Here is a 137627-nt window from a genome sequence, read left to right on the forward strand (position 1 = left end):
TTTATAAGGATGGTTAAGAAGATGGGTTAACAGCATTAAAATTGAAGAGAGAGAGAGAGAGAGAGGGAGGGATGGGTCAAGTCAAGCCGTCTCTCTGGGTCCTCTTCGTCACAACCCCTCTCTTACTCCACACGTGTCCAAGTCAATTTATTATAACCAATAATTACCATAGTTTACAACACAATTAGTTTTGAAATTATAACTTTTTCATAAAACAAATGCAAATACATCAATACTTCTACTGTCACTTTTCTTTCTTTTTTCTCTTTCATTCTCTAATTTGGTTTCTCATTTTTACCAAAAATTATCGAAAATAAAAAAAAATAGTTTCTTCTATTTCCATTTATCAATTATTTTTATTCGTTTTTTGTTTCTTTTTTTTAATTGTTTTTGCTCGTTTCCTTTTTCTCATTTTCAATTGGTTCAATTGGTTTCTTTTTTCTTTTTCTCAAACATTTCTATTGGTTTCCTTTTCTTTTTTCTCACGATTCTTTTTTATTGATTTCCTTTTTTTTTTTTATTGGTTTCTTTTTCCTTCTTTTCAATTCTGTTTCTATTTCATTTTCCTTTTTCTTTCTTTTATTTCCATCTTCTTCCCCAAATAACCCATCTCCACCTAGTTTCCTTTCTTAAATAATCATCACTTTCCTCTTTCTCTCCTCATCTTTGTTGTCTTTCTTTTTGCCTCTCATCAGTCTTCCTCTACATGATGTCTTCCTCTTCGTTAGATTTAGGTTTTCTTCTTCCTCTTTGCATGAATTGTTTTTTCATTTTGGGTTTTCGTCAAATTTATGAGTTTTTTGTTAGATCTGTGTTTTAGCCGTGAGTTTTTGTCTTCCTCTTTGTCGTAGGTTTCGATCATCCTCTTTGTCGTGGGTTTTCGTCTTCCTATCATCGACTATGTTCTTCAGATCTCAATTTTCATCTCATTCTCCATAAGATTACAAGAAAATCTTCTTACGTAGGTTTGATCATTTCTTTTAATGTTTTAATGGAGGAAATATATTTTTGTTTGATGTTTAATTGAATTAAATGTGAATAAAATAAAAATAAATAAATTTCAAAGAAAATCAGGAAACAATAAACAATTATCAAACACATTTTCTATTTCGATTTCTTTTTTTTCATGAAACAAGAAATAGAAACATTTATCAAACACATTCATGTTTCTTGTTCACGAAGGAACAAGAAATTGATAACATAGAACGTTACCAAATAGGTCTTATTACCAAATAGGTCCTAACGTGTCATGTTTTCTCACACATATGTTTATATACGTGTATATATTATATACTATCACTTAACATTTTTCTCAAAAAGTTAAATTCTTTTTTTAAAAAGTATAACAAACAAGAAAATATTAGATTTATTTCGAAAACAGAAAAAAATGCACATGCCACATAAAAAATACCAAAAATACTTCCGTGAACATGCCACTCATATCTAATATATTTATATGCTATTAATTGATAACCAAATTACTATTTTTTTAAAAATCTTTTATATTTTACATTTTTTAAAATATTTAGAACAATTTTAAAAAGAGCAATGTCCACAAAGAAAAGTATAAACACTCCAAGCCATTTGGCTATTATTTGTTACCTGGTTTAGATTTGACTATTCTTTTATACATTAGTTTACCTTGATTTAACAAAATCTAAACAACAATTTAACTATATTCTTTTACTAATATCAAATAATTCTTTTTGTTGAAAGAAAAATATATGTAGAAACAAAATAATGGTTTGAAAAAAAAAATAAAAGAAAAATATATATTTTATATTTGGTACGTATCTTTAATATCTTTTAAAAAAATAGTAACTTTTTGATTTTGACATTTACTTATATAAATTTTGAACCATATAATTAAATTTTCATGGCATGTCCCTATTTCTATCCAATATTATCAAATTTTGATAGGTTTGATATGGAGAGGAGAGGAGAGGAGAGGAGTGAATCTATTTTTCATTATATCGTAAAAAAATTGATGAAACACACAAAATAAACATAAAAATACTACTAATATAAATATATATATAAAAAAAAGACTTAATTTGAAATGTAGGTTTTGTGAAAAGAAAATTAGAAATTTAAAAAACCATAGGTGAAAATGATTGGCATAATAGGAAATTAGGGAAAAAAAAGAGAAGAAAGAAGAAGAGGTTTGAAAAGCATACAAAATTGATGAGAAAAGAAAATTGGGGTAAAACGTCGCGAAGAGTTGAAAAAGGAGAGAGGGATTGGATGGGGATTTTTAATTTAACCTTCTAAGTTATGAATAATTGATATTTTAATTAAATTGAAAAAGGAAAAAAATAAAAGAAGTTTGAAGTAGTGTTGTGTTGTGTTGTTCGTCAAGTCTTCCCTTCCAAATTTATAGCCGAGTCCATTGAAACGGTTTGAAAGAAAAAGTGTGTCTTTCTCTTTAAGATCTATGGCCATACCAAGTGGACTCTCCATTGATTCAGATCCGTTCTTCCTCTTCCTTCTATTTTCTCTTTATCCCACTCAACCACCACCACCCCCCCTTCATGGATTCCCCTTCTCCTCCTCCCCTCCAGTTTCCGGTTAACCTCAATTCCACCCTCCCCCATCCCCGCAATTCTCCTCCTCCCCCTCCTCCTCCTCCTCCTCCCCCTCCTCCCCCTCCTCCTCCTCCGCCTGCTGCCCACCGCCCCTTCTTCGACGAAATGAACTTCTTCCCCTCCGATGATAAATCCCGAGTCCTCTCTGCTTCTCACTCCAATCTTACTCCCACCAAACTCCCCTTCAATGTTAATGTTCGTCTTCTTCATCATCATCATTCCCTTTCTTTTTTTTTTTCCTTTAATATTTTTAAATGGCATTTTTAACAATTGAATTTTGCAGACCGGGTTGAATCTCTTGACGACCAACTCCTGTAGCGATCAATCCATGGTGGATGATGGGGTTTCACCAAACCCAGAAGAAAAAAGAGTAAAAAACGAGGTGAGTTTGTTAATTCAATTCAACATTTTTCCTTTTTTTTTTTCTTCTTTTTTTTAATAAGAAAAATTGATTGATTGATTGATTGATTGAATTTATTACGATGAATCAGAGAGCAGTCCTTCAAGCTGAATTGGAGAGGATTAATTCAGAGAATCTAAGATTAAAAGACATGTTAAATCAAGTGACGAGCAATTACCAAACTCTACAGATGCAATTCAATACACTAATACAAACCCAGAAAACAGAAGACGTCGGTGACCCGATTGAGGAAAACCCCGACGGCAGTGGTGGCGGAGGGAATAACAATAACAACAACAACACAAATATTAGCAATAAACTGGTGCCGAGACAATTTATGGATCTTGGATTAGCTACCAATACGGAGAATGATGAGGCATCGATGTCATCGTCAGAAGGAAGAAGTGGGGAGCGCTCCCGGTCGCCGGGAAACACGGGAGAAGTAGCATCGTCGAAACGGCAAAGCCCAGATCAATCTTCCAATTGGGGTTCCAATAATAACAATAATAATAATAAAGTTCCAAAATTCAGTTCTTCTTCGGGTAAAGAAGTGGATCAAACTGAAGCTACTATGAGAAAGGCTAGAGTCTCTGTTCGAGCCAGATCAGAAGCACCCATGGTAATTATTTCCTTCATTTTCTATCTCTTCTTTTTTTAAAAAAAAACTAATTTCATACTAAGAGTAATACTTTGTGTATTCCAACTAAACTTATTTATTAAGTTTAAGCTAGTCATTTAACTAGTGGGGATGAAGTAGTTTTAAAAATGATATAATTGATTGGAATATAGAGAGTAAGTATGAAATGATGAGAAATTAGATATATAATTACTGAGTAAGTGAATTAGTTAATTGGGAAAATTGAGAGATTTTTTTGTTGGATTTGAAATGTGTAGATAACAGATGGATGCCAATGGAGAAAATATGGACAAAAAATGGCAAAGGGAAACCCTTGTCCACGAGCTTACTATCGTTGCACGATGGCTCTCGGCTGCCCCGTTAGAAAACAAGTAAGTCATAATCAGCAAAAACAAACAGTATCCTTTCTCTTTAATATATGTATATATATAATAGTCAGTATATCACATCATTCATTTAATTTTGCTAACCAATATGGAAGTGATTTCTTTAGAATTTATTTAATTAACGTATGCTATGTTATGTACCCTCTCATCAATGATAAAATTGATAATATCTATGTAGGAAGGAGAGCAGAATTAGTCTCTCCCATAAATTTGTGGGATTAGATTCTTTACTTAGTTTTCTTTTTTTAATAACTAAATTTGATATATTATTGGCCCATTACAAAAATCAATTCTTAAAAGCATATTCGATTGTAACCTTCTAAGTTTAGAAAGATGCACTTCATATCCAAAATATGAAAGTATGATTAAATGAAAGTAACTATCTATACCAACAAAGACTCTTTCCGTTTTTGGTGGTTCAATTATAAGAATTTCAAAATTAAGTGTACTTAGCTTAAAATAATTTTATGTTAAGTGATACATTTTGAAATCTTTTCAAAAGTTTGCGAATGAGAACAAATGATGAAATAATCCACGTTTACTTGTGGGAACAACTTTCACTCTTAAAAGTTTTCAAAACAAACACGGATGACATAATATACAAGAGAATAATGTTGAGATCATTAGCTGTTGAATTCCAATTTTGAGCATTAAAGTGATAGTTTTAGTTATACATGCATAATTAGTTTGATAGTCGTTCAAATTTAATATGTATAAAATTGAGATCTCAATTACCACAATTGAAAGCTTGAGAGTGTAGTAAGTTCTTTTTGCAATTTGCTCTATGATATTTGTTTGTACGAAATGAACTTATAGAAAATCTATAATGATAGACCATATGACTAGTCATGATAATGCAAAATATTAAAAAGAAGTCTACCATGAATAGAATCGATAAATTTACAATGGGTTTATACAATTCTTCAAAAATATATAATAAAAAGCAGTACCCACTTGGAAATCATTATAATTTCCTTAATTTTTGTTTAATTGAGAGTGCATATGAAATTGACAACCTTTGTTGTGTGTATATATATAAAATAGGTACAAAGATGTGCAGAAGACAAAACAATATTGATAACAACCTACGAAGGAAACCACAACCACCCATTGCCGCCGGCTGCCATGGCCATGGCTTCCACCACATCATCGGCGGCAAGAATGCTTCTATCAGGATCCATGTCAAGTGCTGATGGTTTAATGAACTCCAATTTTTTAGCAAGAACCTTATTACCATGTTCTTCAAGCATGGCTACAATCTCAGCCTCAGCTCCATTTCCCACCGTCACATTAGACCTAACTCAAACTCCTAATCCCTTATTCCAACGCCCCGCTACAGGTCACTTCCCCATCCCGTTCGCAGCCGCCGCTCCCCCTCAAACCTTCCCACAGATCTTTGGACATGCATTATACAATCAATCAAAATTCTCGGGCCTCCAAATGTCCAAGGATATGGAAGCACCACAGCCTCCTCCACCTCCGCAAAATCCATTCACCGACACGTTGAGTGCGGCGGGTGCAGCCATCGCGTCTGACCCCAACTTCATTGCGGCGTTGGCAACAGCAATGACGTCGCTGATCGGGGGATCGCATCATCAGAAGGAGAATGGTAATGGCAATAGTAATGTTGATAATAAAACAAGTAGCAACTCTCAACAGTAACACCAAGAACAACAACAACGTTATCATTGCCATTTTAAGAACCAAGAAAATAACTTTTTTTTTTCTTTTTCTTTTTTTTAAATACATTTATATATTTATAGATATATACACACGAAAATAGAAAGAAAAAAAGAAAAGAAAACAAGACTCCTATTTGGAGTAGTACTTAGAAATTTAAACTATAATTAAATTTGTTATTTTCTCTTCTTTTCTTTTATTTCCTTTATATTTGGTTTAGAGGACTTATTGGTTTTTTTCACATATACATAACTTTTTTAAAAAAATTGAATAAGATCAAATATTCCATTCTTTCATGTTCATACAAAGAGGGCAATTTACATTTTTTTTCTTCCGATTTTTTGATATTTTTTATTATTATAATAATTTAGTTTGTTTTGAAGAGGTGGAAAGAGGAAGGAAAAAAAGAATATAAATCCAAAGCGTGTGGAAAAAGATGGTTTATTATATTTGTGGATATTGAGATAATTTTGGAATGTTGACCTTAGGATAATAAAATATCTATTTAGAAAATTTAAAAGAAAACAAAAACAGAAAATTACCTATGAATTGTGGGCTATTATATAAAAAAAAGGCTTAATTTAGGAGTGAGAAAGAGAAAAGGGGGTTTGGGGATTATTAAATAAAGTTACGTGGAGAAAAAGGGCGTCAACAAAATCGTCTCATAATAAAAGTTGTTATTAATAAAGAATAAGCTAAACACGATGCAACCCTCTGCTTCTCAACTTGAAAAATACTCTTTGTTTCTTCTAGGGAGCCCTGTGGAATAGACTTACATTGTTTCACATTATTATTACTTCTTAGGCATCAGATTTTCATTTTATATTTTAAAATTCAATTAATCAACTTCAATTTCTATTCATTCATATACTTATTGTAACCTATGATATCATCTTGAATATATTGTATATGAGTTTATCTCAGCAACCTTTTTTTTAATAATCTTTAGATTTCTCTTCATTTGCTTGGTTGAATCTTTCATTGATCTTGGATTTACCCTCAACTCAATATTGATATTTTTTTTCTTTTTTCTTTTTGTAATTGTTCATTGCCTTGTTGATCTTGGACTCGTCGTTATCTATATTTTCGAATTGTTGAACTTTCTTGAATGATTGACCAAACACTTGATCTTGTTTTTTTAGTTTTGTTGATCTTTTCCAACTTTGGTTGTTGCCAACACTTGCTGATTGATTGTGGATTAGCATTGGTTTTTATCGTTCACCTTATTGAATTTTATGTTTAACTTATTAAGTCCATGCTTGCAAGAATTTTTTCATAGGAGTAAAACAACTTTTATCATATTCTAAATCACTCAAAACATATATTTGACAATTATGCAATGTTTAATTTTACCCTTCTAACCATATTTATATTATGAAGATTAAATTTTCTTGTATTTGTAGTCGTTGTAGTTGGTTATTTTTAAAATGTGATAGTCAAGACGTTGATATTACACATTTGAAATTTTCTTCAAATTAGACTTTTCTTATGCTATTATAATCTCTATTAAATTTTATATGGCGAAAAAAAATTATTTAATTAATTGAGTTCAACCACGTTAAACAATTCAAGGATTGACAAGTGATTTAGTTCTTAATCGACCTAAACTAAACTTTAAAGTCAAAACTTTGATGGATCAATCAACTTCTGGAAGTATTGAATATGAATTATTCATTTGTAAGGATCGGCTTTACTTTGATTTTGACTATGTCATATGAAATAGGTTTTAAAGAAAGTTATCTATTAACCTTTTCAAGCTTAGTTTCTAAACCCTATTATATGTAGATAATTTTATTTGAAATTTTCAAAAACATGAATTAAAATGATTGCCTTAAAAATAATTAAAATTTATTTTAAATTTCATAGTTATTATTGATGAATTAAAAACAATTATAAAGTTGTATACATTATTCATTTGATCAAAAACTTAAAAAAAAAGTGTAGACATAACAAATACATTATTTATTGAACCAGCTACGTGGTTCGTACAATTTTGTATAATATAATAAAAATATCAATTCGCTTCTTATCCCGTTCAAGTTTCAATCAAACTTTAATAATATGATTCTATTGTTGAATATGTTATTGAAAAATGGAAGAAACGTCATTAAATCAACTTGGTTTGGTTCGGGTCTTCGGCATTTCAATTTGGGTTTTCTGTTGAACCACTGCTCAGTGGTGCTCCTCGGCTCGGTTTTTCTGGGTTTGGTGAGCCTGTTGGGCTTGGTGGGCCTTAGCCCAAAAATTGAAATCAAAACTTGCAAAAACAGTTACTTCACTGGCCTTTGATGACAAACTCTTACGGTGGTTTGTAGGGTAAAGAGAAAAAAGTAACGAAGATGAAAACTAGCTCCTACGCTCTCTTATGCACAAGAAGGTTGGCCAGAAAATTGTAACACCATCTCATGAAAGAAGTGAACACCAAAACCCCTAGCAAAAGACTTTGCTTCATCAAGGATAACCTTTACTTCAACAATAATCTTTAACTTCACTACATCAAGAATAATTTCGAGTTGCATGGGTGTTAAGCTTCGACTGATGGTTTGTGGTTGAAACCCAAGCTGACAACCGTAGACATTTGATTAGGAGTAGTATTTATGTTGTGCCATTCATCATATTAATTTAATAGCTTCACCTAATGATAATATTTGCATTTTTATACTTTCGTTACTCCAATCATCTTATGATTTGAAAATTTAAAATAAAATAATGTTATTATATATGCACCCGTTTTTATGTATAGGTTTATGTCTTAAATCAAGTTTGAAAATAAAAGTAGTCAATTTAAAATTTGTTCTAAAACTAAATAGAGATCTAACTCTAAGTTGAATAAAAATATAACCTTACAAAAAGAAGAAAAAAAAAACTATTGTAAACATTCAATACTTCCTTGAATAATCCTATTTAATGAAGCCAATGAATTATATCATAAATAAACAATAAACTTGCTAAAAACATATAATTTGTCGTTTTGTTGGGATCAAGTAATTATCACATTATATTTGACCGTTGATCACTCGAGAGATTACTTAATAAATTATGTAATTTGCATGCTACTTTGGTAATATGTGTGTATACATAATCAAATTTCATAATTACTGTTTAATGAATTAATTTCTATTTCTAATTTCATACATATAAAAAATCAATTGCAATAAATTGACCCAATTATGTATGTATATAGAACTACTTTCTAATATTCTTAATTTGAAAACTACAGAATAATGGGAATATATTGACTGAAATTTGTAAGTACATTAATTGGACTTGAAAATTAAGAAAAGGAAGTATATGTGAAAAAATTGGTAGATAGAATAATGCGTTCACAAGTTATTGTTTACTGATTTAATATTTGGGGCTATTTTTGTATGCCCAAAATAGACAACAATGATGATATTCATTCTGAAAAGAAAAATTCTATATTCAATTTTCAAACATATATAAGAGTGATCATAAATGATTGTTTTCTAATACAATTGAATCCTGAATGAAGACATTTGAATGCATGCATTTATTTCAATATTCCTTTTATAAATCAAAGGGTCCTTTTTTCTTTCTTCATACTTAATGAAACACAAAGTGGCTGTCAGCACATTAAATACTTCATCGATTTTAATTTCGTTGCCTAAACTTAACCCTTATTAATTATTCATTTACTGTTTTTATTTTTTAAAATGAATAAATCTATGAATAAAGATTTTTCCATGCCTCTCGAGATGCACCTAACGTAACAAAAAAGATACTTGGACGATTTTGAGATATAATCGAAGGTATAATAGCACATGTTTTGGATTCAAAATTTGGCAATTGGTTTTGTTTTTGTAATGGAATTATAAGGGCATTAAGTGAGGAGAGATTGCTTGGAACTCAAAATGATGAAAAGGTTTGTGTTGCTTGTTCAAAACAAAAGTGATGAGATTGGAGGCATCACTTTTTCTCCCTTTTTTCTCTAAGTTGTTGCCAACATATTTGATTGGTAAGGATCTTTTTGTTTAAGTGCCCTTTTTTTCCTTCTTCAAATTATTATCACCAAACATTCACCATATTTATGTATTTAATTAGGGCTTTAATTAATTAATTAATTAATTTGTCATGCTTACCTCAACCTTTTTTTCATTTGAAAATTCTTCTCCACAAAAGTCTTTCTATTCATTCTTGTAATTATTATTTCTCAACTATAATTAAGTAATAATTTTCCCTCTATGTCAAGGAATTTAGGGTTAGATTTGTAACATTCAATATCAATCCATATTGAATGTCTATTGGTGATAGAATATAATATTTTGCTATATTTTTTTTGTAATTATTTTAAATAGTTTTACCATTTTCAATCATTTTCCTTTTGGTTATGCATTTTGCACTTATGAAATTTTAAATAATAATAATAAATAAAAACAAAAAATTAACACCACCTTAAACTAAATATTTATTTGTACAAATCTTATTTTAGGAAAAAAAAATCAAATGGTTTTTGATATCTAAATTAAATAGAATTCAAATTATATGAAATATAGATATACATATAAATGGTAATTTGAAATTCTCATTGAATAAGATTTAGCAAAATAGTGTGTTAAGTGAAATACAAAAAATCAATGAACATCTAGTAGACGTAACCAATCAATATTAAACTATCAAATTTATCTTTTTGTTTGATTATTATTTTTTTTAAAATTTGGATCCAATTGTTTTACTCTAAAAACAATTCATTTCTCACTCATTTTCAAAGGATAATAAAGACAAAAGAAGACTACTATATAAAAATGAAAACACTTGAAAAATAACATAAACATGATATATCCTCATATATATATATAATAATTATATATTATTTTGAAAAAGAAAAGAAAAAGTAAGGTGTGAAAATTAAAATGAGAGAAAAAAACATTGATAAATATTTAACACGTGACGTATGCAAATCACTTTCCTTTTCATTTCATTTTTCATTCCTTTGCTCTCTTGAATTCCTAATTTATTATATTACATTCATTCAATGTCGTTTGTTGTTTTTAATATTATTTCTTAATTTGGAGCTATATAATAATGCATTCATTTCCTCTCCTTCGCCTTTATTTGCTAATTTACATTCATTCAATGTTTCTTAATTTTTCAATATCAACTCTACGTTTTCCTCTCCAACCTCTCTCAATACTATTTTCATTATTTCTTTCCTCAATCTCTCTATTTATTACTTTTCACAACACACTAATTATTATATCTCTTCTTCAAACAATATCTTCTTTTCTATTAATTAACTTTGTATTTTAATTCATTGTTAAAATGAATATAGTTCAGTATATATATTAATATGTCCATCTTTCGATCCTACTATTTAATTATACTTATTCATGCACCACACACAATATATATACATGCATGATAACTATTTCTTTAAATTTTGGATCGGGTGACACATGATCTTAATTGTTGATTAAGACAAATTCCAAAAAAATTAATTGAATGTGGAGTTAAAATACCAAAAAATGTAATTTCCTATTTAAAAAGGTTATCAGAATTAATTAATACCTACGTCATTGAAATTTAATCCAATATTTATTAGACCATATCACTACACATCCAGAATGCCACTTCTATTTTCCATCCACACCTGTTTTATTAACCTAAAAGTTTTAAGATAAACCTAATTCTAATGATACGAATACAATCACACACTTTCAAATATAGTAAAATGCATCCTACACTTACGTATTTACAAAAAAAAAAAAATAGTAAAAATTTATATTCTATCTATGATAGATTAGGTAATAGTTGATAACTAAATTTTTATGGATGTTTATCAATACACTAATGGATACTAATAAGAGTTTATTAGTGACTATTTCTACCACTAATAGAATTTAAAATATTATTATATTGTATAAAAAAAAAGTCAAAGGAAATAGTATTATTAGGAGGAACACAATTTTCCAATCGAACCAAAAAGTCAAGAAAAAGAAAAAGAAAAAGAAAAAGAGTTAGGCAAATGCATGGGAAAATAAAATAAGAATCCTTAAAAAAGAAGCATTAATTAAGATCAATTTGGAAGCATTTTATTGCTTAGGTCCAACTAACATAACTAAATTGAGAAACCATCAAAACACAAATCCTAATTAAGGTTGATTGTTAAATTCTTCTAACTCTCAAATTCAGGGTTTGTTAGCTTTTGAAATTACTCAAAAGTTTTGGTTGCAGCAGCTAACCACCACCACCACCAACACCAACCTCCGCCATTGCCACCATGGCCGCCGCCACTAAGAATTTTGTATTTTTCTCAAATTAATCTATTTGTCCATATATTTTTCCTTCATTAAAATTAGTTAGATCAACCTCTGATCTTACTTCCAAAGAAAAGGGTTTGGTTTGTCAAAGTTGTTATCATGATTATGTACTAAATTGTGTGTATTATTGCTCTTAATTGAATGCCCACCTTTAATTTTTATATTTTTTCATGGGTTGGTTGCTTTGCTTTACTTAGGGTTTACCAATCCTATAATTAAGTTTGGTCAATTCATTACATGACAAAAAGTAATAAAATAAATAACCTATTATTTTACCTCATCATTCTAGTCAAATTTTATTTACAGTAATTTTATTATTGGTTGAATTATAAATAGCAATTAGTTTTATAACCTTCTTTAAGTTTTGTTTTCTATTAAGTTTAGAGAAATTATATGACGTGGGAGTCATAAAATAGTGATACATATTGTTGAAGTGACATATTTCAATAATTTGTAACCCTAAATTTCAAAATATGTTTCAATTACTACCCATATGGATTTCTTTTATTTTTCTACACATAGAATCTTTTAATGGAGCTAGAAGAGTAACGAGTAAAAGATGGTTTGAAACAAGTTTAAAGATTGATGGTCAAGATGATAAGTGATTAATTCTAATTAATTCTAAGTTCAAAAAAATGTTTTGTATAATTAATCATTATTGTTTAGGGGTAAAAAATACCTCACAAGTTAATTAAGGAGCTAAAGTGTTTTTTCTTTAATTTCAATTAGGTTAAAAAATAACTTCATATTTTACAATTTCTATGGATTCAACATTCAAACTTTCTTGATCAATATCCTATGATTTAACAACTATGATTGAGCTTGCCTCTTTTAATTAATTTCATTATTTGTACAAACAATTGTTTTAAGACCAATAAAAAATAACAATAATCAACTTTAAAAAATTATTACAACTCTTGAAAGAGATTAACTATAGCTATAACTTCTTGTTCAATGTGTTCTAACTTGATTTGAAATGTAATTAATTTATTAATTGTCTGAATCAATGAATAGTGGGTGGACTAGTAGTAGAAATAACTTTCCAAAATGGTTGCCCAAAAATCCAAAAAGAAAAAAAAAAAGATGCCAAACATATCCAAATTGGTTGTTGACCTTAGTATATTACTTAGGATTCCCACTTGACAAACATACAATGTCAAAGTCTCTCTATTTTAGGGAACAACACATTTTTTTAAACATATTGACACCTTCCCTACCTAAATTCAACTCTTTCACCTTAATAATATTCTTTTAAGTATCAATGTTTCAACCCCATTTGGTGGTTCAACCCACTCCATGCATTCCCATACTATTCCTACCTTCTCTCTTTAAAATTTTCTCCATTTTTACTTTTTGGAAACCAATCCCATTTCTTAAAATAAAGAATTTAACTTCTAATAATTTAAAACTTCCACCAATCAAAATATTAAAAGTTGATAATACAATTTTATAATCATAATATAATTAGAATAATGTTATTGACATATTAATGTTTGTTTAAAAAATCAAAATAAAACAATAAAACACTTAGCGGTAGAAAAGATTAAAAAAGTAAAGTACGTATTGTAAAATCAAATATAACAAATATCAAGATACGACTCGCAAAATTATTAAAGTTTATCTTTTAGAACGTGGGAATTTGTAATTTTGATATAATATACAAAGAGTTATATACTTTATTAGCACTAGTCTTTACTCATTTAATTTGATGTAGTTTGATTTAGTCTACTGCAAACCGACCCCAACTTAATTTAAACCTATGTCAAACTAAAAACACTCCTTCTCCTCATTTAATTTATATATAGTCTATATGTTAATTTAATTATTTATATGGTTTTGCTCGTTTTAGTGTATGTGCTTTTACATGGGTCTATTAATTCATTTTTTTGTACGACTGGTGTGCACTCAATATTTACTTGTTATACCCTAAAAATATGAGAAGAAACTTTATATTTAAAAAATATAAAGATGAAAGTGAAAGAAATAAAAGTATAAGGAAAAGTAATGAAGTAGAATTTAAAGTTGAGTGGAAACCCTAAAAAAAGAATTTAGTGTTTAGACCCCAAATCACATCCTTTCCCATCTCGGATATCTCTTCATTCTTTTTTCATACAACATTCCCAACACACGTACGAAGTAAAACAGTTTAAGCAACCAATAAGAACTCAAGTTCACACGTGCCAACCCTTCACCCGTTCTAGAAATTAGACACGTATCTTTTTCAAACCAAATTGTCAACTCTCAATAGATTCATAGACTCAACTGTCCACTACCAACTCCCCTCCTCAATTCCCACTATTTATACTCTTTCCCCCATTTTCCCCTTTCACCAAAACAACAAAACCTCCTCCATGGCCTGGACCCGACGATCCCCCGTCGGCAACGGCTCCTCCGCCACCGTCTACCTCGCCTCCACTGCCTCCTCCGGCCAACTATTTGCTGTCAAGTCCGCTGAGCTTCTCAAATCAGACTTCTTGAAAATAGAGCGAAGGGTTCTTTCTTCCCTATCCAACCCTTCAATTGTGGGCTACAAGGGATTCGATGTAACTAGAGAAAATGGGAAGCTAATGTACAATCTCTTCATGGAGTACGCTGCCGGTGGTACTCTCGCTGATGAGATATTCCGGCGTGGTGGCCGGATTAAGGAGGCAACGGCGGCGTTTTACACTCGTGAAATTGTTAGAGGATTGGAGTACTTGCACAAACAGGGGTTGGTGCATTGTGATATCAAAGCTAAGAACATTTTAATCGCTGGAGATGGTTTGAAGATTGCTGATTTCGGATGCTCCAGATGGGTTTGTGAGTCCGAGGCAGTAATAGGCGGAACGCCGATGTTCATGGCACCGGAGGTGGCGCGTGGGGAAAAACAGGGGATTTCCTCTGACATATGGGCACTTGGGTGTACATTAATCGAAATGGTCACCGGCGCTCCACCATGGAAAATTACCGACGACCCAGTTTCGGTGTTGTACCGGATCGGATATTCTGGCGAGTCTCCGGAGATTCCGAGCTTTCTGTCGGAGAAAGGAAAGGATTTTTTAAGGAAATGCTTGAGAAGGGAAGCAACAGAAAGATGGAGTGCGAGTCAACTTCTTGAGCATCCATTTTTGGGGGAATTGAGTTCTGGGTTGGAGGAAATCAAGGAATTACATTTATATTCTGAATCTCCGACGAGTATTTTAGATCAAAGCCTCTGGAATTCCTTAGAAGAAGAATCAGAAACTTTGTTGAGAACAGAGCAATGGGACGATGACAGAATCGAACGGCTGGCTACGTTTTCAGGAGAAATTAAGTGGGAATTGGGAGACGAGAATTGGATCACAATCAGAAGCTATGTAGATGGTGAAGACGAAGACGAATTAAATTTTAGTAGAAATGATTTAGACTTAGTGGAAGAGGGAAGAATAGTTAGTGAGGAAATCCAGTATTTGGAATTGTTAGATAAAACAGTTAGCTTTAGAGTAAGGTAGTGAAATTAGTACCAACAATATACATATCTAACTTGTTAGTTCATCTAATCTTAAAAGTTTTGATATTTTTCAACTAAATCTCAATGTTTCATTAGTTAAGTTTGGTATAATTAAAGCCCTACCCAAATGAAGATATGACATAATAATTGAAGCTAAATATTAAATAACATAAAAAGAAAGGAACTTGGGTGTTAGGGGCTTCTCATAACTCGTAATAAAGGGAAATCAATTTGGTTTGGGTTGGTATTTATTAGAAGGTGGAGTGATGGGAAAGCAACCAAGGTTGAAATTAGAGAAAGAAAAGAAAAGAAACACCAATAGGGAAATCTTGGTGTGGTGATTTGCAAAGAAGAAGAAGAAGAAGTGGGGTTGAAGTTTTTGGTTGAGAGGGTGATAAAAGAGGATGAAAGATGGAGAAGATGAGGGAGTTGAAGAAGACGAAGGCAAAAGACAGAAAGAAAGAGAAATCTGATTGAAAAAAGAGATACCCCAGTTTGTGTTTGTGTAATATTGGGAAGGCTTTGTCAGTGCTTTTCAACAAAAAAAGAAAGAAGATGAAGATGGTGTGTAGGTCTTTAAGGGTTCTCTATGATTGGGCCTATCAACTTGTTGTGGGCTTTTACAATGTAGTTTTTTTTAGGGGTGGTGATCTGACCTAAATAAGGATTCAAATATTGATGTGTCCTATTTCAATTTTAGATATATCAATCAAATATGGATTTTGATGGTTATTTTTAGGCCAAAGATGAATAGGTTTAATGTCAAAACAATTACAAGAGAATGTCATTACAAATAAGCAGAGTAAACAATATACAATTAGGAACCTAGAGGATTGAAATTCCTCGACATTCTCAAGTTTTTACATGCAATGCAATGCAACACAATGTGTATGAATATTTTAGATTAGGATGAACTTGATAGAAAGTAACAACTTCCAACTCATTCCCTGGCCTAAAGAGACCTCAAAGAATACCCACAATTAACAAATTTATTACTTCCAAGCTATCAAATTGATATAAAATATTCAAAATTTAGAGTGAAGAAATACTCTCAAGACTAAAGTATATTGTGATTGATTCAAGAATCTTCACCTCATTCCAATGAAAGACAAACTTAAAAACTAGGTAGATAGACACACGACCTAATAGTTTTGAAGCACACAACCCCAAACCCCAAGAATTAAAAATCAAACTTAAGCATCACCTATGTGCACAATTTTCAAAAAGAAGTTGTAGAAGGATGTGGTTCGATCATCCTGATAATGACAAGAAGGGTCACCCGCTTGCCTTTACTAGGCAACCCCACACCAACACGATGAAACTAAGAATATCATTGACAATTGAATTATTATGAATTCAAACATTAGCTTGCTACCTCTAAAAGACTAGTTTATTTCTAGCTTCTCAAATGCAACAAGTTGATCATAACTTTATTCAAATTCATTGAGTTACACGATAAAAAAATCAATGTCAACAATCTTGGTTACTCCATATTGAGAACTATCATTTCAAAGTATATCAACTTTAGTTGAATTTAATCGTAGGTTAGATTAGATTAGAATGGACTATTTTTTTCTTTTTTTTGCAAGTTTAGATTTGTTAGAAAAATGCCATAAATAGCTATTCAACAACAAATCCTAGCCCTAAGGAAATTTAGTCTTCCACATATATTGATGGACATTTCTATTAATAAAAAGCAAAAATATATAGATATATATATTTCAATTAGTAATTAAGTTGTTTTTAATTCCATTAATGATTTATGAGTATTCATAAAACGGTTTGGAAAATATTAATTAATTTTTAATATCAATGCCAAATCATCTCACTTATGGATATTATTGACTTATATTTTAATTATGGAGTCCAACTCAAGTGATTCTAGACAATTCAAACCAAAATCTACAATGGAATAATCAAATATGCATTCTTTTTTTTTTAAAAAAAAAATTCATTACATTTTTTCTATACAACAAATATAAGCATGATGATTTAAACTTTCGACTTTTATAAACTCATGTCAACATAAATTTCATTAATTTCACACCTTCGACTGAAATTTAAAAAGTTATAACAAATTAAGAATGCTTGTAACATACTATTTGGGTTCATTGCCTCTCCACTTAAATATATTTTCATAATTTAAAGTACAAACACACATGCATATTTAGACACAACATATTAATAGCAAATAAACAATAGTAACAAATTTGGCTAAAAAAGTGGCATATGAAACAAAATACTTCAAACCCACAATTTAAACATCGTCCCAACTATTGCACTACCTCTCTACCAAACAAAAAATTTATCAAGCTATTTAAACTAAACTTCTAACTAATCTAATTTGAGATTATTCTAAATAAATAATATGACAAATTAAAAGTTACTCATAAAGAAAAAACACCCAATAACAATTTGAATGAAAAGTGAGATAAGGGAAAAAGAAGATGACAATTGAAGAAAACCTAATTGTGGTTGATCTTAGATTTGTATAACCTAATTTAGTGTCCTAATGGAGTGGAATTGACATCATCCATGTAGCAAGAAAAGAGAATAAATAAAATGAGTGAAATAGATTGAAAGCATTCATTGTATATATAAAAAAAAATTATCCTTTTAAAAAGGTGTCTGGTTATTAAAGAATCTAAAATGAAAAGTTGATTATTAAAGAATCTAAAATGAAAAGCTATTCTTTACACGTTTTTTAAAAACTAAAAGAATTTAAAAGGTGAACTTATCTAGATCATAAAAAATCTAAAATACCAAATACATAAAAGTTTCTTTAAATGATTTTTTAAATTACACTAGTATAACTTAATCTAACTATTGGTTATCCCATTGTATGACAACGTGCACTTTTATTTACATTAACAATGATGTTATGAAGTTTTGCAAAGAATACTTACAAATGTATCAATTATTTCATCACGTCCAAATTCATTCCAAAGTTTAAATTATAAAACTTAGTTCATAAATCTTGAAATTTAGAATTTTATTGGACATAAAATTCAACTTTTATATTTAACAAATTAATGAATATTTAAAAAATTTAAATTATTTGTAAACGTGTTAAACACAAACTTACACTAATTTCAAAGTTTAGACTAGAATCTCATAGTTTAGAGTTTAAACTTATCGTTTTATTAAAAGTAAAATTATAAGATAATAATATCAATTATCATCGATTAAAGCATGTCTTGAAAATTTATTATATATAGTAAAGAAATAAAACTATTTGCAAAATATAGTTGTGATAAATGTTTAGTATATTTTGTGCTATTTTTTAAAATTACTCAATTTTTTTCATTTGAGTAGCAAGTAAAAAGAAAAGAAAAACATGGTCGACCAATTAAAGTTAAGTATTACTTTGTATTTTATCAATATACACTAAATGAAGTGATTATACAACATCAATTGTATGATACATTTATTTTCGATCAAGAGATTAGAAGTTTGAATTCTTCATGGCTCGGTACTACTACTGTCGGAAGTGATCTCGGTGGGTATCTCGGGAATGAACAAATGGCTCCTCAAAACCGTAACAATCATCAAAAACAGAGAGACCAAGACAGAGAGAAGAGCCAAAAGCAGAGCAAAAACATGAGCAGCTTCAGCTCCAACTTCTTTAGCATATTCATTACAAGCCAAAGCAAGAACCGATAGAGGAAAAGAATAAGCCCACCATGCGACACTGAACTTCCTCATAGATTTTCTAAAAAGCCCTGGCCTTGAAACAAGTGACACAAATAGAAAAATGGAGAGAAAAAACAACATTTTTGAAAATGTATCAAATCCTCCATTAATGGAGCTCCAAGCTAAGCTTGCCATACTTGGAGCTGCAAAGAACAAGAAGAACACTGGCCTCAAAATGGCTGGAAGAGTATTACTTCCTGATAATCTTTGATAAAGTGTCACAAAAAGCACCAAATAATGCGCCATCCCAAGAGAAAATAAACAGAGTGCACTTTCTCTCCACCCGATCACCGCCGCCGCTCGAGCTCCAGCCAAGTTTCCGATCACAGAAAGTTGGCTACTGGGATTAGCTACAGTTGATAAAAATCTCTTCCCTTTTGTGAACCATTGGCCATAGATTTTGACATCCAATACAACAATTGGAATGATGAATACCCACATGAGAATTTGATTGGGAAGTAGAGATTTAAATGGTGAAGATTGAAGTAAAAGAAGCCAAGAAAGCCATGGTGCAAACAGATAATTTACACCCACTCTATGTAAAAACTCTGATTTAACCAATTTGAAATGGAAGAAACATCTTAAAATGTATATCAAAGAAAGGGAAGCTAAAATGAAGAGAGTTAATGACCATAACAACAAGAAAGCTGTATTGGGTAACAAACGAAGGATTCTCCTTAAAGAATTTTCATTTTGAATTGGTTGTTTGAGGATTTTCCATAACAAAGCTTGCCCACAAAGGGACATGCTGATTCTGAAATAACCAGCATGAACTTTGGCTAAGAGTTGAAGGAAAAAGGATGGTTTCTTAACTTCATCTTGATGATCCATTTTCATAGATCATCAAATATTTTGATGAATATTTGAAGGCTTGTGAAATGGGGTTTTATAGAAATTTGAGGGAAAAAGTAGGAATGTTGGGGAGTGACATAAAAGGTGTTGCATGCGGTGTACTTTTAGTTCAAGGAGTAGCCATTTTGGACTTTTTGAGCAAAACTTGACTCGTTTTGAATCCTTTACAGCTAGACTCAACAACCAATATAATGAAGGATGGTTCATAGCTTACGGGAAGCTTTGTTTTTTTTTTGTTTTTTTTGTTTTTTTTTTTGCCTTTTCTTTTTTGAGTGTTGAGATATATTGAGATTCATTCTCTCCAACATTGTGCAATTTAAAAATGTTGCGTTAGCTTAAGTGTTAGTGGCTAAATTAGTTCATATGATCACAATGGTTCTTTGTGTTTAAATAATGGTATGACGCTCTCACTTTTAATTTTGCTTTTACTACAAGATTGGGTATCATATGTAATTATTCACCATTTCCTTATTCAATTGGTTGCCTTACAATTATAATATGTTAGTTGATTCTTCTTGATATCATAAACGCATGGAGTTGTGATTTTGGTAGTATACATTTTGACATATCATTTACGTTAAGTCATTTATTTGAGATTTCTTACAAGTTGTTCAAACGTAAGAGTACTCCGTCAAATGAGCTACTCAAATATTGGCAAAAGAATGTTAGTTTACAACGTATTAAAACTTATTAGGGTATTTATAAATACTTATAATTTATAGAATCTAAAATTTTGTTATATTTTCTTTTTACATATTTCCAATAATTTTTATTTACAATAATTTTCTTTTATCTTTATTCTATAGATATTTATAAAAGATATTAAAATATCAATTAATTCCTAACGTCAATATGGAATCTTAACATTGGTATGTATAGAAAATTGTTAATGATATATGCATCTTTTTACCATTCTTTTCTTTCACAGTTATTTCTAGCTAGATTCACTTTTTTTCACATCTCGAATAAAAAACAAAGAAGACATTCACATATAAGGGTTTATAAAATTCTTTTGCAATTATAAATACTTATTTAAACATGATCTAGAAAGTTAAAACATTTCTCCTCTTCCAAAGCAAAACAATAAAGTTAGTACATAACAAAAAGAGTGGAAAAAGGAGAAATCTCTGGGAATAAATTGCCAAAATATTTACCTTTTGCTTTTCTCCCATATTAAAAGTTGAACAAGTGGTTGTTCTAACCAGAAAAAAAAAAAGTCTTACACAAGCTAAGTGGTTGACGTATATATATAAATATTTTTGTGGGATTATAACAAGTGTTTAGAGTAGTCTAACTCTTTTTCTACCATGAGTGCCCAACCACCGTTAGCAGGACGTGTTAAAAAAATTCGATGATTCGAACAAAATCCAAACTCTTATGGATTGGATTAGTTTATGGGTTCATTAAAATAGCTCAAATACCCTAATCTTATTATTAACTCAATTATACCTATAATATTTATTTTAGTTTTATAATTTCATTAATGTTTTTTAAAAATTTATTCTCAAATAAAATTTCCATTATATAAATTGAAATTGAGTTGTCAACCTTCATCCTAATCCTTCCATGTATAAAAAGTTTTTAAAACCAAGTTTTTATGCCTTATCTTTTTTCTTTTCTCAAACTAAAATTTAAATAAATGACTCGAATAACAAAGATCAACTCAATCCAAAATTGATAAAATTTACAGTTGGAACAATGGGTTTGAGTCTCATAAGTAGTAATAATTAGTGGTTGAACCCAAGCCACAAACACACCACTAATGGTAAGATTGGGAAGATTTGGGTAATTTCCATGCTAATTGTGAAAAGAGGTAATTTTTTAATTAATTATATAGAATCTAAAATTTGCATTTACAATTATCTCTCATTCAAATTAATATGATTTTACAAAGGTTATTCAAACTTAAGGCCTCTCGCTCTAAATACTATATTAAAACAGGAATTGATCTAAACATTTAAATGAATGGATTTATAACAAACTAAACATTATATCAACAAGTTAAGTCTAACACAGCTACATTATCTTTTGGTGTTACATGTGAAGCATAACTTCTCCACCCCACAAGTTCTATAGTAATTCTCTTTTTAGATAATCTTGTATTAAATTCATTTTTTGCTTGATCCACTTGACAATTTTACACTCTCTTTTTCAACAAAATAGAAAGAACAAGAAAAATGTAATACACACATTGTCTGAATATCATAGTGAAATTCCTACGCACTATTCCATTTCCATAGCACACAACACACATATACCTTTTGACTTTTTGCGAAATATTGGTTCTAGTCAATTTTTGGTTTCATTAAATTGGAAATTTTGTTCGTTTCATTCTTCCTCGTGCTGTTTGAATGGAAATAAAAGAAACTTAGATCTTGGTTGACAACGAAGTTTAAAAAGAAGAGAGAGAGAGAGAGAGAGAGAGAGAAGAAAAGAAAAGAAAAGAAAAGAAAAGAAAAGTGGCCGCGGCCGCCATAGCCAAAAAAGAAAAAAGGGTTTAGAAAATTTGAAAAGGAAATGTCTGTTTTCATTTCGGTAGAAGATGATCCATTTGGCTCCCTTTATACAACTGGCCTGGCCGTACTCCCCCTTCTTTTTGTGTATATTATTATTCCATAGCAGAATAATTGGGTTATTGCTGTATCAAACAAAACACATGCAAAGAAGTTGGGAGAAAGAATGATAATAAAAAAAGACAAAGAAGCAAGGTTCCTCGAACCCTCCTTTTTGAAAACAAATTGCTTGGAACTTCCATTGTACTACAAAACTAGATATCAATTGTCAAAATTTGAATAGGAAAAGCATTTGATCCAACTATATTTGTTTATTCTAGGGTTAATTCAGCCATATATTTCTTTTATTATATATTCTATATATATATATATTTATGTGCATTTAACTTATTAATTAACATGCATTATTTAAGTGGGCGTGTTTATTTTTTATTTATTTTTTTGTTAGTATTGTATCTTAGAAAAATATTTATAAAAATATATAAACTATCTTTTGTAAACCAAAATATAACTTTTTTTTTTTTTTTCGTTTTTTGAAATTGACTTAACATATGTTTGCAAAAATTGTGAAAAAATAATACCAAAATTTGGGGGAGTAAATATAGGACAACTTGCATCAATCACATTTAAGCACAAAATAATTGCATATATAAATATAAATATATATATGGCATAAAAATTGGGAAAAGACTAAAAACACTTACGCTCAACTACCATTTCAAAAGTTTGGTTTTGGTTTCTAAAAATTAAATGCTAAATAATTGTTGTCATCATTTATAGTTCGTTCATGGATAGCTTTCCATTTGAGAATTATGCTATTGATTGCTATTATTAGTAAGAGTTTGATGGACAATTTCTGACTTTTAAAAAAAAAATCTAATTGTCTAGTCAATATATATTACTTTTGCATATATAAAAAAAAAAACATAAAATCAAACAAAAACTATTATGAAATAGTCCTATACAATATTTATAAACATAAATGAAAAAAATCCAATAACATCAAAAAATAAAAGGTTATCTAGGGAAGTAACTTCCTAATGTGAAAGGATGACGAAATAAATAGGATTAAATTATTATTATCTAGAAAGAAAATGTTCCCATCATGTATAGCATTTACTTCTGAATGTCCATATTTTTGTCTTCTTAAAATATTTACTCAAAAGCTCTCTCTAATCTCCATAAATGGAATGATGTTTAATTCAACATATACAAGTTGGAAAGCCATATAGCAACTTAACCATGGAGGATTTGTAGAGTATATCCTACTCTCATGGACCAGATAGAGATAGATTATTTACAAGTTAATTACTTGTATACGACTCTTCAAGAACTATATATATATATATAATGCCCACTTTGACATTAGAATTAAAAGAGATAAATGTAGTCAATTGATGTGTATGTGTGTGTGGGTGCAGTGATAAATTTATAGGAGAGGAGAATTAATTGACAATCCAAATTGAAGAAAGTTCATGAAATAAGCAGCTGATTTTGTTGAAAATTGAGATTTAATTGAATCCTCCTCTTAGACGTCTCTTTGTTAGCTTTTAGGGAATGTAATTGAGAGAAATTCATGACAGCATATATCCACACAAAAGAGTTCTTTTTGAGACACAATAGAATCCCCAAAAAGCGAACATTGTATGCTTTTGGTTTTGAGAGGGTTATGGTGTAAATTATAAAGCTTTGTCTTTAGGGTTTGTGATGCTGATAGTTTATGCCTCTTACTTGTGTCCCATCAATGGGGAAATGTACACTTTTTTTGTCTCGCGGAAATTCATTTATACACCATATATTTCTTAATGTAAAGCAAGCAGTTTAGGAGCTATGAGCAACATGACAACAAAAAGGCTAGCTAGTATCGATTCCGAAAATTATATTGGGTGGTAAACTAATTTAGATATTTGGTAAAGATATTTTTAAGGTTTGTGATTTTGCAAATATAGTAAAAAATAATAAAATCCAAGATTTTATAGGTATAGGTTGGCTTTGTTTTTGTCATTTTTGTAACTAATATTTATGTGTGTTATAGACTTAATTATTATAACTTGTTTTGTCATTTTTTTGTAAGTGTCTCTATCGATTTCATTCATACAAAAAAAAGAAAAATAGAGTGAGCAAATAGTTGAAATAGAAAAAAGAATTAAAAGAGCAACTTGACGAACGAAAGGTGCAAAAATTCAACAAAAGAGAGAAGGCAAACTAAGAAATGCAACGACCTGGGTGGAACTTATGAAAACGAAGGTAAAGGTAGACGATTTTAAAGATTTAATCATACAATTTAAGGCATCACAACCAGAATTTCAAAATTGGTATAACTAATCCTTTTTTCTCTTTATATTTTCTAATATATTAGGAGGTGTGCATATAGTACAACATTGTTTAAGATTAGATGTTGTTCTTTTGTTGTGAGGGTACGAAAAGAAAAATTTATATCAATGAACCATCTAATGATATTGATACAAATTAAAATCGATTTATATATATATCACAAAGTTAAAGGTGGAGGGGGTTTGAGCTTGGGCTTACACTAAATCCACTAGTGTCTATGACGTCGTTGTATATATTTGTCTTTAAATGGGGCAAAATAATGTCAATTGAGATGTTATTTGTGTTAAGGATGAGGTGATCTTGTTTGGTAGTTTTCTTTTTTATAAATTTACACTAAGAAAAGAAACTATTTGCCCACGCATGAAAAGAAGGACTCGAAAAAAAGTTGTTAGGAGATAACAACTTGGGACAATAGAATCAATCTCCCAACAGTGTATGAAGCATGTTGGGAGATTAGTCCATCGACCTACATTGTATGCTTAGCCATCGGCATAGACATCAAAATAATTTCAATTTTTTAAGCATGGTTGATGAGTTCGAATGACTCATTAGGGGATATATACCACAGCAGCCGACGCCCCCACTTTAATGGATCCACAGTTCTCCTGTAAAAAAAGAATAAACTCTCGTCCTCTTCTTTATAGTTCCATCGCATCCCCCTTTCATTTTCGCTTCACAAACTTTTTCCACACCCTGAGTTCATCTCTCCTATTTCAGTCGTCCATTTCTTCTCCTCTCTATTATTTTCCCTGATTGATTTTCTCCCTCTCCATTTGTCTATCACCTTCTTCCCCTCTTCTTCTGTTTATTCCGCATCTTGACTCCATTCCATCTATTTCCCCTCTCCATATGTTGGACCTTCTTCCCCCTCTCCTTTCGCTGCCTCCCTTCTCCCCTATTTCCATAGCTCGAAATTAAAGCAGCCCCCCTCTCCTTCGACAAAGGTTGTAAGTTATGTTTGTTTTTTAATCTCTAATCGATTCATGTATTGTTCTTTTTAGTAGTTTTGTAGATGTATTTGTACGTGCTTTTGTTTTGTTTTTATTTTCAATTTCTTTGTAATTTTATGTTTGAGTTCTGAAATATTGTTATCTTTCAATTATGTTAGGGTAACCTTTGGATGTGTTGAATGAGGTTAAGAATGGTTGATTTAGGTTATATTTTGGTTGGGTGGAGGGTTGCTTTTTTTATAAAGTATACGATATGATACGTCGGTAGGTGCACCCGGACATCTACACTAGATAGACACCCCTTAGCACGCTCATCATCCCCAAACATGTTAGCTAAGTTTCTAACATTAAGCCACTTAAGAATTTAAGTATTATGATAAGTTTATACATTAATTAACACTTGTGTAGAATAATTTATCTAATATTTAAAACATTTTTCTTTTGCAAGGGTTATATAACCAACTTGTTCTGGATTTCAGGTGAAAACTTGTGCCTAAACCTTTCTTCTCTTGAATTTCGAAAACATTCCAATATAAAGTTAGTCCAATAATTTAAAAGAGATTAATAAGAGGGTAGGTTCATTCATTTAGATTAAAAGGATTTGAGTCATATTTGTAATTACTATGAGTTCGACCAGAATATTCTCTATAATTATGTCGTATTTTTTTTATATATTTCTATTTTAAATATCTCCTACCATTAATATAGAATTTTATATATAGTAATTACTACTTTTTATTTGGACCCAGCCCAAATATGGTTAACTTGATCAAAATCAAGTTTATATTTCAACAGACTTAAATAAACCAAAAACAATAAATAATGGGAACCAATGGAAACTGAATAAGACATACTAAATGGAAAATGATTCCACGATGGATCTTACTCCTTTTTTACCAATGCACTCGGCTATCTGACCATTGAAAATATCCCGAACCATAGCACCCACATTGGATAAAGGTCCGATTACAGAGCACCAACCAAAAACCAGATATAAAAAATCCAATGTGATCATAATATGTTCAATTGGGCTGGGGAAAGAACCAAAGGTGTTGGACTGCGAGTCGTAGCTAGATCCTTCATTATCGATGATTGAGTGGAACAGCGAAGACTCAATTAACTTGGTGCCTTGAGATAAGGATAATGAAATGAACAACTAAAGTAACAAATAACAAAAGTAACAATTAAAACACCATTGGCAGCCCATTTCGATACACATCATCCTACATCGAATGTCGGACCATGATAGTTAGAGATCATATATTACCTTGAGAAATAATTCATGATTACATAGTTATGAATTAAAGTACAAACATCATAATAAATATTCAACATGCGGTACATAGCTATACTGATATATTGATACACGAATCAGAAGAACAATCACTTACAATCGCCACAAGAATAATAAGAGAAACACTCCCCTTAATCCGAAGTCCCCATGCAGTAATTCTGTCAGGCTCCCATTTGATCATATATGATCTATTGACTAAAAAACTCTTAAAACATAGTCGTAGAAATTTTTTGTCTTCGGAGATAAACTCACAGCAATCTCTTGTTCACCAACGTCAAAACCACGCTTTTTGTTTCTTCAAATTACACTCTCAATATTCTGCACACCACCAAAACCCAACTTGCCCAAGCGTAGCAGCCCATCAACAACCCGAAAAATAGGACCAAATCCAAACAACCAGCCGAAAATAATAGAGAACCGAAACAGCCCACCTCAACAAAAAAGAATAAAGAAAGGAAATGGACCAACATTCTTAACAGTCACACTGCATCAACTGATGCGAAATTACATTAACATTCAAGTGGGAAACAACGACTATGAGATCAAAAACGCAAAATTGACAATAGATTAAATTAAACACCAGCATAATCTCAGATGAACTCAATCGTCACAACTTCCTCTCCTCAATTTGGAAGGCAAGCAGTCGTATTTGCTCAGAAGACTTGGAGATATAGGAAATGCTAATGAGAATTTGCTTACGCATATTGCAGTCGTTTCCCTGTTAGTTATATAAAGTATGTTAATTTAATTCCATTACTCTTTCATAAAAAATATATATGTATGGGCTATAAGAATGTAAACTAGTGTATTTTGTTTGCCACTTTTGCAAGTGCCACAATATAATAGTTATGTAATTATTGATTATCAACAATATTTCCCTATCCCTATTTAATCAACTATGTAGAATATGACTTGTAATTCAGGATAATGTTATTATATGTTTCGATAGTTCAGAGTTGAAATTAGTAAACTGTTCAAATAGAGAATTTGTCCAAGTCTCCTTATAGAACGGTGATTTGCAAAGGAAATAGAATCATGTGGTGATGGTTTACTTGTTACTTCATCTTATTTTTCAATAATATACTTTTCAATTATACCTAAAGCCGTAAGTAAACAATTAATAAAATTAGTAAGTATATAAAACACCTCAATTTTATGGACCTACTAAACTAGAAATTAGAAACTTACCATCATCTTAAAAAAAACATAAAAATTCAATTTTATATCTATTAGATGGAGATAGGTCATGACTCATGACCTAACATATGTATCTAATTAAATTTTGCCAAAACAAACTTGTGAAAATAGCATTTAAGAAGTAGTTCGAATATTGTCACTAGTCAAAACATACAGTAATTATGTCAACCTAACGACACTTAAACAACTTGATTTATGTTGTTACTATATAGATTGGAGCATTGTATATATTTGTCATTTTTCTAATTATTCTCAACCATTTTATTATTGCTCAGTTATATGTTATTTTGGTGAGAATTGTTTTCCTCACGTGTGACATAATTACTTTTATGCAAAATTTATGTATCTTTTGTTTTTTTTGAATTGTCTAAAATTCTAAAAAAACATATATAAACAGAAAAAAAAAATCAATTAATAGATATATATTATATGTTTTTCAAGTATACTTTTAATAGTTTAAATTACGATAATGTAACTTAGTACTGCCATTCGTTTAAATACGTCCAATTGTGACGTTTAGGTGAAATTTAGGGACATTACTTTTTTTTTAGATTTAGTAAAAATATTAATTAACTTTTTTCACCCTTGGAACCTAATATCATCCAGCTGTTTACTAATCACTACAATATATCTTAGGCATGTAAAAAACACATAATAGTATTATTTGAAGTAACAAATGGATAAGAGCAAAGTTGGAAAAGAAAAAAGGAGAGAGATTAAGAAGAAGAAAATATAAAAGGAATTTTTGAAATAACTTTTAAGAAATTGATTAGTCATAATACATGAATATCAAACTATAAAACATTACAATAAATGACTATCGTCACATAACAAATACATGTTAAACATTAATTAACGTGGAGATCCTTCATATTAACTCCTTGATTATTCAAAAAAAAAAAAATACGAGCAAAAGGAAAAAACAATGATTCATAAAACCCAAACACACAAACATTGAACCCCAAGGAAGTTTAATTTATTGGGTAGAATTATCAAACCAAGGTGACATTTACTTGGATAACGGAATATCCTCTTTCTGGATCGAAGAAAAAGTTGTCAGTCCTAATATATCCTCTTGCCAAACGGAATTTACCTGTCCCTGCAATAACTGGAAGTTCTCTAATTAGTTCAAATTGTCTACTTGTCCCTTGGATCTCTATGCTGCTCCCGTTGAAGGCTCCACCGGTAAACACAAAGGATAAGAGGACGAGGAGGTTTTTCCCGCCCTTATCTGTAACAACGTAGATCCCCTGAGCTCGACCAATTTCTGGGGCACCCTCATTTGAGATTGTGGTTATCGAATCGTCGGTGACGAAGAGCGTTCCGAAGTCGGTGAAGTTGAGTGTTGAGCCAGGGAGGCCGGCGATGGGGAAGAAGGTGGTGTTAGGACCAAAAGCATAGTCTTGGAGGTAAATGGTGAACCTGGTTCTTTTAGCTTCAGCTGAAAGAAGCAAGGTCATGGAAATGGAGGCTGCAAGGCAAAAAATTAAAATGGATGGAATGTTGTTTTGAGCCATCGATACTGCAAAGAAAGGAAAAGAATGTTGATCAAAGTATTTTGTGGTTTTCTGTTAGGTGTTTTTTGGTTCCTATTTATATATTATTGAGGGTGACTTTTGAATATAAACTTAATCCCCACTTGACTTTTGCATACTTTTTTAAATGGTTTTTGTTGCTTAAGGATTTGAGAGAAAGTACATCAATTATATCCCTAGATAAATAAATAAATAAAGTGATCACTTTTTTTATTTTATTTCAAGACTAATTGTGATGGTTTGAACAATGATGATAATAAATGTCCTATTTCCTAATTTACATTTAATTAAATAAAATGTTATAACAACTAATAAGATATATACTAAGATGATAATTTGAACCTGCAATTTTATATGTCACCCATATTTGATATTTTGTAAATATTGCAAATATTTTAAATCTGTATTTCTAATTATCTTTTGTTTCATATTCGTCTTGAAGAATGAAGCGAGAGATAGGGAAAAAGAAAAAACAAATTGAGGTAGAGAAAAGTAACAAGACTGCAGCAGTTGACAAAGATAGCCGATGGAAGAAAGGCATAGCTGTGGCCAACAACAGATGGTGTAGAGCGCAGAGCCAAATTCTTCAACATCTAATCTTATTCAATGGTTTTTTTACAATTGAGTTATGCCTGTTTAAAAAGGTAGCAGAATGAATTTAAATGAAAAGATGTTGAAGAATTTTGGCAGATGGTAAAGAGTGTGGAAGTAGCACTAAGTAATGAAGAAGTGATGCCCATATATGTGATTACCATAAAATCAGAACTAAAGTTCATTGATACAGAAAGTTATTGCGGAATCACTACCCTCAACAAACTTGTTTTGTAATGGCATGACGTGATACTGTTTTAGTGATTAGAGCATTGGTATATATATTTGTCATTTTTGTTATTCAAATGACAAATATATGCTCAATTTGGTGAATTGTTTTTCTCACATGTGTCACAACTATGAAATATTGATATGTTTAAAAGTATTCATACTCATGTGTACATCTCTTCCAACTTTGTTTTTATGTATTAGTCAAAATCATCATTTATGCATTACTGATTTCTCTTCCATAATGTAAATTGATTGAACTTCTCATAAAGTATTTTTACATAGGTAGTTATATAAGATAGCAATTCTTTTAAATAATTATAATTAAATATATAGTAACATTTTTCTAAATATTGTAAATATAGAAAAATTTATCTTTAATAAATCAATATCTGCTACATCAAATTTACTATATTTATAAATTTTTTTAAAAATACTATTATAAATATTAATATTTTGAATGTTTTAAGTCTCACATACTATCATCTCAAATAGATATGTATGATTGGGTCAAAAAAGAGAAATGTGGTAGAGAAATAGAACACATGATAGAGAAAATATAAATAATATTAGTTTGTGGTATTGATTGATAGGCTACAAATATAAATGGATGTTTTTCCAATAATTTAAGAACGATATGAAAGGAAATTTAATCATTATATATGTTTATTAATTAAGAAAAAAAAAAGGGGCTTCATTCGTGATAAGAACTATTTGTTTTAAAAAAGGAGGCAATTACAACAAGCTTGTTATAAAAAAAAATTTATTTTTATTTTGGTCCATTCTATTTGGATTTTGAAACTCCAAAAAAATCTGTTTAGTTCTTGGATTTTGAAAAATATCATAATTTAATTCTTCATATCAAACTTTAATATATATAGATGAGATTAGGTTGTCAAATAGGATGACCACCTTTCAAAATCTAAGATTTTAATTTAGATACCAAATGATAAATTGATTTTTAATAAGAGAATTCATAAAGTCACTTAGCTTTCAAACTTCTGATTGTCACCATTTGGAAGCATTGAGTTGTACTTATTTTTCCTATTGTCATTATTTTACCTTGTCATGAATATTAATATTAATATGTATGTTCTATTTGTTTTAGTCTACGAACAACGTTCTCTTCTAGATTTCAATTTGAAAAAAAAAAAAAAGAAGAAAGTAGTAAACAATGGGAGAGTCGGATAGGAGATGTGAAAGACTTGAGTTTTAGAGGGAAGAAAAAGAACAAAATTTAGGTTTTAGGTTTATTCGATAAATGTATTGATTATATTTGTAAGTTGACATAAAAAATTATTTACAAAACAATTTAACAATATATGTTGATTATTAATTAATTTAAGTAATATGATTGAGTCTAGACTACACATAATTATTTATTTTGTTAAAAAATTAATTATTAATTCTAATGGCAGGATAAGCTTTTCTAAAAGTTTAAGAACTAAAACCTACGTTTTCCAAAAGTTTAAAAACTAAATTAGGATACAAAATTTAAAATCCAAAATGAAATTTTAATCTAAAAAAATAATATGTGGATAACTATAGTTATTTTCTAACCTTGTATATATAATACATATACATATATATATATATATCTGTCTTATTCATAAGTCTTTTTTGTTATTAATATTATTATTAGATATAATCATTTAAAACAAGAAAATTGTCTCTACAAAAGTCGTAAAACTAAACTAAATCAATTCTTTTGAATTATTAATTGTTTGATGGGAACAGTGAAATTAAAACATAATCTTAACTTTCAACCTTCAAATCAAAACCCTTTTATCAATTATTTATTGGTATTTCATAGGATTAATTCACTATTTTTTTAGTGGTATTTTTTTTCAATATCTCAACTCTCTTTTCTTTCTTTCTATATATAAAAGTACCCTAATCAACATTTGAATAATTTTTTTCTTCAAACGTGGAGGTAGATTTAATAATTGTTTTAATTTTTTTCTGCTGCTTGTTTTGTCACAATTTGATTGTCATAATTTTATAATAATCATATATGGAGAAGAATGATTCACGTATGCATCCACATATCTCAACTTTACATATATGGTTTATGTTCTTAATAACAATTTTTTAAAAACAGAATTAAAAACAAAAAGACAGAATAAACAAACAAAACAATAATTCAACACCTTAAAAATGATTTTTCATTTCTTTTGAATCTAACCAAATCACTTAATTTTTTTTTATGTATGAAGATCATAACTTAAATATTTTATTATATAAAAAATTTCAAACAAAAAATCATTCTTGCTGTCTCTAAACAATGTTTACTGAGAACGATGGAAAGATTAAGAATATATAGAAGAATTCCTTTCACTTCACGTTTTCACACGTTGTTAGAATAGAGTTATTTCTAAAAATAGAAAATAATTATTTTCTTTCATTGTAATCTAATTGAAAAGTCAAGAGTACGGAGTAGTTTCAAAAGCTAGTCGATTTTCTCACGAAACCATCGTTGAACTAATTACAACCCATATAGTAAATGTCAAAATCAACCTCGACTGTCAACAAATACTAGTCGGTCATGATAAGTTCTTTTCATCATCGGCATAAAAGAAGAAAGCAAAAAAGAAGTGTTTCTCTTCTATTGGTTTTATAATTTTTAGTACAACAATTATATGATAAGAGATTTAAACGTAAACAGTTAAACTAATTAACTTAGTTTAGAAAAAATATTTATTATCAACATAGTATTTTATTATGCTTACAAGTGCTATGTTTGGTCTACAAAATAAACGAAAGCTGAATAATAATACATGTTTGGCTTTTGCTTCTTCTCAAGGTGTGAAAGGAAATACAACTTCTTATATTCACTAAAGCATACTTAAATCTAACGTTGTGGTAAGACATATAGTTTAATGATTTTATAGACTTTGAATTAATAATTTTGAATACTTGCATAATATTTTAATATGGACAATACAAATAATAGTTATGAAATTATTAAAAATATCGACATTTTCATATCCTAATTAATTATCAACATTCACTTGATCATACAATTCAGAATAATGTTATTATATATTTAAATGGTATAGAGTTGAAACTAAAACAAAGAATTGTTCTTAGTCTCCTTTGAAGAAAGCTTAACAAAAAAGGAAAAAACAACTATTAAAAGTATAAAATGGATATAATCATGTGGAGATGGGTTATCTTTTTCTTTTTAACTCTTTTCAATTATACGTAAAGTGGTTTATTATAATATGTTAGTAAAACATTTCATAGATAATATAAGTACTTTAAAAATGGCAAATTGTAAATTGATGAATGAATGAAAATGTAAATCATTATGCAGTATTCACAGAAAAAAAAAAAGGTCTTATTTTCCAAATTTAAAAATATATATATAGTTATGAAAGGCAGCTTTGGGTTTTTTGTTTTAGAAAATTTAACTTATTGGAATCTCTATTTTCTCTCTATTTATTTGGGTGATTTTCAACTTTTTAGACGGAAGAGTTGAATATTTAGTCAAATTCCAAAAAAAAATTATAAAAAAAATCTCTATGAAACTCTTTATAACATATTTAAGTTTTTTTTGTTATATCTCCTAAATAATTTCTAGATTTTATATCCATACCAATTTTTCCTCTTTCTAAAACTAAGTTAGAAAAATTAAATAACAAATATTACGTATTTATTTAGTAATTCATTTCGTTTATCTTTTTTTATATAGTTTTTAAAAACTAAGTGCGTTTTTTAAAACCAAATACTTGTTTTTAAAATTATAAATGAAAACTGAAAATGAGAAAAAGTTTAAAAAATACTTTTTATTTTTTTAAAAAGAACAAAGAAAATAAAATCAACTAATATAGTTTTTGTTTTTAATAAAAAAGTTCAAAAACATTTTTTAGAAAGAAACGAAAAACAAAAAATTGAAATGAATAAGTTTAATTTTAAAAAATAAAAGAACTAAATTGTTTCAAAGAAAAACATTGCAAATAATAAATAAATAATGGAGGAGCGTTGGCGTTGAATAAGAGGTTGCTCCTACGTTACTAAATAAAATGTTGAAAGTTTAGATTTTATATATATAGTATGCTAAAAAATAAAATGTTTAAATATCATGTCAAATAGATTTATGAATTATGGATATAGTAGGCTAAAAAATAAATTTAAAGTCCTATAATTTTATATCTATTAGATAAGTTATTTTTCTAAAATTGATACTTGAGACGGTACGTCAAGACAAAATTGATATTTTATAGCAAGATCAAGCTTAATAACTTTCTTTTTTGCCCTTTTTTTTTTTTTTTGTAGTTTTTTTTATCATAAATATAAATAGTTGGTATGTTTTATTAATCTTGAAATGAGTTTGAGCAAAAATTTGAATAAATTTATTTGAAAGAATGAAAACGGGTTAAAAATATTTATAAATATAATAAAAATTTTAATATATATTCATGCACATTATTAAATCGAATCTAAATTTTGTTATATTTTATAAATATTTTTCTAATTTATTTTGTTATATTTAAAAATTTTAAAAATATAATGACCATTTTTAAAAAAGTTTTATGATTTATTAATTAACACAAAATTTGTTTAGGGTTGAAATAGCTGTTAGAAACAATTTTTCAATTAAGTTGATGAAAGTCCCAAAATCGAAAATTTGTGATTGAATCTAAAAAGTATTAAACTATTCTCTCACGTTTTGGAATGGGAAAAGTATAATTCTAAATTATTATTTTTTTATAATGAAGGATTTTGAAGTGACTTAATGAAGTTAAAACTTTATGTGGAAATAATTAATTTGAAGAGTTGACAACGGGAGCTTAGAAGTGGAAAGGATGACCTCCATGTGTACTTGATATGTAAGGTATATTACAATTAATCAATCAATATTTTAATCCTCTCACTCTTAATGTATATATCTTAATATTGATATTTAGATGATCATATTTGTTGCGTAATTTTGTACGTCGTTGGGATAGAAAACTTAATCGCATGTCTTTAAACACTCGTATTTGATTTGGTACTACATTGATGTGAGTATTCCATCTCATGTGCAAGAATACTTACATCAACGTGGTACTAAGTCAAATATACTCTAATGTCTAAATTATTAGATTGAAAGACTTATCCCTTGAGGGTAATTATGTTGTGAATATGTGATTGTATTTTTTTTAAGTTCGTTCTTCTAATATATATACTCAAGAATGTGTGTAGTATTCTTAGTGTTTGAATGAGTGTGGCTCTAAAGGTTGCAAAAGATGATAGTGACGAGCTCGGTCCGATGATCGTTTCTTCTTTGGTGAAACTCCAGGAGCTTGGTTGGTTGACTTCGTAAGTTAATAGTTTGACATTTTGTTTAGGAAAGTGCATATACTTATGTAGACCTTTTTGTTCCTCTTTTGGCTTGAGCTTCCCTTGGGTTTCGAATGGAAATTGTTTAACGTTTTGTTTAAAGATTATCTGAAACTATTGAAAAATTTCATAAATACTCTTGAATTTTAAAAACAAAAGTTAAAGAATACTTTCATTGTTCCAATTTTTACACTAAATTTTTCAGAATCCAAAATATAACTTAAATCTTAAATTAAACCATAAAATTTCACAAAATCTTATCAAATTCCAAAAATAAAAATTTATCATTAAAATATGTTCAAACAATTATTAGTCAAATGAAAAAATGTATTTGGCTATTGATATAGACTAAACTAAACATACAACTAGTCCTAATATCTCGGGATGTTTTTCATTGGTTTTTTTTTTCTTACTAGATTCAATATACCTTACTAAAACGTGCAATATGTATTTATTTATTTATATTGAAGAAGAGGTTAGAAAAAAAATAGAGAAGTAAAAAATATTAATGACTTGTGCTATATAACAACTAGAATATCTTTCTTGTTTAAGCTTTTAAACGTAATTTTAAAATTTTGAAAATTTTGAAGATATTTTAAAATGTTTAATATATGTTAATTGACAACTGCACTTTATTATTTGATTGGTTATTGTTTTATTATATTTCAAGCACAATTTTTTATTTTAGAATTTAGTAAAATTTGGTGTAATTTTATGTTTTAACTTAATTCTGATTTAATGATAGATTTTTTAAAATTATATAATAACTCATAGTATTTTTGAAATAAAACTTTAATTGTTTTCATTAAAAGCTATTTTTTTTTGTTCGCACAATAATCGTGGCAAATTGTGGCAATGGACATTCAAACCACCTATTATAGAGTGAGGAAGGCCATGTAAACTATCATACAACTAGATTCATTTTCGTTCAAATTTTAGATTCAATATTAATTTTAAATTACTGTTTTATTTCTTTTCAATCATGTAATTGTTTTAATTCGATTTCTTAGGTATTTTAGTCCATTCTATTATATATAGTTATGTGTGACTAAAATTAGTTTGATTTAGTGGCATGATTCCTAATCTTTAAGGACGTAAGCTCAATCATGTATGTAAAATTATTGTACTAAAATATATACCACATGGTTTCATGACTATGTCCTCATCCCAAAGTAATGGTTGATGGTAATCTCTGTTATATCCAATGGCCCATGTTCACGTAGCCCAAATATTATAGACGATTGGGCCACATATTGACAATCGACAGGCCCATACTTGCAATGTACGCCGCATCACCAGGCCTTCTCTTCTAAGCCTTAATTCATCTAACCTAATTTTCATTTTCATGTTGAGACGATAATTGCTAGATGATCATTGGAACAATAATAATCAATTATATAATAATATTTTAAAAAAATTACAAATATAGCAAAACTATCACTGATAGACTTGTATCATTGATAGATTTGTATGATCTATTGGTGATAGACTAATTTTTACAACATGATCTATTAGTGATAGACTTTATTATTGATAGAATTTGACAAAATTTACGATACTTGCAATTTTTTTAAAATGTTGCTATATACTTAATTATTTTGAATTTAATTGCTAAATTTGCAACTATTCCAATTTTCAAATTTAGTTATGAAATGTACTATTCATATCTAAATGGGAAATGACATCAACTCATTTATGATTTGAAAAAAAATAGCTCTATCTCACTTTTGAAAATTTAGAAAATATTGTCACATGAGTTATACTATCATTTGTTTTTTATTTGTTGCTATTTTTGCAAAAGCCCCTACCTAAATCTATAATTAAAAAAATACAGCTTATTATAGAGTTAAGGTTGATGAATTTGATTACGTTTGAAAATCACGTGAGATCTACCAAGTTTCTTTAGACTCTTATGAACTATTTTCCTTTTCTCCGACACATACTCTTGTTGTTCCTATTATATATTATTGCAATACGAGAATTACTAGTTGTCATAGTTATTAATGGTAATGTTATTGATTCATTCTAAACAATAATGATAGACAATGATACTAGACAATTTTATGTTTGACAAAGTCAAAAAAGTTCCATCCTTGTTGGGCATAAAGTTGTTTAAACAACCGTGAGATAGTTTAGTAACCATATATTGGAATTTTCATAATTAATGGATTTTAATATTGCATTTTTTATAATTAAATGTTATTAATACAAAAAAAAGAATTAGGTTTCGAATTTAGGCTTATAGTAATTATATTGATACGTCCATAAAAACTCATTACAATCACATCAGTTTTGAATAATGTGTGATGATATGTCATTAAAGCCAAAAGTGTCTATCTAACTTAAAAGTATACATCGAGAGAGGTTAGCTAATTAAAATACACTTATAGAGAGAGATTAACTAGTAATCTCGTTACAATATTAAAGGTTCATTTTTTGTTCTTTTCAAGGAGTTGAGAATGATCACCTTTTCACTTATTTGCATCAAAGAAAACTAAAGAATATTGAAACATTGTTAATTCCAATCGACATAATGTGAAATATCAATGACATCGATAACGACTTTTTGGAAGGAGTCCCCTAAAATTTATATTTGTGGGATCATGTTTTAAATTTTTTTGTTATTCTAGGTATATAAATTTAGTTTGCATGTTTAAATTTACTTTTAGAATCTTATTAAAATTATATTTTTAGTTTTAGTTAGCCATTTTATTTTTCTCTTTTTCAATACATGGTGTGTATCACTTAAGATTGAGTTACATTATTAGTCATATTTCAAAAACAAAATAAGATTTTTTTCAAAAAATTAAATTTTTACTTGGTTTTTCAAATAGTCCTTTTTTAAATTGAAAATTAAAACTTTCCAATAGCACACAAATGAAAATAGGAAGATATGAACATAATTAGAATCAATTACAAATAATTGATTGAGTAAGTGAGATATTGATTATGATGAAAGAAAGGAACTATATGCACACATTCATATTATTTAATTTTGTTACTTTTAGTAAAAAAAAAAAAAACTTGCGACACATGAAATAAATAATTGGAAAGAAACTAGTTAAGGCATAGTATACATCATCGATATCAATAGAGTTATATGATCATTTTGATCTATGTAAGACATTAAGATCACTGCTCTTATTTAACTCCAAATTTTAGAAAAAATCTAATTTTATCATGTACAACATTTCATATAACTTTTAGCTTATTTGGTACCAATTTTATTCAGAAACTTGTTTGTTTTCTTTCATTAATTCTATATCATTATTACTTTTCTTACAGAATAATGAAATGAATTTCTTAGTCTAATTTTAAAAGCTTTATATACTTTTTTTTTTTTTTTGAAACATCGATGGAAAATGAATAACAAAACATATAAATTTAATTTTTAAAAACTAAAACCATAAATAAATGGTAAACAATACTCTCTTTTATTTTTACTTCAACAATGATAAAATAGAGATTAATCCATCCACTTTTAAAATGTTACTTGATGCATTATGTATTAGATCATGTTTGAATTTTGATAGGGAAACCTTTTCTTTATTTACCTTTTTTAAAAAAAAAAGAAAAAAAGAAAAAACTGATCAATATGATATCATACACACATTACAAGCTTTACATTGCTTGATTTTATACCTCTACTTTTTGTTTTGCTTGTAATTAAGTTTTAGGATTATAAATTTGAATGGGAGAGAAGTTAGAGGATGAAGTTTGATAAGAGAAAGTGGTAATTAGAAACATTATAACAAAATCTATTTGCATATAGCCTTTTTTTAAAAAAGTTGTAAACATTGGAAAATAGAGAAGAGAGTAGTACAATAATAGTTGAACTTTGTTCCACGTACAATAAAAACTTAGAAATTATGTGTAAAATGAGATAGGGTTTTAATGACCACCACCTCCTCCACCGGATCCAGAACCAACACCAACGCCATGTCCAGATCCACCACCTATTCCCACTCCAATCCCTATTCCTATTCCAATTCCTCCACCGTGACCACCACCGGCACCCCCTCCTATGCCACCACCACCTCCAGCGCCTCCTCCAAGTCCTCCACCACCTCCAAATCCACCTCCATGACCTGAACCTCCTCCCAAACCACCACCTCCACCTCCTCCACCTCCACCTCCACCTCCACCTCCGGCACCTCCTCCGATACCACCACCTACACCTCCACCAGCTCCAAAGCCTCCACCATGGCCTGACCCACCACCAATGCCGCCGCCTCCTCCACCGCCTCCACCACCTCCTCCTCCTCCTCCTGCACCACCACCAACTCCTCCACCAACACCTCCTCCAGCTCCAAATCCTCCGCCATGTCCACCACCAATGCCACCACCACCCCCTCCGCCGCCTCCACCTCCACCTCCACCTCCAGCGCCTCCACCAACACCACCACCAACACCTCCTCCAGCTCCAATACCTCCACCATGACCTGATCCACCACCAACACCACCACCGCCGCCTCCACCAAATCCACCTCCACCCCCAACTCCTCCTCCCGCACCACCTCCAACGCCACCTCCAAATCCTCCACCATGTCCCGAACCACCTCCCAATCCTCCTCCTCCACCACCTCCAAATCCGCCACCACCACCAACACCACCTCCAGCACCACCACCTACTCCACCACCACCTCCAAACCCTCCACCCGATCCACCACCAAGTCCTCCACCTCTACCACCACCAAGTCCTCCACCCCTACCACCACCAAATCCACCACCTCTACCGCCACCAAAGCCACCTCGTCCACGTCCTCCGAATCTGCCACCGCAACGCCTGCCCCAACGACAGTCGTCGTCATCCCTAAACCCATTTTTATTAAGCTTGTCATCTCCCAAAACAATAGCGCTCAAATGGAGCACAATGCAGAGGGTAAGAAGACCCAGAGAAAACCATTTTTGAGAGCCACCCATATATGTCCACCAAAAATATCTTTTGGGTTTGTGTTTCGCTACTCACAAGTCTAAAATCAACATATATATATAGGCTTCACCTTCCCCTCCATTACATAATTACGTGTTCCTCTATATTCAAGTTGCTATTGGTTATGAGGGCGCGTTGAACCGTTGGGGAGTTGGCCAATATCATTTAATGACATATATATACATACGCATATAAGTCAAAAGCATACTAACATGGGTCACAACTTATCTCCATCCCTTTGACTCTAATTATGTACACACCTTTTATCCCTTTCAAACAAATTAAACTCACACAACTCACAAAAGCAATATCTATTCAAGACTCTCTTTCTTTTTATTTCCATTAAAGTAGTTCTTGAACATTCAAGTCTCTAATGGCTTTTCAGTTTTGTAACGTAACCCTTACTTTTTTTAAAATATATGAATTAGGACAAATTATTCATTAGCTAGGAACTAATTAATATTCGCAGTGAAAGAACCACACCAAATAGTTGGGTAGGTGTTAATTTAGTTTAGATATTTCGTTGCTTCTGCTGCTACCGATTCCACAAAGTTTTAGTATTTTTCCAAAAAAGAAAAAAAATCCCATCAGCTAGAACTAAATATTAACAATGAAAGTGGACAATATTGAAGAAGATGGGAATGGCCTTTCGATCAGCACCAGCGACGGCGTCAACTACTCGCCGACAGTGTGGCTGGGTCAAAACAGTAGGATTTGGATATGGATATAGCATGTGAAATTTAAGCTTGGGTTCAGTTGGGGCGATCGTCGGTGTCTATGCAACAATAAATGAAGAAAAACTGTAAGCGATTCTAACTATTATTATTATTCATAACTGCAACTTGCATGGACCAATTGACCTAATCTTTATTTATTTATGAAAAATATTTTAGTGTACTGTAATAGGAACCAATCCCTTCGACCATCTTCTTTGATATCTCATGTGTGAAATTAGTGATTGAACCAAAAGCTGTGGATGAATAAAGTAAATTTAGTATTATATTTTCTAAACAATAACATCTCTTTGCAATTATAGTTTGTATATGGGATAAACAATAAAAAAAAAAAAAAAAAAAAAAAAAAAACTGTAATCCAATATAATCCAAATATTAGAACTTATTTATTTATATGTCACTATCCATTAATCACTTTAATGTGTGCTATGGCAATCAATTGGTTGGAGAGAGTATAGGGACGAGAGCACCGTGTGAGAACACATAATCGCCACAATTATATATTTTTCAGATAAGACGTTTTCGTGGAGTTGAAGTCTTATTACGAAGATTGCAATAATAGCATTTGACTTCAATATCCATTTAATACACAACCTAATCAAGTTTCATTTTACTTTTAAATTTAAAAATGGGCTGACTAGATTTATGGCAAATTTCAAAGTTTATACTTTATACAAAATAACACAAATTAAAATTAATTATAAAAAGAAGACAAAATCGTAAAATTATTTAAGAAAGAAAAGGCAAAATTGGCAAAACAAACCATCACTTTTGTACTTACAGCCCCAACTTCAAATATAGAATCTGAAAAGTCTCCAGCTCTTTGTAAAACAACCATATACATTATTATAACTTAAATATTTATCAAAGAAATTCATTGGTCTGTCAAATCTAAAATAATGTCTAATTGTCAGATTGAAAAGGTTAAAAAACAAGCCAGGAAAATATTAGCCTACACACATGAACCAATTAAGAAGTTCAATTTCCTGGGGATTCCATTTTCAAAATTAGGGATTCCCATCCTTCTTCTTCTTTATTCACAGAGGTGTGAACTAAAGCTCCATCCACCTTTGCCTTCGTTTGGCCATGGGTAATGGTTGTTGAGAACGTCAAAACCTTCCCAGCCTTTTGCTTTCAGTCTCGAAAACAACAACTTGGGTAAACGAGAGGACTCCAAACGCTCCATCGAAGGTAGGGTTGTAACTGGTGGTTAGGTCATGGGTTAAGTGGCCTCCTTCTCAATCTCCCAATCACTTTAAGTGCACATTCTTCACCCGGTCTTAAAAGGAAACGAAATCACAAACACCCAACATTTTTCTTCTCGAAGATGCACTAAACGACACTATTTCAACCCTTGAAAAATACCAAATAGTTTTGAAAATTCAATATGTTATATAGAGAGAAATGTTTATATTTAAAAAAATGATCAAAGATTTTGGAAAAAGTTTTAATTCAGTAATAATAATATGTATATTAAAAACAATTGAAAAAGGAAAAGAATCTTAGATACTATACTAAAATATTTTCTTATTTTTTAGGATTCACAACGGAACAAAGTAAAATCTAATTGATATTTAATTAATAAATCTAAAAAATAGATGAACAAACACTCTACTACAAAAACAAATACATGATGTTTTTAATAAAAATCGTCAAGTAAAATGAAAAAAAGAAAGAAGATGATATTATGTGATATTGATTACATTACAAATACATCCTATTTAATTGTCACTAACAAGGAAGATGCCGATGAGGAAAATTAATAAACTTATCATATCAATAAATGAAACCGAAATCTATGAGAAATTGGAAAGGTAAACAAAAAGTGAAACATTGATGTTGTATTTCAAGTGTTCATATATTTTATTTCCATCATTATACGACACAAATTGATGGGCAAACATTAACTTTTTCACCTAATGATGCTCCCTTAAATTCAAAAGTCGAGATTATGGGAGAGAGTACATCCATCATGGTAGCACATGTACAAAGTACATACCAAAGACCTAGGTGATAGACTTATATTGGAAACTAATATAATTGTAACCATTGTGTGACTAATTAAGAATAGTTTTTTTTAACGATAACTTATAGGTAAAAAGAAAGTTGAAAATTAACAAATAAGTTTAGGATGCAAACGGGTGAAGTCAGATTAACTTTTCGTTTAAAACAACTTGACCCGATAAGTTCAGATCTAGTATGAAACGGGTTGGAAAAGAAATATTTCAATTACGAGCTTGAACAAAATAAAGATACCCTTTTGAAGTTGAAAAAGAAAACAAAACTTGAAATCTATTGAGGAAGTGCAAAAAATTAAAAAAAAAAATTGTTTGATACCACTAATCATGAACAAAAGATGAATTAGTGAAAGAATATTTAAAACGCAAATTGCATTAATGGCAAAAACATTTAGAAAAAAATAGTTTAAGACATTTCTTCTTTTTGCAATATGACAAATATAGCCATAATTAGTGATATCAAAGGACTATCATAAGGTTATCAAAAAGGCTTTCAGAGAATTATCGACTTTTAAATTTGCTACTTTTGCAATTTAGAAAATATAATGACATTTACTCTATTACCATAATTTTTTTTGTTATTTTTGCAAGCGTCCCTATTTAAAATTGAAGAGACGGGGAGAGGTTGAAGAGAGAGAAAGGTTTGGAGAGAAAGAATTTGGAGTGACCAAACATCCAATATTAATTAGATTTTATTCAATAATTTTGATGTAATTTTAGTATTTTTAAATTTTATCTTTAGTCTTTTTTTTCATGCATTATAGTTTTAATTTTGAGGCTATTTAACCTTTGCTATTAAGTTGTTATAAGAGTTTCTTACAACTAATTTAGCCTTTGTGCTTGTTTTCAAAATTAGCAATAAAGTTTTTTAAATTTTGCAAAAACATTAAGGTGGAATTCTCATACTATTTATTTATGAAGTGTTCGAATCTTGCGACAAGGAACCTCTTCTTGTTTCAAGATATTGATGTTAAGGCAATCACTGTCAAACCTAATCTCCCTAAGGTTGAAATCGTATTACTTCGAGTTTTAATGATTGAGAATTAGGAGTTCATATATTGAAAGGGTTCTCCATTCCAATTGCTAGGAATTTCATATCAACTAGGGTGAGAGGTTGCAACTTATGGCAAAAAAAAATGTTATAAAATATAAAAGTAAGCCCTAAACATATTCTAAGATTCATTTCAAACAAATAGTGAACTAAACCAAATCGGTTCACACAAGAATATAATTAAACTCAATAAAAATAGATGATTTATCAAGAACTATGTTAGAGGTAAAAATAAACTGAACCATAGTTCTATCACTTTGTATGTAAGTTGATTGTATTTATTTCGACAATATTATCTTTTATATAATATATGAAATTTGAGAAAAACTATTACTTCTAATATATAATTTTTTGTCATATTCATTTGTGTGTGTAGTAAATAAGGTTTGGTGTTCTATCTTTAACCGGTGGAAACTTCCCATCTTTCTCTGGAGTTGGTATCGCATTTATTTGCCTCTCAATAATACATCTATAAGACTAATTTCATATCCTTAGATATTTAATATTTCTAACCCCACTTGTAGGAGCAAGAATTTAGAGGCATTCACTGTTTTGAAATATCAGTATTCATATTCACATTGATTCTTTAATCCTTGGACGGATAGAAATTATGGAAGAAAGACACATCCTTTTGCATTCATTCACAATATTGCATGTCTCATTCCTTTGAATTTTCCAAAACGTTTTTGGTATACAACATTGTATAATGTCTCCAAAAGATTGATAACTAAAACTAACAAGAATTCAAGCAAGACAATGGTGAACCAACAAAAACAAATGTTGAAACAGAGACTCAGACAGAACAAATCAAGCTAGAAATAGACCGAGGGCTCGAGTTGAACCAAAACACTACAGGTTTTACATAAAACCTTTGATGAAATTGATTTCTGATCTGAACTGTTCTTGCTTTATAGAGGTGGAGTGTTGAGACCGATTGCTCGACCACATTTAAGAGCATTGCTCGGGATTGGATATTCATCTCGCCATGAATTCACGGGTGAATACACACGAAGATATAGTTGTTGACCCAAGTACTGGCGAGCCCAATTCTCAGACCTTATGTTCCACATCCCCACATTGTCTAAAGGCATGTAAACTGCAGTCCATGACTTTGGATACACCTAAGTAGTTCACGAAAATTTTGTGTTAAAGAATCAAACATAACCTGGATTCTTGAATGAAGCTAAAACAAGATGTTCAATTTTCTTATCATCAAAACCGAATCAGATAAGCTGATGAATGAGACAGCTACCTGAACAGTACATCGAGAGATAGTGTCTCTTAAATTGTAAGTTAATCTGCTCGCAGGTATCCATTGTCCTCCATCCATCCTATCGCATAACAAATGATTAAGTTGATCTAGTGGCAATCGGAAATGGTTGAATTTTGAACCATGAGAAATAAAAGGCTTACAATACCGGGTTCTTATAAGAAACTTACCCCACGACGAAGAAATTGTGTCCATCAACGTGCCATGACTGCACAACATCTTCAGGATTCTCAAATACAACTTCGGCATAGCCTCTAAAGTCAGCATTCATGACAGAAGTTTGAAGGTAAGCATCACCACCGGTGGGGTAATCAGGGATACTTCCAAGAGAGAAAACACCAGAGATCTTGAAATAGTCAGCAAGTTTGAGAGGAGTATCAGCTGGAATGAAAGACACACTATTGACAGCATATCGCTGCTTGCCATTAATGATTGGAGCAGTGCTATGAAGCCTTATTGTACGGGTAACATTGATTAATCTGTAATGGTAAGAACCTTGAGGATTTGGTCTTGGGCCGTTTGCAGTCAGATTACGCCTGGTTCAATAAAGGATGGATCAGAGCAAGTATGGCACAACATAGTAGAAGGGGTTCGTGTAGCATGAAATTTTCCTATCCCAAATATGTACATAGAATAGGTCTCAAAACCAATGCCAAGTTCTAAATTGAAAACTAAAGAGCCAAATCTTGGATTACTTATCGGTCATAAAAGCCGATTACATAAAACCAAAACCAAACATGTAGTTTGAGAGAACTAATGAAGCAACATACGTCAGGACTTACAATCTCCTAATGAAGAAAATATTAGCAAATAAACAGAGAAACCAAAGCCAGAGGCAGATACCTAAGAGATCGAGCTTGTTCAAGTGACCAATCAATTTGAAATGTCGGTCCACCGGGAGGAGGACCAGAGACACTTGCTGCTGAGTTACTGTAGTGAAGAAGGGAGGTGGTTGTGAGAATTTGGGAGGTAAAACGCGTAGAGACAACAATGTAGTAATCTTGTGGCGGCTGATCAGCAGTGACCAAGACAGAGTAGGATTGCCCCAGATGAATATCAATGGATTCATAAGTATTCTGAAGGGTATGAGTTCCTTCAACCTCAACCAGAAGCATTTTGTGACCTTGTATTCTGAAATTAATAGCAGTTGTAAGCCCCACATTTGATATCCGAAACCTGTAAGTTTTGCCTGCAAGACAATGCAACATTAGGTTATTTGTATCATTCCAAGTTCCCTACATTAAAACCAAGACAGTAGTTAACCACCCCAGAACTCAAAAGCGTAAGACAATGAGTAACGGTATTTACATTCTTAACAACAATGTACCTTGTTCGACAGTGAATGTGTTCCCATTTAAACCACGACCATTGATGAGAAGCCCATCAGGGGAAGGAAGATCACTACCACCATCTAAAATGGCTCTCAAATCCTACAATGATTCAATAGAACATCCCTTCATTATGACATTCCGTTCCACTGTTCCAGCATAACTTTCAAAATGTTCAGGAGGAAACAAAAACTTACAGTGTGGTTTTTAGAGTACCAATCACCAGCAAGAACAGTAAATTCTCCAGCAGGAGTAGGAAAGGGTATAGGAATTATAGAGCGGCTTTGAATTTTGAAGCCACCGAAGCCACCAGCGGCCTTGTGCAAGGCCAAAGAGGGGAAGTAAAAGTAGCTACCGATCTGATCTTTAACTTGCAAGACATAAGTGAAATTCTGTCCTGGTGGGATGGGGCAGTTTGTGCCATAAACTCCATCCTGCCAAGAATTCCTTCTTTGTTGAATCCCATTCCTACATAACAAAATCAAGGTGGAAAATAGTTCATACTCATCAGCTATCACTGAATTCACCCCATTTACTGGAAAAGGACACTGCTTTCAATTAGTCAGTCAGTTGCTGATTCAAGATGACAAGAAAAGAGCCATATTTTACCTCCTTCTACCATCAGAAATTTATCCACTATAATTTGGTGGGATAAAAAAATCTTCTACACATGTTAGAATATCGTGAAAACCCAACTAATAAAATCACCCAAATCTAAGTACAATTAATAATGATAAAATAAAATAATCCAACCCAACCCAAAATCTAGGAAAGGAAAATTCTCGAGGGTGTTCAGGATATGAACCACGTGATTCGAAATGGAGAAGATCTAGGCCTAAAGTACAAAAATAAACCCAATTAAATTTAAGTTCAAATAGATAATAATATACTAAAACAACAATAGTAATATTCAAACCCCAAGTCACAAATGTCTAAAGTTAACAACTTTCAGACTTCTTAATTTTCAAGGACTTTCATTTCTTCAATAAAATCGAGGGAAAAAAGAAAGGAAAAGAAAAGGTTCCCAACATTGAGGTCCCACTCCATAACTATTTCGTTTTTTTAATCTCTCTTGTTTCCTTTCAATTCCCATTTCTTTACTGTAGTTTTCACCCTTCTTTAAATTCTTAGTCCAATTTCAAAAACAAACAAGAAACAAGAAGAAGAAAAAACGGGCCTTGGTAATAACCAGGAAGAAAATAGATACTATAGAGTAAACGACACCGTTTTATCAGCCCTTTATTGTCCTCACTTGGAACAATGAAATTTTGCCTTCCCAACTACCAGCATTGCATTTCCTATTGTAATAATTTGACTGCACGAATAAGTCTTTATAATAATTAATGATCAATTCAATTCTAAGCATCTCTTTTCAAAACATGTCAGTACAACCCCTCTTCCAAGTTTCCAACGTGGAAAATAGTCCATAATAAAAACTCAATAGTCCAACATTATAACACCATATACAGAAATCAAGAAATGGATTGATAATTAACACCAAAACAAGCATCATGAATCCAACCAAATGAGACAGAGGAGGCATTTCTTCATACAAGTTGTGAACAAAAACGGAAAGAAAAGTTAAAAATGAAAAAGAAAAACCAACCAGGAGATCAGGAAAGGCTCGTCCAAACTATTGAATACATTGATAATCAAATTCTCATTAGTAACTGCCTCAATTTGTGGCCCTGGAAACTGCCCATTAATCAAAATACCCTGAAAAGGAAATAAAAAAGAAAAAACACAATGGGGAATACATCTTTAAGCTAAACAAGAGAATGGGTGTTACATTGATACAGAACTAATACCTGTTGCTTTACTCCAAGAGGCCAAATGTCTCCATATGTGATATTCCAATTTAAAAACCTATATGGGTCTTCACCATTGATGCAGCTGAAGCTCAAAACCAAGAACAAGAAAGTGAGTGAACATAAGAAACTATTTTTTCTCATTTTAGAGAAAAGGGGTCAATGGGAAATGAGGAAATGGAAGAAGAAATCAAAGAGATGGGGATTAAGAAAAGTTGTGGGGGTTGTCCTTAGTCGCTAAGTTTGCTTTTAAGCCTTTGAATCTTTGGCTTTGAGCTTTTCTTGACTAGCTTTGGATCTGGCTCTGTGTTTGGATGAAATAGTAGGCAATGTCGGTGAGAAGAAGAGGAAAGGAATTGGTAATTCAAATCTAGTTGTTTGTTTTATTGTAAAATTTAGGTTCCCAACGTCTGAGAAAACCCAGTTGTCAAGAGTCAATAATTTTTCTGAGGGGACAGTAATTTGCAAATTGAGCCGTACTGATTCAACAGAGGAGGAAAGAAAGAAGCTTCCCAATTCCTCCTCATTCTCATAAAATTAGTAGCAAAAGCTTCAAGGCATCATTACTCTCAACTCTACTAATCACCAATTGTTATCATGGATACAATGCAAATGCATTCAATTTGTCATCTTTAATTTTTACGATTCTTTTCTACATCTACGTATAAATTTTATAGACCCTTTCTCTTATTTTATCTATTCACTTGAGTGTATGTTATTGACCTATCACTTTTATATCGAAACGATTCCAAATATAACAACTCTATTCAAAGTATTAGTATATATAGCAATATTTAAAAAAATTACAAATATAACTAAATTTATCAAAATCTATCATTTAATATCGATTTAATCACCAATTAACTATAAAATATGTAGGGCAAATATTAGTTTGAGTTTTTTTTTTAAATATTACTATATGGTGTGTTATTATTGCTAAAATTGATATTCTAGTTTTTGTTTCCTTCTCCTTTTAGAAATATATTATATGACATATTTTTCTATATATTAAATCTGACATGTTTGATTTGGACATTGTAAAAAGAATTCGCAAGCCAACATATAATAATTTAAACTTAAACTATCAATTTTAGGAGATTATGATTGATAAATTTAATTTGTTATTACTATAACTCTTTTTACAAATTATTGTTATGTATGTATATTGAAATTTAAAGTTCAAATTTTAAATGTCCTAAGAAAACTAAAATTAAATTAATATATGAATTCATACATTACAAATTAAGAAATAAAATAACAGACTTAAGAACATAATGAAAGGCAGCAACAAATATCAAGAATGATAATCCCTAATTACTACTTATCCAACTCAAGGGAACATAGATATATAAAATTAGAATAATTCAAACTTCTTTAAAATATATATGTAATAAAACTAAAGAAACAAAAAAAATCTTATCAAACTTTGTTCAATGCAATAAAAGAAAATTTGAAAAAACAAATTTTATGGATATCAACACATTCCTTACCTTAATTGATAATTTGTTGTACAAGATATTTAGAGATAGGATTTTATGAAGTTATATTTGTATTTACGTTAATTTGGTGTGATATAGTTCGATCTCTAATATTAGAATATCTCCAAAAAAAATTTAATTAAATGTAGATGTTTGATTCAGAAAAGCTGAGTGTGTGATGTTTTTTAAATTGAAATATTGGAAAGATGTTTGTATATTTTTAGAACTTGAGCTTATCGAACTTGTCAACTTTTAGAAGTTAACAATCTTCTAATAAGGAGATTTCTCTTTTAGGTTTCTAGAGTACGAAATTTGTAATTTTATTGTTAATTTAAGAAATCGTGTTGCATTTTTGTGGTTGACTTAAAATTTTTCATTCAACCATTACGTGGTAAACACAAATTACATAGTAAAATAAGGTCGATATTTAGATGAGATCCATTCAATTTTGTACATAGATCTCTTCGTCACTCAATTCAGAAAAAAGAAATATTTGGGCCCATTGGGATTGAATAATTAAAAGTGAAAGATTAGGGTTTCTTTCATCTTTTCTTCCCTTTTACAACTGTATCTGACCACACCTCAAATCAATTCTAACCTTACCAGAAATAAATATTTTGAAAATTATATAGAAAAAATATTGTAATTTTTTTTATTATAACTACTGTTTTCTTAGAGAATAATAAGAAAATTGTTTAATAGTTGCATATATAATCATTTTGTTTAAAATATTAGCATTTATAATAATATTTTTTAAAAATTATAAATATAACATATTATAAGTTTATTAATAATTGTAATTTTTTAAAATATTTTTATACACTTAATTATTATTTATAAAACTATGAGGTGTCTATTTTTTATTGATTCATTGATGTTACTTTTCTTTAGAAAAACTGCTATATTCTTTGAAATATTAAATGAGATTCATGAAGATAAGATAGAGAGTAGCTTTATAGATGGGTCTCTTTCCTTTGGCCTTTGTTTTTCTTTGGTTTTATTTTTGTTGATTCTTTTTCATTTTTTGCCCTTTCCTTAATTGTATGGTGAACCTTTCTTTTTTCTTTTTGAAGGTATGGTGAACTCATTCTTTAGTTTTTCTATATTTTATTGCCAACTTTTTTGCTTTTGTTTCTATTGAAGTTTACAACCATCCCCATATTTATCATCATTTGAACATTTTGGGACAATAGTTTTTTCTTGCAATATTTATGTAAGGAAATAAAAGAAAAAAATCGTTGGTCAATATTAGTTGGATATATTTTGCTAATTTGATCTCACAAAAAAACGATTTGGATATTAGATTTTCATTTTCTTATATGTTTTAGACCCAATGAAATTAATATTTAAAGTGGAAAAATCTAACTTTGAAGTTTATAATTATGCAGTAGAAATACTCTCTCACCTAGACTATATATTCATTTTGGCTTCATTTTTTATATTATAAACTAAGTTAAATTGTCATACTTTTGTACGGGTACAACCTTGTTTTAAAAAAATAGTTTCATTAATTTTATGTGATTTTCTTTCCTTTTATAATTTTTTTCTTATTTCAATCATTTGGTACATGGTCATATAACTAGTAAATTTCTATATTATGGAAAATTTCCTTTTCAATACATATTTAATTATCATTTGTTGAGCTGATCTTCTACAAATTGTCAAAGTCCACGTGTGAAAATAACTATAGTAACTAAAATATTAAATTTATAATTAATTTTATCATAACTCTTTGGAGCTAAGTGAGGTATAATATGATTAATTTATCACTTGTATAAATGTGTGAAATGACACTAAAACTAAAATAAATGTCTTAGTTCGCATTATCTTTGTATCCATCAACTTCGAGATTATAGATTTGTTCATTCACATTCGTTTCATATATAGTTAAAAACAAATGCTAAAACAAACTTTTTGTTGTTTGTGTTTCTATCCAAAATAAATAAATTTTAAAAGAAATTAACAAGATCAACGTTTTAACAGTAAACTAATTATAATAACCCAAATGAAGCAACATTTGAAATAATACAACATGAACTATGATTGCATGGCCAAACTTAACATGAAGGGGGAAACCCTAAGTACATATTATTGTAAAAGAAAAGAAGAAAAATTCTTCTGAAGTATGGTTTAAGGGGAACTCCTCCAAGTACAAGCAACGTTGGATCTGTTTTTTTCATGATGAGCATACACTATATATTAAAAGAGAAGCATATATCGCAATAAAATCAAAGGAAAATGCATTATGTGAGATTATGCATTCTCATATTGCTAAATTGCCATTTCTTCTCCTTTTAGTTGATTTTCACCTTTTGATAGTAAGGGGACGACTCTCATGATTCTCCATCACCGTCATAAACTATGGTTAAACGGTGATGACCTTTGTAAGTTGAAAGCTTAGGTTGTTTTGTTCGATGATCCTTGAAAAATAGCATCATTTTGAAAGTATATGGGTTATAGCAATCAATCCACCCGAGTGTTGCGATAGATATCTGCGATAATTTAACATAATGTCATAAAGGGAGATCTTATATATTAAACTTTTTTAATATTATATGAATATTTACTTATTAATTAAGAAATTATGTTGATGTTCAAGTTCTACATGGAATGCATAACATCCAAGAAAATATAAACTATTTTATTAATAAAGTCTAAATGGTGGCAGAGGAGAAATGCACACATTAGATTACTTTTCCATTCAATGATCGCACTAAAATTAATCACAAATTAAACCATATCATTTTATAGAAAATAAATATTCTTAATGATGAACACAGCTTCCATATTCATAATTAGAGTGCTCACGAACACTACGAAAATTAACCAAAACCTCCAACTTTTAACTTATAATATGGATTTTTCCATTAGAAACTTTAGAAAGAATATTTATATACTGTGTTTTCTTTACTAAAAATTATTATTATTAATTAATCAATTTGGATAAAAATAAATTTAATATTTATTGAAAGTACAAAATTAAAATTAAGCATCTAAGAATATAATAACAACATATTTAAGGAATATAAAACTAAATGGTCTAAAATGAAAATTAAACTTTAATCATTTTAAAGGTGAAAAAAGAAAAAGTGAGTCATTTGTACAAGACTCAGTGGGATCCACAACACCAACAAAAACCTAAAAAAATAAAAAGTGGTCTACTTTTCTTTTTTTTCTTAAATATACAAAAATAGAAAACGTTTTCAATCAATCACATGATGCTAAGTCAGCAGCACCCAACCTAATTGATTAAATAAATAAAAAGTAAGACGTACTTTTGGATTCTCAAGATTGATATAATTTTGTGTCTATTTAGTCTTTAAAGTTTAAAATGAAAGACGTTAATCTTGATGTTTAAAAAATGCTTCTAATTAGTCTGAAGTAATTAAGTTAGACATTTTGATCTTTGAATTTAAAACTCTCCACGGATCGTAACCAAAATATGAAAAATAACTCAATTTCAGGCAAAGAAAACGGAGAAAAATGAAAAGGTATCTAAATTTTAAGTTGAATCATAGTTAGGTATCTCGTTTTCTAATCTAGTTGGACTTGGTGGATGTGTAATATAGATTTAGGGATCAAATTTTGAAGATGATAATTTTTGGTAGAGACAAGTCTTAACAGATAAAAGAATAAGAGAGGAGGAATGTGTATGACACGAAGAGTGGGGAAAAATAAAATAAAATAATAAAAGAGAAAAATCGAAAGTAATTGGACTTAGCCTAAAAACCCACTTGTTTATTTTTTCCTTTTGGATGGTCGATAATCAAAATCCACCACCTTGGCAAGTTCTTCAACTTTCCTTTATTGTTTCTTTTACTTTTTCCAGATCTTAGTTTTTTTTTTTTTGTTTTCGCAGATTTTTTTTTGTTCTCTTTTTCTTTTCATGTCTTTTAATTAGTCATTGCCTTAATATAGAAGAATTCTTTCGACATATATGTAAGAGATAGCTTATTCTAACGAGGGAAGAGAGAAATCTGATAGATAAGAGAGGAAAAACTAAAAAGAGATTCATAATCTTTTTGTTTGAGAAGAGAGTTTGTTGGAGTGTGACAGAAGTTCTACGCACATTGACTAGATAAGAGGATATGTCGTTGTTTTTAAAAAATGTACAAACAGAAAACTAATTTTCTAAAAGAAAATTGCATCTTAAAATTTATATTTTGATCCATAACTACTTCAAGACATGCAAATTAATTTTCAATTCTACATCAAACAATTGTACTCAAAGATCTCATATATTAGAATAAAAAGAAGAAGAAGAACATAGTCCCTTGTAATCCTTAAAAAATACATATAAGTTACTTATTCTATGATAAAAGAAAAACAGAAAAACTCTCGAGTTAGAGACTTTTCTAGCTCATATATCGTGATCAAATTGCTATATGTTCGGATGAATAATTTGTGAATGAACGAAATAAAACAAGTAAAGAATATATAAGGTATAAAGAATAAAAATGTGTGCTGAGTGTAAGAAGAAAGGCAAGAGAGGAAGGAGATAGAACTTACAAATTTATAGTTACAAGTACATGTTGGAGAAGCTAAGATGAGCAAAGGCGTTGATGATGAGGACGAAGGGGTGATGAAGAAGAAGGTTTAGTTTGAAGAATCCTTGAGAATGAAGGACTTTATAGTTATGTTTGAAGTTTGATATACATATTTGTATTATTATTGTGTGATGCCAGTTTGGAGAGTGGGAAAGGTTTAATCTAATAATGGAAAATAAATCTATAAAGAACCAACAAAAAGTGATTAAAGGGATGGGGAGGTTCACTGAATCTGGACGGGTCATATGGTAGTAGTTGGTAAACATAAAAAAGAATATAATAACAACAAATAATTGCTTGTTTCCTTCTTACCTATTTGAATTTACTTTCAAACTGTTTATATAAGAATAAGAAAGTGTTAATAAATACTTAAAACGTCCATCTAAACCCACCAATTAACACCGTATGATGTTAGAAGATTTCTAACCTTTGATATTTGAATTGATTTTACACTTTGTTTTATTATTTATCATTGTGGTTGTTGTTGTCATCATTATTAAGAAATTTGATAAAAATGCTATAAATATTTATAGATATAGCAAACTTTCAAAATCTAAGATTAATAGAAACCAATAAAAGTTTATTGATGTCTTAGCTATGAATCTCTATATCAATGATAAACTTTGAAAGTTTTGTTATGTTTTGTAATTTGTTTATGTTTATTTTACTATATTTAAAAACACTAACGTCTTCATTATTATTGTTGTTATTATTTACAATAAATGAGACAGATAAATCGAACTTTGAAAATGATGGTTGTCTTAATTAATAGTTATATATACAACATATCACTTGATTCTAATTTTTTTTTTGTAGTACAAATTCATACCATTTGAGTTATATTCATGTTGACACAATTTGATTCGAACATTCATTTATTAGTTAATTTGAGAAAATTCTTAACAGTTCATATATTAAACAACTATTTGAAAATAATACTAAAATATTTATTATTAATATTCTAAAAATTATTATTATTACTATTATTGAAAAACATAAGGGAAATGGAAGAAGAAAGGATTAAAGAGAAGGACAACACATCCAAAAAATATTCGAAAAAGGGACCCTCGATCTATAATTCCAAAGGGCTATCTTCGATATTATAATTTGAACTTGCAACCATTTTCAAAATTATGTTTAGAAGGATCTAGAAATTTTTTAAAAAAATAATAATTGTATGATATTAAAAATTTAAAAAAAAATTGCTTTAAAACGATATGACTTTTATAAATTATTTTTCTTATTTAAAATATCATATAAATATTTAAAATAAAAATGTAAAGTTATTTTTTAAAAAATTAAACATGTTTTTAAAACCTCAATAATTAAAAACATATATACTTTAGAAACTGAGGGTTCGTTTGGTAACGTTCTCGTTCTCTGTTTCTTGTTCTTTGTTTACTGTTCTCAGTTTTCCGTTCCTTCTTTTTTTAAAACAGGAAACATGGATGTGTTTGATAACTATTTATGTTTCTTGTTTTCTGAAAAAAAGAAATAAAAACAAAAAGTGTGTTTGATAACTGTTTCTTGTTTCTTGATTTTCTTTGAATTTATTTTATTTTATTTTATTCACATTTAATTCAATTAAACATTAAACAAAAATATATGTCCTCTATTAAACATAAAAAATTAAAATTATCAAACCTAGATATAAAGATCTTCTTGTAATCTTATGAAAAATGAGATGAAGATTGAGATCTGAAGAATACAACCAACGAGAGGAAGACGAAAACTCACGACAAAGAAGAGGACTGAAACCCACGGCAAAGAGGAAGATAAAAACTCACGGTTAAAACATAGATTTGACAAAAACCTACGTATACGGCGAAAATCCACAGCGAAAACACAATTCACGCAAAGAGAAAAAGAAAAATCCAGATATAGCGAAGAGGAAGAGATGAGGGTCAAAGAGAAAGACAACAAAGAGGATGAGAGGAATATTTGGGAAAGACGACGAAGATAGGAGGAAGAAAAAGAAAACCACGTAAAGAGTGGTTATTACGAGAAGAAGATGAAAATAAGAGGAAGAAAAAGAAAAAAAAGAGAAAAATGGAAATAGAAAAAGAATTGAAATGAAGGAAAATGAAACCAACCAAAAGTATTGAGAAAAAAAAGAGGAAAGAAAGCTAATAGAAACAATTGAGAAAAAGAAAAAAGAAACCAATAGAAACAGTTGAGAAAAAGAAATTAATAGAAATAATTGAGAAACGTTTCTACTTTTTTTTAGAACGAGAAACATGAAACGTTATCAAACATCTCTGTTTCTTAAAAAATAAAAATAGGAACCGAGAACGTTACCAAACGGATCTTTAGAAACTAAAAATGCAACTAAACATAATACTAAAATTAAACATTTTAAAACTAAAGAATCAAATCCACACCTGAAACCAAAAAAGAAAAAAGATTTTGTTAAAAGAAAAAATCAATTTCTTTTAAAGCTAAGAAAGTTTAAGAAATGAAAGAAATAAGGTAAGTGAAAGAAACCACAAAAGAATAACGTGTGGAGAGACTAACAAGAAAGGTTAGGTGAAATCAATATTGCTCTTGAGAATAAGACTAAATAACCTCACAACCATCGTAATTTTACTCCATCGTCAATAGCATGAATGATATTTAAGTAAATATATATATATATATATATATAACTCAAGAATAAAATAATTACATATATAATACAAAAGTATTTGAAAAACCTAAAAATCAAATATCACTTTTTCTAAATTTTATCACGTAAAAAGTTATCATTGATGTCAGTTATTGATAATGACCACTTATAGCATTAACAAATGCTATCAATGACTATCATGGATGACAACGTCATAATTTTCTATTTATTACTATGACAAGCATATTTTTTTTCATTTTTTCAAATTAAAAACTATTAATAATAACATTGATTGTTTCAATTACCAATTTAATAGATGTGGTATCATTCATTATTATTTGATAGGCAACATTTTAAAAAAAAAGTTACCAATGGATTAGTCAACATTTACTATATTTCTAATTTATTTCATAAATGGTCCTGGCATAGGTCTAAAGTCTAAATTAATAACTTTGATAAATTAAATAATGTAATAATTTATGGGTGACGTATGTATAAGATTGATTGGCCCCTCAATCTTATAGTTTAATAATTTTATAAAGCTACAAATATATATATATAAGTAGCATGACTGAATTGTTGTTTAAGAATTTAAATGTAACACATTTTGTTGTGTCAGTTTGTGTCTTTGTACATTAAATATTGGTTAGTATAAGGTGGAATATAGTGGGTTGGATCATGGATTTGTTTGGGATAAGTTGGATATGACTTGATGACGACTTTCAAGCTTAGTTAAATCTTAATAATATACTAAACAATCAAATTTCAAAATTTAAATTACTTTCATATGGATCAAATGCTCCTTTTCACATTGATGTGATTAGCAGTACCATCACTTAAGTAAATGCTTATTTTCAAATAAACTATAATTCTTTCTCCATTTGAATTTGGATGGGACTCATACTCTAATACAACACTATATTATTTCAAATCTTTTATTGTCCCACGTAAATCTTCTTCTTTTTTTTTCTTTTTTATTATTTATACCCATGTACTCAATTAATCTACACCTTATGATACATACTGTTATAATTTAGGGACGGTAGTAATAAGCACTAAATGTGATTAGAAGAACGTGAAAGGCATTGAATATTACAACCACTGGACTATTAATTGCAATAATAGAAAGAAGTAAACCTAATCGACCAGAGAAAACTATGACGTAAACTAATGTCATATTATGGTACTATTGTAAATATATGTAACGTTTTGTTATTCCTTATCACCTTTTTCATATTTTCAAAAATATACCCAAGATTAAAAAAGGTTACATGATCTCTTAAATTAAATAGTTAGAGATAACAATTATTTGAAATTAACCACAATGGTAAATTAAAGAAATTTGAGTCCATCAGATGAACGATATGGATATTCTATGTATTTTTAGAAGAATATATAATAAAAACAAACAATAGTAAAACCAAGAATGAGAGAATAAATTAGGGTACACGGGTGAAGCATCCATGGGAGAAAAAAATAAAGTTAAAAAAATTGACCCTCTCAATCAACTCACTTGCATATAATTTTAAACACATCAATATCCAAATCATATAATATTACAAAAACAAATATAACTAGTTAGTATTGGAATAGTGCTAAATCTATAATTCTATTGTGCTCTATTGAATCAGTTACTATTGGATAGATGACTTAGTTTATATACATTATGGATTTGATTATTAGACCATTTTTTAATATTAGAGTAAATATGACTTGATTCCACGTAGGTCTAAAGAGTCATGTCCAAATTATAGGCTAATACTACAACATTTTTAGGTTTTGAAGTTGATAGGTCAATAAAAAGGGACAGTATAATTACAAGACTTTATGTGGAAGCTCTTTTACACTATACACAAAAAATTCAAAACCCAACTTTTAAATTAGTAGACTATGACTAGAGTTTTTCTTTTTGACTTCAATAACTGAAAGGGAAAAGATGAAACTATTTGTTTTTAAATCACAAGAGGCGTTTTTATTCATTGAAATAAATATATACTATACATTAAATTTTCTCAAGACTGGATGTTAGAGGCAAGTTAGTAGGACATTTCAAGACAAATTAACGGATTAGATAATTATTTCAAAAAGTCGAAACAACTTTACCTTCTAACTTCACAGTTGTTTAGAATAATAACTTCTCTGCTTCACTAACCTACAGCTCCAATATATACCACACAACCAACATGATCATGCCATAACCTAAAGCCAATGAATGTATTTTTGAAACAATATAAGATCTTGGGTAAGAAATGACTAGAAAAGTAGATGAAGTTGTCTAGAATAAGCCCTCAGATAATCATTGCAATATAGTAGCTTATGGGCAACAACTGGGCTGGATTGTGCTCACTCGCTGGGTCATAACTTCTACTTTGGGCCACGGATCGGACTTTTGAAAACCAAACCTTCTCTCTCGGCCCTCTATCATATACTCTTATCGTCGAAATTGCCAATTAAAATAAATGTATAGATATGTTAGGGAAATTCCCATACTTTCTAATATAGTAAGAGGATAATTAAGTTGCAAATATGGTATATTCTATTCCTAAAAAAAGTCTTCTTACATCCATAGACATTTTTACGTAATTTCATTCTTATTCGAGTATGTTAATTAATATATCACAAATATATTTTATATATAGACCACATTTTTATGTTTATTATTAGTGATTCATATCTATCACTCATCAATTCATAGGCATAAACAATGGATAGACGTGAAACTAATAGCCAATTAGACCATTGTTGAAAGAAAAATACAGCAATGTATTACTCATATATATATATCCCTTTGTTCTAATATAAAGTATAAACAATGAAGATAGTTAAGACAAGAAATGAGCATATACAATCCAATAATAAATAAAGAGTAGGGAAAAAATTATATCCTTAGGAAATAAACTTTATTTATTTACTATATTTTCAATGATACACCAACCAATGAATGATAGACTTAACCTAAATGAGTGAACCGATCAGTGTTATTTAGCTATATTACTAAGTATTACAAGTGACAAGATCAGGTTGATCCATTGAAAAACATGAAGAGATCAGTTTCTAAAGTTAATAATATTTAGTTAAGACGATAAATGAGGGGTTTGATGTGATTTTACATTCTAACATGAATGAACTTGAGGTAAAAGAGAAGTGAATGATAGAGAGTGCAATCAAATAAAATATTCTAACATACAAGAACAAATCACCCGTATAATTTTGATCATCTAATGATCAAGACATGATTTAATTAATTTTCCACCTAATGGCTAACCCAATTGATTAGAAAAGTTAACAAGTGGTCCTATCAAATTAGTCAATTTAATTAAATGAAAAGCATCATACTCAATTAAACTAACTGTAAGCTTTATGTGGATTACACAACCCTAAATTTTTAATAGGAAAAATCTAATTAGAAATTTAGTACAATTTTTCATAAGTCAATAGAACAATGCTGTTTATTGTTGACCACAAATAATCATAAGTAAATTTATACTATGCTTCTTGGAGATTAACATATAATTAATTATATGTCACATATTACACCTTAATTATATCTAAAATATCGGATTGCACGATCAAGTTGTTGATTACAAGAAAATATAATTCATAATCAATAAATCAAGAGTATGTAAAATCTATAGACAAGACATTTTAATCATATTATCAAAATACTTCAAAAAATAGAATGGTTCCTCCAAAAGTCCTTAATCTAGGAAGAACATAGATTTTACCATTCCATAGTGGTGGAAAAAGATAGACACCAACATCGTTTTTGGTTGATTACAGAGAAGAGATGAGATGAAAGAAAACCTAAAAACAAATTTTGTGAATGGGTAGAGGAGAAAAGATGAAGAAACACGAGCTGTTCTTTATCCATGTTAGCTTTATTTTCTCCCTAATGCTCGATTTTACTTTTTTGATGTTCGAAACCTATAAAATAATAATCAATTAAATAAATACATAAAATACAAAAACAAATTCAAGTTAAGCGACACAATAATTCAATAGCATATTTAAGTAGTGCTACAACAAGTGATAATTAACACTTCATTCATATGCATTTGAGATTCATTTTTGCCCTACATTAGAACTGAATATATGAGAGAAGTTTAACTAACTTTAGTGTTTAGTAAACTTGATTATGGATAAAAGAAAGAAAAATTATCATCTTCTAAACTATTTTGGAATTTGATATTATGATGACTTCCCAAGAATAATTGATGTCACTCCTAACCAACTCCTAATTAAGATACTGCAATTTATCTCTCATTTTTTCTGTTTAGCTTGGCAAATTTTATCCAACACTAATTTATCAAATTTCAAGTCTTAACCTATCATATTATTCTAGAAAAATTGATTTTTTTTTAATAAAAAAACACTTTAATATATCATTAACAAGCATATATCCTAATGTTATTTTTTAAAAAATACTGTAAAATTGCTAAATAGGGCATGCAAAATATTTTAAAATTTTTCTATTTGACTTATAGTTTCATATATGCAGGTGCCTATACATCTCTCGGTGTTTTGTGTGTTTGTGTGTTTTTAATTCAACAATATATATGAGAGTAGAGATTTGAAATTTTGGTTGGTGCTATATTTTTCTGGAGTTCAAACCATTGTGGATAGTAAATATGTTTATTATTATTTTTGAAAAGTAATCCTTACGAATGTGGCCGTAGAAATTCAAATCTTAAGACTACTGCACTAAAAACCAGTTGCAAAGTTTGACTTTTTCCATGTTAAATGTATTTGTTTTTTCATTAGTTACCATATATTTTCTTCATACACACACTAATATTTCTACATGTGTGAGTGTATGTATATACATGCATGCACATGCACGATCGAATGCGAGAGTGATGAAATGATTTTGTATACAGAATACGTGTTCCCAAATAATTCATATATACATCCGAAAAATCACAAGAAAAAAAACCAACAAGGAAATGTCAAAGAAAATATATTATTTGAATTACAAATGTTGATCAATAAATACAGTCAAAAATCAATACAGAGTGAAAAGGAAAGACATTTACACCTGCTAAAAGAAAGAAAGAAAGAAAGAAAAAAAGCATTGGAAAAATATTAATTACGAAAGAAATACAATATTCCTCTAATAGAATCCAGAAAAAAACAAGCGTTACACAATTCATCTCATATTTTATGGATGGCCGTTAGATACATAGGTAAAGAGTTTGAAATATGCTCTTTTGGCTTTGTATATTGAAGTGGCAATCACCCTCGCACTCACTACTCTCGATTGGAAAAAAAAAATCATATTAAAAAAGAAAACTCATCCTATCTCTAAAATGGAAAAGTTTGCATGCAACACCAAAACTTTACTATTTTCTTTTTAAATAAAGAAAAGAAAAGAAAATCAAACAAACCCCACAACTTAGAATAGCAGTAAAAACCAGGAAGAGAAACAGATGAATTGAAATAAAATAATGAATTAAGAGAAAGTTTTGGTTGATGTATATATATATTTTTATATATAAAAATAAAAAATAATTTGAACAACTCGTAATATTCTAAAAAGGGAATTATTACACAAAACATTACATTATATAGTATTAAATGGTTAAAACCAACGATTTTGTGAGGATAATAATCTCAAAGTAAAAAGAGGGGTTTTTACAGTGAAATTCTTGGTTATGCTATGTGTTATCCGAATGACCGTTGTGATTTTTTTTTATGTTTTACAACAAGAAAGGGTTTAATAAAAATATGAAAAGAAAAGTGGTGAAATACCGATAAAGGGTATGAAGAGGAAGATAGAAGAGAAGGGAGTGAAGTGAAAGAGGGAAGGGCAAAAATGGAAAGAGAAAACGCGTGGAGGGACGTAGCATTTAGCATGCAATCCGGAGCGAAATGGCAGCTCCTCCCTCTAAATAAATCCACTCTTCATTTCTCTTCTTTTCTAACACTCTCTCTTTTCTCTTCTTTTTCTTTTTCCTTTTCTCTTAATCAATTTCTCTCTCTCTCTCTCTCTCTCTCTAAATAAAAGGTTCAAAAAATTTTCTTGTTTTCTTGAAGGGAATTAGAGTTTGAGAAGTAAAGGGGTTTTCGTTTTCTTTTTTTTTTTGGGTGGTGGGGATTAATTAAAAGAAGTCTCTTGTTGAAAATCTAATTATAACCAACTTTTGCAATTACGGTCCACGAAGGAAATTTGTGGGCTGGTTGAAGAAAAAAGAGAGAAAAAAGAAAAGTAAATTTTGGGGGGAAAAGAGAAAGAATGGTTGAGAACAAGGGGGAGAAAGGGAAAAGCGAAGGGGATCATCAAAATCATGGCGGTGGAGGGGGAGAGAAGGGAGGTAGAGCTTTAAAGAAAGGGCCGTGGACGGCGGCGGAAGATGGGATTTTAATTGATTATGTAAAGAAACATGGTGAAGGGAATTGGAATGCGGTTCAAAAACACACGGGATTGGCTCGGTGTGGGAAAAGTTGTAGGTTACGTTGGGCTAACCATTTAAGGCCTAATCTTAAAAAGGGGTCTTTTTCTCAAGAAGAAGAACGGATCATCATTGAACTTCACGCTAAACTTGGCAATAAATGGGCTCGTATGGCTGCTCAGGTTTTATTTTCTTTCTTTCATTGTCACCTCTCTGTTTTTTGTTTGGTTTGTGATTCTTTTATGTCGTCAACTTTTTAATTGGAATTTGGAGTTTGGGGTTTGGTTTTTTTGTCTTCTACTTTTGACTCTCAATTCCCTCATTAATTTTCAAGAATACAATTTCGTCATCTTTGACACACCCAGTTTTTGTGTTTCAGTTACCCGGAAGAACTGACAACGAAATTAAGAATTATTGGAATACCCGAATGAAACGTCGACAAAGAGCCGGTTTGCCGCTTTACCCTCTTGAAATTCAACAGGAAGCCACGGCGTTTCATCTCCGGAACCACCACCACCATCACCACCATAATTCTTCCTCTCCTGCTGCCGTTGCTACCAATTTCTCTGTCATTCGCCATAAACCTGATTTCAACAATCAAAATTCTCTCTCCATTTTCAACTTTTCTTCAACTATGAACAATTACCAGAAGAATTTCAATGATGGGTCGTCGTTTTTGGCAACACCCACAAGTCAGTTTAAGTTTTTTCCCGACAACAACAATGGTGGTGGATTTGCTCTCCCTCTCTCACCTGTTTCTCCATTTCCACAAATTGGCCAACAGATGAATCAATCCTTCTCGTCTCCACCGCAAGCCGCTTTGCAATTTAGTTATGGAAATTATGTTTGTAACTCTAACTCAGGTTTGAATTCGATGATTCTTGGAGCTCCGTACCATAACCTGATTCCGGGCTTGGAAACAGAGCTTCCTTCAATCCAAACGCCGCCGCACTCCACCACTCCCGCCTCCTCCGGGACCAGCGGCGGCGAGGGGATTATGGCAGCGGCCAATAGCGGATTGCTTGACGTTGTACTTTTGGAGGCTGAAGCTCGGTCTCGTAATGAGAAACAATCGAAAGAAGAAAGCTCCTCTGCCGGGGAAATGAAACAAAGGATGGACCAAGGATCTACAGAGGAAGAAGATGCTAATTTATATGTAGAATCAGTTTTAGGAAGCAGTGGCGGAGATGCCGCCGCCGCCGAACATCATTCCGATGAGTTCAGCTCCTCCCATTCATCATCTCGTGAGTTTCTCAATCCTTGTGCAAATTTGTCATTTACTTCATTTTCAATTTCAAACACAAATTAAAGGGAAAGATTTTTTTTTTATATATAAATAATTCTATATAATATTGTTTAAATACAGGAAAGAGACCAAGAATGGAACCATTAGAGGAGATGGATTCAATGGATGACGATGACTTAATGAGCCTACTCAACAATTTTCAATCGGGAATACCAGTACCGGAATGGTACCCTGGTAGCAGCGATGATGATCTCGCCATGAACATGCAAAATGGGCCATCGTTGTGTGAATCGAATGGCAACCCGGGAGGAGATGAGCAACAACAAAATGTGGCTTCGCCAACCGTGGTTGCTTCGTCGCCTGTGCTCGAATGGAGCCTTGGGTCGTCTTGTTGGAACAACATGCCCAACATTCATTAACGGATGAGCTTTCTATTGAAATCGGCCCATTATTCCTTCAATAAGGCAAGAATGGAGAAAAAAGTTATGAATTTTGAGTGTGAGGTTCAAAGGGTTGAGAAGAATTTGTGTTGGTTTGATTGGGTTGGTTTATGTGTTGGATCTTTTCAATTTGGGTTTTAGGAAATGTGGTTGGTTTGAAGGTGTTGTGTGTGCATTAGATAGTTTATACATATCCACAAAAAGAAAAAAAAAAAGGAAAAAAGAAAAAAATAAACTTGTAATGCATGTTGTTGTGTATATATAGTTTATATGTGTAGTAGTTTAGCTCTTAGATGTATGAATTTACGAACAATGTGAGACTTGGTTTGTTGTATAACTTCTTTACTTTTAACATATTTTTTACCGATCTCTCTCGTCATAAAAATATGATAAATTAACAACACTTTTAAATAATGTTTATTTACTAAATTTTGAGTGAGAATCTCTCATCTAAATGATGTTTAATTTCAAATTGACCATCACTTTACATAAACTAAATCTAAATTCTAACTTAATCTATAGCGCTTTGTATAAATTATGTTATTTTTTTGTCATCCACTTTTCCAAATTTTAGTATTGGAGAAACCAAACAAACATGTTTCATTTTCTAATTCAAGCCTATACATTGGAGATTTTCAATTGCGTGCCGTGATTTTACTTGTTTTTTTTTTTATTTTAATTTCTTTCTTCACATAAAAAGATGAGAGTCCATTGAGGGTTGTCCAATGCAAGATCGAAACCTAAAAACATTTTACATTTTGAAGATTGTATGAGTCTGTGAAAATTTCAAAAAGAAATATTATAAGTTATATTGAATCCTAGGTTAAGTAAACAAACTTGCTCAATTTTACCAAAAAAGACAAGTCTGACATTGACGCGCTATAATCTAAAAGATCACTCCAATTATATATATGTTTGTAGATACATGTATACACATACGTATATGGATATATGTATACACGTTCGCATGTACATACATAAATACATATACACATACATAAATACATATACACATACATAAATACATATATACATATATAAATGAAATGTTTAAAATATCAAGATAAAAATTTTATGTGATGTTTATAAAATTTAAAATAACTATAAAAGCAAACCAATTAAACAATTTGGGAGCCCTTTGTGGTTAAGTGCATACATGATTGAGTTGTTGTTGGCCAATAATTTGTATTAATAAACAATATTTTCACTTTAAACAACAATAATTTAGATTTTTGAATAATTCTTTACACTCCAATTTTATTGTTTATATTATATTTACCCTAGTGATATTTTCTGAATTATTTTTATGTTTAATAGTTGAATGTATATGAAAATAATGAGATTGAGCATATAGATATGTGTAAACGTTGACCCTAATTGATTATTACAATTTTCTTTATTTATGTATAAAATATACAAAAATAAAATGAAGATTAAACTTCAAATTTTCGTAAAAAATAATATATATGAAAGGGTAGTTTTGAAACTCAATACCATGTAAGTAAAGTATAATTGAGAATATGGATTGGTTTATATTAAATGAAGTTAGTATCATTTTCCACAAAAGGCCACGAAAATAAAACCCAAAATGGAGAAAAGGATGAGAAGTGTTTTTGGATGGGTGTGAATGGTCAATGAGCACCCATGCATTCACTTTTTGGAGAATAATTTCATTCAATGACCAAAATACTTGTTTGGTTCTACGCATGGGGTGGGATTTTATTGAAAATTAACTTCTTCTTTTTTCTAATTTCTTTTTCAAAACTCCTTCAAATATAATTTTTAAATCGGGGGTTGAGATTTAGCTCAAAATTGTTTTTTCTAACATTGTTTTACAAAATTAATATTTACTGATTTTTATGTAATCTTTACCAATCTTATATCAAATTTTATATCTTTTCAAATATTAGAAAAATTTTTTAAGTAATTTTTAAAAATATTTAGTACACGATATATATATTTCATGAAGTGTTTGCAAAAATAATAAAAGAAATTTATGATAATAGAGCTCATGTTGTTACATTTGAAAAAGCAGCAAATTTAAAAACTAATAACTGTTTATTATGTTTGTGATACGTCTGATATTACAAATTAGTTGTCATATTTGTCATATTTACAATATTAAAAAAGAGTTGTCATCGACTGTTTTTTTTATAAATGTTTTTGTCTATCTGATGCAATTTCCTGTATTTCTTTGTTTTCAAATAGGGTTTACAATTATCGGTAGATTTCCAAAATTGATTCCAGAAAATTACATTGTTATTTTTAATTTTAAAAAAGATCAAAATCTACAAATAATTAAGTAAGATTTGAGTTATATATATAAAAACTCGATGTTGGTGTGAGATTCCACTTGAAACTTCACGAAGCCCAAATATATAGAATCTCATTGTTTTTTTTTTTATATATTTTTGTGTAAGAATTTGAAACAATGAATTCATTCATATGGATTTGATTTTCACCATGTATATATGATAGTAATTCTAAAAATAACTACTTAGAGATACACAAATCAAAATTTAAATTATTCTAAAAAAATAAACATAAAAAAAAAAAGTTAAGGTATAGAATGGAGCTAACCAAACATGTATTGAATTGAATTTCTATAAACTAAATATTTGTGGATGTTTTGAAGAATGATTCGAGTAGTCAATAGAGTTTTTAATAGATGTCATGCTTATGCTCTCAAGGACTCAATCAACTCTTTGTCTCAACCATTGATGCAAGCGTGTCGCATGATTAAATCTTAGTAGAAACAAAACTATTCTATTTAAGCAATTCAAAACTTTTTTATTAAAAGAATTAGACGTAACAATTTGAATTCATTCGATTTGATATTTTAAAACTTCTATTAGATGTTTCTATATATACTTATTTATCAAAATATTAGACTTTTAGAATTGAGGTGGGATTATATGATTGGAAATGAAAGATGAATTTAATTTCCCCGTTTAAAAAATGGGGCATTTATGTAAAGAAAGAATGCATGTAGAATTGGTTAAGTGTTGGTCATGCCACCCAATTTCAAGCCATTGTTTACTCATGCACTAACCTTGTGTCTCCTTAGCTCCACTTTTCATTTTCAACTTTCTTCTTTTTTTCGCCTCTTTTATTGCCTCAATATTATCCCATTTCTACTTAACCCTCCCACCATTTTAAACACGAAACTATCTTAAATATTCTAAAATGATTAAAGGTAATATAAGAATGCATAATGTGTTTTCTCTGTTAGTAAAAAGTATATCTTAGTAAAAGTAAGAGAAAAATTGTAAAATAATTTGAAGAAAAAAAGTAGAGTCACGTGTTCTTACGAGAGAGAAAATAAAGATATAAAGTAATTAATGAAAAGTTGAAGTTACTATATAAGAAAAAATGATAATGAAATGAAACGAAAGTATAAATTTTATATATTTGCACGACTAGGATGCAGTTTTGAACTCTCATGTTTCTTCTTCCTCGCGTTGAAAAGATTTTGGTTGTTGGTTTTGGGGTGAACATCCCCTCTTGAATCTCCTCTGCTATGATGGAGGAATTTGGTTGTTCTTAGAATTGCTTAATGGATTCTTTTCTAAAAAAAATAATCAAATTTCCATTCACATTATTGCTAAGTGTAGTTGGAACAACAACCAAAATCTCTCTTCGAATTCGAATTTCAATAGGCAGATTTCATTCATATCAAAATATGGCCCAATAATGGTTGGGCCTTATTGTATTGCTTAATGGGCTCGACCCAATGGACTCCACAATGCTCATTCTTTCCACCGAATCCATATAAAACTATATAGCTCACTTTTTGTTTTTTAAAATTAATTCTATGCACTGTTTCTATTTCTAATTTTCTTTTATTTGCTATCCTATATTCTACCGATGGTTTAAAGAACTAAACTAAAATGAATGTTAAAAAAAATTGAAATGGTTACCAAACTTTTAGTTATAAAGCTATACTAAACAAGGGTTTACAAATTTTTGAAATTTCAATGGTAGTGTTATATATGTTAGAAGTAGTAGTTGAGTTATAACTTATATTCAAATCTGTCTGATTAATAAGTCACATTATGTGCACTTATTCAATATTAATTTTGAATTTCAATCACTTCCAAAGCAATAAATAAATAATCAGTCTATTTATTTGTAGGCATCTCAGTCAATAATTTATATATGTGTGTGTTTGTTTAGAAAAGGAGACATCGTTTGTCCCATTTCTTCCTTCTTCAGAATTTTTATTCTCTTGGCCTCTTTTTCCATCACCATTTCTTAAAATTCAACAAAAACAAAACCATGGATTAAATAAGCTGTGAGATAATAAAAGCAAAATCAACAAACTAAAAAAATTGTTGTGTTTTTGGTACTCATTTGATCCCTTGTTCTCTGGCTTTTTATTTTCTGTATAAACATTTGAATTCTTATCCAATTTTCAAAAACAAAAACAAAATTTTTAAAATTATATTCTTTTCCAAATTTTGACTTTGATTTTAACATTGAAACTTAATTCTGAAATACCCACATTGTTACTCCACAAACACTAAATTACCAAAAGCTCATGAAACACATTATACAATTTTGAGAAGAAAGGACAAACATTTGAATCTCACAATACAATAATATTTTTTAGTTGTTATTTCTTTCAGACATATATTAAATGAAACAACAGTTAAAATATTTCAAAAAAAAGTTTTGAAATTAAATTACAAGAAAACCAAACCTTCCATTTTTCTAATATCGAAAATACCCTAAACCCTAAACATGAAACCTAACCCTAAATTCACCCCAACAAACAGAAAAAAAGAAGAAGAAGAAAAACCCTAAGTCCTCTCTCTCTCCCCTACCCATCATCTTTAAATGCAGCATTAAAAATTGTAGATATGAATCCGTGAGATTTTTTTATTTTAACTTTATTTTTCTTTTGAGGATTTGTTGTTTCTTGTAGGACTTAAATTTACCCAACCTCCCATGCAACTTGGTTGTTATGCTCCTTTAATGCCTTCTCTTCTTTTTCTCTTTTCCATATTCCCTCTTTCCCTTTTATTCAATTTCCTTAGACCCTTTATATTGTAAACACTCTTCTTCATCCTCTCAAAATCTCAATCCCTCTCTTTTTTTCCCCTTTTTCCTCTTCTCATTCTCTCTCTTTTTTACTTCTTTTGGGAATCCATTCGATTCTCGGATCCCTTCTATATATTTTTTTTAGTACAACAAGAGAGCATGAGTGTAGAAGGAGTACTAGCTAGTTTTTTTGTTTAGTTACGTCATGTTAGCATTTGTGGATTTTCTCCATCCATTGTTGTATTATTGCTTTTCGGGACTTGTTTGTAGATTGGTATATCTTTTAGGGTTTTGATTTTAACGGGATATTGGTGCGGTTCAATAAAAAGGTAATGCTCAAAATAAGCGTTGGGTTTTGCTTTTTGATTGAGCCGTGCCAATATCACGTGTCAACGACCTTTTCTCTCTTCCTTTATTGCATGTCTATATTCTCTTTAAGGTACGTCATTTTTAAACCTCATATCACCTTTCCCTTTCCTAAATCTCCTGTGGAAGACATTATATGTATGTGAAAGTTTAAGTTTTATACAAATATGTTTTTGTTGATTAAACTCATTCATTATATTATTGATTCAATCTGACTATAGAGCTTTCAATTTTCACTCAATTTTCACTTAGGTGTTAGTAAATTTTTTACATCCTAAATTTTGAAAGATGGGGTTAAAATATTTTGTTGGAAAGCCCTAAAATTTTGTTTTAGAACTGTTAGATGATTAAATTTTACAAATATTGTTTAAGACTTCTTTAAATTCAATCTAAATTAGAGAGATCAAATATATAAATCAAATAGATAGTTGATTTGTAAGATCTTTCATCTTAAAGCTTTCAATTATTTTTCACAATAACATACATTTTTCTAAATATTTTAGTGGGATTTCTTTTATTGAGTAATCTTTTTGTTTAAGTGAATTTAAGCTAATTTTAAATAGAATCCAAAAATTAGTTTATGGTTTAAATTAATACAACTTTCAACTAATAAACTTTTTCTTCTTTCATACAAATAAGTTGGACTTTTTCTTTTCATCTATGAAGAGGGGATTTAGATTGATTTGTTAAATAATAATTGTTCGTTATATAATTCATTATTAAGCTAAACTTTTTTCTGTTTTAGCTAGTTTAGTTATTAACCTTTTTTTCATTATTATTACCTAAACATTTTCTAATTTGTACCAAAGAATAAAAATGAGGGTTGAAATTGTAAAAAATGACAAAATTACAAAATATCTACGAAATATTTCAAAATTTCATATTCTATCAATTATTAGTATTCGTGGACTTCCGTTTATCAATATCTATCATTCACATAATCTAAATTTTTTTTATATTTTGGGATATTTGAAAATGACTGAAAATAATTTATGATATAGTTTGTAATCTGTTTTCGTTTTTAATTATTAGCAAAGGATGAAGAAAGAAATAAATAGACAGCTATGGTCATTATTAGTTGGGTAAGTACTCAACTAAGTTGTTTGGGCTATTAAGAGATATGCACTACGCAATGTCCGTCCGTACATCTCGTTAATTGTCCCCTTAGTATCATCATTAATATTAATCATCATAGTTTTTCTTCTTTTTGTAGGCATTATAACGTATCAACACATTACTTGAGAAATATACTTTCTTTTTGTGATTTATCTTAAGTCGTATATATGCCAAATAATATAGGTCGTCTCATCAAACTCATAGGTTAGGATTGCTTTCTTTTAGTAGTGGAAGAAATTGGGAGAAGAAAAATCAAAGTTGACTTTTGAAGTGATAATAAAGGTGTGAAGGAGAGCTATGTTGATGAAATTGGGTTATTTATTGATTATCATAGGAAACAACTGTTTTACATAATTGATAATGACAAACAATAATGTTGAAGAGGTCCCCAACCAACCATTCATTAAATTTTATTAAAATGTGAGAAAGGGGAAAAACTTTGGAATAAAGCCTGAAAATCTACTTGGAATTGTATTTTATTTGGAGCTTCAATACCATAAAACTTTGACAGTGACATCTAAAAGCCACAAAGAATGGTGGTGTTGAAGCCCTTCTTCTTCTCTTTTTTGGCTATACTCTCCAATGCCTAATATGGATGGAGGTTGCCTTCCACACCCAATCTCTATCTCTCTGTTCTTTTGTTTTTGTTTTTGTTTTTTTTTTGCTTTTTTTTACTTTTTGCTTCTCTCTCTGTACTATGATAATACAATACAAATTCTATGCTGATACAAAAACCGAACTTGTGAGATCATAGGCCTTCCCGAGTTAGGAAGGAGATGATGCAAGCACACTGTTTTAGAAGGTAGCACTCCACAATGTATTCTCGCCTTCTCCACATCGACGGTGGACTTCTTTAATTCTCTCGGCAGACCTGCAAATCCCGCTGCAGCTCCAGTCGAATGAAGCCACGCAAATGTTGCCTGCTTGTGCCTTCCATTCACAATCTGCATTTGAACAACTTCTATTAAAGGTTTTATCTACCTTCTCGTTGCTTAACAAAACAGACTCGTTTCAATGGCTAACTTTTCAGAGATTTGCCTATGTGTGTAAGGCAACTTGTATCTATTACTGGACGAGAAACATGGCAGAAGAAAATGTTCAGAAAATTGTTAATTTACCAGGGGGAGTTCCACAACAAAGTCTCCTATCGTCGATGTGCTCAACGTCAAGTCCAATGAACCAAGATCCCAAGGAAACATCTTCATTGGCATACTTGTGCAGAACATGCCTGAGAATCCAGCAATTATTAAGATCGTGTACAATTTGGCAATGCAAATGAAATTTGAAGTTTTGGATTTAAAGAACAGATAGATTAATCTTACTGGTTTATTGATATGTAGGTTGCTAAATCCTTCGAAATGGCGTACAACTGGCCTGTTGCATGGCGGAAGTACTTGTTACCGAACTCACCAAACTTCCAGTGTTCAGGTTCATGGTATCGAACTCCCCTGCAATGATAGTTTGGTTAAGAAATCAAAGGTTTCCCATTTTTCAATATTCACCAAGTGATGATGGTAAAGCAGCCTTACTTTTGTGACAGGACAGGACCAGATTTCATGCATCCAATGTAAACCCGTGGTTTTGATCGATGTCTAACTAGCGTTTCTCCTAATGTGGCTGCAACCAAATGGAAGGACACGAGTTTAATGTAAGACTCGAGCTTATCAAGTATGTATAGATATCTGTCTCAAGTATAGAAATCAGACACCAATTCCGAACAAAATGGAAGTAACTGGCATAGATTCGTGATTCACTATCTTAATAACGATTCAATTATTGATTCTGCTTACCTATATTTACATGAACATCGTCGTCAACTTTGATGTAGAAATCTGCATCCCACAATGCAACTGCTGTAGCAAAATAAATCTTCGTCTTGGCAGACAATTCAAGGTACCCTTCAACATGGTCCTGTTAGATAACAAGAAACGGTTGAAGATCGTCTTGAATACTTTTGAGAAGTTGAAGCATCTTAAGAATCCATCACCAGCAATAGATCAGAAAATTATGTATTCGGAAAACAAATCACTACCAGTCTAAGGAAATCTCCATGCTTTCTGTCCTCTGCTTCAATAGCTCTGTCAAGGATACCTCCAGATGTGGCACTGATCATCAAGAAAAAGCTCATTTAAAATCTTGTTGCTAGAAGGCCAAATGATTCTACGAGATATTATCGCAAGGAAGTCCGCAGATCATGTTGTTAACAGTTATTATCAAATGACAAAAGAACATGTACCTATGGCCGATGACAAATCGAATTATAATCCCCTTCTCCTCCTCTAGTTTCTTTCTCTTTTCCCCTGTTTTTCAAGTTTTCAATTACTCCCATCAGCACATAATGTGAACAAGAAGAAATGACGAAACAAATATAGTTCGTCTCAGGAGAGTAACAGTCACAAGCTACATACCTTGAGGCATCCACGTCGCACGAACTGAATCTCGTCTTTTTCTACTACTAAAAGCAGTATTGATCCCTACAACCATTAAGTATCTTCTTTTCCCAGATGATTGGGTATTCTTTAGATCATCCGATGAAGGTGAACCGCTCTGTATAGACTCCTGAGCTGCTTTGGCAGCAGCCAATTCCATCTCCAAATTTGAAATTGTCTTATCTAATGTTCTGCATAGAACAACATCAAAGTAAACTTGCAGTTTGAATTCTTCATGCAATACGTTCAAATCATGTTCAGTTAAACGGTATAACAATTTCAGCTTTTACTCACTGTATAGCATTGTGAGTCTTAGAGACTTCCCCGAAAATATCTTTCGACACGCGCTTTACTTCCTTCTCATCCAACTAAAAAATATAAACAGATCAAAAAAATTAACAAAAAGAAAAAATAAAAGTAGCAATGTAATTACTTTCTTTGACATATATCCTTTTCGACAAGTAACGAAAACAGCTTTGAAGATCCTTACCGATTTCGGATCACAGCCTTCTGAAACTAACTTTAGCTTTTCGGCTTCAAATGGCGTTGTTCGGGTGATTCCTTTAGGTTCTGGAACATTCCACATCCTGCAAGCAATTTGAATATGATCTTCAGTTTATCTCTTCTTTTTAGGAAAAACAAAAATATTGAAACTATCTTCCCGACAGAGCTGGTTCTTAAGCTTCTCGAAACAGACCACCTTTTTCCCATAATTGACGGTGGATGTTATAAGAATACTCATGATAACAACGAAATCAAATCCATAAATCCACAAACAACCTAAGGTTTTGTCTAAATCTTGATTCATGGAGGAAATGCTGAAAAGAAACAGTTCTTCATCCAATCAGAAGGAGAAGGAAAACGAAAACAACTTGATGATGGAACGAAATGGAAAAAAGGAAAAAAAAAAAAATCGTGTTAATAGCGTTATAACTGCTGGTGATCAATTTTTGAGAATATACAACTTTAATCAACAAACGAAAATACACAAAACCAAGAACATTAATACTGTCGGCTGCATTTAATAAACGAAAAATGGACAATGTTTCCCCAAGTAAATACAAAACCCAAAAAGAAAACACCCAAACTAGAACCTAAAACGTAAGAATCCAAGAGAAACCATTTCAACCCATCGATCAAAGCTAATTGAAGAAACCCCATCAAATTTTTCTTAGTGATACGAACCTGTTTGTGAAGAACATCCCCAAACAGAAGCTGCCAAGGCAAAGAAAAACTGCCCATTTCTGCGAAATGACGCTTCTTGACGATTGTTCAGGCTTAATTTTCCAGGACATCTTCTGCCCAGATTCTAATTTAAGCTGCCGGTAACAAGTTTATGTCAACAAAAAACCATAAGCATTGAATCAAGTAGACCCAGGTGGAGAAAGGAAATAAAACAGTTGAAATTTAGAGAAAATTAGGTGCAGAACAAGATTTGAATCACAAGATTCAAAAAAGGAAGTGGGGTTGAATTGAATTGAATTGAATTGGGTTGTTTCAATCTTCTACAACTTCCAATCAAAAGAAAAAAAGAAAAGAAAAAGAATTCTTGTTCTCTCTAAGCTAAAGGAAGTTGAAGAAGAGAAGCGAGAGAGAGAAGGAAGAAGAGGGGAAGACTGACTAACTAACCTCTCACTTAATACCAAACCACCAAACTGTTTCATAAAGTGACATAAATACCCTTTGTCAGTTCTTCATATTTGATAATACCCTTTGAAGAAGGGCTCACTTCCCCATCAATCATGCTGCTATGGAGATCATGTGGTACCATGTTCTTCTTTTTTCAAATTATATGCTTCTTCTTTTTCCTCTCTTTGTTTATTTTTTTCAACTTTCCAAAGTAAAACAATAAACAATTTTTCAAAAGCCTACATCCAATTTTTTGTGTCTACACAACAATTATTCTCAAATTTCCCTCACAAATTAATTCCCAAAATTACTCACCATTTATGTTCTAATATACAAAACATATTTGGTTGTTTGATAATTTTAGATGACTATGCTATGCTATTGCTTACGTCTTTTTAATTTTAACATTTTAAGGCTAAATTAATGAGTTTACACATTATCTTCTTCACCTAACTAACATTAAGAAATATGTTACATAAGTGAGGTTTATTAATTATAGGTTGAGTTAAAAGATAGTTGAACTTTTACCCTACTCATTTTTCAATCAAACTTTAAATTGTTGTTTTAGTTTCACATACTTTAAACTACCCTCTTCTAAATTAATCTACCAAAAAAATTTATTAAAGGTATAGCAAAATTAATCCAAACTAAATAATTTCAAATCTAAAATTTTACCTAATTGATCCTTAGGTTTTGGGCATAGCTTTTACCTTTCATATGGTCAATCTACTTCAGAATGTTACTGGTTTAGTTTTTGTGTTTTGAGTTTCATTTCAATTTAGTTATTGAATTTGAAAATGTTATAATTTTATCTTCTTTTTCTTTTTTTTTTTTTTCGTTCTAAATTCTTACTTTTAGTCGTTTGGCTTTGAAATCTTTTGAAATTAAATCTACTAAATAAATACAAATTATTAGAAGTTCAAATTTGAAATTATTTTTGTTAGTGGTGGAAACAATAAATCTTAATTATTTTAAATTAATTAATAGATATTAACAACTAAAGATCAAAAGTGAACCAAATTGAAACAAAATTTAAATCTAAAAAATTTAAGTTTAATGACTAGATGGATAATATTTTAAAATATAAGGACTTACTAAAATGATAAACTTAAAATTGAAGTCACCCCAAATAGTAATGGGCATATGAGAGAAAGGAAGCATATTAAATAAAAGTAGATAGGAGCCATGGAGGAAGGCTTTCTATGGGTATGGGGGAACAGAGCATTTGATGCTTTATATAAACATCAAATAAATCCTATATATATGATATATATATCAATAACATTTCCAACCATATAAACAACTATTTCTAACTTTGCTAAAATTTTGGATTTGGGTTCATTTATTTAATCAACCAAATATGAACAACTATTTCATTTGAAGTTAATTGGTAGATTCACATGAGAAAAGGCATCTTGAAAGGAAGGAATTTGTTAATTAGATGAAATTCAAACAAATGAGATTATTTGATGATATAGTGAAATATTAAATCAAAGTCAAACAATATTGAGTTATACATAAATAAGGGAATGAGAGATATATAGACAAACTTTAATTGCATGTAATTGAATAAGTAATGAATAAAAGTAGACAAAGGATATAAAAGATTGTTTCATAAAGAAAATAAAAAATGAAAAATAAAAGTAGACAAGAAGAAAGATAAAAGCTTTGTGGGGATAACCCACCAAAAGGAAAAAACAAGAAGCTTACCCAACAAAATAGACATATAAATCCTTTTTTCAACAATAAAAAGGAAAGTTAAATTACCATATTTAACCAATCATTCAATATTGTTCCTTATAAATGTTTAGGTCCTAATAACGTTTAGTTTTGATTTTTGTGCGTAACAAATTCAATTTGTTGGAAGTTATTGGAAACATGATTCAAACTCATTGAAGAGTGACTAAGCCTACACATCCCAAAATCGAAAGATGTGAGTTTACTTTGTTTCGATAAAAGAGAAGTAACTAAGCTAAGCTAATTGGCCGAAACATTCCAACATCAATGACCACACCAATAGTAACACAACTTAGCATTCCACCTAAATGTGAAACCATATACCTATAAACAATCTCATTTGACCATTTCAAGAGAAATAATATATTAGTGCTTTTAGCTAAACTAAATACTTTGTGTACTAATGTAGGCATCATAGCCTGCTTGACTTGACATTACTCTAGTAGAATTTTTTATAAAGTTAATTCAGACTCATACATGATACAAAATAACAACCTAATGAGATATGTGATCCAACCCAATTGTATATCTAAGGTTTCAAAAAATGTCAAATTTCTTAACCTTCAAAAACTAATGATTGTATTGATTTAAAAGTAAAACTTTTGTAAATATATTTACTCCATCCAGATTTATAATTCTATCATTTAATCCTCTCAACTTTCATAAACCAATCAAATAACATTTTTAGTTCAAAAAATAAAAATTTAGAATCATTCATCAATTTTCTATAACCGTTCATTTGGTATAACTTATAGTATTTCAAGAAATCCACCCATATTTAAGATTTTTTTAGTACAAATGGAGATAGGCGAATTGAACCTAAAATTACTTATTCTCAAGTACACATGTGCGGGACGGCACATTTGATAACTAATTAATATATTCATGTTTTTTTCAAAGTTATAAATTGATTGATTAGTAAAAACGTACATGTTTAATAATTGAACTAAGTTATAAGTTTCACTCTATATTGATTACATAAAATCTAGAAAACATTGTACATTCATACATTAATTACAAAAATGGAGTGATACAATAGTTAGTCTCGTGTTTTAATTTATTAAATTCTCAAATTAATTTTCAACACATTAAAATTTATTTAAAACCATTTTTAAAATTTGATAAATTAGAATTAAAGCAAATTAAAAGGGTTTTGGATGCAATTTGTAATACTAATTTCAATCTCATTTTGGTAGTGCTCTAAATTTCTGATTCATTCATTCTAACCTTCCTTCCAAACAATATCACATTTAATATTGAGAAGCAACATTAAAATTTGATATAGAAAGAAAGATTATAAATGAAAAAGAAAAGGCACGTGAATGGAGGGACAATAAAAAAGAAAAAGAAACGTGGCAAATCATAATTGGACCAATCAAGTACAATGAATCACGTGACATGTCTCCCAAGGGGCACGTGTATAAAGGGCATAAGCAAGCAAGCGAGCTGACACGTGTCATTAATTGAAAAAATTACAAAATTTTAATGTTTTTGGTTCTCACCATCCTCTCTGGCTTTCACGTCTCCATCTTCATTCTTATTTTCTCTTCTTCTTTAATTACTTTTTTTTTAGGATAAAGATTCTTCAATATTTGTGTTGGATTTCCCTCCAAAATACTTTCATTTTTCAAACATTTTATTATTATTAGTACACACAAAGATCTATATTAAACAACAGTTTTAATTTTAATTTTATTAACGTACTCTCTGCATTGATTCTTTTGGAAGTCGTGCTTTTTGTTGGCCGGTTTACCATAATCCATTCATTTCTCAATCTTGTATTCTATATCTTATCTCTTAATCATTCACTTTTTATTAATTCATTCCTTAATCTTGTTTTATTATTTTTAATTTTCTCTTTTCAAGAAATATTAAATAAAAACTTCATTTTAAATCGGCTCATTGTCCATTGCACCAATTTATAGAAATGAGAGTGAGCATTATGTGTTGTGTTGTGTAATTAGTTGGAAAGTTCAAATCATTTGAAAATTTTCAAATTACATTAAAATTCAACTCGTTATTATATAAATATAGCTACAAAGTGAAATAATAATTATAGATTAGTGTCTTGTCTATTTATAGTTATTTTCTTTAATTTCTACAAGAAAAATAAGATGATGATGATATTTTTATTGATGAAATGAATAGATGGACAAATTTGATTAGAGAATTAAAAAAAATGTTTCTTCTAAAATTTTAATTTCATATATATTATTTTAGAAAGATGTTCATGTGATAATGAAATAGTGATATAAAAGGATTAAAACAAATGTGAAAAATATATATTTAAATAGATTGTTTTCAAATACTATACCATGAATCAAAATGTTTATAAATAAAGCAAAATTATTTCACTAGTGTTTAATGTATATCACTATATTTGGTTGTATTTATAAATATTTTTGTTAATTTTGGCATTCAAAATAATTATATTTATAAATTAAATTTTTTTCGAGAAAAGATTCATTAAAACTTTTAACTAATAATTGTAAATCAACGAACAAGTGTCACATTATACCTTCCACTAATGTTTCATTTCAATATGTATATTTTTGTTTGTGAAACTTATAATCTTAGTTTAATTTTCATAAGCCAATCGATTTGTACTCCTAATTAAGATTAGTTTTGAAAATCATAAATGCATCAATTTGAGTTCTTAATTAGGATTCCATTCAATTTGAGTTCTTAATTAGGATTCCATGTGTATACACATGGAAGAGATGCTAGATTTCTTAGTAAAGGGTCTAAATGATTCACATGAGAAAACTCAAATTTTTATTTGAAACAATTATAAGCTACACGTAATAGTTTTCAAATAAAATCCAAATTATAACACTAGTGAATTTTCCAAAGTTAAGTATAAATCAATACTTTTTTTCTTTCTACGTCTATGTGACAATTTGGCAAATACAATAACAATTTACTACAACCTATAAATTTCTTGATTCACTAATAAACAATCTTACCAAGAAAACAAGGTTAAAAAGAAGTAGATCCCATATAACAAAATAGGTAGATCTGTGTATGAAATGAATCATATTGTTTCATATATATATATATACCCCTCATACAATTTTGGTAACCATAAACTTAAGATTGTATTTAGTAAGACTTTAATACGTGTATTCCTAAACATATGCAAATCCCTAATCTGAAGGAAAAGAAATATGGGGAGGGAATTACGAATCCTGCAAAATTGATCTGCAAGTTTAGGAGGAGAGCATTGGTTGTTTAGAAGAGAAGAATTGTAGCCATAGAAGAAAGAAAGAAAAGAAAATATGCCTATCTTGCAATGGGAGTTTTGGTTTTGTGCACTTTTTGAAAACTTGAACAGCAACCCAAGGCTGCCATTTTCCAGCACCCACTCTCATTGCTTACGCCTTCTCTGCACAAACCCCCACCTAATCCTTTTTGTGGTTCTGCCCTTTTGCCCACCATCTACCAACCCAAAGGGAGAGTCCACCTTTTTTTTTTCTTCTTCTTCTTCTTTTTCTCCTTCTTGTTGCTGACCTGGATCTTACAGATTTTGTCAGTTTGTAAATAAGTGTTAATAACAACAGAGAGAAGATTCTTTCAGTAACTTTTCATGGAAAAAAACACAGATTGGATTTCACACTGCATACCAGATACTGTTTATCTAAGTTTTTACCTTGAAAAGACATATGATAATTACTAACACAACAGAGTACACTGTTCATGGGTACCATTCATTTTCGTGTATAGTTTAACAATTTCGTCCTTATATTTGAATTGGGTTTGTTTTTTGAATTCTTATATTTCAAATCTAACCATACATGTTTTAGTTTTCTCTCGCAAAGTTACAAAAACCACCTTTGATATGGCTAAGTTGTCACAATCACAATTTCTTCCCCTCTTGTTTATTTAATACTTAGAAATTTTTACGTCAATTGAGCTACATTCATTCATAAAAATCTTAACCTGCTTATCAGAATTTTCTATCAAAACATTTAAATATTAAATAGGACAAAGTTCAGAAATTATATTTTAGAAAATTGTAACATTCAAAAGTCTCCACAAAATGATTGTTTCTGTTTTTTCTTTTTTTTAATATTACCATTAAATAATTGTTCCAAGTTCATTAACCCAATTTTTCATTTTGGTTCAGGCACTTCAAGACAAATTGATTTGTCTTTGTACTTATGGTTAATTTTCTAGAAAAAAAAACATTAGTCCACCTTCTATTAATTTTGGAAATATATATTCACCTTGTTTTTTATGTGAAATTATTGTTATTATTAGGCCACTAGGACTTCTAGATCAAATCTCCTTTGAGCATTTTGCAATATTTAAGAGTATAATTATTATAATTTAACAAATTTAAGAGGGTGATTTCAAAGTTTCTTACTCATCTTCATTTATCATCTTTTTACTGTTTGACATGAGATTTGACTTTTGTTTTTCTTCTTTTTAAATTGGAATCACTCATATTTCATGTTAAGAGTTAGAAACAGAGTAATCCAATTAGGATGAAGCAGCCAAGTTGTTAACAAAATGATACCTAATAAGAATTAAGAAGAATGATGGATTCTTCCACCATTGCATCTTAGTTGCTTTACCAAGCAAAATATCTCATCCATGTGGGATTATTAGATTAACTTTCAATCATACCCACTAGTTTTTGTCAATCCACACTAGTTTAATTAACTGTCCTTGTGTAGGGTACGTATGCTTCTTAAAATACTATAATACATTTATTGAATCAAAGCAATTTGGACCCATTTGCCTCATGATTCGAAAAGAATTTTACTTCACATCTTTTTTCTATATCGTTGAGTGTTGTGTGTGAGTCCAAATAAAGCTAGCTTTTGAAATGTATAATGTTTTGATTGTTCTCTTAACCAATCGAACTATACTCAAGTTAAACATATGTGTTTCATACACTTATTTCAATATTCAATCGCTACTAACGTTTTCATTTCTTGTTGTCTATATTTTACTCTTTGTATCTTAATTTCTAATTCTCATTTCCTACTCATTGTTTTTGTTTCTTACTTTTTTTAAAATTTAAAATGGAACTACATTTTATTACTTTTTCTTTCTTGTTATTTATTACAAATTTTAGAAATAAAAAAAATGATCAAATAATACTTTTATGTTTGTTTTCAGAGAAAGAGTGGAAATTGAGATAAGAAATTTGATTCCTTGTTTTTTAAATTTTAACACGATTTAGAAACGTTTCACAAAAATGAGAACCAAACCAAATTCTTTCATTAAACGAAAACCAAAAACAGAAATGTCATTAAACGAGTACAACAATTTAACTATTTATTTAGATTCGAGCATGTTTATAAATACTATTCAAGCTCATATTCAAATTCATGTCAAATATTTTTTATATATATCGTCTAAATAAAACATTTTCATATTTACCAAGTCAAAAGGTATAGTTCTTACAAAAAAAAATAAAAAATAAACAAAGTCAAATGGATTAAGTAAAACAAATTACTTTTTTAATTTGGTTTGGATTAGGTGGTCCAAATAGTAAACATTAATAATAATAATAATAATAATAAAAAGTAAATAAATAAATAAAACCTATGCTTTAAATACTCAATATATTCAAATTTTGAATTAAAAATTTAAAATACAAAATTAGGTGAAGAAAAAAAAATTATAATGAACCTGTCATCTCATCTTACATTATAAGCTCATTTTATTTTATTAGTATGCAAAATTTATAAACTAAAATGTGTAATATAAACTCATTTCATTTTATTAGTATGCAAAATTTATAAACTAAAATGTGTTCATAAACTAATTACCAGTAGTTGAGTTCTTTTCTATTAATCATAAACAAACTGACCACATATTTGAAATATCGAAAACACATTAACTGCATTGTTTTTTTTCCTTCCAAATTTTTATTTTTCTTAACGTTGTCAAAACCTTGTTTAATAATCCTTTCATTTTTATATTTGTTTTCTAAAATTAAGCTTATTTTCTTTCGACATGTTCCAATGATTTGCATATTTCTCTAATACAAATGTTGAATTCAAAAAACAAAAACAAAAGTTTTTAAATTTTGGTTTGATTTTTTAAACCCTTAAAAGATCGTAAATAAACAAAAGAAAGGAAGTTGATGTAAATAGTAAAAACAAAATAGTTATCATGCAACTTGAATAACTTAAATTCAAGTAAAATCTTACAAAATTGTTACTTCAATTTTCAAATTAAATCACTAGTTCAAAAATTGAAGATGGTGTAAGTTGTTATAGCCAGAGGAGTGATTATTAGAGTGCTTAAAAACATCTTATTTATTTATGAAATTGAAACAAGAGCCCTCGTTGTAAGAATGGGTTTGAGGTCATGTATGGAAGATGAAGAGGGTCACAACCCACGAGCGTAGGCCCCCAAAACAGGCAAAGGCAAAGGCCATTTTCCATCTACATATTCTGCCGACAACCATGTGGCTTCCTTATTCCTTATATAATTTCTAACCCCTCGGCTTCTCAGCTGCCTTTCCATCTCATACTCTAATAATCATATGTTTTTTTTTTCTTTTTCTTTTACGTCTTTTAAATCCTAAGACTTTGGAAGAATATGTCAGAGAGCTTCATGTGGGAGTGGGAGTGGGTGGCTTACCTAACATGATACCCCTATACTCTTCTTCAATATACTACAATATATTGAAAGGTAGACAAACTATATTAAGGTGTTTTTATTTAGTTTTCTGAGTTCTGAAAGCTTAACTATAAGAAAACCAAATTCATGGACCCAAAATCCTTGCCTCAAATTCATACCAAGATGTTCTCCTTCGATCTTTGATTATTTTAAAAGGTCAACTCTACTCCAATCATCCCAATTTACTCCATTGACTTTTGAAATGTAGACGAAAATTTAAGCTTCTTGTATTTCTTTTTTTGTTTTCTATTTTTTTTAAAAAAATTATGCTAGATTCTTAACCATTTTTAATAGGCATTTTACATTCCTTTAAATCATATTTGAATTCTAAGTCAAAATTTCAAAAACAAAATGAAGTGTTTAAAAACTAAAGCAAGAAAACTATAAGAAAAAAAAAATTGGGTATGTAATTTTTATATAAACTTAAAAAAAAAAACATAATAATAACCAAATGAGGCTTGAGTGACACAACTTGAAATATCGAAAATTATAGACCAGAATACTTGCACCATATTTAATTCAAACTAACCAGAATCTAGATTGATGATGTGAGCCAAGGGAAATTAAAAAATTAAGAAAGCAATGTTTACCTGTAATATTTTAACGGGCGTTTGTTTAATTGGTTTGAAGCTGACCATCAAACTTAGAGAAGAGAGACTAATAATGTGTAGGGCAGTGTGAGATCTCCAGCAATCCACTCAATGCATGTTTCTAGATAGTGGATGTGATTAAATTAGCTCTACATTTAAAATCTAAATCTCTTACAGCTCATGATTGCCCAGATAGGCAGATACTTTACCTGATGATTGTTAAGATGTTGCTCCCACATAAGTTCAATTGAATTGCTGGTCCCTGCCATTATTAGATAGAAGCCATAGTAAAATTCCACCATTAAAAGACTATTTGTTAGACTGTCTTTTTCTCCCAATGGCTAAGACAATATTGTCTTAACAAAGCATCCTTGATGTCAGGCTAATGATATTATTTACTAATTTAGATGTTACACAATGTTACCTGATTAGGTATAGTTTCTACCTAAGATGGATATTACTCTTTTATTTCAAAGTTCAGTTCAACGCATCTACCAACCATCTCTTTTTAATCTAGTTCATCTTTCAAGGCAAACTTGTTAAGTCTACCAAAAGTTAAAAGTTCACATTTTCACTTTGATAGTAAACAAAAATAAAATCTATTTCTAAGTGTGATTAAAATTCTAACCAAAATTTATAATTGAAAAATGCAATTCACTTCTCCTAATTTCTCCATTGTGAATTTCACATTTCTTTATAAAAAAAACAATTGAATTAATAGTTAAAAATATTGTCAATATAAGAAACAATACTGGCCCTATATTAGCCCTTACCCCAAAGGGTCTTAAGAAGATGTTGATATCTGAACTCTTAAATAGATTTTTTTTATATCCGTCGGCTAGATATAAACCAGGTATTTTAATCTTTTAGATAATTCTCAATTTGATCTCAGTATAACCTCCAATGTATACAGAATTCTGCATTAGGTCCTTTCCATTAAGAAATTGGTTAACATTTGTCAAAACAAATTTGGTGTATCATTGAATTACTAAAGCTTGCCATATAAATTCTACCTGACGTATAGAACACCACCCGCCTAAGCAAGAAAGGGGAAAAACACATTTCTACCAAGAGGCATGTCTAAGTATGTTACTAAAACAAAAATTCAACTACACAATTACTTTAAGTTAATAAATTTTAGCAAACTTATTTCTGGAATGTCTTCATTTAAAATATAATACATCCAAGTTTTTAAATTTTCAAAAGGTTTAAAAGACCAAATCAAATATTTAACTTAAACAATCAAATTAGCACAACTGACGTGTTAGCCTAACCGAGAGATCTGTGATTCTAATTTCTGATCCTCACCCTCATAGTGCTACTACAATTTTAAAAACAAACTTTACAATCAGAAAAACGAAGGTTGGTCATTTACCTGGAACTCTGGAAGTGACTTTAGTCGTGAATTCCATTTAAATGGTAGCTTAAGCTCTACTGAAATTTCACTCCTTTGCAAATTATATCCCCTAACCTATGTTAAACAATTTAAGAATACTTCGTCAAAAATATGCCAAGCCAAGCATGGAGTCAATAAGGTAAAAGGGAGATGATGAAACGCTCACAAGATGGGGACAAAGACAAGGCCGCCATCTTAATCTTATAATACAGACCATCTGCACAAAATTGAATAAATCAACCTCCTCAGCGCTAGAGAAATTCAAAGACAATAAAATGTAACGTGTAACATTAATATGTAGAGATTTTACTTGCAACATGAGCACAGATGCAGTAATTCCTAGCATAGAATGAGACGCTAGCATTACATGCAACATAGCACTGCTGCAGTACTTCAAATTGTTCGCTCATTATCAGGGAAAGCTTTCTTTTTAGGATTGTACAAACTGAATTCGCCGAAGTCCCTTCTACCACTGGATTGAAAAACAAATGGAAAATTTTTCAGAGTCCACAAATCATAACATTCCATTCATGTCACGACAGTCTGAACATAACATAACTTTAGGGATTAAGCATTAAGCGATATCATTGACAGCAATTGTATCCATCTTTTCATGCTTAGTCAACAATGCGGTAAGATTTCTATCAATGTTTATTGAAGATGCAGTTCAACAATGCGGGGAAATTTATATCAATATTTATTAAAGATGCAGTTTAAAACCATAGTTGTAAGTATTCCTATTGTACAGTCGTTGATTTCTATGGTCAAAAGAACTCAAACGTTAATTAATATAGATATGCAAGCAGATCTATGGAACCTATCAGAAAACAAGATGTCAAGAGAAACCAAGCAAGAAATAAGGTTTAAGTAAAACAACTTACTATAAGAACTTTATTCCATAAAGGTAAATCAGTAACAACAGGAGGATAAAAACAACCTCGTCCTTTTATCAAATCTCAACACCTCAACTTTCATCCATTTATCTTTATGGTCATCATTGTAAAATATGAAGGATGTGTATGAGCAAACATTTATTTCTAACTAGATTTTCCACACTCAATATGAATATTGATACTGTATTTCAAAAAAATTTAACTGAATGATAATGAACTTTTAAGCTTTTACGTTTTCCAACCACTAAATAAGATGACTGTCCAGAACTAGGAAGTATGGTGATGCTATAAAAATGATGCCTTGATGAGGAAGGTCACAATGTGATTGTGAGAACAATAAAGGGGAACAGGAATCTTATTAGATTGATTCTCGTCACTCTCTCTCAAGCGGACGCAAATAAGAGAAATCCACTCCTTATTTGGCCTAAAGAGTTGTGGATTCACAACTATTCAACTTCCATTTTATGTTCTATTAACTCTTTAGACTATGTCCCACGACTAAACAACTCTCCAAACTTTACAACTCCACTTCTGGCCCCAAACGCACTCCTTGGGAACTATTAGAATATAATAACGACCCACATGGTAGTATTAGGAAATGATAAACATGTTTTAGACAAGACAGAAAACTTTAGCATAAAATGGATAGTCCATATGAGCTCCCATTTTGAAGTTTAGAGTTTATATTAAGTAATTCAGTGTACCTGTGATTGACATCCCAACCAGCGGGTAAGAAACGAGGTTGAATAGCAGCAACAAACACTTGTCTCCACCTTTGACAAAACTGTCGGATGCCATCTTCGCCATATTCCTTCAGTAGATAATCCACAACTAGTTTACCATGTGGCCCATGTCCCAAGAGTGATAGTTTCGAATTGAACTTTGGTTGAGCAGTTTTAGCATAGCCATTATCAGAAAAGCTGACCTCTCCACCAGGCACACATGTTTCAGACACGCTACCACTATCTGAGTTCATGTGATTGTTAACATCTGCATTAGCATCGCCGTCAAGCCTTCAATTAGAACAGAAAGAATAAACTGCTAGATGTACTTATTTTCCACCCTCCATTAATAACATTATCTTTTTTCAAATGATGCGTGTAGCAAAAAGTGAACTACTCACCAACTGATGAACTGTCCACAGTGGACGTGTCAATATTACAAGCACCATTCTGGCGCTCAGCATCTGGAAAAACACTCTGTGGTGAGTGTTTGAAAGCCAGACCTTTTTTCTTCTGGAGTCGTCTTCTCTCATGAGGACTCATGCCAACGAGCAGAGCCCTTTCTAAATCTTCTTCAGATATCTCCCTCCGCCCATAGTATTTCATGACAACCTGAAAACTAGGAGGGTTAGGAAAATATTATCAAGTCCAGAGTGGATGATAATTAACAATAATACCAGAGTAATGAGGACAGGACAACATAACTAACAAAGGTTATCTTCAAATGGCCAGTACCTATGCATACTAACGAATAATAAATATTCGGGACCCTTTTCAGTGTTATTCCGATGGAAACTATAAAAGCATGCTAATTATTGCAACTGATGATTAATTTAATCCTATGGTATCGAGAAAATCTTGAAAAAAGATTTCTACAAGGATAGAACTCTGTTGAAAGATTAAGTACTAAGCATTTCATATAATGAAACCAAAAATCTTTTACATGGCTATTATTAAACCACCAATTCATCCAAAAGCTTAAGCTGGTGGTTGAAGGCAAATTTAATTATATATCACCAACACTCCCCCTCACTTGTGGGCTTGAAATATTTGAAAGGCCCAACAAGTGGAAATTGATTTTAATTGGGGAGGAAACGACAATGCAGGGGTTTGAATACAGGAACTTCCTGGACCACCTGCTCTAATACCATATTAAACCACCAATTCATCCAAAAGCTTAAGCTGGTGGTTGAAGGCAAATTTAATTATATATCACCAACAGCTATGATACCAATTACCAGCTGATCCGCTGACTATTAGTATCACAAACAATGAAATGAGTGTTTATTTATAAATCATATGCACACATACAAAGACATACAATATCTTGCCAAAAAAAAGAAGTGCAATAACCATCTCAAGAATGTAACCGCTTGTAAGTTATATATCACATACAAACATGAGTTCCTCTTGACGCTTTAATGGCATTCTTGGTCCATGCCTCAATAGGGCCATAGCAGCTGTTCTCAATTCTAAAGGTGACACGCCTTCCTCCTGAACATTGGTTTCCGAGTCAGATGGCTCAGCTGCCATATCAAACGCTTCCTTGGTATCAACCACTCTACGAACAAAAAGAGGAATTCCAAATTCTGCAGCAAGCTCTCTCTTGTACTTCTCAGCAGCAGCATGGGCAGTTTCATGGCAGTCCACACAGAGTAGGACAATATCATGAGAACGATGACTTTTTAAATGCTCGGGAAAGTGTACCCTGTAGCATGAGGGGATAATACGATACCGTAAATAGTGGTTTCCTTCGCCACAGCCAACACATATATTTTTTTTACTCTGGATATAAAAGTCATTGCCCTCGTCTTCTGGACGGCCTTTAGGTTCAAAAAGAAGCTTTATGGCAGGAGGATCATCAGCAACAAGCTCAGCCAGCTCTCGGCGCAAGTACCTGTTTGAATTTGAAGATAATTGCTACATATGAAGCATGCATTAACGGTTACAATCTAACTTAAATGAAACTAGAGATGCTAACCAACCATTCAAGTTTTCGTCGATCACAGTAGCAAAGCAAGCGTCCATCATTTGCATAAATCCTACAATTGTGATAAACTGGAGACTTGCAGGAAAATTTCTGCACAAAAAGCTCTCTAGACGCTTTTTTGGATATTTGCTTTGCGTTTTTTCTATCATTATGTTTAGATATTGTCATCATTTTTAGATTATACTTAACCAATAAGGCATAATTAAATATAGAAAGGGGGCAGCTGCCATTAGAACCTATGCAGTTCTGTAAAATCACCAAAAAAATATTATCGAGGTCGCCAAAGTTGTCATGGAGGAGACAGTGGATATCATCCAAATGGCTGCAAACAACAGAGGAGGGAGATGGAAGAAACAGACTTGAACTCAAATCCACATTCAAATCAACTTGTGCTATAGTTGCATATAACTCCCCCGTATTTTTTGGCACTTGAATTGCAATAGCTACAATAGCCTGATCTGACAAGACATATCTCAGGCTCTCATCATGAACTCGGGCCTAAAATGAAATGGCAATCTCAATGTCAGGCCAGCAGCCATAATAAAACTTTTGTGTTTTTGTTGATCTAATGAAAGAAAACACAATAAAGGCAAGCTAAAGATAGCCAACATAATTACGTGCCTATATCGTCACTAAGAAATTTCTTTTAAAGCAAACATAATAGCTGATTTATCTATTATGATCCTTTTAAGCCAAAGGAACAAGTAGCATGGTTGGTAGAACCAGTTGCATGGTTGGTAGTGTGTCACTGTCAGGTTTCACGATGAAATGACAAGGAATGTCTGCCCTTGACATCTAATTTTTAGCCAACTTGGAGAGAGGCAATTGACATTATTATCTTTACAATCTTGTCAGCCATATTTAACTCCTTTTCAAACTAGAAACTGAAACTTGACTTTTTAGGATATTTATTCCTCCTTATAACTCTAGTCACCTAATTAGTAAAACTATTTGCTTTATTTGTGAGATGGCAATAGAATGATTGAGCACAAGAGACTAAATAATTACTATGGTCTTCATAAAATTAAGTTTTGATCCACGATAAAGTACAATGATTTAAGGAGTTCGTCAAAGAGATCCAATCTTCTCGTTCACCATCTGGAAGGTTACTTCTCTGCCTAACCAACTACTATGCAGTAGTGACAGTGAAAGGTGAGTCTACAATGTTTTGGAGGTCATATTAGATGATGAGGGTAAGACTGCTTTAGGACGTTGGTGGAAAAGCCATCGGTCCTCCAAATTCAAAAAAGAAGACATTTTTTACCATACCATTATAACTACTATGACACGAAATTGAACTCCCATCAAATATTATATTTATGAATAAAATACCATTGCTATCTTGTTTAAAGCACGTTGGGAGCCAACCTCTACCTTCCATCCTATAAAAAATTAAACAGGAGATAGTACCACGTACAGAACAGGTTACTTTAAATTCTTAATCAAATGGTAACAAATTAGGAAAAAATTATAACAAAAAAGTTACAAAATCTTAGAGAATAATCAATTATGTTTCTTGATTATTTTAGATAATTAACTACTAACCATTAAATCTCGCCAAGCACATAACCTCCTCACCCGATCCTGAAACTGAAAGTTTAAAGTTTGGTGGTAAAGTGTCATAAATTTGTATACGATACTGCTTCAAATGTTACACCATCAAAGTCGTCAGGGAAACAACTTACCTGAGTTTTACAGGAAATTAATGCACTACCACCTTGACTGTTTAAATGACGTGACCATATTGATGATGCAGCAGACTCTCCAGGAGAACCTTCAGTCTCTTTTGAATACAGTTGCAAACAAGTCATGTTTGATCGCCGACTAGCCTCGAGAAGAAAATTGAATTTATCATCCGTGGAAGAGTTTTCTGATACATTAATGCATTTAGATATATGATGACATGGAAGAAGGTATAATTTGAAGTTAACCAGCAAAAATTGTTAATTGCTTCAGCTCTGGCCTACAAAAATGAGGCAACATCTGGAAAGTAAACTTGTTTTCCCAAATGTTTGGAGTAACCAAAGATGACAATGTCAAAGTACATATCAATGTCAACAAAATATCAGGACCTCAAATTTAAGAAAATATCAACATAGATGTTGAATGTTGAATGTTGGAAGTTTATAATTCAAAATAGTAAATAAATAAATAGATAATAGATTAAACTACGCCAATTGATAAATTATACAACCTTCATCCTAATTCTACAATCTATCCAACAACTATAAAAATAAATCTGTAGGATCAATTTCTAAAACCACTTTTTAATTAAAACTTTTTAACTTTTACAAGATGGAAGAGAAATTATGTAACAAAAATATCGCGGGTAATATTTTCAACATTGAGTTTATTCTGAAATTTTCAAAAGGTTGAGCAAACAAAACTTTAAGCACATTACTAGTGTGCAACCCTATTTTCTCCCTTATTCATTGATATCATTATATTCAACTTTTTTCCACTGTTATTTTCTCCAGATTTGCATGTTACATGTAAACAAGTTATACAACAAATGAATGACGCCAAACACAAATGTGAGGTCCAAGACATACCATTAACCTGTTTCAGCTCAACGAGTAAACAGTTTGCAATATATAGGAGATAGTGGGCATCTGTCCTAGCATATTGCACCATATCTGCAGGTAAGGGTCGTTGTCTCCAATCTTCTCGCTGGCCATTAATAAGTAACCACAAATAAGTCAGATTGAAAATGTTGTTATATGTACATCAAGATTTGATATGAATCAATCCTTACCTCATTCAAGTTTATGCCAAAACAAGAATGGGTTTAATTAAAATACTGATCACTAAACTATGCACTACCACCACTATTGTAACTAGATAATAATAACTGACTTGTATATGCACTTCCACCACTACTGTAACAAGATGATAATAACTGACTTATCTCTGAAATCCAATGGTCAAGATGTTGATTTTCATACCACATCAGCATTTCAGTAAATTATAAGACAAGATGTCCAACCTGCAACATTTTGTTCGTAGCTACCCCGCAGTAAGTTTCAAGTAAGTAGGCCAACGACTTCTGAGGTTTGGATAACACTTCACATGCCTACATTTAACAATGAGCACAAGATGAAAAAATTATACATATTCAAAAAAATAACCCACTCTTTCCCATAGGAGAAGTGCAAGGTTCCCATTTTCCTCCCTTAAAGGCGACATTTCTTTCCTTTGAGAAGCATATGCTCACCTTTGCAGTATCAAATAAATTGACTACATATATATGAAAGTCCCTTTGTAGCCACAGAATGTCATTATCTGCACCGTGAAACACCTACAAACAAAAAACAAACTTATTGACCTTGCAATCATAAACCAACAACTTTTCAAGTACTAATAAATTATTAATCATAAAAGGAGATTCCAAAAAATTCCGATAAATTCCTCAGAAGATGTAATTGCATCATTTCTGAATCTTAGTGTACTGAAACCCTTCTTGCTTTTAATTTAGATACCTTGCAAATACGACTATTGGCAAAGACAGGACGGAGAAGATTCATTGAATCGTGTAGAGCTATAGTGTCAACCAAATAATCTTCCTTGTGTGTAGAGATCTGCTTCAAACAAATAAAATGTAAGAACTATCTGTAAAAATTAAAGAAACAGGGGCTGCATGTAAAGAATCATCGATTTATGCGTGAAATTACCTGTATTAAAGCAGTGAAACCCAGAAAGGATCTTAGACTGTGCTGCTCAGTATCAACAGCAAACACCATTTCTTTATTCAACACATCCACGAGTTCTTCCAATTGGGACACAGTCTCAACCCAAGCATAAGTGTCACTCAAAGTTAAATCCGTTCTTTCACTGATAAAATTGAATTCAGGCGAAGAATTTTCTAGCAATGATAGTATTTCTGACTCGTAAGGATGCGAGTTTACATCATTATCTGCAAGATAACACACTTCAGTCAGTCAACCTCCTGATAAGAACATGAAAACCCCCATTGCAAAATCATATACACAAATAGAACATGAAGATTGACGATAAGACAAATAATAGCCATTGATGAAAACTTGTAACCAGTAATCCTTACAGAAGCAAATTTCGAAAACTCATGACTCCATCACTAACTATCAAATAAAAAATATACATGAAGAATCTTCCAGATATCCATTTCCCTACATCCTGTCACTCCATGGAAAATATTCATCTTAAAAAGAACTCAAACCATCTTTTCTCAAACAAACAATGGAAAACAACATTCCTTCATTAAACACTCCATTTGCTACTAAAAACAGCAGTCTAAGCAGCTAAAAACGATATCAAATTGGAAATAGAGCTAACAGACTATATATACCTTTATTCATATTGAGCTTCAAGTGCTTGAACGCCGAATAAGAATTGTCGGCCAATACACGTTTAAATGCGTACTGAGGCTTCTGATCATCTCGTAAATAACAGGAAGTAGAAACGCTCCTTCGCTTCCTGCGCCGCCTGGCTGTAAACAAGATCGTAAGCGCTGCGAAAGAAGCTACAACTAGAGCGATTTTGAGCTTGTGTTGAAGCTCCATTTGAATCAATGGCCTTCGTTTCCGTTTGGCCTATGTTTCTTTGATTTGGAGGGAGCTCCTCTATACGGCGGTGACATTTTTCGACCCCGGAACAAGATGTTTACACTGTTCCGGAACGGCGTCGTACCGTCGTAGTCAAGCTTTTCGACGTGTTGCCCATGTCAGCGAGATGATTAATCATTTTCTTGTATTGGCTTATCTGCACTTTGACGACAAGTCGTTCGTCTGAATTCCTCAAGAGTGTAGATCCGATATGTCGTATTAAATTACATCATTCATAAATTATTTTCAATTCTTAAATGTTTCTCATTAACTTATTTATTAGTAATGGAAATTTGTTATGGGGAGAAAAAAAAAACTTTTTACGAATAAAAATTATAAAAAATTAAACATTTTACGTAATATTTACACTTCATAGAAAAATTGAACATAAAAAAAAAGTTTCCTACACTGTAAACTCGTGAAAACATGGTACATATGTGTTTTAAAAATTTGAAACAATGAACCTAAACTATGTTGTAAGAAAAAATTCATAGATCAACTAACCAAAACAAATTAACAAACTCCATGCTAAGAACAAGACAACAACCGAAATATTGTTTCCAAAAACAACTCCCACTTTTCGAAATAGAGGAAGAAGAGGCAAAACCCAAAATCCAAAATCTATGAAAATGGGGACTATAAATATTGAATTAATAAATTTGTTCAACAACAAAATGATCTACAAAGGTTTGGAGAATATCATAGCACAATTCCTTCCTTCGATTTTATATATATATATATATATATATATATATATTTTTTTTTTTTTTTTTCCTAATATGATTGCTCATAGGTGATTAACTTGTTGAATAACATTATGCTTAATATTATAGAAGTCTCGTTATTTACGAAGGAGGCAAAGATTGAAGGATTTGTTTGTAAGAGTCAATATTTTGTCCATTTTACTATTTTTTTTGTTATATGAACAAAAAAAGGTTAATTCATCTTGTTACCTCTATATTCTACACATTTTTCTCCCCTTCCACTTTTAACGAAGAAATAAATAAAATTGCACACCATAACTAACATATGTGAATTAAAATGAGGAAAGATAATAAATAAAACGCAAATGATTTATAGACTTAAATATTTTAACAAAACTACATGTTAATAGTTGAGTGTGTCATAATAGTTGGATACTTTTTTTTGTTATTAAACTATCATCATTTTGGTATGTTTCAAATGGAGATTTGATTTTAAAAATTTGTGAAGTTTGAGGAAACGTTTAGCCTTAGGATTGTGGAAGAGTGGAGGGTTACGTTTGAGAAAGGATTATGAAAAACTTAGAACTATTATTCATTTCTCTCTTTTTCACTATTCCATTATTTCTCCAATACTTCTCACTCCGTCCTCAATCCTCTTCAAACACATTCATAACACTAGTATTATAATCTACGTACTAAAAAGAAATTCAAATATTACCAATAGAGGTAATTATTTTATCTTCTATTAAGATAAAAATATTTGTTTAACTTAGTTCAATAATATTTTTAAGCAAAACTACCTGTGATTACAATTTAGATTCAGCCTTGAAATGGAAACCTACTCCGTAATACCTTTAAAATGGGAAAAATCTCCAATAAACAAACAACTCCATGCATACCTCATACATATCAAATATATATTAAAAAAAATGGTAATGTTGACAATAAATAAATTATAGTCAACGTTATAATTCTTAGCAACTCAGAAACCATTTACGTTCAAATGGGTTCAGTCTCACTAATGGCTTGGAAGGCATATCAATTGTCATTTCTCTAAGCTGCGACCTCAACCTAGAAAGATCAAGCAGATTAAAAGATGAAAGTTTAGGTTGTAAGAAGATGCAAAAAGAAAAGGTTCCTTAAATACAAATTGTGGACCTATCCCAACTAGCTTACATTATTAAACAATGAAGAATTAAGAGATGGGAAATGCATTATCAACTGTCAACATACTTGACCATTAGCTACTGTTATGAAAGGATAGCTTACAACAAAGTTGATCCTTGAAAACAAAATCATGGCCTGACTAATGACTAACACACTGTTACACAAACGAAGCCTTAAAGGACGTTTCAAACGCCTTGAGAAGTGGAAAGACATGCAAGGCGGTTAATATAGGAAGGAAATTAAACATAGTTAACTATTTGCTACTGCCAAAACAGAGGATGTTGAGAGGTTACACTTTATGTAGGAGGAAGATGCAAGGAAAATGATCCTAAGAAAACAAATAATGACCTAACTATCAAACATTGTTTAACAAAGAAATAAATGCAAGCAATTAAACAAAGACTTTTCTACATTTAATTTTTGCCAAAACAGGATATTAAGGGGACAAAACTTTATGTTATAGAAGATGCAATGGAAATGATCCTTAATAACTTACCATGGTCTAACTAGCTAACATTGTTAAACATATAGGCATCAAGAAATGGAAAGAGATGTATGGCAATGCAAGCAAGAGGGGAATTATCAGCATAGATAATTGAAACTCAGTTACCGCCAGAAAAGGATATCGAGAAAGGAAATTATATATTGCAGGAAGATGGACTGAAGTACTATTCCTTAAAAACAAATCGTGGTCTAACTAGATAACATTGTTAAACAAAGGAGCATTGAGAAATGGAAATATATGTAAGCCAATTAAATCAGGAGAGGAATTAAACATAGTTGACGATTAGCTACTTTGATCAAAGTATATTAAGGGATCAAAAATCAGGTTGCAGGAAGATGCAATGAAAATTTTCCTTAAAAACAATACGTGGCATGATTAACTAACATTATTATAAGAGAGAAAGAAAAGGAACATAAGCAAAGGCATTAAAGCAAGAGAGTAATTATCAGCATGGTTAACGTCTGGCTATTAACTACTGTCATAAAAGGATTTTAAGAGATGATAGTGCAGGAAGTTACAATAAAAATTGTCATTAAATACAACTAGTGGCCTAACTAGCTAAGAATGTCAAACAAATGAGCAATAAGAAATGGAAATGCATGCAAGGCAATAACAGCAGGAGAGGAAATAAACATAGTTCATGATTAACTAGTGCCATAAAAAGACATAATGGGATGAAACTTCAAAATGAAGGAAGATGCATGAAAATTATCCTTAAAACCCAAAATGTGGCCTAACTAGCTAACATTGTTAAATAAAGGAGCAATGAGAAATGGAAATATAAGCAAGGCAGTTAAAGGAAGAATTATCAAAATCGTTGGCGCCTGAGGATTAAATACTGAGCAGTGTCATAAAAGGAAATTAAGGGATGATGCTGCAGGAATATACAACGAAAATTAACTAGCTAATATTGTCAAACAAAGGAGCGCTAAGAAACAGAAATATATGCAATGCAAATGAAGCAGTACAAGAAAGTATGGCATGGTATATAACTAGTGGGAAATGCCACTCTGAATATCGATTCACCCTATTGTTTTTTCACCAAAAAAAAGAGTAAAAAACACCGAAATGCCAGGAGCAGAATCAGGATCTATCCTGATTAGGATCGGATGAAAAGATCAACCACATCATATTGGTATTAGTAAAACTCAGTATAAATCATACCAGTAAAGAGCAGTAAACCCTCATTAGAAATTGGAATTAGATTATAAGTTAGAAATTAAAGCACCTAGATTTGGTATTTGTTTCTCAATCTATAGACTTTGCAGACTACAAACTCCGGCAACATGAAATAAATATCTTCGAACAATTTATAACATCATCAATATATAATTGAAGGCGTGAATCCTTCCATGGTCAAAAACCCTTGGTCTTGCTCCACATAACGTTAAGGGAAATTTTATAACTATAAAGCAGTTACTGAACAAACCAAGTAAACAAGAGAAAACTGACCCGCATTATTGGTGAAATTGCTGGAAGAAGTTTGCAAATGCTTCTAAACCCTTACTTTATAAGTCGAGGACCAAAGTTGACCAGAAGTTCAACATAAGCCCCAAGCATTAAGGTCCAAAATGAGCCCTAGTTTAGAAAAGTCTAATAGAATGGCGTAGATAAGATAAACAAAACTGAAGAATAAAACTGACTTCGGTGTCGTAAACACAATAGATCGAGAATATGATAGATCTTATTATTTAAATCCGATCAAAATCAAGAAAAAAAAATTCACAACACATCGTCAACACTACCTACAAAAGGTATCATGTATTACAGTTATATTTAATTTCATAAAAAAAGACTAGATTCACAAGTTGAAAGTATTCCATAGAAGAAGACTTGTACAGTTCACCCCCCTAACACTTCAATAACCGGATCAGGCGGAGAATCAGGCGTGAGATTAGTAGGGCTAGAAGCGAGGAACCACAAAGACTTGGAGGCCAAAAGTTTCTTCCTCTGCAAAGAGAGAGGACCATACGCCCTCCCAGCAAAGGAAGGAGAAGCATCAACAATGTTGACCTGAAGTAAAGCGGAGTCGATCGGAAGACTGGAAGGAGCGGAGTAGATCTGAGAGACCAAATTAACCCGATTGAATCGAGCGATCATTCGAGAATTCCGAATTTGTGCTAGCGCACCAGGCTTTAGATACTTGTGAAACGTCTCGGATTGAGAGTTTCCCGATCTTCTGGATCTCCGATTCATGATGTGGCAGAGATGGAAGAAGAAGAAGAAGAAGAAGAAGAAGAAGATGGAGATGAAGATGAGAATTGAGGATGAGAGGGAATGGAGAAGGGAGAATGGGGATTTTATGGAGAGAGAGGGAGAGGAGAGGCGGGAAAGGGGTGGAGGGAAAACAAAATAGGAAGAGAGAGAAAGAAATAGAGAAATTATATTTGTTTATTTGTTTAGCGCTTTTGAAAGAGCGGGATAACAAAACAATAAGGAGAGGGGGGAGTGAGTTTTGGTTTTTCTGACCTAGTTTTCATATCATCTTGACACGTGTCCTTGCTTCTCCAAGGGCCTTTCTGATATTTTGCTTTCTTTGCATGCGGGAAAATTACTAAAGATGCCTTTCGCTTTCTATTTCATCCAATAAATGAAAGAGCAAATTTTAGAGACTACTAATTCAAATGCTCTTCTTTCTTTCATATAGGTTTGGTTTCCATAACTTTTTATTATCAAACACTATTTTTACCATCAATTTTGAAACATGCTACCATCATAATATTTGGTAACAAAGTTATTGATTTAATTTAACTTTGAAAATGTGAACGGTAGATTTGTTAAGAATATAAAAAGATCAATACAAAATGTAACGTAGAAGAATGAGCTTGAATTTTAATTTAGTTCATTTAAATTCGTATTTTGTTGGTATATTTGGTTAGATAAGATATTTATTGAACCTTTCAAATTTAATGAGAAATTTTTTCACCGATTATGTGTAACTAGCTATTTAATTGTGGATTTTTCATGTGAAATTAGTCGTTTAATTGTATTTTAACTCTATGGTTGATTTTTCCTAAAAGGAAAATGAGAGAAAATTTTCTTGGAGAATTAAAACTGTCAACTTTTTTATAGTTTGAAAACCTTCATTTTGATCTTAGCAAAAATAACGAATAATTTCATAAGACAAACCATGACGTAGAAAGTAGTGTGATGAAAATGACTTGAAACCTTTCAAAATTAGTGCAAACGCGTACATAAATAGGACTTGTCTAGTAATGTAAAGTAACACTAGTGGGAAACAAATACTTCAAAATAGAACAATATTCCATAGTTCAAAGTTGAATGGTTCACAAAAGGGAATTTTGCTGCTCATATCTTGAATAAAAATACAGGGTCTCAAACGGGCTGTGAATAGTTTCCAACTAGTAAATTAATGTTCGACTCTATCATATTTGAGGAGATCAACTCTTATGTTGGAGTCAACCATTTGGCAATAATCATTCGATTTTTATTTTAGTATATTTTCTTTTCCATGACAATCAATTTAAGATTTTTTTTTCCGTCCATCTTTTCTCCTTCTTTCTCTCAATAAATCTACCATTTCTTCTTTCTATCATCTCTCTCTGTCCCACTCAACAATCTGATTGCATATCTGAAGTTATGCAGGCATATCAAACGGTGATAAGTTTGAGACCAAGTGGTGGCAATGGCGTTGGTGGAAGTAGATTTGTTACACCTTGCTTCGATTCAATACGTGTTTGAAATAAACTAACAAATTTAATTGATATGAGAGTTTGATTGTTTAATAAGTTTTGTTGTGAATGTATTTATTAAAATTACTTAATTAAACGTTCATTCTTGTAAATTATTTTTTTCCACAAATTACATTCTTTAAAATTCTAAAATAAATGTTGAAAATGAAATATTGGATTTAGAATATGAATTTGAAAAAAAAAAAAAAAACTTTCACAACACCACCCACATAATATTTCCCTTAAACACACACCTCTTATCATAACACCATCAATACTCTTCTCCCAAACATATTTTATTATAATAATATCTCTATAAACATTTTTTCTAAACACAACTCATTAGAACACTAGTTTTATCATAACTCAACCATTTCTCCAAATGGGTCCCTAACAGTTTGATGTTAAATGCATATATTTAGTTTGTTTCCTAAAAAGATCAACCAAAATATTGCGATAATGCATATACATCTTTTGTAGGTTAAATGTGAAAAATAGTTCAAAATGATTGATAATCTTTTTTATTTTGGTATGTTTTTGCAAAGAAAAAAAAGAACATTGATGTAACCAAATTGTGACAACATTCCATAAAAGCAAATTGGTGTGCAACAATTGGCTACGACCTAAAACTAATTCCACATTTGATTTTAAAGTTGAAATTAATGGATTTGTTTGTCAAGTTTTATGTCATATAACTCGCATTTTGTAAATGTTAAACTATTATATTACTCGATAAAGTTGTCATTGAAGTACTGTTCAATGAAGTGTTATTGAATAAGATATTTACCAATGATCTAAAAAACTAAAGTTGATTCATACACTATAGTGCGAGTGCTTGTACGTTATGTGAAGACATAAATGTGGGTTGAGTTCAAGTAAATAGTTTAAATGGTCTAATATAGGAATATTGTCGGATGCCTTGTTATGAGGGCACTATAAATGCATCTTGCTTTATGATTAATACGAGCGATGTTCCAAATCGTTCATATAAAAACATGTGAGTGAGACATCCTATGTAAAATAGTTTGCATAAGAATGGACCGTGAAACAATAACCTTTACTTTATAACATCATTTGACTATTTTAAATTACTATTTTAACTTCGATGACCTATGTAACTTTCCCTTAATCCTAAGCTAAATACGAACTCCTGATTGCTTGAGATTATCCTTAGATCTTTATAGACCAGTGATGACATTTCATCACAACACTTGCTCAATAAACCTTCAATTTTATGGGATAAGATGAAGGTAGGTAGTTAAAGATATAGGGCGTAAAATAGTATTTGCTCCTACCTATCTTTAGGGATCGTTTCCTTAAGTGTCGACTCCAGCCTTAAATAAAGGGCCATAAACTCTCATTAGCCTATGAGACATTCGATTTATTGGTTGAACCATACATTAATTGTTCATTAAATAATTGAGTGAGGTTTAAGGGACAAGTAATTTTATTTGTCTATTTATCATTTTGTATGTTTTGAGACGAGAAGGTGATTTTGAAGTTTTGTCGTGGGACCTCGTGTTTTAACTTAAAATTTTAGTTTTTATTTTGATTATTAAATTTATTTTATTTCGTAAAAGTTAAAGGATTGGAAAATTAAGAGAAATACAACAGTATCAATATTAAGAAAAAACGAGGATATCTACATAATATGTTTTTAAATAGGTTAATTTCAAATGTGAATAAAACTTTTGGAAAATTACAAGAAATAACACATTTTTTATTTTCATTTTCAAAAGAAACACGTTCTAAGAAAATTCGTAATTTTATTTTTCTAAGTCAATCTCATCTAATATCGATCACTCACATTTTCTAAAATTATTAAAAAAATTAAACAAATAGATTATTTTGAATTTTCTCCTAGACAATTAGAGATTATGCCATTTTTCATATCTTATCCAATTTTATTTATTTGTTAAAAAAAAATTATTATTTATTTAATTTTATTTGTTCAACAAAATTATTAAAACCTTCCCAAATCTGAAATAATTTTAGCTATTTTTGCCAAATTTCCCAACTTTTTCTTTTTTAAATTATCAATTTTTCCTTTCCTAATTTTTCCTTCTTCAACGTCCCAAAACCCTTTTTTTCACATTACTCCGCCATAACAACCCTATTGTTTCTACTTTTCCTTTCTTTTTTCCTGTTTTCCAAATTCTCGTCCTTCCATAAGATAATTGAATTGATTAAAGAAAGAAAATGAATAACGAAAAAGAAAAATGGTAATTTATAAAAATTAGTAAAAAAGTTAAATAAGATTTGGAGTATTAAAAAAGTAACAAATATTTGTTAATATTTGGCTGTGGATTTGAGAAGCTTTTAATATTTTTTTAAGATAAAAAAATTAAATAAGATTTAGAAAGATTTGAAAAATAGTATAATTGTCTAACCAGATGCACCACAAATCCAAAACAATGGTCGAAATTAACCAAGATCAAAAATAATTTTACTATTTTTATAAATAAAAATAAAAAGTGTACTATTTTATCAATTTTGAGATAGATGTTTACTGGAAGCTTCACTGTTGTAGAGAAACGAAGCCAACTTTAGGCCCACGAGGCGCGAGAAGAGAAAACCAAGTTGAACATCTCAGGCGATGATGATGCCGTTGGAATAAATTGAGGTCTCCTACAGTTTCTTTTCTCTTCTTTAATTTAAAAATAACACCGCAAGTTTAGCGGCGTTCTTTGATTGGAGAACCGCAACTATTCTTTTGCCTTTAGGACACCGTGGTCTCCACATGATTATTAATATAGAATGCAATGTTTGTACAATAAGAGGATACCGTTTTCCAACGCAAATAATGGATTTAGATCTCAAAAAGAATATTTCCTCTTCAAAATAAATAATAATAAGATAATACTAATAGGGACGCTTGTAAAAAATAATTTATATAATTATAATAATAAGATGATTAATTTGATAAACCTCCCATAACTATCTTTATTTTCAATAATTTAAAAGTCATATTTGTAATATAAAAAATATGAAAAATAAAAGTTTCATTGACTATTTTTATCATGTGATGCAATTTTTCATAATAACGGACTCCTAACAAATAAAATAAACAATAATACTAATAAAATATATCATTTAATGAATGATAAAAAGTATAAAAGGTTTCCTTTAGATAAAAAGAGAACGTTTAGTTTGGTATATACATTATTAGATATATGTTTGGTACTGAATTTGTTTTATGTTTTTTAAAACATTTTTTTTCATTTTCAATTTCTTTTACGGTTTAAAAAAAGGAATTATTTGGGTATGACACTTAATTTTAAAAAATAAATAGAAAATAAATGGTTTACTAAAAAGATATTCAGTTTTTACCCAAAAATCAAATTCAGGCCATTACCAATAAGACTTATTTGTTAACCATTCATTTTTTTGTTTTTGAAAATTAAATTTTGCAAAATAAATGTATTGGATCATTAATTAATCTTTTTTAAACAATAAATTTTAAAATGAAAAAATAAGCAAACAAAATATTGTTTCTAAAAGCAGAAAACAAAACCATGGTGAAAACAACATTTTTGTATTTTTTAGCACAGAGTTATGGTTTAAAATTGTTGTTTTTGTTTTTATTCTAATCGTTTGTGGGAATGAGAGTTAAATAAAATAAAATATTTATATTTAAATATATCTAAAATTTAAAATTATATTTATTCAAAAAGATAAAAATACTAATTCACTTTACAACCTGAATTTATAAATATGTTATGAAAATATATTCTAAATGTTGGGAACATGAAATCCATCTTTTTCTGTTGGAATCATTTATTTACAAATCTGTGTTTCCCTATCACTAACCAAACATATGCTACCATTGTTGATGAAAGAAGAACAAAGCTATGATTATATAAAAATAATGGAAGTGTAAATATTTTTTCAAAGAAAAATATATAAATATTCAAATTTTGTTTGTTATTTTTTAAGTAAGCAAGTAAAAAATCTGTTATTTTTCAGAAGTTAGATTCTACTTTTAAAAATTGTCTATGAAATCCGATTATAAACACAAAAAACACAAAAATAAAAATGGTAAAAACTCGTGAGTTGAAGACAATTAATTTAATAATAATTAATAAATCTTAACGTTAGAATATGAATTGATTATATTATAAATAAAAACAAACTTGATTTTTGAAAGTTTGACTTATTTTTTCTTTAATTTACAGGATTCCAATATATGGAGGGATGAATTAATTTTAAAATTTTTGCAAACTTTTAAATATCTGACAAAATATTTTTTTTATCAATACTAGTATTGTAATATAAAATATGGAAACTAGTTAAATAATAATAATTCTACAAACCTAACTTCCACTTATAAATTTATTGATTTTAAAAATAGGGTAGGGAAATTGTGATTCCATTGAAGCTAAATAAAAGAAAAAGAAAAAGGTTAGAAAGTTAATTATAATTAGAAAGGAAAGTGATAATACGTGGCCGAATTAGGTATTTAGAAATCCCAAAATGTGAAAGATTATGGGGAGAACCGTATCCCTCTCAATTACACACACAATTATTCCAAATTTGCCCAAATTGACTCGGCCCTCTTGCGAAACTTCCCCAACTTGACCTTTCCATTTTAAATTATACACAAATTCTTTTTATTCTATGTACCCACCACCTTTTTTCTTATGCTGTTCCCTCCATTCATTTTCATCATTAATTATATTTAATACTATTTTTAGTGAGGTATGTCCATCTTATTCATTTTTTTTTATTTCCATTGATTTCGACCTTAAATTTTATATTTACATTTTATCACTTAACTTATATCAACTAAAAAAACAATGAAAGTACTCAATTCAATCAAAATCTAGAAAATTGAAATAAATATTTCAAGTTTAAGTGGATATAGAATTGAAACCTCTGTATATATTTTCAATACTTAATTCACATATATAAAACTAATCCAATTCAAGCTTGTGTAAACTTAATTAATTTTAAAATATAATCTTAACATTTCTACTCTAAGTTTAATAAATTCACACAATAAATACTGTAAAAGCTCTATAAAATACGTTGAGATTGAAATTATACATTTATAAATATAAAAAGTGTCGGGTATTCTCTAACTATTTATAAATTACTATAGTAATACTATTTGAAATTATTTATTACCATTACTCATTTCATCTCTTTATCCCGATGTTTAGTTTGTTTTTTTCAAACTATAACAACTAATTTAACATTTATTTATACTATTTTTTAGATCAAGCAACATTTTTAATATCATTTAAATAATATATATATATTATATATCTTAATTTTCTAGCATATAGAGAATTATTATTATACTAAGCTTCAAATTAAAGGTAAGATTGATTGGAAGTAAGAAGCAGTAATACGAACTTTAGAAGGAGACAATAATAAAATGAGATTTAAAATAGGACCAAAATGATAATTTGAGTATTTAATTAATGAGAATAGCAAAAAGTCAAAATAAAGAGAAAAATAAAAAAAGGACTGTAATGATCCCGTCATCAAAACGAAGGGTCGTTTTGAAATTGGAGGAGGAACAGAGTGCACCTCAAGGTAGAGGAACACTTCCCTCGTCCCTCTTGGTGGCTCTTAACTTTACCCGCCAGATCAGTTCCAAGAACAAAGTGGCACGCAGCCCTAAGTCTCTCATTCCCTTCCCAATCTCCACACGCCCCTTTCTTCCCCTCCCTGAGAACGACGACCTCCACCATCTCCATTTCTTCTCCCACTTCCAGGCTCCCCATAACTTTCTCCTTATCCTCATCCTGATCGTCATTCATATATAATGGCTTCGGCCTCTGCCTCTGCTCTGCTCAGAGCTTCAAGAGCAAGGTTATTTTCCCCTTCTTTATGCTCCAGACCCTTTCCCTCTGCTTCTTCTCCCAAGCCTTCCTCCCTCTCTTTTGTTTCTACTTATAGATCTCTTTCTGCTTCCTCTGCCTTTCGATCGACTGCTCGCTGGAGCCACGGTGTCGGTTGGCGTTCTCCTCTTAGTCTTCGTGCTCAGATCAGAGCCGTTGCTCCTGCGATTGAACGTCTCCACCGCAAATTCTCTTCCATGGGTATCACCTACAACATTTAGCTCTCTTATTATTATTCCATTTCCTGTCAAATGATCTGTTCTGGATGTTATTGTTTTGTTGCGATGTTTATTGATTGAAATATTATCTGTTGCTACTGTCACTGATGTATGGGAGACTACGAAAATATGATAGAGCGTAGACGTCTGTCTTTCTCTGGTTCTTTTTTTGATCTATATGGTTTCTCGGGGCTTGATGTGTTGTGAGGACAGTGATTTGATGCTGCATATTCGAGACTTAATGTTCTATTTTGTTTTATTTTTCATTTTTCTTACTTTAGTTTTATTGTGATTAAGCATTGTTATGGTTTCAGCTGCTGAAAATCCTTTCAAGGAAAATTTAACGAGTCTTCCTAAGCCTGGCGGTGGAGAATATGGGAAGTATTACAGTCTACCGTCTTTGAATGATCCGAGAATTGGTAACTATTTCGAACTTACTACTGCAGAAGGAAATTTATTTATTAATTTTTTAGAAACAAATTATTGTGTATTCTTTTTGCTTAATGTGAATACTCATTCTGTTTTTACGTTTTTGGTTGGCAGATAAGTTGCCTTACTCCATCAGAATATTACTTGAATCTGCAATTCGGAACTGTGACAATTTCCAAGTGAAAAAGGAAGATGTCGAGAAAATTATTGATTGGGAAAACAGTTCCCCAAAGCAAGTTGAAATTCCTTTCAAACCTGCTCGTGTCCTACTGCAGGTGTGGTTTGGTAGATTCTGAGATTTTCATGGATGGTTTTGTTGTTTTCTGTCATCGTTCTTTTAAAATTGTTCCATCTCTAACATTCCATGATCCCAGGATTTTACCGGGGTACCAGCGGTCGTTGATCTTGCTTGTATGCGAGATGCCATGAACAAACTGGGCAGTGATTCCAACAAAATTAATCCCCTGGTATGTTTTTACTTCTTAAATACCTTTATACTTCCCGTTGGTGGTAAAATGTGAGTTGATTTTGTGGGATCTGAACTAGTTGGTTTAATTCACTGCTTTGACCAATGGTCTCACATCTTATGCAGTAGTTATGATATCCTTTTTTCGAGTTATCAATTCTTTTGTTGTCATTTACATCTGTCATGCAAGTTACTGTTGATATGCTTAAATATCCAAATTTATGATGTCTATGTTTCTTTCGATAAGTTTCTAATTGGAATGAGCGTCTGTTATGTAGGTTCCTGTAGACCTTGTGATTGATCATTCAGTTCAAGTTGATGTAGCTAGATCAGAAAATGCAGTTCAGGCCAATATGGAGCTTGAATTCCAAAGGAACAAGGAAAGATTTGCTTTCCTAAAATGGGGGTCTAATGCATTCCAGAATATGCTGGTTGTTCCTCCTGGGTCTGGTATTGTGCATCAGGTAACCCAATATCTAAAGTGAGCTAGAAGTTTCTGCAGTGTGAAATTTGACTTTTAAGAAGTTGTTCTGTTTCGGCTAACAGGACTATGTTAGTACATCATTTTCTTTTTGGTTAGTATTGAATTTTAAAATTTTACACATGAATGTTGCAGGTCAATTTGGAATATCTTGGAAGAGTGGTTTTCAACACTAGTGGTCTGCTCTACCCTGATAGTGTTGTTGGAACTGATTCTCACACAACAATGATTGATGGTTTGGGGGTTGCTGGTTGGGGTGTTGGAGGTATTGAGGCAGAAGCTGCCATGCTTGGACAGGTTATCAAGTTTTGGTCATTTGTATTCATTTATTGACTTCTATTGATTCAGTACATATATTGCTGTGTTATCTTGAAGGCTTGTGTTGAGTTCTATACTGATGATTGAATTTTATAATTGATAGCCAATGAGCATGGTATTGCCTGGTGTTGTTGGGTTCAAGTTATCTGGAAAATTACGAAATGGGGTCACTGCTACTGACTTGGTTTTGACTGTGACACAAATGCTGAGGAAGCATGGTGTTGTTGGCAAATTTGTTGAGTTCTATGGTAATTACAACTTATACATTATCAATGAGCTGTTTTTGACGTAGTTTTACTTTTCAGCTGATAGTGTTTGTATGCGGATGTGATTGTAGGGGATGGCATGGAGGAACTATCTTTAGCTGACCGGGCTACAATTGCAAATATGTCTCCTGAGTATGGTGCAACTATGGGGTTCTTTCCAGTGGATCATGTTACCTTGCAATATCTCAAGTTAACTGGAAGAAGTGATGAAACTGTGGGTGTTATGTTAGTGCATTGATAAATAAGTTGTATAGAATAGTGAAATCCTGTATAACTTGTTTTTTTCCTGACCATAGGTGTCGATGATCGAAGCTTACCTCCGGGCAAATAAAATGTTTGTTGACTATAATGAGGTAAAATCATACATAGTAGTTTTCTTATTTCTTTTATGAGTGCTTACCTCCTGGTCATCTGATTTTTATATGTAGCAGTAGTCGTTTTCTTATGTTTGGTCGGTTCTTATTGTTCAGCCCCAACAAGAAAGAGTTTATTCATCTTACCTACAATTGGACCTTGCGGATGTTGAGCCATGCATTTCAGGACCAAAAAGGTGTGTGGATCTTGGTCAATATCTTCTTTGCCCGTCATGTCTAGGTTCCTAAAAGCAGGTTTTAATGTTTTAGACCTGAACCTTTCATTGAGTATTATAGTTTCTGATGTTACATCTTATATGTCACAGACCTCATGATCGTGTGCCTTTGAAGGAGATGAAGTCTGATTGGCATGCCTGCCTTGATAACAAAGTTGGGTTTAAGGTATGTGTATTACTCTTGCTATCGCATATGGTGTGACTAAAATATTTATTATAGCATTTTTTTTAAAGAGAAATTGACAAGAGTCTTAACATTTTTTTTTTTCATTCTATAAATATTTTCAATTCTTGTTTCAATTGAAGGGATTTGCTATACCAAAAGAAGCACAAGATAAAGTGGCGAAGTTTTCATTTCACGGACAGCCAGCTGAGCTTAAACATGGTAGCGTTGTTATTGCAGCCATAACAAGTTGTACCAACACGTCAAACCCTAGTGTTATGTTAGGGGCTGCTCTTGTAGCGAAAAAAGCTTGTGAACTTGGTTTACAGGTACTCATGGGCAAGGGAGTTCAATTAATTTAAGAGACCCCTCTTGTTTCCCTTCCTTTTCCAGTCTTAGCATGTTAATTATACCTTCTAAATGTTACACCAGGTCAAGCCATGGGTGAAAACAAGTCTTGCACCGGGCTCGGGAGTTGTGACAAAATACTTGCTGAAGAGGTAATTGATTATCAAACCTAGTTCATCACAATCATCTAGTCTCGTAACATTCTCATTTCATGGCTTCTTTCTTTTCTTTTGAAATATTTGAAGAACAATTGAAAACATTTAATAATTGTTTTTTCCCTTTTTGTTTCAAAAGATATTCATAATTGTCAATTTTTTATGATGATATCTACTCTGCCTTTTATAAATAAAATAATGAAAAGAACTATTAAAGGGGTATATTGCCTATTTAGATATCAATGAAAACACATTTTTTTAATTAACAAAATCAAGGATAAACAATCTTTTAGCTTCTTTCATTTAAAAAGGATAAAATCATTGGCATTTTTCTTATCTAAAAAATTTCCTTTCTTTTGTTTCCTTGTATTTGATTGATGCAGTGGACTACAGCCATATCTAAATCAGCAGGGCTTCAATATAGTTGGCTATGGCTGTACAACCTGTATTGGGAATTCTGGGGATTTGGATGAATCAGTATCTGCTGCTATATCTGAGAACGGTAATTTTAGAATACGATACACTAGTAGATCTTGTAATCAGGGAACGTGGTTGCTTTATGAAACGGGCTGACTTTACTCATTGGATAAGATTCAACAAGTATTCTGTTTCGTTTTCACCTTCTTAATTCTAATTTTCGTAAGGATTTTTTGCAGATATTGTTGCAGCTGCTGTGCTCTCTGGAAACCGGAATTTTGAGGGTCGTGTTCATCCCCTGACCAGAGCAAACTACCTTGCTTCACCTCCCTTGGTGGTAGCTTATGCCTTAGCTGGCACGGTATGCATGGCAGTTTCTTTATTTATTATTGCAAGAGTCTAATAATAGTAGTAGTAGTAGTAGTAAAAAAGCCCCCGTATTATTATTATTATTTTATTTTTATTACAATTTGTATTATATTTATTATTATACACACTCTCACACTCTTGCAACTTTTACAAGCAATTCCAAATAGACGATGTTCTTTTAACCTCCCTGGGAACTGATTTGGGTGATGTATAGTGTCTTGATGGTTCAACACTTAATGTTGGCAAATATACATTTTCTTGGGTAAGAACTTTAGGGTTTGGGGTTTTTGTGAGCTACTTTCTCAAAGTTGCTGAAAAATTATTGAGTTAAATTGTGTCACAAGCTACTATAAAAGGATCATATTTTGCAATAATTTTGTGAAAATCTTGAATTATGTGGCTCTAACCTGGTTCTATTTTGTCAAACATGAAATAACTTGAATGAATTTTCCAGGTTGATATTGACTTTGAGAAGGATCCCATTGGAAAAGGGAAGGATGGAAAGGATATCTATTTCAGAGATATCTGGCCTTCTACAGAGGAAATAGCCGAGGTAGATGTTTTTTTTTAAAATTTTGTTGAAGCTCAGTGAAATACGTTTTGGCAGGAATAAGAGATTTAACTGGTTTAAAACATGTATTAGGTTGTTCAATCTAGTGTATTGCCCGACATGTTCAAAAGTACTTATGAATCAATTACAAAAGGAAACCCAATGTGGAACCAACTTTCAGTACCTGATGGCACCCTGTACTCATGGGACCCCAAGTCCACCTATATTCATGAACCACCCTACTTCAAGAATATGACCATGGACCCTCCAGGAGCACATGGCGTTAAGGATGCTTACTGCCTCTTGAACTTTGGAGATAGTATCACTACAGATCACATTTCCCCTGCAGGAAGCATCCACAAGGACAGCCCTGCAGCAAAATACCTTATTGACCGTGGAGTGGATCGCAAGGATTTTAATTCTTATGGAAGTAGGCGAGGCAATGATGAGGTGATGGCAAGGGGTACTTTTGCCAACATCCGCCTTGTTAACAAGCTTTTAAATGGTGAAGTGGGCCCCAAGACCGTTCATATTCCCACCGGAGAGAAACTTTATGTCTTTGATGCAGCAGAAGTAAGTATCTTAGTTTTCACGTCTGCATACTGTTTATTAAATATATAGTATATGCATGCTATTCCGCACTATTTTTCTGTTTTGTTTTCCTTATCACTCTCATAGCGACTGTTCTGTTCCTCCTCTTGCCTTTCCTTTTGTTTTTTAGTGGAGTGAAGAAAACAACAGCAGAGGAATGCTATTGAAAATTTGTTAGCTCTCTATTGTAGGGTATATCATGACGGTCTTTTTTTGTGTTCTACTTTTATTTTCCTAGATGTAAATTTCCTATTGCCCTAGGAAGAAAATAGTTTACGAGCTTGTCATGAGAAGCTGTTGTTCCCATCTCATATGATATCTTTTTTGTTGTTTCGCTTTATAATGTATTTGTCGATTTAGGATTTCTGTACACCATTTTTGATGATGACTTTGTTCTAATCTATTTTCTGTTTTCAGAGATATAAGTCAGCCGGTCAAGACACCATTGTGCTGGCTGGGGCTGAGTATGGAAGTGGAAGCTCTCGGGATTGGGCTGCCAAGGGCCCAATGTTGTTGGTGAGATATAAAGATATTCTATTTTCTAATTCATGCGAAATGGACTTTTCCGTTTTTATTTCTTGCATATTGACGTTGCATTGACTGATCTTCTATACTTAATCTTGCACCAGGGAGTTAAAGCTGTTATTGCGAAAAGCTTTGAGAGAATTCATCGTAGTAACTTGGTGGGAATGGGTATCATTCCACTATGTTTCAAGGCTGGTGAGGATGCCGATTCACTCGGATTGACTGGTCATGAGCGTTACTCAATTGATCTCCCAGACAACATCAGTGAGATAAGGCCTGGCCAAGACGTGTCTGTCACCACTGATTCTGGCAAATCTTTCACCTGTACGGTGCGCTTCGACACTGAGGTAATTCCACATTCTTTTCCTTTCACATCTCTCAGCTCGAAATGTAAGATTCTCGTCTTCCCTGCTCGAAACATATCAAATTGGCTCCTAATTACGAATCCGCTACAGGTGGAGCTGGCCTATTTCAACCATGGAGGTATCCTTCCCTACGTTATTCGAAATCTCATCAAGCAATGAGGAACACGTGTGGTGAAGTTTTCTTGTTTAGCAGCATCAGCCGTAGGGGACTTGGGCGTGAACTCGCCCTTTTCTTATTCCCCATTTTCGTTAATAAGGAAATAGAAAATCCCTGATGGGACTCAATTTTTTTGAATAGAGAGCGATCTATAAGCAGCAGGTTAGCCTGTCTAAGAACTGGCGAGGTTGTATTTATTTCAATTGTAACGATTATTTTCATCTGATAGTATTAATCCTGTCGCTGTTTCATATCTCACCCTCTTTCATTTTAGTATTACTCAATATGGTTGGCAATAGCATCCACATTGTTAGAGATAATAAAAATTAATTGAATACGTTTGATCGATTGGGGAGAAGGGGAAGCCATTTCTTTTGGTTCTTTTCTAATGTTCGAAACCCTGAATCCTGAACAGAGCATAATGCAGCTAGCATTACACAAATGAAACTTCTAGCAGAAGAAGAGGCTCTCATGGTTAGTCTTAGATTACAATTTTTTCGGAGACAACCATTGACACGAGTTGTTAACCAACTAAACCAACGACCTCTCCACTATCTAATCAAGAGAGGAGGCTAAATTTGCAATATTATTAACTAATTTGTTCTCTATGTGACGTATTAGTGAGGTTATCAACAAGAATAATATCCTTAAGGAGGATGCTTACGAAGATCAAGATTCCATTATAATCTACCTTTTGGACTCTACCCAGTACCCCCAGCGTCAATCATGGACAGACCTTACAAAATTGCATCCACTTTCGGTATAGCGATGCTTGTGCTTTTGCTACCGAGTTCACCAATCCATAAATTCCTGTTCTATCAACACACTTTCCAGACTCTTGAAAGTTCTTTGGATCCACTCTTTAATTTAAACCCCTTTGTACTAGCCCTTGTAAATTTCATTATTATGTTGGGAATGGAATAGAAGTGGAGTGAATGCTTTGCCGGTGTAAGTATCAAAGTAAATAAGAAACAATCTAACAACTTTCCTATATTAAAAATTAGTTTTAATCTGAACGAACATATCAGCCGACACGGCGATATATACATTAATCATAAATCAAAGGTTTGACATAAATATTTAATATTTATGGATAACTGCAGCATCTTTTATAAATTTTTTTAAAACACAGCAAATGTTCAATATCGATCTATTTTGATTCTTGATTTTAATTATATGATCACTTTTTCAAATGTTTGAAATTTTTTCAAAACCAATAATGAAAAATCCACCCCCTCCCAGAAAAAGTGTGTGCCTATGCATTGTTGAAGTGAACCATAGAATTTTGAGGTTGAGAGGAGGAAGGCAAAAACAATGATGGTTTAAATAACATTACTTCATTTTACCAAAAATGAATTTGATGTGTTCCAAAAGAAATAAAAACAAACTATTTTTTCTTCCAGATGAAAGGATAATCTTTAAATTCAAACATAGAACGCCACCACTTTACTGTTATATTGAAGACTGATTAAATTCACATAAGAAGAAGAACCAATTTGGCAAGATTTATTCTCAAATGTGATCTTCTTCTTCAGTCTTTTCATTTCTTTTAAAGGAAAAGTGACGTGATTGAAAAAACATAATGGTCTTTTTAGTATAAATGAAAGGTTAGAGAACTTCGAATCGAAGACCTATTCTTTTACTGTAATGAGAATAATAATGTCCATGCTAAAAGAAAGAAGATAAAACCACTATAATGTAGTTTTATTGCACTCAAAAGTTAAACAAATGTAGATTCTGTTTGAAATTGTTATTTTTTGAAAAATGTATTTAAATAAGTTTGATTTAAGATAGTTACTATTTTTCAAAATTATAAAATATTTAATTTTAATTTAACTATTAAGTTTTTAAAATAAAAAATTGAATGAGTAATAAAAATAAAATTTTGAATAAAAAAAATTGAATTCTTATAACATATCATTTAGTTACTAAATTTAATTTAATTGGACTTATAAAATACCATTTTAGTAATCAATCTATATCATTAAAAAAAAAAAAAGTATCCACCTCTTTGAATTTATGAGAAAAATCTTACTGATCCTTACAATATTAGAAACTCCAAACCATTTACAATCCCAAATTAAAACCTCAATTCAAACAATCACACTAATCACATAAAGACAACGCAAGATAGCTCCATGGACATGGATACTTCTTAAAGTTTTGGTCACCCGAACAACTCAATTAACATCTTTCCAAAATTTTACAAGAGATAAGTCTAATTAAAGTAACAAATCCAATTAAACTTTGTATCAGACTTGAGATCATAGAAAAAGTAAAGAGATGGAATTGGATGCAAAACACAACTTTAATATAATATTCTAAGCCTTCATTAGTGAATGTGCATCATGTGATGTGACCAATTTCTTCACTACTTTACTCCTCAATTATGAGATCCATGTTAATAATTTTAGTTTTTTTCTAAAAGAAAAAAACATTTGGTCACTTTTGCTCGGTGCATAAATTACCAATATTGTTCCTCCCTTTCTATTTGTTGTGTACTGTTATTTGGATCCTTGTGTTTATCAGTGGCATAATATAAATTAAATAACTACTGTAAGATTCAATTACGCCAAAATAATATAGTAAAATTGATCATGTATTTGTATACAGCTGTCTATTAATCTTTTTTGATATACCAACAAAAAATTATTGTTAGTCAATTTACTTAAAGAATTATTGCTTGATTTGACACAGATGAATATAAATTTAGGACTTAAATACTATTTCAATGATAATTATCATATACTTTTAAAATTGATTACGAAATAAAAGTTACCTAAATTATTTGACTCACAATTTTGTCAATAGTACATGTAATGGTATATCCCAATTTGCAACTTTTAAACATGTGAAATTTTAAAAGTATTTAGTAGTTCTTTTATTTGATTTTTGTAGTTTAACAAATATGAAGAAGCTGTTCAAACTCTCCGTCTTATTAATAAGCTAATGATTGTTTACTGTGTTAATTAATTATATATAATCGTTTGTGGTTGTTATAGCCTATAATGATATGTTAGGTTAAATCGTTTGTGTTATTGCTGTTGATCTATTTAATATATATAAAGTTTTTGAGTATGTGTTTTAGGATTATACTAATATACGTTTGATACACCTATACACCTAATACACTTCTTGATACACATGATACTTCTTGATACACCTGATACATTTGATTGATACACTTGATTCACTTGATATTCTTTGATATACACTTGAAACATTACTAATATATGTTTGATACACTTGGTATACTGCATATACATTTTGTATTTTTCACTTATAAAATTGACTGACTAAATGCACTTGATATGCTTGAAGTCCTATTAATACACTTGATATACTATTGATATACACCTGTAAACTTGATTTATGTACTTAATAATTATTCACTTTACTGTATGTTTTAATAATGTACTGTTGATATACTTGATAATGATACACTAAGTTACATCATTCATATACTTAATAGTACTCTAATGAACTGCATAAAATTTGAAAAAATGAAAAATCTTGTAGTAAGTGTATTAACCAATTAATACATATAATATAAGTATATCACAACACTAATATACGAAGCTGAGACAAAGATACAAAAAAATTAATGTAAAAGAATAAAACAAAATAATTTAGAATCGGATTCAACTCAATATACACATCGAAGAAAGTAAAAAAAAATCACAAATAAAGTTAAATTACTCCGATCAACAACTATTATATTATATTTAATATTGCAATTATTATACTATTGATATTTTAAAGTTAAGATTAAAAGAAGAATAAATAATTTTTTAGTATAAGAATAAATTTTAAAAGTGATAGAATAAATAAACAATAAGTAGGTTATTAAAAGGAGGAAGAAAAATAAGTTATTAAAGGATAGTTTAAGAATAATAAAAAATTAGGATGGAAATGTGAATTTTAAAATTGTAAAAGATTGCAGTATAATTTAATCATATTCACTTTCTCTTATAAATAGTTATAAACACAATCAAACAATCTCCAATCCTATTAATTTATAAGTTTATACTTTTTGGTACCACAGTCATAGTAATCAGTTCATATCTGTACATAGGGCAAACATAATATCATCCTGACACTCATAAAAATAGCCAACAACCACTCGTATTCACTCATTTAAACACCTCATTAATCATCCATCTCACATCCCCCAACCTCTCCCACCCCAATTTATTGGTAAACTAAAATTTAACTATTGACGTGTCCATTTCTCTACCAAATATATTTTGATACTATAAAATATGAAATTTGTTTGTACAAAGTGATTGTAAGAGGTTATACAAAATCTTTAGACCTACGTACGTCCATTGTGTCATCAAAACCGACATTCAAATCAAATAAGAAATCAACATTATGTTTAGTTATCTAGCTTCCAAATTATAGAAAGAAAAAAGAATCAAATTTCGTAATCACGTTTGATTATATAAACGTATGGTATAAGTTTTAAAAGGGTTTGCACTATGTTCTCCACAGAAAATCACAACCAGCCATTATACCAAACCCCTACTAAATAAATTAATTATGACGTCAATAAAAGATATAAAAAGGTTATAGATGAGTACATTCTTTTGCAAATTGGTTTGTGGAAGAGAGGGTGAGAGAGAGTGAGAGAGTGAGAGATGGAGAGAAATGATATTTTGGAGCCGTTGGTGGAGCAGTCAGCGCCGAAGCATGACGCCGTAAGCGGGGAGCTGGAGAACATATTATCCGACACACAATTGCGTTACGTGGTTCGAATCCGGCGAGCCGCTTGGATTGAGCTCAAGCTCTTGAGTAAGCTCGCGGCTCCGGCGGTGTTCGTCTATTTGATTAACAACTTGATGTCTATGTCCACTCGCATCTTCTCAGGCCAACTTGGTAACCTTCAACTCGCTGCCGCCTCTCTCGGCAACAATGGAGTTCAAATTTTTGCTTACGGTCTCATGGTAACTTCTTCTTCTTCGTCTTCTTTTGAGTGTTAAATTATGAAATGAAAATGAAAATACTCAATCTAACACTTGAGAAGTTTGAATTTTATGTTTTTAGACAGAGTAACAAGTATTTCATACCAATCTAATAAGGAGTGTGATTTGTTTGGATTTTTGTTATGTTAATAAAACAGTTAGGGATGGGGAGTGCGGTGGAGACGTTATGCGGACAAGCATACGGTGCAGGAAAATACGAAATGTTAGGAATATACTTACAGAGATCAACCATCTTACTAACAATGGTGGCTTTTCTCTTAACTCTCCTCTACATATTCTCAAAACCCATCTTATTGTTCTTAGGAGAATCCCCGGAAATAGCTTCCTCCGCTGCCATATTCGTGTACGGACTAATCCCACAAATCTTCGCCTACGCCATTAACTTTCCAATACAGAAATTCCTTCAATCCCAAAGCGTAGTTCTTCCAAGTGCATACATATCCGCCGCGACGTTGGTGGTTCATTTGTCTCTCAGTTGGGTTGCGGCTTATAAACTTGGGCTGGGCCTTTTTGGCGCGTCATCGGTTCTGAGCCTTTCTTGGTGGATCATCGTGACGGCTCAATTTGTTTACATTTTGAAAAGTGAAAGGTTTAAGGAGACATGGAGAGGGTTTAGTTCGGCTGCGTTTTCAGGGCTGCCGGAGTTTTTCAAGTTGTCTGCGGCGTCGGCGATTATGCTTTGTTTGGAAACTTGGTATTTTCAGATTTTGGTTTTGGTTGCTGGGTTGCTTGAAAATCCTGAATTGTCTCTCAACTCTCTCTCCATATGGTATTTCTTTTCTTTTTTATCTCTCCATTCCTCCATTTTTATTTCATTTACAATTCCTTTGCTATATTTCATTATTGGGTTTTCAAATATAACAAAAAAAAAAAAAAAAAAAAACAACTTCCATCACTTTTTTCTTTATAATTTTTTTCCAATAATTGTATCAACCTAAAATTTTGGTAACCAAAATAATTCTGAAGGAAGAGAAAATTGAGGAAGAACTCGTAAATACATGTTTTGGAGTGTTTTTACATCAATTTGATAATAGTAGAACATTTAACCAAATATTTAGTAAAAAATAAAGTATAATAAAAAAATTAGTCTTTCGGTGATTTTGTTATAAAAAATGTAAATTATTTGTTAATTTTTTCAGTTTTTAAAAAACTTCATTTTTATATTCTCAAAAATATTTTTGAAATGATTAAAAATATGTACATGGAAATTGTTTAGTACCACGAAAGTACACTATAAATTTACTTCATATATTGTTAGATGATATATAAAAGAATTTTGCCTTTACTTACTAGTATTTTAAGTTTTTTGATAAATCAAAATTTCATTCTAATGCGTGGGAAGATGAGAATACTTACTAGGATGGAAAACTATTGTCTAGAATTAAAATGAAATGAAACGGTATTATTTTTATATAGAAAGAAGTTGGAGGTGTGATTGTTAATGGTTTGATATTGGTTTTGCAGCACTACGATTAATGGATTTGCTTTTATGATTTGTGTGGGATTCAACGCAGCTATTAGGTTAAGCTCTTCCATCTCTTCCTTTATTTTTTAAAAACAAAACTCGATAAAGATTAAACAAGAGCTTAAAAGTTAATTAAATAGGATATTTTCATTTTTACTTTTGATACAGTGTGAGAGTTGGAAACGAACTAGGACACAAACATCCAAAATCGGCTGCATTTTCGGTAGTTGTGGTTATGGTAATTTCCACCACCATTTCTATAATCATCGCCTGCATAGTCCTAGCCTTGCGAAATGTCATTAGCTACGTCTTCACCGAAGGTGCCACGGTCGCTGCCGCAGTTTCAGATCTTTGTCCTTTTCTTGCTATCACCTTAATCCTAAATGGAATTCAACCTGTTTTATCAGGTATATATCTTTCTATATTATTGCGAACCAAGCATATATTATCTTTTGTCTTATTTTTTACCATTTAATTTCTTAAAAAAAAAAAGAAGAAGCTAATATTGGTGTTATGTTAATGAAAATAAAACAATGAATAATTAGGTGTGGCTGTGGGATGCGGATGGCAATCTTTCGTTGCATGCGTGAATGTGTGTTGCTATTACTTCGTTGGTTTGCCTTTGGGTGTTCTCTTAGGCTTCTACTTCAAACTTGGAGCCAAGGTATTCTTACTTTTTAAATTAATATTTTCATCTAAACATCTTACTATATCATAATACAAAATAAATATTCACAAACATGTTATTATTGAGGATGTGTTATATGTGTATATGTGTACAGGGCATATGGTTAGGGATGCTTAGTGGCACAGCAATTCAAACGTGCATTTTGTCGTGGGTCACATTTCGAACCGATTGGAATAAAGAGGTAAAATTATTTATTTGAAGTTACTATATATAGATAATTAGGTGTAGCTTAGTTCTTATTTATTATACTAATTGGTTTTCTCATCATTTTATATGATCTATTTCAAAAGGTTACAAATTTTTTAAACATAACATTTAAAGTATTATACTTTTATTACAAAGTTTTGGACAATACTTGCATAATACTTGTCTTTTTTTTTTTTTATCAAATAGTTGAAATGACGTATGGGGTAACATTTTATTACCTATCTTTGTGTGAATCACTTAGTTGTCGTGACAAATCCTAAACTTATAAAAAATAGATTTTAAAAAAAAATTATTTGTAATCAAATATGGTTTTTTCTCAAAATATTTTACTTCTCAAACTTGAAGAAAAAAAAACTAAAATTTTAAATTGAAATTGCAGGTAGAGGAAGCAGTAAAAAGGATAAACAAATGGAACGACACAGATAAAACAACGAAGAATATAAAAATTGAAGCATTAAAGTGAGCCTGGTGTGTGATGAATCATTCAATAAAAACATGGATCATGATTTGTGTTTTATTTGTATTAAGATTTTTTTTTCTTTAGCAGAATTTTGGCTTTAATCCGATTTAGATTCGCAATCAATAAATTGACATTTTAAAAAATAACAAAGTATTAAAACTATTTACAAACTATAGTAAAATTTATCAAACTATTCTTAGTCAATTATAGTTTGTGTGAGCTACTCGTAACAAATTCTCATTGATAAAATAGTTCTAAACTAAGTATTATTAAAAAAGTACTCGTTGCTCAAACACAAATGTCAAATGAAAAACATATACAACAATTGTCGTAAGAAGAAAAAACCAACCATAAGTAAACAAAAAAAGAGATATAGAAAGATATTCCATTTATATTAAAGAGTTAAGCAGTTTACTATGTACTATTCATCTGCTATACTCAACTACTACAATAATTCACGTAGAGCTTGATCGATTGATAGACTGCCTCAAGTGTACTTAGGTTCTCCCTAAATTTAGTAATATTAGCGTTGTACAATTCAACTTTTGATGGCGTGCGTGGGATTCTCTTAATGTTATTATCTTTTGTTTATCCTAGCAAACTTCTTTCGTTAATGGGTCATATATAAATAAAAACGGTTTTCCACTCCCAATTTGATCATAAACATATAGCAAGTATACTCTTCTATATTTTTATGTTGTCAGCTTAATATCTTTTCATCCTATTGTTATTAAAAGAAAGAAAATAGAACAGACACAAAAGGGAATAGATTAGGTGTTAGCTTGGAAATTAAAATTATGCTTATATTGAATATTCTTAAATTTAATAAATTTTCAATTTAAAAATAAATAAAGAATTGTTCCCATCTAGTGACATCATCTTATTTATCTAACCCAATATGTAGGGGTAGATTATTTTAGATTCGGGTTATAACAATTCGTGTTTGTTATGCAAACTATTTTAGTTTGATAAAAGGAAATAGTAAACGTTACAGCAAAGAACAAAATAATCATAAATGTCAAATAGTAAATACTCTAACAAGAGGTAGTTATTATAGTTTCAGATAATTTGTGTCCAAACGGCCTTTATAAGTCTAAAATATGATACATAATTATTAAAAATATTTATAAATATAAAAAAAAATGTCATTATCTATTGCTGGTGTTGATAAATCGTAATAGACAATATTAGATAATGATAGACATCTATGGTATCTATTAAAAATAATGACTCAACTTTTATACTAAGATGAGGTCATTACCACTAAAACAAATAAATACTAACATTTAAAAGAAACGCTTCAAATATTTATTCATAAAATATAAGTAAAGTATGTAAAGAAAAATAATAAATAAAATATTAGTTCGGCCCTACTTAAAATAAAATTAAAATATCTAAAAGTACTTGTGAGTTCTTAAATAAATTTACGTAAATCAAATATTGAAAACATAAATTGTCCCTTCTCATTTTCCAACTTACTTCTACCTTATAAACATATACTTTCGGTAAGGGACCCACTACGTGTTTGTTAACTTACTGTTAGAGTTCTGTAAGAAAGTACAACATAACTATGTGTTTTTCAACACACCCCATAGGGACACACTTGACTCTTAGTGAATTTGAAGGAAACGCCCTAAAAGAGAGTGTAAGTTGGCCATACAAGCATTAATTAATAGGTGGTGATCTTGAGAGACATCCATATGGTACGACTCTAATAGATAAAAAAGCCAATAGAACATCATAGCCTATACATATAGCATAACATATATAAATATCATATCTCAATCATGATGCATTTCAACCATAGTATATCTCATTCATAACATATCATGATCATCACACATCTCCGTCATACATAACAATTGTATAGGTAGCTACCAATATCAATCATTCCTAATAGCCACGTTAATGCATAATAAAAGAAAACATAATATCAAATGTCTATCAGTAGAATCTACATATTGGCTTAACAATTCTTTCATAATAGTCACCGTCCAAGTTTTTCAATAAACATGTCCTAAATGGGAAAATCCAAAACTTAATTAATACAATTAATTAACTAAACACCCAAAATCCTAGCAAAAGTTGAGGTAATTCAACCTTGCTTAATTCCTTCTATTGAATCAATTGAACCTTCAACAAAAAAAAATTATGCTAAATTAAATCCCAAATTAATTTGATTCATACTAAAAATTAATATTTGATGGGCATACTTAAAACCCAACCAAATACTTAACATATATACCAAAACGAGAGAAGAGCTCTTGGCTAAACAAAAAAAAGGAGGAGGAAGACTCGGGCGCGGCTTGGAAGAGATGAGTCAGCTCGGCTCACGAATTGAGAACTCGGCTCGGACTGAAACGTCGATTTGAGGCGGAAAAGGAACGAAGGGATGCCGACGGACGGAGGAGAAGCGGCCAAATGAAGACGGCGGCTTGCGACAATAGCTTGATGGGACGCGAATGGAGATTGGCGAGGAGGAAATGTGTTGCAGCTATCTTCCCGAGGCTTCGTCGGACATAACAAGGTTGACTTCGTGGCAGACGGTAAGATGAACGATGAGCAACGGAGGTTCCAGCGGTGCACGGCAGGCGGAGATGGGAGACGGTTCAAGGGGGGCTAGGGTTTTCTTGTGGGAAGAATACTGGAGAAGCTGATGGCACGCTTCACGGTGGATCCTATGATATAAAATAATCTAATAAAACAACCAATAAATCCTTCTCTCCCCTCATTAAATCCTTCCACCAATCACATTTCTCCTTTTTCACACACACACTGCTACAGTATACAATAGGGTTACTAATTATATTATTTTTATCCTTCCACAAATTTAAATATCTAAATACACATATAATTAACCAATAGACTTATATAATTATATTATCTTAATATAATTATTTTCATTACAAAATTCAATTATCTATAATAAAATTATTTTCAACCCATATAAATTTAATTTACTAAATCTTAAATCAAACTTTAATAATACCCGAACAAAATCTATCATAATTTAAATTTAAATTTACCTTCAGTTTTAGTGATACCATCTTTTTCTCATTTGAGAAAGTCAACAGATTTATTTTTTATATTCATTTGAGGTCATAAAATTGGGAAATACTTGTAAAAATCTAATTCACATCGGAAAAAAAGCATAAAAAATCAGACAAAAAATTATCAAAGAACTGGACTATTTTATAAGTTTATAGTAATTTCCTTTAAGAAAAAGAAAAAAAATATAGCTACTCAAGGGTTTTTTTTTCCTGCTATATTTAAAATTTAAAACTGTACTTCATTGAAGAGAGTTCTGAAATATAGTTATAAATTATAGAATCAAGGTGTGGAATTACCTCTTTGAATATATTTTATTTGTGTAGAGCTAATCTCTATTTTCCTATTGTCCTTAATTTTTCTAATTTAATTTAATTAATTGTGTAAATGCTACCTGATTGGTGGACATCCAAAGACATATTTTCTTATTACCGATGTGTTTTGCATGGCTCTTTTTTATATATGTACAGATAAAATAATGAATCACACTTTGATTTAAATAAACTTTTAATTCCATTTGATAGAATAATATGAAATTGATATGAGATTCAACGATGTATATTTTTTAAATTATTTATAAAAATAGAGTAAAATTTATAAAAAATTCCATTCTTCAATTCAAAATTTTACTATATTTTATAAATAGTTTCATTTTTTTTTTTTTTGCTATTCATAACCATTCCTCCTTAGGACTAGGGCTAGCAAGATTAAAGGATTATTATTTATAAAAAAAATTCAAATATTGTGAAATGGAATAAATTAGAAAAATGGTATATATACACAGACTAACAAAAAAAAAAAAATTGTGAGCATTTTGAATAATATTGTGTTAGAATAATAAGAATAATAAGAATAATCAAATATTACTCTTCTCAAAGAACGTGAGGAGCATATACTATGAGGCGAGAACACGTGGAAACCATCAAATCAAGGATTTAAAAATATCAATGCCATTATCGATTTCACATATATATGATATGTTCATAAATGTTTCCATAAATATATCTTATAAAAATCATTTCAATAAACAGTCAAGTTATTTTTTTTTTTACTTCCAAACAAGTTTTAAAATGTTAGCGTAAACATAAACATCAAAATATGGAGGGATATATTTAAATGAGCACGCAAATATATTTTAAAACAAGTTAGCATTATATTTGTTATTTAAGTGAAATTTACATCAGATGAGATAGAGTGAGAGATGGAGAGAGATGATATTTTGGAGCCGTTGGTGGAGAAGTCAGCGGCGAAGCATGAGGCCGTAAGCGGGGAGCTGGAGAACATATTATCCGACACACAATTGCGTTACGTGGTTCGAATCCGGCGAGCCGCTTGGATTGAGTTCAAGCTCTTGAGTAAGCTCGCGGCTCCGGCGGTGTTCGTCTATATGATTAACAACTTGATGTCTATGTCCACTCGCATCTTCTCCGGCCAACTTGGTAACCTTCAACTCGCCGCCGCCTCTCTCGGCAACAATGGAATTCAAAGTTTTGCTTACGGTCTCATGGTAACTTCTTGTAACTATGAAATGAGTTCTTTTTTTCATTTTCTTTTCTTCCTTTGAGAGTTAAATTATGAAATGAATGTGAGATTTATTTTAAATATAATATTATTATTAATATAGTCAAAAGGTACATTTATGTCATTTTATTTTTTTGGTCCATTATTTTATTAGACACATTAGATAAAATTATAATATCTTAATTAAACACAATGGAAAGATAAATGTTACTATTAATATGATATGAAGGTTAGAATTACTTTAAATATAATATTATTATTAATATGTTCAAGGTGCATTGTATGCCATTTTATTTTTTTTGGGCTCATTTTTTTATTAGACACATTAGATAAAAATATAATCTCCTAATTACACACTAAGAGACAGAAAATGTCTATAAATAAAACCTTATAGATTGGTTCTATTCAAGCAATTAGCTCTTCCTATCAACAAAATAAATTAATTATGTTAAGGAGATTAAGTGAGAAACACAATTGTTCAGTAGACCATCCTTATTACTAACAACATGATTTGTTTGGATTTTTGTTATGTTAATAAAACAGTTAGGGATGGGGAGTGCGGTGGAGACGTTATGCGGACAAGCATACGGTGCAGGAAAATACGAAATGTTAGGAATATACTTACAAAGATCAACGATCTTACTAACAATGGTGGCTTTTCTCTTAACTCTGCTCTACATATTCTCAAAACCCATCTTATTGTTCTTAGGAGAATCCCCAGAAATAGCTTCCTCCGCTGCCATATTCGTGTACGGACTAATCCCACAAATCTTCGCCTACGCCATTAACTTTCCTATACAGAAGTTCCTTCAATCCCAAAGCGTAGTTCTTCCAAGTGCATACATATCCGCCGCGACGTTGGTGGTTCATTTGTCTCTCAGTTGGGTTGCGGCTTATAAACTCGGGCTGGGCCTTTTTGGCGCGTCATCGGTTCTGAGCCTTTCTTGGTGGATCATCGTGATGGCTCAATTTGTTTACATTTTGAAAAGTGAAAGGTTTAAGGAGACATGGAGAGGGTTTAGTTCGGCCGCGTTTTCAGGGCTGCCGGAGTTTTTCAAGTTGTCTGCGGCGTCGGCGATTATGCTTTGTTTGGAAACTTGGTATTTTCAGATTTTAGTTTTGGTTGCTGGGTTGCTTGAAAATCCTGAATTGGCTCTCAATTCTCTCTCCATATGGTACTTCCATCTATTCTTTTTTATCTCTCCATTCCTCCATTTTTATTTCATTTACTATTCCTTTGCTATATTTCATATGAACTAAAATATTTATAAGTTTACTAAAATGATATGATATTATATTATATAGAAAGAAATTAGAGGTGTGAATGTTAATGGTTTGACATTGCTTTCACAGTACTACAATTAATGCATTGGCTTTCATGATTTCGGTGGGATTCAATGCAGCTGCTAGGTTAAGCTCTCCCATCTCTTCCCTAATTTTCAAAAAGCAAAAATCAACCAATAAACGTTATTAAACAAGAGCTTAAAAATTAAATAGAAAATTTAATTTCCATTTTTACTTTTGAAACAGTGTTCGAGTTGGAAATGAACTAGGACACAGACATCCAAAATCGGCTGCATTTTCAGTAGTTGTGGTTATGGTAATTTCCACCACCATTTCTATAATCATCGCTTGCATAGTCCTTGCCTTGCGAAATGTCATTAGCTATGCCTTCACCGAAGGTGCCACGTTCGCCGCTGCAGTTTCAGATCTTTGTCCTTTTCTTGCTATCACTCTGATCCTCAATGGAATTCAATCTGTTTTATCAGGTATATATTTTTCTATATTATTACGAACCAACCATATTATCTTTTATTTTCTTTTTTTTATCATTTAATTTCTTAAAAAAATAAAAGGAAAAAAAGAAGAAGAAGAAGCTAAGATTGATGTTATGTTAATGAAAATAAAAAATGAATAATTAGGTGTGGCTGTGGGATGTGGATGGCAATCTTTTGTTGCATGCGTGAATGTGTGTTGCTATTACTTCGTTGGTTTGCCTTTGGGTGTTCTCTTAGGCTTCTACTTCAAACTTGGAGCCAAGGTATATATTCGTACCTTTTAAATTAATACTTATCATCTAAACATCTTACTATAAGATAATACAAAATAAATATTCACAAACATGTTTAGTATTGAGGATGTGTTATATTTATATATGTGTAGGGCATATGGTTAGGGATGCTTAGTGGCACCTCAATTCAAACGTGCATTTTGTCGTGGGTAACGTTTCGAACTGATTGGAGTAAAGAGGTAAGAATATTTATTTGAAGCTATTATATATATGATTGAGGTGGAGCTTAGTTACATATAACACAAACATGGTTTTCTTATCATTTTATAAGGTCTATTTGAAAAAGTTACAATTTTTCTAAAACTAAGACTTAAAATATTATACTATTACTGACAAAGTTTTCAACAATACTCACATGATATTTGTCTATTTTTTTAATCAAATAGTTGAAAAGAAGTATGAGGTAACATCTTACTTAATTATATGTTTATGTGAATCACTTGATTGTTTTATTACCGTATGACAAATAGTCTTTTTAACTTAAAAAAAATATTTGTAGTCAAATCTTGTTTTTTTCTCCTCGAAACATTTTACTTTTCAAATTTAGAAAAAAAAAAAGAAAAACTAAAGCTTAAATTGAAATTGCAGGTAGATGAAGCAGTAAAAAGGATAAATAAATGGAATGACAGAGATAAAATGGTGAAAAACATAAAAATTGAAGCATTAAAGTGAGCCTCATGTGTGATGAATTCAATAAAAATATGGATCATGCTTTGTGTTATTTGTATTAAGATTTTGTTTTCTTTAGCTTCATGATATAGACTCAAATAGTTTTGGCTTTAATCAACCTTAAGTTTAACAATCAATAAATATCCAATTTTAAAATAGCAAAATATTAGAATTATTTATAAAATATAGGAAAAGAATCTATCAAACTCTCCTTAATTAATAGCTTTAAGTTTTATTTTGTTATATTTTTGTGAATAATTTAATATTTTTTCCATTCATGTAACAATTCCTTATTAATAAAATATTTATCAACTAAATATTATTGAAAAAATATTCGTTGCTCAATAATGGATGTCAAATGAAAAACATATTATACAACAACTATAACAAGAAAAACCAACGGTAAACGAAAAAAGAGATATAGAAAGATATTTCATTAACATTAAAGAGATAAGGAGTACTTTTACTATGTACTACTTATCCTCTATACTCGACTATTATAATAAATCATATAGAGCTAGCTCGACTAGCTGATCATATTTAGGCTCTCTCTAAATGTGAGACTTCCTCTCAAGTGTATTTGGACTCTCCATGAATTTTGTAATATTTGCATGGACTTTCGACGGTGTGTGTGAGATTCTCACAATGTTACTATTTTCTCTTCATGGTAGTAAACTTCTTTCGACGATAAATTTTAGGATTTTCTTGAGATAAAAAGCTCATTCTCCATATTTAGGCGTTACGATCATTCTAAAAAATATAAATAAAAACGGTTTTCGATTGTGTTCTTCTATATTTTTATGTCCTGATGGCTTATTACTTTTCATCCTATTGTTATTATTAGAAAAAGAAAAGACAACAGACAGAAAAGGGAAAAGGTTAGGTTTTAGCTTGGAAAAAATATATTGAAAATATGCCTACGTTGAATATTCTTAAATTTAACAAATCTTCCATTACAAAATAAATAAAGAATTTTTCCCATTTAATGACCTCATCTTATTTACTTTAACTCAATAAAAAAATAAAAAATAATACAAAAAGTTATGGTCTTTAGGTGAGTTATTAGAATCTCGAGTTATTATAGTTTGATTAGAATAATTTGTATTTATGGATAGATTATTTTAGTTTGAGTTATAAAATAATATGTATTTTGTATGCAGACTATTTTAGTTTAATAAAAAATAGTAAACACGGTAGCACAACATAAAGTAAAGATGCATGTCAGATAGTAAAAACAATAGCAAATAGTAAATACTTAGTAAATTGAGAGTTTTGAAATAATATGTATTGTAGTTAATTGAGGATGGATTATTATAGTCCTAGATAATCTTTGTCCCAAATGATCCTTATAAGTCTAAAATATGGTAAACAATTATTAAAATCCATCCTGGTATATTTGAAAATTTGGCTATATTTTATAAATAAATAAATAAGTATATATATATATATATATATATATATATATATATATATATATATATATATATATATATATTTATTTATTTATTTATTTTTGTTATTTAACAATTCTTGTTTAGAGCTAGCAAGATTAAAGGATTATTTATAAAAGAAATTTCAAATATTGTGAAATGGAGTAAATTACAAAAATGGTATATACACACACTAACAAAAAAAAAAAGTGAGTATTTTGAATAATATTGTGTTATAGAATAATAATATACTATGAGGTGAGAACATGTGGAAACCATCAAATCAACAATTGATATTAAAAATATCAATGCCATTATCAATATCAATATCGAATCTTGGATTTCACATATGATATGTTGATAAATATTTCCATAAATACACATTAAAACTTCCAAACAAGTTTTAAAATGTTAGCGTAGACATAAACATGAAAGTATGAAGAGATATATTTAAATGAGCACCAAATATATTTTAGGATTATTTTAAAACAAGTTAGTATTATATTTATTATTTCATTTTAAAACAAGATAGCATTATATTTATTATTCAAATGAAATTTACATCAGAAATATTTGTTGCTTATATTTATTGGATTTTTTGGATTTTTCTATAGTATAAAAAAAAGGTCTAACTTATAGTTTATGATCGATGGAAATTTAAAAATATGAAGGAAAATATTATTGAGATATGGATAGAAATTCAATATGATGCATCAACCAATTTTTAAATCTTGGTATTATTATTTACATTGGAGAGATGATTTTGTTATAGGTTTATGAAGCATTTTAAAGATATGTATTTGATTAATGTTTATGGGGATGGAGATCATACAATATATAGAGGGAAGATTCACTTTCGATTACTTTGAATTAATTAGTTTAAAGTTTATTATAGTCAATGAAAGTGATTTTGTAAAATGGAATTTATGATGAGTTGGTGATCAAAATCAAAACCATAAACGGCAACGCTAATACCTCACGTATATGACTTTTCATTGTGTGTGTTCACTTAACCATATAATTATTTTTCATTATCAATCAATTTGCTATATATAAAATTTGTTCAAACTTTGCAACTTTATAATATGCAATGTTAATTAAATTGTGGGCGATATTAATAAAAAAAATTAAACCTTCATGCGATGACACTCTTGTTTAATTATAATTATTCATTTCATATTACATCCCATTTAAAACTACTAATTATAGTGAGAATATTTTTAATATTTCAAAATTTTATTGAGGTAACAAGAGTGTCGAGTAATTATGCTTAAATAAGTAAAAAGAGAAACGAGAGAGGATTAAAATATGGTTGACATTTTTTGAAATTGTCACTATCATTTGATGTCACAACGTTTTTTTTTTTTTTTTGTAATATTATAGGTGAAATGATATAATAATATTAAATTTGTTTTCACTTGTCAATTTAAACTGTGAGATAAATGTAACGAAGATTTAAGATGGTATTAAACCAAGTGTTTTAGGAGATCTCGTTGGAGCAGCTATAAAAGAACAAAAATTACAATACACAAATGAAAGGATTGGAATTGCAAGACAGATGCACAGTATGAATGGACAAGAACTATGAGAAAAAAACATGCAAAACAAAAGCCTGTAAGAGGAGACTTAGTCGTGGATTACACTCTTTTTAAGATGTATCACAACTTTGCTAGATGTGCAAATATTTCTTAAATGCCACAACGTTCCTAGAATAAAACAACTCATATAATATTTTTCTCGATCAAATCTTTATCAGAAAAGATTGAAAACCCTACATCATTAGATTATACCTAAAAAAACATAAAAAAACAAAAGAGCGTCTAAAACAGAACTAAGCTTGGGAGAAAAGTGTAGATTTTGTATATATGAAAAACGGAGAGCGGAGCCTTTTTATAAGGTTAGGTTCAGGAAGTGTCCACAATAAAACTGTAGCAGTTCAATCAATTTTTAGGTTAATGTAAAACAAATTTGTTTAAGGAAGGAAAATAACAAAACCGTTTGATATACTTTTTATATTTAGTATCAATTTCAAACTCTTGAATTTACGGATATATCGACATATCCATCAATATTTTAATTCTTCTTCATTAATAGCGGTTGTTAGTAATAATTTTTACTTCATTGATAACAAACTGTCACTATTATAACCTTTTACTCCAAAACAACTTCTGTCATTCATACACAATCCATAATAATAATAATAATAATTATTATAATAATGGATTGAAATAATGATAATAATAATATATTATTATTATTATCATTACTATAATGAATTGAAAAAAATGAAAACATTAAGGATATGCTGCAATCCTTAGACACATTTGTTTTGAGATTCAGTAACCTCCTATTTAAATAGATGAGATGTTCAAATAATACATTCAATAGAAAGACACATTTTTTCGTATATTTATTGAAAGTCTTTGTAATTATTTGAATAATAATTTTAAGAATAATTACAACTAAATGTATATAGTAATGTTAATAATAAATATAATAAAATTAATCAATAATTTAATAATACTATCATTTATCATCTATAGATTACGAACAACTATTGTATAGACCTAAACGGTGTATATATATTGTTTTAGCTTGGTATGTGTGGTTTTTGGAAAGGATAGGATTAGAGTTTTGGGATAATGAACCACTTGAATTGAATGCTATGGCTTCTATTCATTAGCAGGGCTTTGTCATTGAGTTTGATTAAATTTGTTTTCTACTGGCGTGTTCAATTTTGCTCAAATAAAAAACAAAACGTTTCTTTAAGACCAATTGCAAAATAATTGCATTCAATATATTACGAAGTAGCACAATAGTTTTTAGAATTTATTTATTAAATATTGTGATTTGTTTAGAAGTTAATTGGCCAACCCCATGACGGGTAGCCATATGTAATGAAGTTAATTAATTTTAATTATTATACTTAAGCTCAATCATTTAATATCTTTTTGTTTTAAATCTATTTTGTCAACATTTAGCTTTTAGTTTTGAGAGACAAAGCAATATTGTTTTTTTCTTTCATATGTGAAGTGATGGGATTTTTCTTCAACGACGAGTGGGAAAAAAACAAAGGCGAAAATTAGAAAATTAGAAGATAGGAATGCGTTGGGTAATGGGACGTTACCCACAACTTAGGCTTCTAAACTAATCAGTTTTTAGATTTTAAACCTTTATAAACTAATTTCGAAATTAGGATAGCTGTTTACTAATCATTTGATTTAAGAAAAAAAAATTAGATGTTATCTCTTTTTCATAGGTGGGGATCATGTCAAATAATGCCAAAATTAAATCTTACTCACCTTTGTGAATTAATGTTATTTCTCAGATTTTTTATACAACAAGCTTTTTATCTTTTTCTATGTCACATTAAACAAATGCCATCCAACCCATATTTAAGAGAAAAAAATCTCACTCAATCCATATTTTTTTAAATGCAAATAATTAACGAATTGTCTTGTTTGTTGTTGAATTTAATGTATTGTAGTAGGTGTATTTAGTAGCATGTGTCATTTTTATATTAAATTAATAAATAATTTTTGAACTCGACTCTAATTTTTTAAATCAATTTCATTTTAATAATAAAAACATAATTATTTGAAGATGTCCATCCTTTCACATTGTGGTGGCAAATATGGTAGGACTATGTGTTCAAATTAGGTCCAATTTGTTTATTACTTTATAAATTATAATTGGGGTCTTAAACATATATTGTTTATTTAAGTTGAACTATATTATATAATTTATAACTCATTGAATTTTGTTTGCATATTGGGAGAGAGGAAGATGATGGAATGAAATGCTAAATAATCTCAAGTTAAATAAGGTAGACGTTTGGCATTACTTCTTGAGGATTTCAAAGAGTTATGTGATCAAAGAATTTCTTCTACATAATTTTTCTTTACTTTTTCAAATTTATTTAATTATAATGTATTTAGGTATAAGACCCACCCCAATACAATTTATTTGATGTACACCATCAAAATAAATTATTTGTTTTGACAGAGAAAATAGCATCTTCATTATATTTGTTTTAACTCAACTTTCACTATTTTAAAATTACCTTTTATTTTATTGCATTGTATTTTAATATAAATTAAACAACTTGCCCTAATAAAATTCATTAGAATATAAACATATTTTCCATCAATTTGTTTTATTCCATTTTCATTTGGTATTGTACTTTACTGTAAAACCTAATCACAAAACTTAGATCTAAAATTTGGAGTAAATCTTTATTTTAAAACGGCAAGGGACTGTTTCTATTTATCTTTATTCTTATGGTGTTATCTACACTAAAGTGTTTCGTTTATTAGACACGATTCACCCAATGTTGTGGGGCTTAATTTTGCAAAAGAGAAATTAATAATAGGGTAGTGTTCATGAGAGTTGACAAATTAAGTTTTGCTTTTCAATCTTGTTCCTCCCACATATGGGTAGATGACTTACCCTCTTGGTTGGGCCATATATGATGGAAAAATGATCGAATTTCTACAATGGGTGTTGGTTCGCATTAATGAAATTTATCCTGTTCTTCATTGAATTGGGTGGACCAATGTTACAATTTATTATGATCATATAAGAACAAAGAGAAAATGATGAACATACATGCATGTATGTAGATTTTCATTTTCATTTTTATAGATTTTCATGGAGTTGGATTATTAGCTTTTTAAGAGGAGCTATTAGGTTAATTATTGGTGCATGTAGTACGATCTAGTTTTAATTGATTATATGTTTAATAAACTCTATATTTTTGTTTGGAAGGAAGCTTTCATTTCATAAATGTTTTTGTGTGGATCAATTCATATAATTTCCTGAAGTATTCTATTAATTCCTTTTTTTACAAGTAATTGTAATATTAGGTTAGAAAATTAGAGAAACAAACTTGAGAAAAATATTTCCTTATGTATCCATAGTACAAGTTTTTATTTTCGTCCTACTTATTTTCTTACTTAATCTAATTAATTTTGGTTTTAATTCATTACTAAATTTTGTGTTTTTTTAATTTATTGTAAAGTACGGCTTAATTTTGTAAGGGTCCTTCTTTTCCCTAAAAAAAGAGAAGGGAAGCAAATGTAAAAAATTTCAACTAAAGAAAACTCTCTAATTAAACTTTATGCATGAATCCTACTAATATCTCAGAGGTCACCTAAGATTAAAACACAAGCACTTAGAGTGAGGGTTCCATTGTGTGGGTATTTATTAGAAAAAGCCTGATTAACTAACCAATTATTCTCTTAATTTTGCAGGACCTGCATGACTAAAATCCTAGAAAAAGCTATAAGTTATTCAAGTTCGAACACAATTTCCTACTTGCTGATTCCATTGACAAACATAAAGAAACTCATGAGCCTAGCTAAGACATATATTCAAGGGTAAGGGCATAAATCTAAATAAGAAAAAAAATTGTAAAAAAACACAAATGCGATGAATTTAAACTTAATTAATGAGTTCTCAGAAAACTACAAACGTTTGCTCCCAAAGATTTTACTATACAATAACAATTACCTCAAAAATTCATTGACAAATGCAAGAGGAAATTTCCAATTCCATGAGATACAATCCCAATAAAATCCTAAGAGCAAATCCATAATTACTCTCCTTCTTTCTGTTTTTGCACTGTTTTAACCCGAATTGCATCTAAAATGTCCCCTCCTTTGCTCAATTTCTTGTAAATAAACCGTCAAATTCCTAAGAATTGACCCTGTTTAACTGGAAATAATTAAATAGCTCTATGTGGAGATAAGATTTGTTTCTATTTGGTTCATGATTAGATTTCATATTCACTTCAATATTTTAGGTTGATATATTGATTTCTATTATTGAATTAAAAAGAACTATGAAGTGTGAATTGAGAAATTAATTTTAATAATAATCAATAAAATAGCAAAAAATATTTGATTTTAGTTCTTTAAATTAATCCACAGTGATAAACAATATTAAATACCAAATCTTGAAATCTAACAACGAAATCAAAACAAAACTCAAATATATAAAAAAAAAAAAATGTAATTTCGAAACTTAAAATGTTAAAGTTTCGATTCTGATCAAATGGAAACTAAAAATCAAAATTTAAATACCTAAAAAATGTATTTTCTATGTATATATGGTTAGCTTTATATATTATTATGTTATAATGATCAATTATTGGTCTATCAAGTTTGAGAACTTATTATTTTCATTGGAAGGGAGCTTATGGTTGTCCTTTTCTTAGGTTCCATTCTCACTTTAATAATAATAAATGAAGAAAATGATGATTATTAATCCTAATAACTTCTTGAACTCTTATTGACTTTTTTGGAATTTTTGGGATTAATATCACTACTATTTGTTTCACAATATTAAACAAAAGAGGGAGAATATATACTTGATTTAATTTGTTTTAAATATCAATCATTAAAAAGGTAAAAAGAAAGAAAGAAGAAAAATTGAATGGAAAAGACAGCTCATTTACCAAGTAGGTGTTTGAATTAATGATCAACAAATTAGAAAATAAAAAGCAATAATTATGAAAGACAACTTCATTTGAACTCATATACACCAACATGGAAAAATAAAAGAAATAAACATTTTTCAAATTTGTGCCACAACAATACTTAAATTAAGAAAAAAAAAAGTTATTAAGTCTCGAAATTTCCATTCTCTATATGCGGTTGATTTTTCAAACTTTAGAAAAATTATAATAAGCCTTTATACGATTTTGAGTTTGATATGTTATTGAATTATTTAACAATTTTAAAATCTATGTGATGGATTATTAGAGTTTAGTGTCTTTATTTGATACAAAATATTTTAATTTTATATCTTAAAAATGTTATTATTTTTCTACAAAAATGTTGCATATGTTTGTGACCCAAAATTTAATGATCTATTATAAACAAAATTTAAAGGTTTGGTTGGTGATTTGTTAGATACGTTTTAAGTTTGTAAAGCAGAAAGTAATAATTTGTAATTTAATTTTAAAAATTTACATTAAATTTAACTACGTTAACGTTTTGTTTTAGTATAGATAGTTTGAAATCCATTTTATTTTAGTTATCATAATTTCAATTGTCCACTTCCCTTCTTTTAATAATTCTTGAAATTTAGTCCATTATATTGTAGTCAAATTTCCTCCACTTTCGTTAAATGATAATAACAATAATAATTATTTGGCTTTTAAAAATATAAAACAGCAGTATAATATTTATTTTTGTATTTATTCTATAGCAATTTTGAAAACAAAAAAAAGTCTATACGTTGTAGAAAATATCCATAGCTATACAAAAAATGTGTCACCCTATTGACATCCATTATCTAAATCTAAACTATATTTAAAAAAGATTATACAATATCTCAACCATTTTTATAATAGATTTCTAAACTATTTTTTTAAAAGATTTCTTTTAGATTTAATTATACAATATTTCAATTATTTTTTAAAACGACTAGAAAGAAAAAATGAGAAGGCAAATCAAAATATTTAAAAAATGATCAATTTTATTTGTTTTTTATTTTGTTATATGGTCGTAAACCATCCTAAATTAGTCTAATAAAGTTATCAAAATAAAAATTGAACTCAGAGTACACAAAATAAAATAGTAAAAAGAAATATAATATTTTTTTAATCTAAGTTTTGGTTAGTTTTTCAATGGTTAATTGGTTTCAAAATGTATCTATTTTAATTTTAAATGTTGTTTTATTTTGGATTATAGGTTTAAAATATTTACATTTTTTTTGTTTTAACTACGCTAATTTTTTACTAAATATTCTAGTTTTATCGTAACTAAATGTATACTGTGATTAACCTATTCATTAGATATATCTTAAACAATTTTTTTTAAAAGAGA

General features: G+C 30.2%; 13 protein-coding genes and 2 long non-coding RNA genes across 18 annotated transcripts; 7 read left to right on the forward strand and 8 right to left on the reverse strand.

Annotated features, from left to right (window-relative positions):
- Positions 1-2327: 2327 nt before the first annotated feature.
- On the forward strand, positions 2328-5887 carry LOC101205587 (probable WRKY transcription factor 31). The gene is made up of 5 exons (XM_011660396.2): positions 2328-2780; positions 2869-2967; positions 3077-3604; positions 3880-3993; positions 5053-5887. Exons 1-5 carry the CDS (start codon positions 2532-2534, stop codon positions 5668-5670), a joined length of 1608 nt encoding a protein of 535 aa, XP_011658698.2. The 5' UTR covers positions 2328-2531; the 3' UTR covers positions 5671-5887.
- Positions 5888-14230: 8343 nt separating this feature from the next.
- On the forward strand, positions 14231-15530 carry LOC101205351 (mitogen-activated protein kinase kinase kinase 18). Its single transcript, XM_004144546.3, has one exon. The coding sequence runs from the start codon at positions 14318-14320 to the stop codon at positions 15434-15436; it is 1119 nt and encodes a 372-aa protein (XP_004144594.1). The 5' UTR covers positions 14231-14317; the 3' UTR covers positions 15437-15530.
- Positions 15531-18775: 3245 nt separating this feature from the next.
- Positions 18776-19994, reverse strand: LOC101205108 (S-type anion channel SLAH1). Its single transcript, XM_004144545.3, has one exon. It carries the CDS (start codon positions 19963-19965, stop codon positions 18898-18900), a length of 1068 nt encoding a protein of 355 aa, XP_004144593.2. The 5' UTR covers positions 19966-19994; the 3' UTR covers positions 18776-18897.
- Positions 19995-28999: 9005 nt separating this feature from the next.
- On the reverse strand, positions 29000-29845 carry LOC101204858 (dirigent protein 19). The gene has a single exon (XM_004144544.2). It carries the CDS (start codon positions 29783-29785, stop codon positions 29261-29263), a length of 525 nt encoding a protein of 174 aa, XP_004144592.1. The 5' UTR covers positions 29786-29845; the 3' UTR covers positions 29000-29260.
- A 9993-nt stretch (positions 29846-39838) lies between these two features.
- Positions 39839-40870, reverse strand: LOC105436229 (glycine-rich cell wall structural protein 1). The gene has a single exon (XM_011661400.2). The coding sequence runs from the start codon at positions 40868-40870 to the stop codon at positions 39839-39841; it is 1032 nt and encodes a 343-aa protein (XP_011659702.1).
- Positions 40871-45291: 4421 nt separating this feature from the next.
- LOC101222004 (L-ascorbate oxidase homolog) lies at positions 45292-49539 on the reverse strand. The gene is made up of 8 exons (XM_004144450.3): positions 49090-49539; positions 48888-48997; positions 47479-47749; positions 47281-47383; positions 46797-47142; positions 46124-46489; positions 45936-46014; positions 45292-45804 (listed from the first exon to the last, which is right to left on the reverse strand). Exons 1-8 carry the CDS (start codon positions 49231-49233, stop codon positions 45592-45594), a joined length of 1632 nt encoding a protein of 543 aa, XP_004144498.1. The 5' UTR covers positions 49234-49539; the 3' UTR covers positions 45292-45591.
- Positions 49540-52541: 3002 nt separating this feature from the next.
- On the reverse strand, positions 52542-55263 carry LOC101221860. Its single transcript, XR_180823.3, has 2 exons — positions 55077-55263; positions 52542-53059 (listed from the first exon to the last, which is right to left on the reverse strand). It is a non-coding gene; the product is annotated as an uncharacterized LOC101221860 (long non-coding RNA).
- Positions 55264-63670: 8407 nt separating this feature from the next.
- LOC101204619 (transcription factor MYB101) lies at positions 63671-66155 on the forward strand. The gene is made up of 3 exons (XM_004144543.3): positions 63671-64290; positions 64488-65352; positions 65475-66155. The coding sequence occupies exons 1-3, from the start codon at positions 63952-63954 to the stop codon at positions 65771-65773; spliced, it is 1503 nt and encodes a 500-aa protein (XP_004144591.1). The 5' UTR covers positions 63671-63951; the 3' UTR covers positions 65774-66155.
- Positions 66156-72619: 6464 nt separating this feature from the next.
- On the reverse strand, positions 72620-76387 carry LOC101221633 (probable beta-1,3-galactosyltransferase 2). Its single transcript, XM_004144449.3, has 11 exons — positions 75934-76387; positions 75239-75335; positions 75043-75116; positions 74728-74939; positions 74556-74619; positions 74352-74424; positions 74110-74230; positions 73849-73936; positions 73642-73767; positions 73438-73547; positions 72620-73263 (listed from the first exon to the last, which is right to left on the reverse strand). The coding sequence occupies exons 1-11, from the start codon at positions 76041-76043 to the stop codon at positions 73115-73117; spliced, it is 1224 nt and encodes a 407-aa protein (XP_004144497.1). The 5' UTR covers positions 76044-76387; the 3' UTR covers positions 72620-73114.
- LOC116405282 lies at positions 73147-74601 on the forward strand. The gene is made up of 2 exons (XR_004218435.1): positions 73147-73289; positions 73371-74601. It is a non-coding gene; the product is annotated as an uncharacterized LOC116405282 (long non-coding RNA).
- An 8832-nt stretch (positions 76388-85219) lies between the features above and the next one.
- Positions 85220-95050, reverse strand: LOC101204374 (protein RRP6-like 3). Of its 4 annotated transcripts, XR_969990.2 has the most exons (17): positions 94672-95048; positions 94019-94260; positions 93827-93925; positions 93562-93645; positions 93334-93420; positions 92900-93017; positions 92033-92217; positions 91893-91937; positions 90343-90845; positions 89753-90254; positions 88759-88969; positions 88340-88625; positions 87053-87214; positions 86909-86959; positions 86722-86817; positions 85556-85608; positions 85220-85467 (listed from the first exon to the last, which is right to left on the reverse strand). XR_969990.2 is itself a non-coding variant. In XM_011660397.2 (13 exons), the coding sequence occupies exons 1-13, from the start codon at positions 94883-94885 to the stop codon at positions 87136-87138; spliced, it is 2655 nt and encodes an 884-aa protein (XP_011658699.1). In that variant the 5' UTR covers positions 94886-95048; the 3' UTR covers positions 86758-87135. The 4 variants fall into 4 exon arrangements, 2 of the variants coding, with proteins under 2 accessions (XP_011658699.1, XP_031744889.1); XR_004218331.1 differs by having other exon boundaries at positions 86909-87214; XM_011660397.2 differs by lacking the exons at positions 85220-85467; positions 85556-85608 and having other exon boundaries at positions 86758-87214.
- Positions 95051-98956: 3906 nt separating this feature from the next.
- On the reverse strand, positions 98957-99663 carry LOC101204134. Its single transcript, XM_004144541.3, has one exon. It carries the CDS (start codon positions 99497-99499, stop codon positions 99146-99148), a length of 354 nt encoding a protein of 117 aa, XP_004144589.1. The 5' UTR covers positions 99500-99663; the 3' UTR covers positions 98957-99145.
- Positions 99664-106590: 6927 nt separating this feature from the next.
- Positions 106591-113509, forward strand: LOC101221392 (aconitate hydratase, cytoplasmic). The gene is made up of 20 exons (XM_004144448.3): positions 106591-107045; positions 107377-107481; positions 107606-107766; positions 107866-107958; positions 108236-108421; positions 108574-108735; positions 108860-109004; positions 109094-109236; positions 109319-109375; positions 109493-109572; positions 109702-109777; positions 109918-110103; positions 110207-110274; positions 110661-110779; positions 110934-111055; positions 111518-111616; positions 111707-112186; positions 112622-112720; positions 112834-113076; positions 113185-113509. The coding sequence occupies exons 1-20, from the start codon at positions 106769-106771 to the stop codon at positions 113251-113253; spliced, it is 2970 nt and encodes a 989-aa protein (XP_004144496.1). The 5' UTR covers positions 106591-106768; the 3' UTR covers positions 113254-113509.
- Positions 113510-117823: 4314 nt separating this feature from the next.
- On the forward strand, positions 117824-121202 carry LOC101203887 (protein DETOXIFICATION 40). The gene is made up of 7 exons (XM_004144540.2): positions 117824-118197; positions 118374-119005; positions 119701-119757; positions 119870-120108; positions 120247-120365; positions 120484-120570; positions 120976-121202. The coding sequence occupies exons 1-7, from the start codon at positions 117892-117894 to the stop codon at positions 121057-121059; spliced, it is 1524 nt and encodes a 507-aa protein (XP_004144588.2). The 5' UTR covers positions 117824-117891; the 3' UTR covers positions 121060-121202.
- A 4092-nt stretch (positions 121203-125294) lies between these two features.
- On the forward strand, positions 125295-128521 carry LOC101203650 (protein DETOXIFICATION 40). The gene is made up of 7 exons (XM_011661402.2): positions 125295-125611; positions 126169-126800; positions 126979-127035; positions 127156-127394; positions 127548-127666; positions 127789-127875; positions 128285-128521. Exons 1-7 carry the CDS (start codon positions 125306-125308, stop codon positions 128366-128368), a joined length of 1524 nt encoding a protein of 507 aa, XP_011659704.2. The 5' UTR covers positions 125295-125305; the 3' UTR covers positions 128369-128521.
- The last annotated feature ends 9106 nt before the right edge of the window (positions 128522-137627 follow it).

The sequence above is a fragment of the Cucumis sativus genome, chromosome 7 (genome assembly GCF_000004075.3).
Source record: "Cucumis sativus cultivar 9930 chromosome 7, Cucumber_9930_V3, whole genome shotgun sequence".
NCBI classification, from domain to species: Eukaryota; Viridiplantae; Streptophyta; class Magnoliopsida; order Cucurbitales; family Cucurbitaceae; genus Cucumis; species Cucumis sativus.

Excerpts from the sequence above, each read along its gene's own strand:
- LOC101204374 (XM_011660397.2), bottom strand. The coding sequence starts at position 94,885 with ATGGAGCTTCAACACAAGCTCAAAATCGCTCTAGTTGTAGCTTCTTTC. Across the intron at positions 93,926-94,018 it reads GTTTCACTGCTTTAATACAG|ATCTCTACACACAAGGAAGA; the intron begins GTAATTTCACGC and ends TGTTTGAAGCAG. Across the intron at positions 92,218-92,899 it reads TGAGCTGAAACAGGTTAATG|AAAACTCTTCCACGGATGAT; the intron begins GTATGTCTTGGA and ends TTAATGTATCAG.
- LOC101205351 (XM_004144546.3), top strand. The coding sequence starts at position 14,318 with ATGGCCTGGACCCGACGATCCCCCGTCGGCAACGGCTCCTCCGCCACC.
- LOC101203650 (XM_011661402.2), top strand. The coding sequence starts at position 125,306 with ATGGAGAGAGATGATATTTTGGAGCCGTTGGTGGAGAAGTCAGCGGCG. Across the intron at positions 127,667-127,788 it reads ACTTCAAACTTGGAGCCAAG|GGCATATGGTTAGGGATGCT; the intron begins GTATATATTCGT and ends ATATATGTGTAG. Across the intron at positions 127,876-128,284 it reads GAACTGATTGGAGTAAAGAG|GTAGATGAAGCAGTAAAAAG; the intron begins GTAAGAATATTT and ends TTGAAATTGCAG.
- LOC105436229 (XM_011661400.2), bottom strand. The coding sequence starts at position 40,870 with ATGGGTGGCTCTCAAAAATGGTTTTCTCTGGGTCTTCTTACCCTCTGC.
- LOC101204858 (XM_004144544.2), bottom strand. The coding sequence starts at position 29,785 with ATGGCTCAAAACAACATTCCATCCATTTTAATTTTTTGCCTTGCAGCC.
- LOC101205108 (XM_004144545.3), bottom strand. The coding sequence starts at position 19,965 with ATGAAAATGGATCATCAAGATGAAGTTAAGAAACCATCCTTTTTCCTT.
- LOC101203887 (XM_004144540.2), top strand. The coding sequence starts at position 117,892 with ATGGAGAGAAATGATATTTTGGAGCCGTTGGTGGAGCAGTCAGCGCCG. Across the intron at positions 120,109-120,246 it reads AATTCAACCTGTTTTATCAG|GTGTGGCTGTGGGATGCGGA; the intron begins GTATATATCTTT and ends ATGAATAATTAG. Across the intron at positions 120,366-120,483 it reads ACTTCAAACTTGGAGCCAAG|GGCATATGGTTAGGGATGCT; the intron begins GTATTCTTACTT and ends ATATGTGTACAG.
- LOC101204134 (XM_004144541.3), bottom strand. The coding sequence starts at position 99,499 with ATGAATCGGAGATCCAGAAGATCGGGAAACTCTCAATCCGAGACGTTT.
- LOC101221392 (XM_004144448.3), top strand. The coding sequence starts at position 106,769 with ATGGCTTCGGCCTCTGCCTCTGCTCTGCTCAGAGCTTCAAGAGCAAGG. Across the intron at positions 107,767-107,865 it reads CTGCTCGTGTCCTACTGCAG|GATTTTACCGGGGTACCAGC; the intron begins GTGTGGTTTGGT and ends CCATGATCCCAG. Across the intron at positions 107,959-108,235 it reads CCAACAAAATTAATCCCCTG|GTTCCTGTAGACCTTGTGAT; the intron begins GTATGTTTTTAC and ends TCTGTTATGTAG.
- LOC101204619 (XM_004144543.3), top strand. The coding sequence starts at position 63,952 with ATGGTTGAGAACAAGGGGGAGAAAGGGAAAAGCGAAGGGGATCATCAA. Across the intron at positions 64,291-64,487 it reads GGGCTCGTATGGCTGCTCAG|TTACCCGGAAGAACTGACAA; the intron begins GTTTTATTTTCT and ends TTTGTGTTTCAG. Across the intron at positions 65,353-65,474 it reads CTCCTCCCATTCATCATCTC|GAAAGAGACCAAGAATGGAA; the intron begins GTGAGTTTCTCA and ends GTTTAAATACAG.
- LOC101205587 (XM_011660396.2), top strand. The coding sequence starts at position 2,532 with ATGGATTCCCCTTCTCCTCCTCCCCTCCAGTTTCCGGTTAACCTCAAT. Across the intron at positions 2,968-3,076 it reads AAAAAAGAGTAAAAAACGAG|AGAGCAGTCCTTCAAGCTGA; the intron begins GTGAGTTTGTTA and ends ACGATGAATCAG. Across the intron at positions 3,605-3,879 it reads CCAGATCAGAAGCACCCATG|ATAACAGATGGATGCCAATG; the intron begins GTAATTATTTCC and ends TGAAATGTGTAG.
- LOC101221633 (XM_004144449.3), bottom strand. The coding sequence starts at position 76,043 with ATGTCCTGGAAAATTAAGCCTGAACAATCGTCAAGAAGCGTCATTTCG. Across the intron at positions 75,117-75,238 it reads AAGGCTGTGATCCGAAATCG|TTGGATGAGAAGGAAGTAAA; the intron begins GTAAGGATCTTC and ends TATATTTTTTAG. Across the intron at positions 73,768-73,848 it reads GGTCCTGTCCTGTCACAAAA|GGGAGTTCGATACCATGAAC; the intron begins GTAAGGCTGCTT and ends CTATCATTGCAG.
- LOC101222004 (XM_004144450.3), bottom strand. The coding sequence starts at position 49,233 with ATGAGAAAAAATAGTTTCTTATGTTCACTCACTTTCTTGTTCTTGGTT. Across the intron at positions 46,490-46,796 it reads GAACAAGCTCGATCTCTTAG|GCGTAATCTGACTGCAAACG; the intron begins GTATCTGCCTCT and ends TTATTGAACCAG. Across the intron at positions 45,805-45,935 it reads TCTCTCGATGTACTGTTCAG|GTGTATCCAAAGTCATGGAC; the intron begins GTAGCTGTCTCA and ends TGAACTACTTAG.